Raw genomic sequence first — 138,734 nt, 5'->3', positions numbered from 1 at the left:
GGGTCTCCAGCACCGAGGACCGCAGCGATGGCAGCAGCGTCGACAGGAGCATAAATCACGTACGAGCAAGTTGGGTCGGAGCAGCTCTCTTGAAGTATCATCATGTTGGTGGTCTCTTCTTCAGGGAGCTACCATTCATTGATCAGCATGCATTTTTATCAGCTCGAGGCATTCGAGTAGAAAATGTAGAAAGAGTAAAAAGGGGAAAAAAAGGAACAACAAAAGACTTACTCCGACGGTGTATATGGAGACACAATTGCCTCCTTGTTGGCCATTGGCTATACAAGCTGCTTCATGAATCATGCCTCCTTTCAAGAGAATATCCCACTGTTTCATACAACAATAAAACGCAAGAAAAATTACAAATATCTATCTATGTGATTGATGTACACATCTTCTATCCAACCACCTACTGGATGCCAGCATGTCATGCATGAGAGAGAGAGAGAGAGAGAGAGAGAGAGAGAGAGAGAGAGAGAGATCAATTGATCTTGAATGTAATTATGTATGGGTACACTACAGAATCGAAATCAGAACGACCGGATGAAGGGTTACATCTTCTTCCAAACAAGTTTGTGTTGTCAGAAATAGTTTAAGAAACTAAGTTGGCTTTGCATCAGAAAGAAAGAAATCTCATGGTAATTTGCTAATGTCTAACATATACGTCACTGCTAATGCTGTCGTCCCTTGGAATAGCAAGTCATGTCATCGTGAACTGGCTCAGATTCTAACATGTAAATATAAAAAAGAGTTTGGAATGGCTGGCTATAACCACATGAAAACATAATCCAAGCGATTGATGTGTAGTTCAAAGGAAGAACACAAGTAATTAATTCTTTTGGGGGATGAGAATGAAAGAACGCACTATTTCTGGAACCCTGAATACCTCATTGCGTAAGGACTCACTCCGCAGGAGCTCAAAGACTCTCTTCGGGGTAATTGGCAACCAGATGGACGTACTTGCATTCAGAACTACTCCGGGAGGCCTCCCTGGATCTCCATCGTTGTTTCTGCTTCTGATCCTAACATGATCGGCGACGTTCCCGGATATATTTGTCCAGTGGTGAGCCACAGACCCACTTACACCACTGCAAAAGCTCACCACCATCCTCTCAGCTAACTTGAGTATGTTCCTCGTTCCATCAGGATTTGCTACAAAAAAGAGAGATGTGAAAATAGAAAGCTGAACAAGGCGACGTATGAATTTACAGGGAAAGGAAAGGGTCATCACCGGCTATATCAGCACTGGAGCTGTTCGTGGCTAAGAGGCAAGCTAACCTCTCACATTGCCTCGTCATTGTTGATACCCATCTTTTAGCTCCGAATGCTAGACAGGAGTTCACCATCGACTTGAACATGTCATGAACACCACTGTCATCCACTTCGACATGTTCGATCCATACCACCTACATCGTAGTAGCGAGCATGACACATGAGATCAGATCTGGAAGAGAAACAGTTTAACGGAACTTGCAAGGTGGAGATCGATGTTTTGTCGGCTCATTACCTTGGAGTAATCATTTGGCAGTTGTTGTATTACGCAGCCCGACGGTCTTCTTCGGTACCGAGCCATCGGGTTGAGACGTACTTCCATAGAAACATCAACCACCACCCAGAGTCCGTCATGGCGTTTGCAGTATCTTAGAAACAAGCTCTCTCTGAGAGGAACAAGAGGGGTTGGAACTTGTAGTTCAGCAGCCATCTGAGAATGCACATAGCCAATGAACAAAATGGTGATGAAAATAGTAATGCTAAGAAGCGAACAATAGGGTTCTGCTATGTCAAATTTCTCGATAAAAGATCCTATTAATCAAATTAAATTCACCATTTATCAATGTATGTGAACTGACAACACCTGAACTAAGCTCGGAGCTCCCAGTGCCAATTAACTACGTTAGCAGAGTGGTCTCTGTTGTAACAGGGCTATACCGATAGCAGAGACATATAGATGCACTCTACAGCGAGATCATGTAACGGAGCTATACCAATTGCAGAGTGCCGTCGTAGCCGCCCTCTCCTACTCCAGTCGCAAACATTTCCACGGTGGTCGCTCTTGTGACGATGCTGGAGAAGAACACACTCCATTTACTCTGCAGATCATCAAGAGGAACACAATCCACAATCCGGTCAATGCATGCAACTGCTGTAGAATTCCATGCAACTCGTAAGAGTTTCAGAAGAAGAAGAACAACAACAACATCATCATCATCATCATCATCATGTGTTGCGTACCACATCCATTAGGATGTCAACTAATCTCCCGGTGTGCATGCGAACGACTGCGGTCTCGCGGCTTGCTTCGGTTCTCAAGCCTTCCATCTTTGGCCCGAGCCCTCCGGGAAATGCCCGAGCGTACTCTTCCTGGTTCAAGGTTTCACGGAAACCGTCGTAGCCCCAAGTCCATATAGGCTCGCCCAGCTGAGACATTGCGAGAAGCTCCTCGGCAGCGACTTGTGCTAATGCTAATGCCGTCCGTCTTCCCATCTCGGTTCGCCGATCGTGAGGCCTGAAAACAACCTCTCCGCCTCTGGAGCTGTCATTTAGTGTCATGTCTGGTTCTGGTTGGGCCCTAAAGCCTCCAACCATGGAAGACGAAGGCGTTTGGAAGGTCATCAGCTGCTGACCAGCGTACTTTGTGACTATCGCCGAGATCCTTCCGATCTGTTGCACCAAGAAGAAGGGCACGGAGTTATAGCAGCCTTTCATCCTTGACGAGTAAGCCAAGTGCGTACCTCGTCCTGTAAACGAGCATTCTCGGCCTGCAGCTCTTGCTCGTCGATCGACATCTCACCGAGATGAGGAGGGCCACCGCAGTTGGGACAGCAGGCACCGGTCAGAGCCTCTTTGAGCCTTAAGTTCTCGGATAGCAGCCGGTCGTTCTCATCCTTGAGCCTTTGGTTTTCCTCCCGCTCACTCTGGTTCTGCATGCATGATGTGACAGAGTGTGTATGAATGAACAGAGGAAGCGATGTACGATGATATCTTACGTATGGCTTTCACATCAAAAGTCTTTAGTAGGTGGGCACGCGCGGTAAGAGCAAGGCGAGGCAGACCTTTATTTGAGTTCTCTTGTTCTGGAACCAAAACTTCACTTGGAGAGGCTCCAATCCCAGCTCTCGGCCGAGCTCATTCCTCTGCCTGTCATCAGGGTGCGGGCACTCCTTGAAGAACCTAATGAATAGCAGAGCGTCCGTGTGGCGAACCATGTTAAAGCTCTCCGAAGGAACAGAAATAAAACAAAAAAGGTCGGGGGAGGAAGCAGATCGTTCTCTTACGCCTCCAGCCGTTGAATTTGATCCGGAGTATGCCTGTGGTGCCGCTTCCTCTTACCGCGGCTTCCATGATCTTGCAGCTCGTCCTCGGAAGCTCCCTCCGTGGGCTCACTTCCTGGCGTGTTAGCGAAGTCTTCATCGACGTCGGGAATCAGCTGATCCATCATCTGATCATCCAGGAGATCATCTTGCTCTTGATCCTCTAACATGAACTGCCACAAACAACAAACCTTAATCTTTGCTTAAAATTCTAGTATGCATGCATGCATGCATGCATGTCGATATGTAATTTTTCTTGATTTAGAGAGAAACTAAGAGGCAAATGGATCCCAAGGTTAACAGTGGATAAGAAGGAGAAATTAGTCAGAAGAGCATCACGAACAAATTAAGATCCTGCGACTAACATTAAGTCTTAGGGCAGGTCTCACCAATATCGTTTTCTCAATATAAATGTCAAAGAGACTAAGAACTGCCCTGCCACATGAACATTAGCAATATGGCTCAGAAACCGTAGCACACGGATGAAGAGGAATGAGTTGTTGTCTCTCACATCAGAACATGGACAGAGAATGGTATGGATGGAGAGAGAGACAGGGAATGTCATCTTAATCGAGCATAAGATAAACATCTGCGAAGAAAGAGCGAAAAGAAAATGTAAGAGCTCAACCTTGTTCCATTTCCCTAAACTCCACAGCCTCTAGCTAGCGAAACTCTCTCAAACCCCTCATAACCAACCAGTAGCCACTCGCTACGGCCGCCATTGCTGGCTGCTATATAGGCTGCAAAGATTAACCCTCAAAGATAATAAGCTGCAATGCGATGGAGAGGGCGAATCAGAGGGGCAGGTAACTTTGCGAAGCGGGTGCATGCACCCACGACTTTGTTCTCACTCGATGCCACCTTCTCTCAGAACATGTACCCTCATGGCATCGTTGCACTAAAGTCCAAAGAAAGATAGAGAAAAATATAACGGCTTATCTTTGAGTATCTAGTGTAGCTTACAGACCTGACCAAGTGCCAAAGCTGGGAAGGCACCCTCATACCCTCTCCTAGAAACCGGTGATGATTCCATCTGGTTGCCGGGATCATTATTCTTTCTCAGCATATTGTTCCGATCGAAACCTAGCTTGGATGCTGCAGGGAGAAGTCGCGAGACAAAACTTCCATCCGTTTAAGAATGCATCAGTGGCGGCTTCCAAGTGTTTCTGAGGAGAGGGGAGAGCGCTCCTAAATCTCTCTATCTCTCATTTCTTGACTCGTGCAGTATTGTTTGGAAACGGAAACTGGAATCTTAAGAGGAGGGAGACTGCCGCGAGGAGGAAGGAGGAAGGGGAGGAAAAAGGGAGCGGTGGGCGAAGGAGTTATTGCGGAAGGTATAGCGGGTGCAATTGCATTTATTGATAGCCTACTCGCTGCTGCTGTTGCTGCTGCTGCTGTTCGAGTGGAAGAAGAGAAGCTTGTCGACACTGGTCAAGCCATAAATGAAATGGACCGGCCAAGATCACAAAATCCCATAAAAAATATATATATGTAATATAAAATTAAACTCGGTACCTTAGGAGAATATATCATCAAAGCCTTGTTGCAAGTCCAATGAATACAAAGATATGCTGAAAACATTATTGTTTATTAAATAAGTTATCAAAAGACATATAATTTGCATGATGCAATCAATAGTAAGATGATGAAAGAAGTTGGATGGAGGAGGCAGGCAAAATATTCTAAATATCTAAATTCCATTTATCAAACGTCGGAGACGCGAGAGATGATGATGTTACAAAATTCCTGAGCGATGGACGTTGGTACTACAGGGGAAAGAAAATAATCGAATCCAGTTTCAGTTGAATGAAGATCCAGAAAAGGAATTCTCCCAAAAACAAAAAGAGAGAGAGAGACGGTGTCGGATCCCCCCACAGCATTTACTGCATGAGGCACACATCACATGCAGCACTGGCACAATGCCTGGTCTGTGCATGTTTATGGTACAACCACTCCTACAAAATGTGCAATCTTGAATGATACCATCCTCAGAGAAAATGCCGCAAAAAAAGAAAAAAAAATCATCAGCTGAAGAAGCTCAATCTCATGGTGTGTTGTTGTTCTTCACTTGCCTCGCTCGCCTTCGCTCATCGAGCCACTCTTTCCTCATTAATCACCGATAGCATGCGATTGCCACGTCGTCGTGTCCCTCTTGGCCATTACTGCATTCCCTTCTCTCTTCCTTCTTCTGTTCCCATATTTGAGGGGAATTTAATTCGGACACATCGACCAAAGGATAGGTTTGTCCATAATACAACAACAACAACAAACTTGGTAGGAGGATGCCATGCATTCTTGTATAACTTCAAGCATTCAGCGTATGTTCCCATATAAATTCGCTTACTTGTTTAATTTAATTACCTTGTGAAACTCGATCCTCCTCTGTAATTTGTATTGAAATTTCCTCTTTGACATCCATAATTGGGTATATCCTTTTGCTAATTATTATTTTGTCTCCATATTCCAATGCCATTCCTACAAACTATCGTATATCTACTCGACCTCTATTTGTCAGCGGGCACGACGTGTCATCATCCGAAGCGTCCAATTCTACCACCATTCGATGGAGACCATCGATCGCATCATGCAAAGCTCCAACACGCCCACGTAGGCAGGCATATGAGAGAGAAATAATAATAATAATAATAATAATAATAATAGTAATGCTATAAAGGGTGCAAGACTCGGCAAGCCGGGGACGACACCGGGGACCGAGTCGGGCGGCGTGGGAACTGCTCGGTCCTGGCGACCTCCCTCTCTCTCTCTCTGTCTTAATCCCTTCCAAATCCTTATATTTAGCTTCTTAATCACTTAAATTAGCCCCAGTCTCTTCGCCGAGCCATCTACGAGTCTGACTGCCCCGCCCCGCCCCGCCCCGCCCCCACCCTCCCTCCAAAGGCCAGGGAGGTGTTGCCCTCTCCGTATCAATCTCTTTCTTTCTTCCCACCGCTCGACCTGGGTCCATTCGTCCCTGCGGTGAGTAGAGTTTGATCGGGTGGGGGGATCGAGGGGGTTCAGCTCGAGTGTGGTGGGCGGGGGTCACCGGTTCTTACCCAAGGATTTGTAGGTCTTTTGGGGGATTCGGTGTTTGAATTCGTTGGGCAAAGATGATGATGTGGAAAGATAGCGGCGTTCCGGCGGATTCTTTCTACGAGGCTCGGTCCGAGTCCGCCGAGGGACCCAAGAGCAAGTTCAAGATTAAGGTCAGTTTTGGCCCTTCTTTCCTTTGGGTCTCTTTGATTTTAATTCTTGCTCAGATCCTCTTCGTCTATCTTTTCTGGGGTCGCCTGTCCCCAACGGAATTACGATGTTTTGGCTTCTCCAGAGGGCAATTATATTTAGCAACGCACGTCTGCATGCTTAAGTGCTCCATGTCTTTGTAATTAAAGAAAGACATTTGGACAGTCGGTTCATCCGCGTCCGTAGGCGTTGATGAAATATGTGTGAAACACAGTCTGGAGATTTTACTTTGGCCTAGTAAATACTTATCTTCACTCCATCATGAAAATTTTATATACTAAGCCATGTCGAAGACACAAAAAAAAGTTCTGGTGTTCTCAGAACTTGGTAAGGGAAATCATTTTGGCCTTCTTTCTAATTTTCTCTTCGCAAACCAGGAGGGCAGGGCCCTCGAAGCGTGTCTCCTTTTAATAAGTCATCTTAGTCTGGCGGGAAGGTAATGTGCGAATCATATCGGCAGAATGCAGTTGTCTGAGAAATGATTTCGCATGGGCTTTGTTTTTCAAATTAAATGCAGCTTGTTATCATGAATAGCCATTCGAGTTTCATTAGGATTATCCTAACTCTCCATGTCAAAAAGTGTCCCACATATTTTTCTCCCAGAAAGTTTGTTCTCATCTGTTCATGGAGTCTGCAAACAAATGTTACACATATTTCCCTCAAGAAAAGTTTGTTTTGATTTGTTCATGTAGGCTGGAAAGACTCTGAGTGCACGAAGATGGCATGCTGCATTTAGTCCGGATGGTCACTTGGACATTGCTTCAGTTCTCAGTCGGATACAGCGAGGGGTACTCTAACATTTAACAACTTCTTTTGCCTGTATATAAACATTCATACTATGGTGCTCCAGTGTTAGTGTGAAGCATGAATAAGGAATAAGAAAAATTATCTTCTGCTTTCTTATTTCAAGCATTGATGCCTTCTTCATGACCGTTTTGCCATGCCATCACAGTACATGCTCTTGTAACCCGCTATACTTTAAGGATCATTCATCCCACGTTATGTTGTTAAGTGAAACTTCAGCACATTAGATGCGGGCACTTTTGATTTTATTACTCAGCTGGTAATGGTAGAGTATGCCTTCTGGAGAATGATACTGTTTGGTGTCTAGTATTGATAACCATCTGAGAGCAATATTGGATGTCTTCGGTAACTTAGATATGGTACAGGATGCAATCTCAAAGTTATTCAAGATTTATAAAGAATATGATTTCTGCAATATCAATATATATTTTGTTTTTGCAGTGGTTTACTAGTGTCATAGCCATAGCCTTTCTGATGCTGATAACAAAAGCATATTATTGAAAATTTGCATATTCTGAGGTCTGCAAGTGATTATAGGATCTTACTTTATGAGAGAAATGACTGAGCAACCTGCTCTTTTAATCAAGTAAATGATTCTTCCAAAAAAAAAAAAATATTGTCATCTACGATCACATAGTACCTATCTTTTGAACGATAAGTACAAGTGTTATTCCTTTGAGAGAACACCTTTGATACGTTTGAGATAGCCTTGAAGTTGATGCACAGTAAATTTATGAGGATTGGGAGGGGATGGCACGCAAAGAGATTATCTAGGAGACATGTTACGTTAACAGTACAATTTTTCAGCTGGTTAGGATAGTTGCATCAAGCGCCTGAGCAACAACTGTCATGTATGATTAACATACCACTATTCTGAAAATACAGGTGGCACAAAGCCACAAACAGTGAGGAAAAGAGAGGAGAAAGGTGAGAAGAAGAGGATATTATTGTATCCTTAGAACTACTAAGAGGCCCATCTTATTATTGTGTTCCTTCAACATTTCCTAAATCGAACTAACCCCACATGACAGATATGCTAATGGTTTGAATGGCTTTGAATTTTGAAAAGTTTATTTGTAGTCTACGTTAATGCTTCCAGCTTACAGGGTTATATAGTTTCATTTTTTCTTATTGATCTTTTAATTGGTATAATAAGATAAATCACTTGCCTCTCCTCTGTTACCGAAGACCGTGTTGCTAGCATGCACCAACCAGTCTACTGACTCCCAAAAGCCAAACTGCAATACACAACCAGTTTAAAACCAGCTTGATGTTTGGCTAAGTCACCCGAAATAGAAGCCAGTATGTCTGCCCTAGTCTTCATGATCAACTTGACCTTGCATTGATAATATTTATCTTGCCATTATTTACACTTCAACATGAAGACGTCCTCTAATAAAAAAATGGTGCAATCAAATCATGAAGTTAATTTAGTTGGATAATATGGTTTTGTCTTTGACTTGTACTTATCTGTTTTGTTGATATCTGGGATCAATTTGCATGATCACTCTAACTAAAATTGATGATATTTTGTGATACAAAAACTTTAGTATCATTGGTATTGCTGAATTTTAATACCTCTGTTTAAAAATCTTCCTGAATTAGGGTGTTCATCCTTCAATACGTGGAGAGGTCTGGGAGTTTTTACTTGGGTGCTTTGATCCTAAAAGCACCTTTGAGGAGCGAGAGCAGCAGAGAGAACATCGGAGGTAGTACCAGTACTTAACTGTAACTAATTAGTAACAGAAGATAGGGACAATCTGTTTTATTATACATGTGGCATATTACACATATTTTACAGGTTCTTTAGTTGAGCTAGCATTCTTTTTAATATTTGGACGTCCATTTTTCCCATAAATATCTACTAAGGCTTATTTATTATTTCTTATTGCAATTTGTTTTACAGACAATGGTTTATGCCTCAACTATCTTGTTAAGCATAGAATAACATCAATAGACTATGAACTGCCATTTCTTGGTTTCATTGACTATATAGACTTCACCTCTGCACTGTTTGACCTAATATTACAAAATTGGCATTATTCTGGATAAATTATGTCATCAGATCATTATTCTAGCACCTGACAATCAATTATGTACATTGCAAGCATTTTTAAGTGGTCACTTACTTTACTCATACCTCATTGATTAGTGGAACCATTTATCGTCTTTCTCATTGATTAGTGGAACAATTTATCGTCTTGATGTTTGTAGACATTGAAACATTTCGAATAGCAAGTGGTGCCAAAAAATGATATATGTCCACCATATGTTTGTAATATTGTATGGTTTCCGCTCGTGTTCAGGCTGTTCCTTGCCTTGAGCACTACTAAGGATTAAAATGCTCATCTTAATTATTTCAATTGTTGATCACTCTCATGCTGGCACACCAATGTTACTAAAATGTTGCTTAGTTTTTCTCTTATACCATCCTTATCTTTCATGACACTTTTTCATGCTTGAAATGGCAGCAGCCTAGTCCAATGGGGTAAGGGCATCAACCTTGATTTTGTGATTTGATGGTTTGTCCAAAATTCTTTAACAAGTCTTGTTTCTGTTTTGGACCCTGTGAAAGTTTTTCATGGTGAACTTTCTGGCTTTTCTTTTTGTAAGGACATAACACTTGTAAATTGTAGTACAGAAACTTTTTGTTATGTGGCTAAAGAAATGCTTAAAAATCAGTAACCAGAAGCAAGAACATAATAGCTGCAGCTTGCCTGCAGTCTGATAAATGGCTAGTACATTCCATTGGTTGAATGCCAACTCCATGCTGACATGTTGGTGTTCATTGCACTAAATTCCAATTTAAATTTAGTTTGGCTTAATACATTTCATTCGTCATGCAGGGTGCAATATGCAAGATGGAAGGATTTGTGTCAGGCATTGGATTCTCATGTTGGCAGTGGAAGAATCATTACAGCTCCAGTAATAACCGAGGATGGTCAACCTATTCAAGACCCTTTAGTCCTCCTGGAAGCCAATCCGGATCAATCCAAAGGACAAGCTAATGGTGGTTCTGAAGCAGAGCCTTACCTGGATAAGCAAGTGATCGAATGGAAGCTCACACTACACCAAATTGGTATGCACCTATATTTGGTTTGCCACTGTTTTGTATTTTAGATTTTATGTCATGTTTTATATCATGCTATATAATTCTTTACGCAAAATTGGTGCCATCATATCTTCCTTTCTTGGGCCTGTTACACCTTTTACGATGGTGGTTTACTGTACACCTCACCGCTGGCTATTGCACTGGTATGTTATAATCTCATCTTGAAACAATGTTGATAGAAATCCAGGTGTGCTTCCTTCTCTAGACATTATCTATTGATCAATTGATCTTTCTGCCGGCCCCCACCAAACCCCCCCCCCCAAAAAAAAACAGAACAAACAAAAAGAAGGGCCTATAGAATTTAACCAAACCTCTGAGAAGATGTTCTACATATTATTTAAGAAATTTATTCTAGAACCATTTCATCAATGAAACTATAAAAACTTCTGTTTAATTGACCTTTTAATCATAAACCAACATGATGGCCATAAATTTCTACTTGTTACAGGTCTTGATGTGCTTCGGACAGACAGAACTCTGGTCTTCTATGAGAAGAAAGAAAATCTTTCAAAGCTCTGGGATATCCTAGCTGTTTATGCCTGGATTGACAAAGACGTTGGCTATTGTCAAGGTGATAACACATTTAAGATTTAACAACATAATTTTTTAATACTGTGCACATCCGCCAACGTAGCTTGCAAACTTAATATCAGGAATGAGTGATCTTTGCTCCCCACTGATAATTCTTCTTGAAGATGAAGCAGATGCATTTTGGTGCTTTGAACGTTTGATGCGCAAACTGGTATAATTTTTGTTGCCACCTTGCTTTTAATTTATCAGTTTTTGAATAATGCTTCAGGTTTTTGGAGCGTTGTTGGTGAACGCATGTATCTCCCAAGTATTATTGCACTGGCCTTGAAGGATATATTATAGTATCTAGATCCTGTTGTCTCTCTTTGTAAAATATGCTCAAGTGCAAGATTGGAAGTAAGATGAACAGATATCTAGATTGAAATACATTTACTGGGAATAGGTGCTGTTTCTGAAACACCATTGTTTTTTCTTTGTATATGATACATGTTAAGTATAATGACTCGTCTTAGGTTGTGACTTGTAAACACACAAGTTCTTGTGTCTATCATGATTCTTTTCTAATTCCTCAAGTTTAGAACTCTGTGTCTTTAAGCATTAATGGATTTTTTGCATGTGGTTTTCTGTCTTTACACTCCATCTGTTCCAGGACTTTTCCATGTCCTTCCTCTATCAGATGCTTATATAGAATTCTTCCAGTTGACTTTTTATTATATGGTTCTAAGCATGCTTTCATGCCATAGAAGCCATTTATTCTTCAGGTTTTTTGCAACAAATCTAGATGTCTGAAAGTCCCAATAACTTTTTAACACATTGCAAATGTACTAGTGATATGATGAATCATTTTCTATAGATATATTTACAAATCTGCCTCGTTTTGCTTTCTAGAGTTTAGTGATCTAAGTGGCTTATTTGTAATTCCTAAGCTTCTAATTTTTTGCACATTAGTACCTTTATTGTACTGTAAGGCATACTGATCTTGGCAGACTTCTCTTTCTAAAGTTCACAATGGTTCTTCAGCATGGCTGTAATTATAATTTTACACCCATGTTCTTGTACTGAAGGTTCGTGTTATTTGCAAGTTGACCGACAAGTTAGAACTCCAGCTTCCAAACAAAACAAAGTACTATATATACTGAATGTTAAGAAGGAATCGTATCTCTTAAAGAATTTTTGTTCACTTTTCATCTTCAGTATCTTTATTGTTGATGACAATTAAATAAAAGCATAATTGAACTCTCAGTCTGGCCTCTAGGCCTATTAACTGAATGACTTGTAGGCCTACAACCAGGTGACTAAAGAACGGTTAAGCCAGTAGTAGAGCCATCTAACTCTATAGACCAGCACAAGTGTCTGTTACTTCCAAGTGGATCTATTGAAAATGTCACATGGACTATCTTCCACCATAACTAGCAATTATTTATGAATATCGCAAGGAAAAGGTAAAGCCTCAAGATAATATGATGGTACAATTGCCATAAATTGGTACAAATTGCAATATCCATTCCAAGATATTTAAAAGGATCTAAAGCATTTGTCATGCTAACTTTCTTCAATGTTGTGATGTTGAGTTCAAATAAAATGATTCATTCTGCGATCAACAGGATGTCCACACTATAAATATATGCCAGTTGGTGCACTTGGAAATCATCAGATGATAACATAGTGATCCTTTTTAGATATAATATTTGACTTGGAAAAGGTTTAACATTAGGTGTTTATGTTTGATAACACTGCACTTTAGGCTTTAGAAAGCAAGTAACCACTCCAACAATTGATCACAAATAAATTCATAGATTGTCAGATTTTTTATACAGTAAATCCTTTTCTCGCCACTTTATGGTTTTGAAGGTCCTAGACTATGTTATCTTTTTAGTGGTGTGTAACTCTCTGCCTTCATTTATTTTCTTCTAGATGTATCTAGCTTATGGTCATTACCACATAAAAGGATCTGCTGCATATTTGAGTTGAAATATTCTAGAACTAAACTACTTTTGTACTAAATTAAAATGCTTCTGATAGGAGTTTTCTTTGATAATATTGTTAACTTGTCTTTTAATCACTTTGTCATGTGAAATTTTAAAGCGAGGAAATTTCAGATGCACTGAGAGATCTGTTGGTGTGGAGAATCAACTACAAAGTCTAGCATCAATAACACAAGTTCTGGACCCAAAGCTTCATCAACACCTAGGTATATGACATGAGATAAACTAGTGCACAGTTACATTCAGAATATATCATGTGTCTCAAAGATACAAATATAAAAGTATATATTTGCCATTTCTTTTATAGATTCTCTCATCTAAGTATCTTATCATCAGAAGCAGTAAATGTTTTTTCATATGTTGTATGTTCGACAATATCAATGAGGAAGTGTTTGATAAACAATTGTCCAGAAAATTTGAAATGTTAATGTGAAATATTAAACCAAAGTCGGTGTTTGTTTAATTTATAAACAGTTGACACTAAAATGACATCATTGGAGTGTACATTTCTTCTTCTTTTTCGTCTCTAAGGATGATTTTTGTCAATTGTATGGTTGATCCTATAGATATAGTGTTTAATTGTCTCACTATCACTACTCTTTTCCTCATCAATAGAGGTGCTAATGCTGTTTCCGTGTATTTTCTGAACAGAAACACTTGGTGGAGGTGATTACCTCTTTGCGGTTCGCATGTTTATGGTATTGTTCCGCCGAGAATTATCCTTTGGAGATTCTTTGTATCTTTGGGAGGTACTGAACATTATAAATAAACATCAATGAACAGTATTCTCATGTGGGCCTATATGGTTCATTATTCCAATCATTGTTGCCAAAATGCTTTTTATACTCCTTGTGTTTCATAAATGGTACAAGTCAAGCTCATTCGATTAAAACACATCTGTGTGTACATGGAGCATCTTTGTCTTTTATCTAGAAGCAAAAGTCAATCTCTCTGCTAGATTCTACTTCATTTCAGTTCTTATCCAATTGTATTCCCATGTTAAGCAACTATTGCATAGTTAAGAGGTACCTATATTTGGAGCAGTTACATAGTTATTTATTTATAAAATTTTGTTGACCGATGAACATTGATTTCTCACCATTTTGTAACTTCCATTGAGATGCATTCCTTATGCTATATGATTGTTTTATGTGAACAAACATATTACAAAGAATGAATTATCCTAAACCAATAAATTTTAATGGGATGATCTACTCAACAAGTCTGAAATTTTCAGATCAAAGTTACTAATAGTAGCTTCTCAAGTTTATATATAAAGTTCCTTGTGATAGTCTTCCATCACCCTTGTTGTTCATACCTCAGTAGTTATATTGCCTTCATTAATGCCTTTGACATCAATTAACCATAGAACATTACGTTGCACAGAGAATACTATATAATTACTGTGATACAATGTTGTGACTATCAATAAACTTAAGAAAAAGGTGGCCCAATGCCCAAGGCTCCTGACTTAAAGAAATGGCAGCCTAGTGCATGAGACACCCACCGATTGTGGGGTTTGGTGAAGATTAATGTACAGTCTTACCCCTATGCATATAGAGGGATGGAGTTTGGGGAGAGTTTAGCGTTACTCTTATAAATGAAGAAGTTATTAGATAAGTCAAATTTAATTGATTAAGTCATAGAGGAATAACCTCACTGTTCCACCAAGCCACACATTATTGCTATCTAGATAAACTACTAATCCGGTAACTTGCATGGAACATATTTGCCACATAGTTTAAAGCATATGCTCAAGTTATTAGGAATAGTCATCAAGGAGATATGTTTACTTTCTTGTTATTCTCTTTTTCCCATGTAGGACTGTTGGGGTATCACACATTTGTTACATGTTTTATGGTATCTATGTGTTGTGCAGTCTCATAACTTATATGTAAATTTTTATACAGATGATGTGGGCTCTAGAATATTACCCTGATATGTTCTCCATGTATGAAGAGCCAGAGCTTCTCACTGAAAAGAATGATGTGTCTAAAGGGAAAGTTAAGTCAATACGCCAATTTGGGAAATTTGAAAGGGAGAATCTCAAGAACGGAACTAAAACTTCTGAAGCCCCTTTGCCAATCACAGTTTTTCTTGTTGCCAGTGTTCTCAAAGAAAAAAGTGCAAGGCTAATTCAGGAAGCACGTGGTTTGGATGATGTCGTTAAGGTAAGGAATTACCTATTTCTCTTTTTATCCGTTAGTTGTTTAGAATTAATGATCACATCTAAGCATTATCCAAATTATTTATCTGGATAGCGAAACCATGCAATTCTTCCCTAGTTTCAAAAGTAAATCACAACCTTTTTGTCTAATCTGCAGTCTGCAAAAAGATATGCTTTTAAATATTTCAAATAGGCTATCTTTTCCCAATTATCCAAACAGTTTCAGTATTCACATTCATTAATGAACTTATATTTAACTAAATTTAGTTAGACATTGCAACCACTCATTCTTTGATAACAACAGATATATACATGGGTGAAGCTATTTTAGTATGTGTATACTTAGTACATAGGTTTCTCTTTAGTGGTTGCCATATACTTCCAAAATTACACAAAATTGCAATGCGAATATCTGCAAGTGTAAATCGAGGACACGGAATGTTATGAAACTAAATCCATAACTAAGTAAATTGATCAATAACTAGTGATCTTGAATATGGTGCATAACTTTGAGTTGAATACCAAATTAGATGAAGAGATGGAAATGTGGAAGATAGAAGACAAAATACTGTAAATTGGAAAATCCATAACAACTCCTATGAACATAAAAAATGGGATATGAATGAGGGATCGATATAGTAACTAACAACTAGATCAAATTAAGTACTATGTCTTGTTCATTAAGGTGCTCCATACATATTAGGTGTTGCAAGCCCATTCAATTGTTAGGAGAGAAAAGTTTGTCACATCAATTTACATTTAGCACTCTCTAAATGATGTTTCTTTGATCAGATTTTAAACGAGACAAATGGAGATTTAGATGCAAAAAAAACGTGCAGTCATGCAATTAGGCTTCACAAGAAATATTTGAAAATGGTACGCATCTCTTTCAAAAAGATTATATTGTGTTTATTTGGTCTTCTTAAATTTATTTGTTCATTTTTTTGTTTAATAGTGATAGTAGATTGCGGAATATTCCCAAGAAGCATGTTCCACCTTATATTGATTTCTCATGTAATATACGCTAGACCTGGCAATAACATTCAAATGCTGGTCTAGAACCTAAGAGTGAAAAATTAAGCGGGTTAATACTTCAGATGACTGGTAATTGTAAAAATATAAAGATAACACTATCAGCAATTTTTCTGGGGGAAGATAGAATTAATACTTATGATGATATTCTTTTGATGTTATTCAGTATGGTTGATTCATTTCCACCTTTATAAACTATAGTGCCTTTTGCTTTGCATTCTTTAAGCAAAAAGGATTATTGGAGAAAATGTTCAATAGCTAATATTCGCTACATCCCGCATGATTTCATCTGATAATTTGGCAGCCTCCACTGATTATTTTTATAGGATTGATGCTTTTCAACATCATCGTTCTCTATAATATTTATCCTGTAATGTTCTATACTTGTTAGGTGTTTGTTTTGTTTTATTTCTGGTTAATAATGATGAACAGATTTTTCCATAATAAAATATTTTTTAACCTTTTTAAGAAATTTTTTTTATCTTTGTATTGGATATTTCTTGTTTTATCTGAGTTCTTTGGACAAACTTGTGCATTATGTATCTTTGCAAATTATGCCCAAAGTAGAAAAATAAGTCCAACCAAACTAAAGGCAACATCTTGGTGCTGCCACATTCTGGTTAATGAACACATAAAAGACTCACTAAGATTATCTAAAGTATCAGTTTTTCTACTTCAAATAATAATAATAATAATAATGATAATGATATACCTCCTCTCATTTATGTAAATATGTGTTGATTATATATGTTCCCATCAAAGGCATATTGTCATGTGGACCTACATGAGCTCTTAACGGAACCATACTGGGTCAGGATTTGATTATGTTTGAGGTGCTGATCCCAAAATGACTGATCCTGAAATGATACGATAGGTTTCTTGCAAATGTTAGTCTTCTATGGTCATTTGTTGTTATTCAGGAATCTTTGCTTTCAACCTCACACCTAGCACTCTTTTGAAACCCTTCTTCCTTTTCTATGATTTACCTTTATGAGGCCTAATCTTACAACCACTAGGGTATTTCTGCCATTTACTTGGAATCTAGAATATTCTTATAGGTGATATGCAATAACTTGAAATATTTCTGGATATCAGCTTGTTGGAGAGGCCAATATAAGCAAACTAAACAATGACATTCATTTCAAAATTTTCTAGATTTTTTTGATTCCTCATCTTTTTTGAAGTACAATTACTCCTCTTTGATACATTTAGCTATTATTATGAGTTTTAAACTGAGAATGCTTTAAGAATTAATTTACACATGGGTGTATCAAGCCTGAAGTACCTGCCTATAAAATTCCCCATTGTGATGCCTTGCCAGACTCCTCTCCTGAAAACTCGGGTTTTGATGAGATCCTTCATTTCTTTGGTTGATATTTCCATGGCAATAATACTTTTGCTATCTTTGATTTGTTATCGAGTTAGATTGCAAATAGTTCTGCAATTTTCTTTTTACTTGTTAGCTTGGAAGTACAACTTCAAGTAGTGGCCTCCATGAAGTTCTAGTGTTGCTTTTATGAGTTGATGTGTATAAGATTGAGGTCTAGTGCAAGGTTATCATAATTAAGTAAATTTTCACAAATGCAGGCCAAGAAATAATAGCTTCTGATGTATATAATGTTCCATGGAGTGAGTTGATTCCTGGTGGCGGAATAATACAGCATTTACTTGTTGAAGGATCTGCAAAGGGAGATACTTTCACTACTTGTCAAATTCTCTAAAGCCCTAGCTCATTGTTTTTCTATGAGCAGGTTCTCCTCCAGTATGTTGTAAGACTACTACTACTACATGTAAATCCTATTCATGCCTCATGTGCTCTTCATTGAAGCAAACCATTGCAACTGTATTATTTCTCAGCTGTTATTGCTTCAAAACCAGGAAATGATTGAGGATTGGTTCATTGTTACAAAGTCTAAAAATAATTATAAATAAGTGATTCATGGCTGCATTTCTACATATATATATATATATATCATCTTCGTTGTTAAGAGTAGTTGTTGTTGTTGTATTGGGGAGATTTTCTTTATATTGTGTGGTTGGAAACTTTGTTTTTTTGTCTTTCCACGATCATGTTGCTGATCGTTAATGATCTGTTGTTTGTTGCAAACTTTCTACAAGCAAAAATCGGAAACTTGCTTTCTGAAAGAGATCATAAACCACAAATCCCTGAAGGATGTTAATCAGAACCTGGTAGAGATACAGGATTTTGATTCTTTCTTCCATCAATTGTGGGGTTTGTGGACATGTATCAAGAACCTGGGATTTCTCTTCTTGTCAGCTTCTCATCAGCATATAGAAATCCATGGAGTCGGCTTTGCACAGTTATCAGGCACGTCATTTGCTTTTGAGTCTCCAAATTAAATTGGCAATTTGCAATTAGCAGCATATCCAAAGATACAATTCATCATACTGCCCCCTTTGCTTAATTTGACATTATTAGAAATTGAGTTTCTAAATATCAGTAGTACACTTTTATAACCACAAACGTTCTTTTATAGCATCCAATATATAAAATTTCTTTGTTGAGCCATTCGAGTGCATTATTATTACACAAAGTGATATGTTCAAAGTTCGAATGCACGTGTCATATTTTAGTAATAGAATTTTCTTTCATTTTTTTTAAAAATATTTTTATTGAGATCGATGTGGCTGTGCTCCTCAATTACAATTGCACTATTATAATGGTTCGGTTTAGCGGGGTTGAGCTCAATCGCACCACACTTGGCTCAAAGGATGGATTCCAACCTCACGCTCGACCGTGTGCCTCTGATTCAGTAAAACCCTAAAAAAAGGGGAGTAATAATAATAATAATAATAATAATAATAATAATAATAATAATAATAATAATAATAATAATAATAATAATAATAGATCCGCGCCACGTAAGCGCGAACCCCGTGGGACCAAAGAACGATCGCAGCCGTCCGTATCGCGATAAGACCACGGTCGCACACCACCAGATCTCAAGTATTGCTCACGCGATTCTTGTGCCATGGCGTTGCGTTACACCAGCATCGTCCATTTTGCTTTATGTTTCGTGAAGTCGTTGATGCCGAGGCCACCGTGGCATCGAAAACATACGGTCGTCGACGAGGAGGCGGCGGCTCCCCCACCCCCACCCCCACCCCCACCCCCCTTCTCATCTTTATATTGTACCGTCGACTTCGGCTACTCTTTCGATATATAATAAAGGGGAGTGGTTTCAACACTCTTTTGTTCTGCTTTTGCGTGTGATCTCCGCGAGAGTCGTATTCCAGTCCGCTGCTGCAAGGTAAGAACACGAAAAAGGTCTGTTCTTTCTTCTTTCTTTTCTGGGTCAACACAAAAAATCTCCTCTTTCGTGCGTTTGATCGGTGATATGGGGGCATGAATTTGTGGCTTTCGTTTGGTGGTTTTACTTCTCTTTTGTTGATTTGTTCTGGTATTTCCTTTCTTGAATCTGCTGCCTGATAGTTGGAAATATATTGCTCGGGAATTTAGATTGTTCTGGGAAAACTGGCGGATTGTCCCAAGTAATTCTTTTCCCATGTGGATTATGACGGGCGTAGAAAGATCCAAGGACTAAGAGAAAGAGCTCGCGTTGACGCGAAATAGCCTGCTTTGTTTACTTCTTTAGATCATGTTTGGACTTGAATGGGGACGCCGAATGTTTAGATTTAGGAATGCTTCACGATTTAGAGTATCCGAGGGTTGACTTGAGGACAAAGCTATAGTTGTTACTTGGTTCTAAAACAGTAACAAGAAAGAGGAGAATACTTGCCCTGCCGTCTGTGGCACTTTAGATCTGATATCGTCAATGCGGATGAAATGTGGATTACAGAACTATGAAGAATATTTTTCTTATGCCTCCCTTTTTGTTATTTCTGGGCACTATTTTGCATCACTTCGAGCTTCAAAAAAAATTCTCCCTTTTAACTTGCTTCTGAAGTTCTTGAAAATTCAACCAAGATTGAGTGAGGCAATTGCAAAGTCTCTTCTTAATTGTATGCTGTCGATCGTTTCTTGATTGTGCACACACCAGAACTATATGCAAAGCGTCACTCTGAAGAACTTCCCTTGAGGATTTTGCACTAATTTTATTGCTGCCGTTGATTGACTTGTATATTGACTTGTTGATGTGTTCTATATCAAGATGCACATGGCTTATTGCCATGACCACAAAATCAAAGCAATTAGACTTGCAGTTGATGTCCTCTTTTGGCCGATATATGAAGTGGTGTTGTTTGTAGCGAAGTATCCATAGTGTTTTACAGCTTGTTCTCACTTGTACCAATGTGCCTTTGTACCGATAGCTGACCGAACAGTCTTTTTCTATGGAAATACAGTATTGCATTAGTCTATCAAATTTGGACTGAATGTTGACAGTATCCGTATTTGCGTGGTTTTCAGATCTGGTCGTGGCTCTCGAAGCAAGTTAGCTTTTGTTTCGACGTTCCCTTCGACAGTTGCAGTGTTCATGTCTGATCTAGAAGCACAGATCCCATCTGCTTTTGGTATGTTCAGGAAGTTGTGTTATTGACAATTTGCACAACTATCCTCGGTTATGTGTCTGGAAGTTATTCTACACCATAACTGCACGTGTAAATGAATGGATCCGTCTTGCAATGTGTCATCTTGGTTATTCCCTTTCTTTTTCTGTAGATCCTTTTGCTGATGCAAATGCTGATGACTCTGGTGCCGGCACAAAGGATTATGTGCATATCCGCATACAGCAGCGGAATGGCAGGAAGAGTCTGACCACAGTGCAAGGACTCAAGAAAGAGTTTAGCTATAACAAGATCTTGAAGGATCTGAAAAAGGAATTCTGCTGTAATGGTACTGTGGTTCAGGACCCAGAGCTGGGCCAGGTTATTGTTTTGCCGCCTTTGCTTGATGTGTCATAAGGCGGAAAGCTTATCGTCTAATCAGATATGCACTCAATGCAAGAAACCTCGATGGCCAATGCATTTATCTTTTTGTTGTTTTTATAGGTCATTCAACTTCAAGGTGATCAACGAAAGAATGCTTCAAATTTCTTAGTTCAGGTAATAGCCTTTTCCACGGTTCCTTAGTGTAGTCTTGGCCGTGATCGATAGATATCTAGGGGTGAACCTGAGTTAATTATGTTCCATTATATGTGGTGAATGACGATGCTGTCTTTACGGTGCAGGCTGGAATTGTGAAGAAGGAGCACATTAAAATTCATGGTTTCTAAGCAGTTGCGTATCTCGGGCTCAAGTAATTTAGCAGTAAGACATATATCATCTAGCTTGCCTCTGGTTGCATGGTTCCAGACACTTTGCTGTGGCTGTAGGAGAGCCCATTGCCGGATGGATACTCTCTTTAAACATATATTTATACAAAGGACATAGTGTGTGTTTAAATATCTTTGCCGTAACCTTGTTTAGATATCTTGGGAGTGATATCGTTCAGTGTGGTTAGCACCTTTGCTTTGCATCTTGTTCCAGTCTGGCATAGTCCAAATGGTCTACGGAGCATGTTCTTATTGCTTAATTGTGTTGTGTCTCATCGGAACAATGCTTAATTGTTGACAGACAGCATAGTTATGAGAAGTAGAGAAAATTCTTTTCGTATTATTTATTTAAAGAGGAAATCCATTTCGGATTTAGGATTAAGATGAGGAAGAAAGAAAATGGACCGTTTCTCTCTTTGGTCGGTCGCCCTCTCAACGTAGTTGTTTAAATAATAACTATGATGCTATTGATTCCCTGATACGATTGATTGTAAACAGAGTTAAATATTTTATTTTATATGTTGGGGTTGGGGGGAAGAATAGAAGAAGAAGACACCTTGCCGATAGATAGTATCGGGGTGTGTGCATGGCTACAAGATGAGGAAGGAGTAGCGACGGGAATATGCCGTCGTCGTCGGCCTCCCACTTGACTTGTTGATGATGGAGGGAGGGAGAATGGACCATCCACATTTGCTTGCTGCCTTGTTGTATCATCAGATATTTTCTTCTTCGCTGCGTGCAATTTATATTCCATCACGATAGATAGCAACTCCCCAACTAGTAATTTAATTTATTTAAGATAGATGGACGATTAAGAGGCAATTAATATTATTCCACGTTTCCAAGTAAAGGGAATCCTTAAATCGAATAGAATGTTGGAAGAGCTCTTTCTTCTTCGTCTTTCTTATTTCTGCGGTGTGCATCCACGCCCTCTCAGGACGGACAATAATAATAATAGCAGAGGAGATCACCACCAGAATTATTTTGACTTTATGTGATCACAACCCCATTCAAATGCGTAATTACAATAAATTAAATTAATATTTTACTTTATTCCATTAACTTAGTGGCGGTAGTCTCACCACACCAAAGAAGGCAGGCCACCTGCGCCTTCTTCCCACTCCCCATCAAAATATCTTCGCCTTCCTTCGTAAAGACGAAAATGACACCCAAAAGCTAACTTAGATATTTTCACTCCCGAATATCCGCTATTTATACCCCCCCCCTTCGCTTACACTCCATCCATCCACTCTCCTCCTCCTCCTCCTCCTCCTCCGGCCTCTCCCCCAACTCCAAACGTACACCTTTCGCCACCCTCCTGCAATGGCAGCCTCCGTGGCCACCTCCTCCCTCCTCTCCAACCCCAAGTCCCTCATCTCCGACAACCACCACCGCTCGTCCTTCAGCGGCTTCCGCCTCCCGGCCACCGCCCTGCGCTCCCTCCCCGGCCGCGGCAGACCTTCCTTGTCCGTCACCGCCGCCTCCGCCGCCCCCAGGTACGACCTCGATTCCTTCCGCTTCGAGCCCATCAAGGAGTCGGTCGTTTCCCGCGAGATGACCCGCCGCTACATGACCGACATGATCACCTACGCCGACACTGACGTGGTGGTCATCGGCGCCGGCTCCGCCGGGCTGTCCTGCGCGTATGAGATATCCAAGGATCCGTCGGTGCGCGTGGCCATCGTGGAGCAGTCCGTCTCCCCCGGCGGCGGTGCGTGGCTCGGCGGCCAGCTCTTCTCGGCCATGGTCGTCCGCAAGCCCGCCCACCTCTTCCTGGACGAGCTCGGCGTGGCTTATGACGAAGCCGACAGCTACGTCGTGATCCACCACGCCGCGCTCTTCACCTCCACCATCATGAGCCGCCTCCTCGCCCGCCCCAATGTCAAGCTCTTCAACGCAGTCGCCGCCGAGGACCTCATCGTCAAGGAAGGCCGCGTTGCCGGCGTGGTGACCAACTGGGCGCTGGTGTCAATGAACCACGACACACAGTCCTGCATGGACCCCAACGTGATGGAGGCCAGGGTGGTGGTCAGCTCCTGCGGCCACGACGGGCCGTTCGGCGCCACCGGAGTGAAGCGGCTCAAGGGCATCGGGATGATCGATTCCGTGCCGGGGATGAAAGCCCTCGACATGAACGCGGCGGAGGACGCGATCGTCCGCCTCACCAGGGAGGTCGTGCCCGGGATGATCGTTACCGGCATGGAGGTCGCCGAGATTGACGGTGCTCCAAGAATGGTATCAAAATATCATCTTTCTTCATTCTTTGGCTGCAAATTTTGTTCTTTCGGTAAAGATTTAAGGGGTGCGTCGCAAGGTTCCTTTCATCACATTTGTTTCCCGAGAGAAACAGAGCTCTCAGGGAAGGTCTTCCTAATTTTGATTTGGTTGCAGGGAAACAAACATAAACAGAGCATAGTGTTCTTCTCCTAAAATTTGTTGATTTCGTGGCAAACGATTTGATCTTCTTCGTCATGTGAATTTCTTGAGAGACAAACGAAGAAGGTTTGTTCCTTACGAGGAATTCACGGTGGTGTTTGGTTTGGTTGCAGGGGCCGACCTTCGGGGCGATGATGATCTCAGGGCAGAAGGCGGCACACCTGGCGCTCAAGGCATTGGGGCGGCCCAACGCTATCGACGGCACCATCGGAGCGGAGGCGGTGCAGCCGGAGCTGGTACTGGCCTCGTCGGACGCCGGGGAGATCGTCGACGCCTAAGACTGCAGCCACCACAGCAGCTTTTCCTGGAAATAAAAGATGGTAAGGGGGCAGGGGAGGGGTGGATGGTGATGGGACTTTTGTTCTTGGTGGGTTGGAACGATAAGACGCAGAGGGGGAGGAGTGACCGAGAGAGATTCGAGACATCTTCTTCTTCTTCTTCTTCTTCTTCTTCTTCTTCTTGGGTTCTCTTTAAATGCTATGCTGCTCTCTTGTTGTTAAGAAAGTATCATCCTATTATCTTCTCTCTCCGTGTGGCTGCTGTTCGTTCGTTTCTCTGTGCCATACATATATATGGCCTCGCAGTTTGCTGCCAAATTTAGTGCTGCTAAAGATTATTAGTATCTTAACCCAACAACATTTACATTTATATTTACATTTGAATGTGTAATTATATATATATATATATATATAATCTTTTATAATTAATTAGTTTTAATATTTTAAAAAAATTATATTGAGGTTTTTATATTTATGAAAGTAAAACATTAAGATTTTTATAAGAATTAAAAAATAAATTTATAAGATTAAAAATTAAAAATATTAAAATAATAAGATTAAATATTTTATTTTCATAATAATAACGTTCTCTTTGAGATGGAAATATTAAAGATAATTAATTTTGAAAAATAATCTATAATTAATTCATAAAATATAGAGATCGTAAAGTTAAAAGATAATTAATTTAAAAATAATATGTAATTAGTCCATAACGTCAAGTTTCATGAAACGAGTGAATAGTTTCATTGATGAATAATATCATAATTAGTCTTTGACAAAATCTTATTTTATTTTTTAAAAAATAATTAAAAAATATTATATTGAATGAGTTAAAGTGGATCATGTCAAAGATTGAGCATCGGACTGGAAGAATCAAGCATTATGCCAAGATCGAATGTTGTAGGAGGTCAACATCCCAATAGATCGTGTAATGCGCCAAAGGAAATGATGACGCGTTGGAAGTTCGAACGGTTGAATCTCAGATTTTGATGATGAAGTCAATTATCATTTGTTATCTAATCCATATGTTGAGATAAGTGTGCAGAATTAACTACGATGGAAGAAAGACATGCAGTAGGAGTTACGCCGGAGTCAAGACTATAATCACGTTGGGAGTTCGAGAGTTCGACGGAAGTCCGGACGGTCGTCGGAGGTTCTACGGGAACAAATCCGAGAAGTCCAGAAGCTTGCCAAAGAAGCTCGTCGGAACTCGCCAAGTGGATCATCGCAAGTCCAGGAGTTTGCCGGAAGTCCGCAGGAGCATCACCGAGGGTTCATCGGAAGATTGACAGAAGTTCGCCGGAAGCTCGCCGGAAGAAGCGATTGACGCACCGAAGCAAGTTGCAGTAAATGTCTTAAGAAATGTCGTAGTTAGCATGTAGATTAAGTTAGGAATGAGAGGTGATCCCATTAACTTAATCTGGGGGCAATTGGGCCGTTGATAGACCTAAATTGGGCCGAATGGATCAACCATTCGGACCTGAATTCCTACTAGGCGGTGGCACCGCCTAGGAGATGGTCTCCCAAGAAAGCTGGGCGGTGCAACCGCCTCAGGCAAGCGGTGGCACCGCCTGAGCTCGGTCTCTGAGCGAGGCTGGGCAGTGCAACCGCCCTTGACAGGCGGTGCAACCGCCCCTGTTAGGCGGTGGCACCGCCTAGAGGCTCAATCTCCGAGCTCTGCCAAGTGGTGCAACCGCCCCTGACAAGTGGTAGCATCGCCTAGAGGCTCAGTCTCCGAGCTCTGCCAAGCGGTGCAACCGCCATACCTCGAAATTCCGGAAGATGATAGTTTTGAGCTCGGAATTTAAACTAGTTTGAGGCCTATAAATACCCCACCCTTTCAGCAATGAAAGGGTAACCCAAAAGTATCGAAAACTTAATCTTACTCTGTGATTTTAGAGCTCAAAAGTATTGTAAAGTCTAGAAGTTCTCCTCCCTCTTTTTTTTCAAGTTTTGATCTTTCAAGAGAGGAGAGAAAAGTTTGTAAGGGTTGTCTCTAAGCCCGTCAAAAGGAGTGAAACTGTAAAAGGGTGGTTGGCCTTCGTCTATTGAAGGAAGGCCTTTAGTGGACGTCGGTGACCTCGTTGGTGGAGGAAGCCAAAAGTGAATGTAATTCAAGATTGATCGAACCACTCTAAATCTCGGTTTGCATTTACTTTGAGCATCTTATCTTTACTGCAAATCTCCTCGGTAGCTTACTGCCTTTTGCTCATTTATGAACGTGTTTCATAGTTAAGTATTTTTCCAAATCGGTATTAAGACGGAAATCGGTTTTATCATACGAACGCAGTTTTTAATCGTCGAAAGTTTTCCACTGCACTAATTCACCCCCCTCCCCCCTTTTTAGTGCTCTTGATCCTAACACGGATGAAGTGCTGGATGAACCAATAACATGCTAGACAACATAGGATTTATGTTTGTAATCATTTGTGTCTTGATCGAAATAGTTTAGGTTCTAATTGAGTTGGTTTTGAGTGTAACAATGCTAACTTGATTATGGTCCCATTTGGCCTAAATCAAGAATGAATTGAGCATATTGGAAGCCCAATTTAGTGACTTGAAGTTGGGTTAAGTAGCGACACCGCTAAATTAGACGGTGGAATTGCTTGTGAGCTAGAAAGTATGCCGTGTATGGTTTTGGAAAACCCAACGATGGTACCATGTAAATGTACTATTAGAATACAATCTTATAGGCTGTGTCAAACGATGGTACCACCTAGGTAGGAGGTGGTATAGCTAGTGCTCAGTGTGACAAGCGATGGTACCGTCCAGCACTGATGGTAGTACCGTCAGTACCCCAAAAACTTAGAGATGAATGATCCATTTTTGAAGCTATTTACGCTCTATAAATACCTTATTCATTCTTACTTACGATAGCAAGAAAAGAGCACAAAAACTTGTAATTCTAAGTGTATAAACTCTATTGAAAGTATTGAGTTCTTTCTTTCTAACCCTGAGTGTAAAAGGTGTGAGGATTATTTATAAAATAGAGTTATAAGGATAATTGATCTTTGCTTATTGAAAAAAAAATTATGTATTTCCTTTCATGCTCTTCGTTATTATTGCTTACTGATTTAATTACTTACTATACTTACTCATATTTTAAGATAAACATATTTAATTTTAGTAAATAAAATTTAGAACTAATTCGTGATTTTGCAAAATTACAATCTTCTTCTAAAAGCGACCTTCTGATCTGAACAGGAATTTGCATAATAATAAAAAAATTAAAATTTATCTCCGTATAGCATATGCTGTGGCATCACACAATCAATCAGAAAGGAAGAAAAATAAGATCACCAATCGGATCGTTGTGGCTGACAGAAAATAAAAGAACCTCACTCGAACGTTTTCAGATGATATGGCAAGAGAATTCCGGCAAAACAAATTGCATAATTGATGAATTATCAACTTCGATAAAGATCGTTATATTATTGAAAAATCACTAAATTATATTGTTGGACATCAAATTAAATTATAGAAGCAGAAGAAGAAGGGATCAAATTTGTCGACTTGTCAACTCTATAATTTTGGGGATGGATTTATCATACAATTCGGGAGTTAAAACTAGATATGATGGATTGATGGTCCAGCTAAGCTCGATCATCCCTTTATTATGTATATATATATATATATATATATATATATATATATATATATTCACGGAAAGCACAGCAAAAAATGGTAACCATTTTCCCTGAGATCTCTCGTCCCCTCCGCATAAATTACTTGTCATTTTGACCCATTAAAAGTTGGAATCACGTACATGAATGATGGATGAATCCATCGTTGCTTCCCATATTTCCACTTGTTTCCATTTGCTAAGGGAACGGACCGACGCATGCATGCCCCCTAATCACCACCACGTCTCACTTTCTTCCTTGTAAAGCATCGCCTCGCTGCCCAATCCATTGACATCTTTATCCTGCATCTCCACCTTCCCTTCTGTAATCCTCTGGTCACCATGCCCTACCTTGTTGGAGGCCAAACCTGTCAAGAAATTGGTGCGGCAACCTCGTTAACATCTCATCTCATATGGTCCCAAAACACACTCTGAGAGAGAGAGAGAGAGAGAGAGATGGAGTTGGTTGTGGAGATCCTGACAGGGAGGTTCTTCCATGTTGAGGTGGAGGACGACGCAACCGTGGGGAGTCTGAAGAAAGCCATCGCGAGCAAGGAGATGTTTCAGGAGCAGAGGCTGGTGCTGATGCTGAGCAATGGCCGGCTGCTGCGGGATGATCAGTGCGCCCTTGCCGAGTGTGGCGTCGTTGATGGCTCCATCATCTACCTCTTCTTTACGTCGGTTGGGAACCCTAACTGGCTCACCTTCTTCGAGGACTTCGTGACCTTCTTTGTAAGGGATTGTTGACGGCTTTGGCACTTCATGTGCCCCGATCTTTCTTCTATCTATCTCATATTCTCTGCCTCTTCTGATCTAGAATTTCCACTCCGACTGGGAATCTAAGAAACATGTAGAGAGTAACAGGGAAATCATGATCTTATGACCAAATCCTGCTCCACATTCTTACTGCTTGCACCATGTACGTGGTCAACCCCATATTGGAATTCCTTCCTTCCTTCCTTCTTTCCTTCCCATGAACAACGGGCAAATCGAAGACGGCTTGACTTGCTCATCTTGCAGGTGGATATGCTTCGTTCGACACGACCAGATTAGCATGGAATTCTATTTTGATAGGGTTGCACGCTGGACTTGCAACCTATGTTTCTTATGCATATGTTACGATTTATGGCTGTTAATTAGAATGTTGCTCCGAGATCTGATTTCTAAAATATGCCCCCCCTTGAAGTCAGCTTTAAGATGTTCAGAGGTTTGTGCTTTCGATCGGACAGAGCATCGTAAAAAAATTTCTCCTGCGCGGAGGGAGGCACATGTTTCATGAAAAGATAAAAATGATAATAAAATTAGCATTTCGACTTCAAAAGTCTAAATCTTATCAGAAACCCTTTCAATAACAGTGGTGTTCACCATCAATGATTTAGTTACCTGTCTTTTTTCTTTTTTTTTATGGCTACAATAATTGGAACGTTTCATAAGATTCCAAGTGACAAAAATTCTTTATCTCACGAGACATAGTTTGATCATTCGCAAGTGTGAAGAGTCTACAATACGTATTGGTTCACTGGAGATCTATGTAGGAGTTCTGAATCCCCTCACAGCATCGCTGGAATCAAACTAGCTAGTTGTGACCACAAGGATGGGCTCTCTTGTTCCTCTTGCTGTTGCTCCCTTTGCTTCTCAGGCTCTGCAGAAGCGCAAGGCCCGAGTGTTGGGTTCTACAACAAGACGTGTACCAACGCGGAAGCGATTGTGTTTGGTGTGAGATGACCAAAGTCATCAAAAGCGCCGCCGAGTCTCTCTCTTTGGCGCTCTGTTGAGGATGCATTTCCCTGATTGTTTTGTAAGGGCGAGTTCCTAATTTAAATGTGAACATATCTCTACCTATTCATCTACACCGCTCGAGCGAGGCTTGCTTGCTTGTGGATGCATGCATGCAGGGATGCGCCGCTTCAGTTCTACTATATTCTGCCAACGGAAATGAAACTGAGAAGGATGCAGATCCAAATAAAACTCCCAGAGGGTTTGGCGTGATCGATAGGGTGATGGAGGATAAGGCCTGCCCGTGGACCGTCCTGGCTCTGGTTGCCAGGGACGTCGTAGTTCTGGTAAGAGCAACACCTGAATAAACTCTCTCTCTCTCTCTACGCATCAGAACACATAATGAATCGCCCTAGAGAAAGAGAGATCATACCTTGATATCAGAGCAAAGGCCCTTCATGGGCTGTACCGACTGGCCGAAGAGATGGCACTGTATCAATAAAAAACGAGAGTGCCTCGCAACTTCCACCACCATTTCCGGGAATTTCTACGTTGATCGACATGTTTAAAGCCGAGGGATTAATCCTGCAGGACCTTGTAGTTCTATCAGGTGAACTTGGTTGTAGATTTGACTCTTCTTTCTGGATCTCATTCGAAGCTATTCCAATTAAGTTAATGCTCTTAATTTGCTGACCTGTTCCTCACTTTCCAGCTCTGATCCTGCCAACTACGCAGCGAGGTTCGTCGTTCCTGAAGATGGATCCCGGGAGCTTCACTACGTTCGACACAGGCTACTTAGTACTAGCAGCTGTAGAAGCGAGGGGCGCTGTTCCATCTCTGACGCGGCTCTTCTGCAGGACTCACAGGCGAGAGCCTATGTGCTACCCCATGCGGGTGGATTTGCTTCCGAGTTCTTCGACGACTTCGTGGACGCCACGGTCAAGTTGGGGAACATTCATGTCCTCACGGGTGCGGTGAAACATGTTATGGTGTTAACTAGATCGACTAGTATGTCAGTCGGTGTTCGGAGGCATATATTATATGCTGCTTTCCTTGCTTCCTTGTATTATTTTCCTTGTCTTTTTGTTGTTGGCACCCAAAGAGTCGTGATGCTTTGTTTTATTTTGAGAATAATGGTGGAGCTCCACAAACCACTGTATCGAAGAATAAAGTTCAATCTTTTTATCTTTCTCATTTCTCCACTCCTTTTGAACTGGGCCTCTGCTCTGGTCTGCTCCATCAACATTTGCCTGAAGGATCATAGACTTGTAGCTCTATCAAGCGATTCAAGATTGATCAGATTCCCACTACAACTCAAAAATCAATTTCTCCGTATCCATACATGCATACATACATACATATATACATACGTATATTCTCAAAACAAGTAATTCGTTAGCATCAGTCTAAGAAGAAATGCCAATGCTTTCACTGTAATGAGATGAATTATAATATCATCTTTACAACCACCAGAACATAATATAAAGAGTGCCAAAATCACACTACCAAAGATGAACATACACGATTTGTTCAATTTAGGGCAGAAGCAGAAGAGGACACATCTACCGGCCCAATCAATTGTAGGAGCATCAGGCCAATCCCCACCAAATACCAATTTCTGCCAATATGATCTGCAAAATATTCAAAGTTAAAACACTTGCAGACTTCAGTGAGGAACAAGCCAAAAATTCGACAAGAAGATCAAAGTCAATCGGAAAAAAACCAAGCGTTTTGTTAAGGTACGCAGCATCACTCTAATCTAATATGCTCAGAAAGTGGAGGTGGAGAAGAAATGGGGAAATGCGTCAAGCCATTCAAGGACCACGAAGCCTATGGTCAAGACTGCAATGCATTGAACCAAGCAACAGTCGATCGACATCGAGAGCATTCCAACTCTTGATAAACAATAAAAGTAATTTGCAAAAAAGAGAAACCTTTCAAGACGTGTAATGATGACCGAGAGAAACCACTTCATCCTATGAATCATACGCCTACTTGCAAAAGTTAGTGAACTGACTTTTAGGACATGTTAAATGTGAAGTTAGACAAACTCATGTTCTTTAAATGCACCAATCTAATGACCTCTCATTAGCAGACCACAGGATTAGCCACAAAGTAAAATATAACAAATTGAAATTTTGTGCTAGATTACTCAACATAATTTGCATCGGTAGAAACTACACCATACAGAAAACTATAGATCACCTTGGAAGTTGGATGTCCAATGCCATTGTCCCAATTCCAGTGGCCTTGATGGGATTTGGTCCTCGATACATGGCTGGTTGAAGATGCCTGGTGCTGAGAAATCCTGCATTAAAAGGGAAAGAAGAACTCAATCAAAACGTGTAATATCTTAAACACAAATCATGGATGGAATTATTCAGGTAAATGGAGGGGCAGTTTTCACTTGTTACACAATAAAGTAAAAAAACATTCCAATGCAACATACCAATGATTCAAATTCGTTCTTTACAAATTCGTGCCACATTACACATTATACCAAATCTTTGTATATGGTACTTTTAAAACATAACAACATTGTAGCCCAAGAAACTCAAACTTCTTGCAACTGCAAGTCACAGAACCATATAGGAAATCAAATTTCACCAAAATTTTCTTTAAGTTTCTCTTCAACAGTTACCCTGTCTTCAGATATTGTCCCAACTAGGCCGCAACTATGTACAATAGAATCCATGCATAGTTCAGATTCCCTTTCGAACATTTTGTATGCAGCAGGAGCGTAAGCATTTGCAGCTTGCTACAGCATACACATAGAAGGTGCCTTTTTTGTGCTCGTATCAGCACTAATATCAACCTGAAGCTCCGCTCCGCTCCGCATGTCTTCTCTCAAATAATATTCTCTCATAACTCCCAAACAAGTTTGGTAAATCAACATGATGCTTAAAGAGAATATTTGCTCATTAAACTAGCAGTTATAAAACTATATTTTGTAAAACAATCTCTTCAGTGAACTAATATTGAGCTCCTTGTGAGCTTTTTACCCTCGCAACAACGGAATATACGCACGCCCGACTTAATCTTTTGTAAGAAGAGATTGAAACGGGATATGTATAACCAGAAACAATCATTTTTTTTTATCCATAAAAGAAATTCTCAGTCTTCGAATCATGACTTCTACGTCGCATCGTCTTAATAAAAACTTCTTCCCCTGTCCCAACTTTGTCTCGCAAATCAACTTTGCCACTTCAGATTGACAACCAAAATTGACCTTATCATCTTCCATTAACAACAGCGATAACAACAGTAGAGCGATCAAAAAACCCAAGCTCCTGGTAACGATCAGCACGTCCATACAAGTCCACGACAAGAATAAGAACCCTGCCACTCAGAAAGAGGGCAAATGGAAATGGATCTATTCACAGAGGATATCAAGATACCTCGAGAGAGAAGCAAACGGAGGAGGAAGCGGCGGCGTGTCGCCGGTACCGGTGTTGGCGAGGTGAGAGGGGAGGAGGGGCCTCCACTTGGGGTTTGGTTGGGGACAGAGTTCGGTTAGAGTACGGTGTTGGAAGCGGGCTGGCGGGTTTGGGTATAAATTTGGCTGTTTCCAACACGGGTCGGATTCATCTAGGATCCCATGCCTCATCCGGATCCAAACTAAAAAAGGGCAAAAAAGTAATATTATATAGGCTCAGCCCATCTCTAGCCGTACACTTGGACAGGAAGCCCATCCACGTCCAACTTTATCTATATCTATCTTCCTTTCCACCCATACACCGACCTCAGTGTCCCCATCATCCGTCGTCCATCATATGACCACCAAGAAAGGAAGAGCAGCAAAACAAAAAAGACACACCACCCTCGCTCGCTCGTCTCGTGTGTTTCGCAAGGAATCCAAGGCAGAAGGAGAGGAGGGAGCGAGAGAGGGAGGGAGACAGAAGGGTGGAGATGTCGAAGAAGAAGTCTTCTTTCAGCGGATCGACGACGATGACGCTTAAGGACTTCCATGGCGGCTCCATCCCTTCCCAGCTCCCCCTCCCCTCCGCTCCCAGTGCCAGCGCCAGCGCGTACTCCACTACTTTCTTTACTGTCCTCTTTTCTTCAGTTTGATTTCAACGCTAATCTTTCTTCGTTCATTCATTCTTTCTTCTTCTTCTTCCCTTTTGTTTCTGCAGCTCCGCCAGGCAGTCCGATCGACCCGGCGCCTGGGGTACCATCACCGCCGTTGCCTCCGGCAGGTCCGACTACCACCACCATCTTCTCCGTCCGCGACCCGGATCCGCGGGCGCCGCCTCTTCATCCGCTCGAGGCCTCGACGAGAGGCCCCCCGCCCTCCTCCCCTATTCGACCCCCAACGGCGGGCACTTTGACGAGGACGAGCGCAAGCCCTTCGACGCCTCGTCTGCACCTCGCCGCTCCCCTGCCGCCCCTGACAACACTCTCCGCACCCCTCCGCCCACCAGATCTGACACTAAGCGACCCATCTCTAGCCAAGTGGTCCCGTCTCCTGCCACCGTTCCTGTCCCTGTCTCCGCGTTTTCTCCCCCCTCCGGCAACCCGGGCTCCGCTTCATCTGCTTGGGGCCAGAGGAAGGAGGTAGGAACTGAACCGCCACCTCCGTTGCCAACTCAACCCAAAGCCACGATGTGGTCCGCTTCAAGGCTTGCGCAGGCCAGCGCGGTTGAGAAGGTGTCATCGGGCAGGTGGCAACTGAGGCCTCCCGAGGGCGAGGCCATCAGATCACAGGAATCCGAAGGGTTGGATCGGAGGATTGGAGAGGCGAATCGGGTTATGGATGATGTCTATCGGGATCGTGAGACGGAGAGGCCGAGATCAGTTTCGTCGCTTGTGGCCTACGCAGATGCCAAGGAGACGACTTTACCAGGATATCATACGGATAGGGAAAGCGATCAGGAGAGGGCAAAATCTCCAGTGTATCCTGAGATGGAGAAGAATGTAGTGGGCTTCTCTAGCGAAGGGGTTTCTCGGCCAACTTCCAGTGATGGGAGATTTGGTGGGTCAAACTTAAATCAGCAAGGCGTGATGGAGGTATTGGAGCGTCCGAAACTGACCCTTCTTCCAAGGAGGAAACCGCTGGAATCTCCAGACATTCACGCTAGAGGTTTTGATAGGAAGCAGGTATACTGATCTTCTTCGTCTTGAATTTTTAGCATTTTCTATCCATCGTCCTGTTGCTGGTTATTTTCCAGCTCTTTGGCTTTACCTTGTGGCTTTCATTTGGGCACTTTTGTAGGTGTATCAGACATCTGTTAGCTTGGTGCAAGTTAAGAATGTCCATGAAATGCATGGAAGTATAAATCTGCCGCAACCAGGGCCTGCTTGTGCAGAAGAGGGGAGTCGAGCAGCTGAGCGTCCCAGATTGAACCTAAAGCCTCGTACTCAGCCTATTGAGCAGTCAGATGGGAATGCTGATAGGGGGAGGTCAGAAATCTCATTTAGTGCCAATCTTCTGACGCTTTAATTTCGCTAGTAGGATGATTTACTACTAAATAATGAATAATCTTTTTGTGAATTCAGCATTCTTGTCATCTTGTCGTTCTATATTTGGCTTGTAACCCTGTCCTATCAGTATCTGGTTTATTTACACATCTTCAGGGAGCCTTGGTCGGTTTCTTTTTCAATTGCTATTTATTTGAACAAACCTAGATTACTTTCCTTTTGGATGTTTTTACTCAGCTGGTTACCTTCGTGCAATTCATGTGATGGATCAGTTGATAAATACATTTATATGAATGGGGGAAAGCTGAACAGATTTCGACAGTAGATGTAGGGGCTTTGGATATTAGGTTTTCCAAAAGGTGAAATAATTAATACAACAGTGGTTATTCAAAGAGTTTATGGAGTTGTTCTGTTTTTTGATGTTCCATGACTTGGCATAGCCAAACACATTGTTCCCTTGTATCGAGAGACAAGATCTCAAAACATCAATATTGTATGGAGATGGAGCACCTTTTTTATATTTGCTCATGCATTTCATATCAATTAAGTACATTATTTGAGGATATATATATGTTGATTCCGTACTAGTTTCATAATCATTTTAACATCCATTCAACTCATAATTCCTTTTTTTCTCCGTATCTACCATTTAATTATTGCTGTCTGGTGTTCCTTTTGTTTTTTCATCTACATTATCTACAATTACATTAATATGTGTTGTGAAGCCAAGTTTCTCTACCCAGTTTCATGAGATTTATCCAACTTCTAAGTGAAAATAAATATATTTGATCACAATTATTATCCCACTTTAACTAATTACATGTTTGTCTCTTCTTAAAAAATATGTAATAGCAATTATAGGACAAGAAAATATGGCAAAATGCTAGATAACACCTCCTTTTTTTATCTTTATCATATCTATAATCTTACAGAACCTTTATTTTTTTGGGCCTATGTGATTGCTTGTCACCTATTATAAATTTTACTTCAATTATATTGAATTTTTATTTAAATTTTTTTATCCTAGCTCCTTGTCCCTAAAACTACTTTTGATTCACTTAATGTTGCTGTTTGTCAGTTACAGTTTGTATCTCACTCCTTTATTTTCTGTCTATCTTATTCTAAATTTTATGTTTGCATATTGATCTTTCCATAGTTACAAAAATCACGAGCCGAATTGGGATCAACCCCTGATTATCCAAATTATCCTCTTTCCTTGGGCATCTTGAAAGATTGGTGAAAAATTGATCGGTGCTAATCAATATTGGGGAAAAAATTGATGATTCAAGTTGATTCCGGTTTGCAATTTGACATGAATTCCATTTGGAAGAATAAAAAATACGAAGAAGAAAAGGAAGATAAGAGAGAGAGAGAGAGAGAGAGAGAGAGAGAGAAAGAAGAAGAAGAGATCAGAGGAATTGCATTGGTTTTCTAGTTATCATTCATTGCTGTTATCATTGTTCATCTTTGTTGTCTCAACAATTGCTACCACTAGTAGCTCCAATGAATTACCCTCTGCAGCTCTGCCCTCTCGGTGAGGGCGTTGAAGGGATAGATAAGAATTAGAAAGATTTTTTTATCTTTTCTTCTTGTAATTTATTTATATAATTTTTAATTATAAATTAGAATTAATATATGATATATTAATTTATATTATCATAAATTATTAACTTATAAAGTATCACTTGAGTATAATTTGCACTAAATATATAATATATAAATATTATGTAAAAAACTTTAAAGGCAAACTTAGTGCACGATTAGTGCACGAGGTTGCCATCAATAAAGGAGTAATGCAACCTTTCATTTCGTGACTTAAACCTTGATCTCTCATATCTCAAAAGAGCAATGTGCCGATGCTTGCTATTTTAAATTATAATAAAATTTAATATTTATAACACAAACATATAGAAACTTATAATCTGTATATTAATCTTTAAGTTACAACTACTTATCTGTATATATAATTAAGTATCAAAATGTTAGAGAAATGTTATAATTAAAATTTTAAGAAAATATTTATAAATTAAAACGCATTAGATAAGATATGTTAGCAACTCTGTTAAATTTTCTTTCTTTCTTATTTTAATGTGTTGTCTCCTTTTTTGAATTTTAAATTATTTTCTTTACTAATTCAATTCCTACTGATAAGACATGGCCGGTATAGCCACACGTATCACCATGGCCCAATTCTAATCTTGATTTTGATTTGCAAACTATGGATTTCATATGGGGTAATGTAGACTCTAAATTTTCACATCATTTTAGAAGTTTTTGGTGACTGAATTTAGAAGACTGAGAATTCTAAATGTGGAAGCCAAGTGAATTTTTTAAGAAGTCTTACCAAAGATGAGCTTCATTGTAAAATGTTTGCAATAGTTCTCATTATTATAGAGATTATTTTATATCAGCTTAAAATTTGGTGCATATTGTGCTGACATTTGTGTAATAGTTGACTTCTCATTTTCGTGATCTCTCGATGTTTTTTTCCTAATAGACTGTGGATTATGTTTATTGGGGCTAGGAACTTTTCCCTGAGAAAATTTCACCTCATGAAATATCAGAAAAAAAACCTGATTGTGCTTCACTATTTGAGCAGAGCTGTCACTTCATCTTTGTCTATTCCCATGCATCCATTGTTCTTCGTCCTTTTTAACCATACCTGATTCCTCTACTTCAATAGATTTTTTTTCCACAAGGACTAGTGGGGATATGAGTCTTCTTTTTCCAACTCAAATCCAATTGTATCTCTTCTTGGCTTGGTTTGCTTTGATAAATCACATCATCCTTTTCCAAATAAAGGGTGGTCTGATGCTGGAGGCTTCCACAGATACAGGGTTAGCAGAAGGGCATTTGCTAAACGAAAAAATCATGTTGTTCAAATTACTAAAGTTTTAGCAGCTGGGAGCATTTATTTAGTCCTAGTGCCTTGAAGAACAGCTTTTTTACTGATCTAATTACTCATAGGTACATGTCTGACTCCGGTCTGAACTCTGCTTCATATATCCAGATAAGTTCTATGACTCATGTATTTGGTCTTACCGAACTCTTGTTGTGTTCTCCTTTTTTAGGTTATGCTTGTATATTTGTACATGCATATATTTCTCTTTTATGTCACTACTCTTAAGATTTTTGTTATTCTCAAATTAGTTTCCAAAGACATACTGATGTTCTATATTTCCTAATTGCTCCATGCATCATTGCTCTTTAGGTACTGCATCTTTTGTTTTGTTGATTGGGTTATATGTACTAGTCGTTAGGTAAAACAGATATGCAAAGGCAAAGTTTTGTTGTAGCTTTACAATTATATAATATATGCCTTTTTATTTATTTCTCATTGAATTTTTTAATCCATTGGTACCCCTTGATGCAGAGGAAAAATATTGCTGTAGCTATACACTCAAGAAAATGTGCCCTTTTATTTCCCATTCATTGCACACTTAAACATTTTAACTGTTGTACTTTATGATTTTTCTCTAAACAATATGGTTGGTGGTGATATTTGCTTAAGAACCATGCATTTTTCTGTTGTAGGCAAACTGTGTTTGGCGGAGCTCGGCCACGAGAACTGGTAAGTGATTATCCTCATAAAGCCCTTCTTAAGCCCAGTGCATGGGTAATTCCTCGTTGCTGGCAACATTGGATTTTGCTTTTGGGTGTATAGCTGATATTGATAATCTTGCAGATCTTGAAGGAGCGTGGAATAGATGTCGCATCTAATGATCTTGAGATGACCACACCACCCAACAGGTAGCAGTTGTTTCTGATGAATTTTTCCTTGTTGCTTGTTTCACCAAATTTAATGTAGATGTACTGACTTGTTCAGAGAATAGACTACAATTTTAATCAACTTATGATGACTCTTAGTTTCTGGGACACCATATCGGTGGGATTTTTGTTATAAGCTAAGAAACAAAACATTTTTATGAAGAATCAGGCAGGTTGATAAGCTCAACTTTATTTTTAATCATCTTCTCCAATCTCTTTCCTGATATTGATTTTTCATGTGTCACTGATTAGTCTTGTAAGTTGGAACTTGCTTGTATGGAATCAGGCAAGATCAAGAAATTGTCAATATCAGAGTTTGCTATGTCATAGCACAGAAACTCTTAAGTATAGCTACATGAACGAAAACCATTCTTCTGCTTTGATTGTTTATGGAGAGAATGAAATATCAAAAACAAGCTTCATAATCTTGAAAAATAGCTGCCATTCTGTTGGAATTGATCAACGGTTAATATTTCTAATTTGTCATTTTATGTCTTGGTTACTTCAGATGGTGGCTGCATAGGAACTATAATTTCATCTCAATAAATTTATAATATTCTTTTAAGTGGTTCCATGGTCCTTTATTTTGTATTTTCTATCATTTATATTCTTTAGATAGTATATTTTAAAATGAGATCATAGCCCAAGTTTTTTTGATTGTTTTGCAATATGTATTTTTTTGTTCATTTTATTAATTTAATTTTCCCTTTATTTTGACTGAATATAAGGTGGTGACCTGGAAGTGAGTAGTGCAGCTACTTTACGAGTTTAGAAAGTTAGACACCTTTCTGGAGTTACTTATCTTGTGTTCTACTGTCTTGTGTAAGGGCTAGGGATGACACTCCAAAGAATGATTCAAAGATTGAACCCAATGCAACCACCCAGTCTAGAGAAAGATCTGAGAGGCTTCTGCTCCCTGCTGGACAAAGGACCGGGAAGGATCTTGAGAGGAGAGGCTATCGGCCAGATTCTGAGAAAGTAGATCCACAGAAGGGTTCATGGAGAAATGATAACCGGAAGAATAGTGGAGGGAATGAGAAACCACTTGAACAACCTCGCTCGGACACTCACACCTGGCGCAAACCTGTTGAGCAACCGAAACCTGATATCCAGGCACTTCGATCTGGGAAAGCAGCCTCTGCAATGGAGCTTGCACAAGCATTTTCAAGGTCTGTGTCTGATGCCAAGCTGGAGAACGACTTTACTACCCTGAGGAGCACTCCTGGTCAGACTCAGGCTCCATTTTCACGCCTAACAAATACCAGGGAGCTGTACTCAGGGCCAGTTCAGAGGCAGATCAATGGTTACTGATCAATTCATCAACTTGAATTGGTACTAGAGAAGTTTAACCTTTTGGAATGGTTGCAGTTTGGTTAACTGTGGTCTCTGCGCTCACATTGTCTTCATTGCGTCTTTTTCATTTTGCTGCGGCAATCTGGTGGCGTCATCTGATGAGAAGGTAGATATTATCTGCAACGTCCCAGTGACCAGAAAAGGTTATTTGAAATATAGTGAGTGATGGTTAAGAAGTCATCCTGCGGGGATCTTCTATTTATTTATTTCTGTTTAATGATTAGCATATTTTTAGGAGTAACAATCGGGAAACTGCAGTTGTTCGAAGGTGGAAGTTTATACATTCCTTTGAAGTTGATTTCAGGTTGAAGTAATAATATATTTGCCAGGTGCACTTGTAACCTTAAAACTGTAAAATGATAGATTACTTGCTCTGGTGCTGGATGCCAATTTATGGAAGTCCACCGTTAGTGATCCCAAATTCCTTTGAACACGCATGATGTTGTGTTTCCAGCTAAGCTAATTTTTTGCTTCATCATCCGTGGGATACATGATGACGTGTCTTTTATTCTGGTGAGATGTCTGCCAATTAAAACCAAAGGTATGCTATTTTATTGCTGGAATTGTCAGTTTTAATTTGTTGGCCTTCGATGCTTGATCCATGTATATATAGTTTGGTCGGTAGTTTGGTCGGTCAATTAATCGGGTCATTAATGACCTATGAAATGATACTTTTGAAACATTTTAAATCCGATTAATACCTATGAAATGATACTTTTGAAACATTTTAAATCCGATTAATACCTATGAAATGATACTTTTGAAACATTTTAAATCCGATGATCACTTGAACCACCTTCCAAAGAATAGGAAGGATTTGGAATTTCGGATAAATGAATACCACATGACTCAAGTGATGAGGACAATGATGAACTTGAAATTCGAACACTAAATCTTAATAAGTTTATTAAACAAAAATCTAAAATAAACAATGAACTTGAATGGAGGAAGATGCCAAAGAAGAAGAAGGTAATCAATGATGAATCAAGAACTTTCAAAGGTGAAACGGTGAATTGGGCTTTGACGGGCTTCGACTAAGGTAAGTAACTCAACTCTCTTGAATTATTTTGAAATTACTTGAAGTTTTTCATGAGTGCTTAGATAGTAGGAATAAGAAATAAAAAATTATTTTTAAAAATTATATCATGTTTTTCTTTTTAGCATCTTTGAAAAATTAAAATTTTGATCATGAAAAGCATATTGTTAAGGTTTCATGCATGTTATGTTTTGAAATGTTGAATGATGTATAATGATGTATGCAACATTAGGGATTTAGGTTGAACATTTTAAAGTCTTAAAACGTGTGCAATTAAGAGGTAAGCATTGGAATTATGGTGGAATTGCATTTAGTAAGTGGGTTATACCAAACTAATGGGTTCAAAATGTTTTTGAAGTTATATGCAATGTTAATCGATTGTTTTAACTCACCATATCAAACTCATTTCCTGCAGCCCACTCTGTCCCTCGATTGTTTGAACTCTTGGATCATGTGTGACAATCACACGAGAAGCCGTATGGGCACTTTTCTTTTACATCAAAGTTCATGCGGCACGACTTCCATGGAGCAGAAGCGATGCAATGCAAATGCCAAATAACTCTGTTCGACATGCTGCTTTTTACATCAAGCTCATGCAGCACGAGTTGCGCTGCATCTATCTATAGACTTACCTTTGAATACCACGTCTATTGTATGCATGATAAGTCCAACTCTACGTTTGTTAACTTCTTATTCCTCCCCGATTAGTTCAATCATTAGAAATTGTCCTTGTTTACATCGGTGCTCCCTACTTCACTTTTCATCACAGTGTTAGCATAAACCCATCGCTAATCTTTCCTTGAGTTCTTCTCGGGTTAGTCTTCGAGTGTTAGGGTTTCGGCTAAGAATAGATGGGACGGGTGGCTTGCTAATCATCTGTTTGTTGTCACTTCTATTTCGTCGATTTTCTTTGCTGATTTTTTCCTCATGCAAATGTGCAAATGAGATTACAGCTGTCATAGTGCGAGGTTGGCGTCGATTTTTTTTGCTGATTTTTTCCTCGTGCAAACGTGCAAATGAGATTGCAGCTATCATAGTGCGGGGTTGGCGAGCTTTGACTTCACATTGGATATCTAGATTAAGTCCTTCAATAAATGTTCCCACCAGTTGTTGTTCGGATCAATCTCTGACTTGATTTGACAATCGTTCAAATCTGCTCTGATATTCTAACACTGTAGAAATCTAACGAATTTTAGCGAGCTACCCATCAACATTCTCATATTCAGATGGTCTAAAACGAACGAGAAGCCCTCTCTTAAATTGCTCCCACTAGGGAACTCCATGGCAAGTTTCGTACCAATTATACTATTGTATTACATCTTCATCTAGTTGGATTGAAGCTATTTCCACCTTGGATTCTTCTGGAGTTCTGTGAAAATGAAAAAAATTTTCTACTTTAGAGATCCAACTGGTCGGATCTCTATCTTCCCATCTTGAAAATTCTACCTTTATGCATGGATAACTTATGTCCTGTCCTTGGTTCCTTTTTCCTGTATCTCTAGATTGGTTCAATGTAAGACTTGAACTTTCATCTTGTCGAAACTTGCTAAAGCTCTCAAATTGACTTTTTTTTAAATCGTTAAGGGTTTCTTGTAACCGGTTCTCGATTCTGGTTTCCAAGATTTCTAATTGGGCTTTTATTGAGTTGTCGACAGCTATTGCGTAAGACTACAGATCTGTAATCTCCAACTCATGTTTTTGGTGTCGGGTCAAGGGCATCAGCACTCTACTATTCGGTGCGACTATTGTGAAGTTTGGTCCGAGGTAGCATTGAGGGCGTGAAGGAACACGAAGCTACCGAGGAAGTGGATGCCGAGGGCGACGTAGAGGCTTGTTGTGGTCGCTACGAGGAGAAAAGGTTGCTACCCTATTTTTGTTGCTACTTGGGGTGAGATCGCCGAGGGATCACGAGCGATTGGGGCTTGAGGCTGCAGGGGCTGGCAGGTGGTGTCGTCGGCGTGGGGAGCGACTGAGGGTAGCTGTGCGCGTGGTTGTGGTTGCTGCAACCCAAGGGGAGTGATCGCCAAGCGATCAGGGTTGAGGCTACAAGAGTCAGAAGGCGACAATGCCGGCGTGGGGAGCGATTGAGGGCGATTGCGCATGTGACTACGGTTGCTAGACCCAAGGGGAGCGATCACTGAGTGGTCGGGGTTGAGGCTACGGGGGCTAGAAGGTGGTAGCGTCGGCGTGAGGAGCGATTGAGGGGGTTGCAAATGTCGATCGCGCATGGTCGTTGCGTGCACAGTTGGAGGGCGACCGTGGTGGAAGGTTTACTGTCGATGTCGGTAGCAAAAAGGGGAGGAAATAGTAGTGACCGATGGCTACGATAAAAGATGTAGAGTTCTCCTATTTCGATCACCGCGACGAGGGAAGGTTGCTGCCGAGGTCGAGCGGTAGTAATGGTGGCATGGCTAGGAGCAGCATCACCAAGGGCTAGGAGCAACCAAGGATTGCTAAGGCTAGGAGCGACGAGAGGGGTGGTCCGCTAGCCGAGAATAGTAACGACGACCCTTTCTCGATCGAGCTAGATGGGGCGTGGCTGTCGGCTTCACCCCCTTTTTTCTTTTTTGAGGTGATGATAGTTGTGGCAAGTGTTATGAGAAATTACAACGAGAACTCTGAGGGTCGTTGCTCTGATATCAAATGATAAAACCCCTAGGGTTTTATCATAGAAGAAGAGGGAGAAAACGAATTATCACTTCGAAGGAAAAAAAAAACAGATACATCCTTATTTATAGAGTTTCACCCAGAGTTCACTAAGACTTGGACTTTTAATAAATAAATAAATATCAAATAAACCTATATCTGAACTAGACAAACTCAATAAAATATTATTCAAATCTCAAAAAATAAAAGGATACTAACAGTATATTTATTGTGTCAATCAAGCAAGAACAGAGATTCTGTTTTTATTTATATTTGTCAGCTTTTGAAGATTCCGACTGTGTCAAATTTGTACTCATCTATCTCCAAGGCTGTGTCACAAGCTGGTTTGTTAATAGTCGTTTTCTAGTATTACATGTTTAAGCATCGAACAAACAATAGTAATCGGTTACTTTTACAAATGGTTCCTTGTTTTGGTGTTCGATGACTAAAAGTTTATTTCTGATTTATTCTGAATTGAGAGAGCCAAATCTAACTAAAAAATTAAGCATCACATTTGTAGGTTTGGGGACCAGATGGAAGCAAAAAATCTTGACAAACAAGGAAAAAATAATATGGAATGCAAAAAATATGGTGGTGAAACAAACATTTCCTTTAAAAGAGTGCTTTGGATAAATGTTTGCAATTAATTTACAAAAATAAAATGCTTTAGATCTCATTTCTTTTAATTAAGTAATGCTTATAGATCACAGATATTGTGTTTCCACAGGAAAATAATAATAATTTTTTATTTGTAACTAAGCATTTAAGGGACAAAACCAAAGGAGGCAGGTAGAAATCACAAGACCTAGCTAGGAACCACTGATGATAGAAATCTCCCATCCTAGCAGCGAAAGGGAAATAGTTTTTACCTGCAAGGCAAACTGCTGTGGAAGCAGAAATCCCTAAGATGCAGGAGGAAAATATAATTTGTCTAAATGACATGGGTTAAGATGTTGTCATGTATGTAGGTATTCACACATAGAAGTAGCAATGACCTTTACTTCTTCAGTATTGAATCTGAAGCTCAAAGACGTAAGCAATAACGGTAGAGGCAAAATATGTAGATGCAACATCTTTGGCAAAATATGTAGAGATCATCATTAAAAAAAAAAAGAGGAGTACAATGATAAAGAATCCAACCTTGCATGAAAGAAGGAAAAATAATTGAGAAATGCTATTATTTCATCTGGGGTAAGTGGAGTTACAATTCTATAGTATTGCAGTAGGGATGAGTGTCAAACAGACTCACCAAATTACATGGATATTTATTTCAAATTGTAACCTGGTATATTGTAATTGTGAATCAAGGGGAGGGTTGCAAAGTGATTCACAATTGCTAATCACCTTAATGATGTTAGTGGCCCTAATTTCCCTCCTTATATGGTTAAAATGTGGTCAAGTGTCATGCTCATGTTTCTTTCTTGTTGTTAGTGAAGGCACTATTTGGCTTTGGTGGCCTATTAACTGGGTGTAGTTAGAGTAGTGCTTCAGGATGCTAATTTAGTTGAAGCACTAAAGCGCAGTGCCTAGAATTACTCCTACCACTAATGAAGTAGATGGCAAGTTATTTGAGTTGCAAGACCTGGAAACAGGTACCTTGAATCAAGTATTAAGAGTTTTGTTTTGAAGTTAATTTCCTCTTGTATGAATACTACTAGTCTTGTTTTCTTGCTTTCAATTTCGATTAGTAGTAATCTGTTTTTTGTGCTTCATTGCTCCTCCACCCCCAACAATTCCATTTCATGCTCTCCAAGCAGGGAAAAACCCAAGAGGAAGATGTGCCATTTTTCCATTTCCAAGCTTGCATCAAAAAGCTGGGTTGCCAATGGTATGTATGTATATGGAATATTACAAGTCTTAGGCAATATCATAAACCAAAAATAATTCAAAGAAAGGTTTCACAATTATGCCTTGGTGGCCAATTTGTTGTGGGGGTTTGATCACTTAACACTATAATTAATAACCATTGTCAATCCTCTGAATCATGTTATCTTTTATTTTTATTTTTTTCTTTTCTGTTACTGTGGTGGGTCACAAACGACTAACAAAATAAGCACCATTGGAATGGCCATTTCATTTCTTTTAAAGAATGAATTAACTCAAAAGAAAGAATGCTATTGATTTTTTCTAATCCAAGAAATACCAAATCTAACTAAGCTGTTATATTGAAAAACTACGATACGAGTAAAAAGAATCCTTTCGATTTAAAAAAATTGATGTAGTATTTAAAACAAGATTGACATAGAATACTTACAAGATATTCTAAGTGTATTCTCCCTTCTCTATTGCTTCATGAACTACGGTCTTATTTATTTATTTATAGGAACAGCGATAACTACCCATATGACCCTATGACTAGATAGTTATTGAAACTATCAGATAACATCAAGATCATGGTAACTACGTGGATAACTACTATTATGAATCAATTCTCAACGATAAGAACATCAACATCAATAATTAAAGACATAGGATGGATGATCCGTTGTAGATCAAGAGAAAAGAGCATTAATAGCTGCTAAATCAACAACTAATGCAGAATGAATGCAACGTCCACCACCAAGCAAGCGTTGGGGTGGAAAAAAAAGCCACACTCGTAAAAGGGAAGAGAAAACACGAACATAGATCGGCATGCAGAGAGGGGAAATACCTCTTTCATCTCCTCCAACATCCCATTTTGGCGACGCACCTCGTTCGACAAGTCTCGTCCTTATCAACAACAAGACCTGCCACCTCGATGTGGGATCTCGAAGCTCCTCCGATCCGGGCCGATTTGCTCTTCTTGGCCATCCGAAGCCCCAATCTGTTCGGCAGCAAAGGACGGCTTCGCCTCGCAGGAACCGAAGGGGATAAATCAGGTGACTTCGGGGAGATATTCTGGAGCTCAGCGATCTGAGGATGCCCTCGTCGTAGGCGACGCGGCGGCGGCGGACGGAGACCTGGTGGATGTGACAGCAGGAGCCACAGGAGTTCGTTTCCCGCGTGTTGTTGAGGACGGCCTTTCGTTCGACGATTCCTGCAGCGATCGTTGTGCGTCGGTGGTATGGAACGAATAAGACGCCGTCGTCGCGCATTCGGCGTCTTCAACGAGACACGGCCCGGATATCCAAGCAGGGCATCACCACGGATCCCCTCCTTCCGTAATCGTAGGAATGATATGGTCCAACTGCGGCTCGCGCCTTTGTTCTGCGATGAGAATGCGGTTGGGCCCCACAGGTGGCGGGTGGGTCCCGCATCACTTCGGCCTTGATGTCGGCATTTGGACGGTTTTGGTTGAGAGGAATTCACCGACCAGCCTCGACCTCCTCGTCTCGTCTCGTCTCTTGCCCTCTTTCGCCTCCGATGGAGAGGAGAGAGATGGAAATGGAAATGGAAATGGAAGTGGTAATGGAAAAGAAAGTGGAGCGGCTGCTGAACCGGGTGTCATTGGTCTTCGCCGCCATCGCCACCCTCGCCCTCCTCCACCTCTTCTCCCACTCCTCTCTCTCCTGCGCCCCCGCCCCTCTCCCCACCGCCCACCGCGCCCACGGCCGCAGCCAACCCCAGAACCCAAAACCAGCCCATTCCTCCCCCCGCTCGTCCTGCGACGCCGCCTCCCGTGAGGTCCTCACCCCCGATAAGCGCTTCGCCAAGCTCCGCTCCTCCCGCTCCTGGCGCCGACGCGCCGACGCCTATGCCGCCCTCTTCTCTAGCCTTCGCTCCCCCACCCTCCTCTCCAACGCCTCCCACGTCCTCTGTGTCTCCGCCGGCGCCGGCCACGAGGTCGCCGCCCTCCAGGAGTCCGGCGTATCGGACGTCACCGGCGTCGACCTCGTCGACTTCCCCCCGCTGGTTCGCCGCGCCGACCCGCACAACCTGCCCTTCTTTGATGACGTCTTCGATATCGCCTTCAGCGCTGGCCTAGCCGGAGCGTTGTTCCCCACCCGCTTCGTGGCCGAACTGGAGCGCACCGTCCGCCGGGGCGGGGCCGTCGTCCTTGCCGTGGACCGCCCGTCCTCCGCCCAGGAGGCAGAGGGGATCAAGGCCTTATTCAGAAGATCAAGCCTTTTGGAGGCTAGGAATACAACCATGCTTGGATCTGAAATGACGCTGTTCATAATGAAAAATAATGGTAAAAAACGCTCTTGACTTGACGGTGGTTCGCTTTTATGCAACTGCATACTCTTTCATTGATTTAGATATATTAACGATGAAAGAGATTAGATCTGTAGATGTTTGTTTCTGTTGTATATAATGCATGCAAATCACTAACATGAGTGATTTGTTCATTTGAAAGAGAAAAGAGAAAGCTGCTTTTTATGCAAATTATGCTCAACTAGCTTACAATTTATTTATCATTCATATTCATTCACATTGTGTTTTGAATTAGTTTAACTTATTCCGAAACCTTGAAGTTGTAACAAGGATAAAGGCTTGTTGTCCTGTTGTAGCTGTGCTCTATTCTTTGATGCCTTCAAATGGCTAAGTTCTTGTATCTTTGACCCTTCATGATACTGAATAGCATAACCTAGAGTCTATTAACTAATGCATTCCATGACAACTGATGGGTATTGCTGGCACTGGACTAACAGATTTCTTGTTGAATGCAAGAACTTCCATATTTAGTTATTACCTCAAAACAGGATTTTGACAAAGAATCATTACATAATTGTCCCCTTTTTCTTGGCATGATTTCCAATATTCGACTTAATTAAGGCATTGTACAAATTGAAGATCTCTCCAAGGTTGTATATGGGACTTGCTCATGAGGACAACCACTCAAAATGGTACCAAACTCGCAAAAATTATATGATACTCAAAGTTCTAGATCCTAGCTAGGTTGGTTGTAGGGGGCATCGTTTACAGTTTCTATATATGGATGTATCTGGATGTCTTTTCCCTTGTTATTTTTGCTTTGTTTGTGTGTTCATGCTGGTTTGTTCTGGTTTAATTAGTATGATCTCTGTTGCACTGCTGATTTCTTGCTTAATTTCAAGTAGGATGGGCTGGTTGAGGCTGGCATCATTGTTCCTCCAAATATGGATACTCTGTTTTTTATTATAACTTTAGAATATAACTTTTAATGGCTCACAAAATGAGCATAATTTCTTAGATAATCAACCATATTTCTGAATAAGACTAGTTTCGGTATCCAGTTCTGGGATTTAGTATTGTTTCTGGACCAGACTGGTTGGATCAGATTGCCAAATTGGCATTTCAAGTAAAAAAAGGTTCAGTTCAAAATAATTCTAAAATGAAAATGAAAACATAATAAGAATGTTATACAACAACAACAACAACAAAGACACAAGTCCCAACTATTTGGGATTGGCCATGCGGTTCTCTTATCGCCATTGAAATCTGACAAAGTTATATGTTTAGTTAAGTTAAGAGAATTTAAGTCTTTATCTATAGTTTATAAAAAAAGTTTTTAGGTCTTTGCTCTATCTTTTCTTGTACCACTAATAGTAATTATTTCATTTCTTCAAACTACTACATCCGTAGGTCTCCTAAGAACATTTTCATACCATCTTATCTAATTGTCTTTTATTTTATCCTTTATCAAAGTAATATCTAATTATTCATAAATATATTTTTTTTATTTTTTGGTAACTCCACATGTTCACCTCAACACTCTCACCACAGCAACACGCTTTTTGTATGTGTTGGTTCTTAACTAGTTTAACACAATCAATAAAGCATTATTGGTCTAACAGCAGTTTTATAAATTTTTTTTTTAATCTCAAAGAAATCAGATGATCACAAAAGACCTTGGATGCCTTCGTCATTTTGGTTATTCTGTTTTTTACTTTATGAATAATTTATTCATCAATCTCTTTATCTTGTTGAATAATTGATCCAAGATATCTTAAATTTTTATTTAAGATAATTTTTTGCCCATCTAATTTAACTATATTCTCTTGTCTATTTCTAGTATTATTAAATTTAGTTCTACTTAATATAAAATCTTTAGCTTCTATGGATTGCTTTCACAACTTAAGTTTAGAGTTATTTCATCTAGATTCTCATAAGCTAAAACAATATTATCAGCAAATAATATATACCAGAGAGGTCAATCTTGTAAATGATTAGCCACCTATACTTTTGAGAATATATACAGTTCATGAAATTCAGTTGTAAGGCCGTAACATAGTTGATAGAACAATGATACTTAGTTAATTTCATCCAACATATAATGGAGTTGCAATGGATTTGGACTTCGTTTGCATGAGGAACGTAACAAATATTTCTTAATTCACCTATGCTTTTGAGAAGCTGTTGCAAAAGATGATTCTAGCAACATTCTTCCCTTTCCTCTTTATGCCTCCATGCTTCCCGAAGAATAGAATCTCAATCTCTATTAAGCACTCTCCCCGTTGGGACACTGGCATTAATGACTCTTTTCTTTCTGGGGACTTTCTTCAAAAGTCAAAAGCCAGCTTCTTTGTTGGAGAGATGATCGCCCTGCATTGAGTTTTTAATATTTGACTATCAATGTGAAAGTGTGACATATGAATCAGGTTGGACCAGTTAATATGGACTAAAATTGGCTAGGACTGATTGATCCTTATCAATAAATATAGGAATCTATTAGCTGTCATATGATAGAATAAATTACAAACTACTTGTAAATTTAGGTTATCCTCCGTTGTCTGTGCATCATGAAAATTGAGAAAATAAAAGAGTAAAGCAGGCTTCATTCTTCATAAGTACACCATGCACCAAAATTTTTATTCATATTTAATCATTTACCGAGAAAATTTGTTGGTTCTCCTTGACAAAAGAAGTAAAGACATGCACATTTTTCCGATTTTTTTTCAAGTTGCCTTCCCCCTTTCAAATCATTTGTTTTGAACTCATTGGAGAGTTACATCCACTTATCTAGTTGTTACTTCTACATTTCTTTAATATGCATCCAGGGAACTTTGATTTCTAGACCTTAATTTAAAGGACAAAAAATTTTGGAAAATGAATGTCTTATGTGAACTTTGTTTTCGTAGTGTAAGTTGCAAATCAGTTGATGTGGAAAGGATGTCATCAGAAACATTGTTGTCTTGTTAAGTGACCCTTAAACAGAACTAATAGAACAAAGAGGTTGAACACCATTTACTTTCCAAGTTTGGTGGAAGGTAACAAATCTCAACATTGCCAAAGTGTATAGTCACAGGCGTATTACACTATTTACCTAAATGCTTAGCTTTTGATGTTTCTGATTGGTACAGTCACAGGCATATGACTTTTTTTGCCTAAATACTTAGCTGTTTAATGTGTTATATATGTTTTATGGGCATTTCATTTTCAGAAGATAGAATTTCAGGGCAAGGAAGGCAAATTCTTTTTGAGGGGAAGAAAGATAAATTCTTGTTTGTAGGATCTGTTGAGGTTCTAAACCTTACATGCCAAACGTCACTCAATGAACAAGAGCTAGCAAGTTCTTGACCAATTTTGCATTCCAGCAGTAGTCGTCGAATGATATTTGAGGTGTGCCATAATTAATTATGATGTCTTTCTATTCATGGACTTCACGTTTACTACAGAGATAGCTGACTGTGTTGGTTGATAGCTTACAGATGAAAATCTGGTCTAGTTCTGGAATTTTTAAAAATTGAGTTGGCAGTTCATTAGTTCCTTTTATTTCCAGATATGATCAACATACCTTCAATTCAGATGAGATCAGACATTATTTTGTTTTACTCGGACCATTCAATACATGAACCTGGAAATGGTGAAAAGGATATTTCCCTACCTGATATCTGGAATTGCACATAAAATTCCACTTAGATGCATAATTCAGAAGAATTCAAGATGATTACCTGTGTTGCAATGGCTTTTCTTGGCAAGTTTCTAGTCGACTTAAGATATATGACTACAGAAATATATGCCAAAGGGAAGAAATTTCACTGGCTATATTGTGAATAAGCAAGGTAGTTGTAGCTGGAATAGCTTCTTATAATCCCTATTTGGGTTGTAGATTTTGTTGTCATAATTGTTTCAGTTTAGAGTTTGTTATATCAGGAACTTTAATCAAAACACAGTTTCAAGTTGGAGAACATGATTAAATGGATGTTGTTGTCTTTAAAAAAAAATTGGAGTAGAGAAGATATACTGGCATAGGTAGGACAAAAGATATTTACTTTTGTTGGACACCCTTTTATGTCAAATATATACTCTTATCTTTGATGATCAAATGTTGATCATATAAATAACTTGGCGACATTTTATTTTTTACTTCAAGGATAACTTGATCTAAGTCTGTTGATAGTTCTGTTCAAATCATTATACATAAAAAGGATTTAATTTGGTCAATATTTGTAGTCTGAACAATGGTTAGGATACCAGAGCATAATAACGGGCATTAAATTACAGAAATTACAGAATGGTCTTCAATTTTTATTCGTCATGTTTGCCCAGTAGGATGTTTGGCCTGGAATGTTATCTTTAGAAAGTGTTGTGTTAGCCTATCCTTTGTATTCCATTTTGTTCTTATGTTAATTCCTTTGATGACAGTAATTTTAAGTTGGTTATGGTGAAGAAGCATCTCACATTGAAGCTCTGACTCTAGTTGTAGAAATTTGATTTTCGATAGCAACCTTTGTATTAGACTTCTAACTGTCAATGGTTGTAGCTGATTGTACTCAATCCCAAATGGGTGTTTGATGTCTTGATAAAGATGTGATAATGAGTGCACAGAAGAAGTAGCATACTGTGAATTTGATGGAGATTTACTTTGGAATCAATGAACAATGGTGCATCAGGAGATTCCAAGTGCATGGATGTCCGATAGTGCATAATAGATGATCCAAATTGCAGTTCTAAATATTTGCAAACAGGAAAGGCAACTGTGTTTGAGATGTTGGAAACAAAGGTGGTGGGTCTTAGTTCATCATAGGAGATATTATCAGACGGAAGCTACCAGTCTGGCACTTTGTGCTTAGGGAAGTTTTTCTGGTATTAGACATGTTTACAATGAAGAAAACCCTTGTAGCATAGAGTGTGACCTTATTTCCTTGACCCCTTGTTGAGTTCCTTTTTTTTTTTTTTTTTTTTTCTCTCTCTCTCTCTCTCTTAAAAATGTTGCTAATACGTGAACCTTGAGTTGATTGTAAAGTTGTAAGAGGCCCCATTTGGTAGTAATAATTAGTTATTACCATTATCAGCTAGAACTCCCATAAGCATGCTAGATTAACTGTAAAACAACATTGTGTTGGTAAAATCCTTATACATGATTAAAGGTGCTGCTATTACTGGTAGGATTGGGAGGGGCAGGTAAGAGTGCTTGAGAGTTGTGAGGGGACACTTAAGTTAGCTAGAAATAGTTAGCTGACCTAACCGGCACTTGTGAATACGATTATAGTTAGAAAAGACATGTAGGATCCTGAGACTGGGAAGCATAAACCTAACAAACCGAAGTTACAACATGGACAACAACTGGGTTCTGATGTTGGAAAAGGACATTGTTAGGCAATGCTATGGAACCAGCCTTGCAGCGTTTGAATTATGTTCTGCTGGTCTTATTGATGCGGGAATTTTGGTAAGCAGGAAAGAGTTTTGTGATCTTTTCTTATCATAGAGTTTTTCTTACATGTGTAGGTAGCTTGGTTTTCGCTGAACTGCAACACATGCACATTCCTTTTGATCAATTAGCATAATGTGATTCCTTTCCTGGCCAAATATTGTAGAGTTATTTCTTGCGTGTGAGGGTTTCTCAGAATGGCATTACTGTTTCTAGAGGATAAAATAAATAGATTAGTCTTGCAACAGTTTGATTCATGTACAGTGTGAGATGGATAGATTGTAGAGTTAATTTCTTGCATGTGAGGTTTTCTCAGGATGGCGTTACTGTTTCTAGAGGATAAAAGAAATAGGGTTTGATTCATGTCCGATGAGATAGATAGATAGATAGATTGTAGAGTTTTTGTGTTGCATGTGAGGTTTTCTCAGGATGGATGGGTTTTTTCTAGAGGATAAAAGAAATAGATTAGTCTTGCAACAGTTTGATTCACGTCCAATGAGAGAGAGAGAGAGAGAGAGATAGATAGATAGATAGATAGATAGATAGATAGTTGCCACTGGTGGTGATCAGTGCGGACAACATACAGAGGAGATATCGTTGCTGTAGCTGATCTCCGTTTCGACATTTATCCCCGTATTTGTGAGTCAACAGGTCTGCAGCAAAGTAGTGCCGGACAGCTCAAAACCAACTGATGAGTTGAAAACTATTGCTCCAGTGTGAGACGAGACCATTCCCTTCCCATCCCATCCCATCCCAGAATAGCATCATCTCTGTGCTTTGATGCTTTTGCCATATGTTTGACTTACTATTCATTCGGTAGCGTAGGGTGTTGTGGAAGTTGGGGTTTGAGATAAGGATGAAGTTAAACCCGAGTCAACCAACATCATGCCCAATCAATCCACCGTAAGACTGACCCACGCCCCGCAGATGTATGTCTTGGGATTGACAGGGCATGACTCACGTTGCAATACGTGACTCGTAGGCAATCAATCAAGTGCCTGTTCCCTTGTTTCTTCCTCCACTTTGCTCGGTGAACACACTGTTGGCAGCTACCATGTGTTTCTTCCTTACGTCTTGCTAGGATAAGGTTGGTAGGACGCAATCGACCTCCAGTCCATATGCATTTTTTTCTTCTCTTTTTGTTCCTCGGATGGTCTTCGTCGTGACATGAGAAGAGATGAGCGTGTGCGATAATGTCAGAGGAGATTAGAATCACAAGTGTTTTTGTTTTTGGGAGTATTTCTAACATACGACTCACGATGGATGGTTGGTTACACGATTCGGTGCCATACTCATTCACAACCCCCACCGACCCAAAACCCAAGGCATGGGCACTGCCGACCGGCATGCCTCCGCGCACGTGCGGGTGCCACCGCCACGGCGCTTCCCCCGACCCCCCGGGCGCACGTGCAGCTCCGTAGGCGGGCAGGCGGGCGGCGCCGGGTCCAACACGACAACGCCGTGCGACCGCCACGTGAATGGTCGGCGCCCCGCCGGTGGGGAAGCCCTCCATACCTCGCGCCGTTCTTCTTCTTGTCTTCTCTGTTCATCTGCCTTTAGCGTAGATATGATGGGTCGGTAACAGGAAAAGAAGGAAGCAGGTAATCGATTCAGACTTGTTGTTGTGACTCGTTCGCAAACAAAAAACATAAAAGTGTTAACAAGTGGAGACTTGTTATGCTTGATCCATCTTATTAACAAATAGTGGAAACCAGCTAATAATGATCCGCAGGTAAAAGGAATTAAGATCGAGGCTTTCTTTCTTTGACTTAATTAGTGTGTTCGGTTCACCTGTGTGTTCTTAGAGCTGCTCTAATGTCTTCTCCAGGATAATGAATTGTACTCGCTCACGGATTTACTGCTTCGATTTGGATCACCGCCTGCACTCTGGCTATATTTGTAGTGTCATAACAGGACGCAGATGGGATCCCGCGTTGACAAATGAAACTTGCGAGTCCTCTTGCGTGCGGTCACGTCGGTGCGGGTGAAGAAGCCTCCAAGATGAAGCCAGCCGCCGGCTCGTGGGATTACTCCAACTCAAGCATAGTCAGTCGTTGGCCACATCCACTGTCTCGACTCGCTTCCTCGCCAACATTCTATGAACCATCGTCGGATGTCACGCCGAAGGTTCCGTGCAAACTGACAAGCAAAGACCGCACCCTGTTTTGAACTTATCATCGACAAGGAAAGCAGAGCATGTCGATCGGAGGCGAGTTTAGAATTACATCACCAGGAATTCTTTCTCGAGTTGTCGTCTGCAGGAGCACGGAACCAATGCCATGGAGCTGGAACAAGTGTGCACACATGAAACAAGTGGAGAAAAAGCAGCCATCCAGACCAGAGAAACGAGTGAAGATGATGTGCTTCTTTGTCATGTCAAAGTCGCTTCCCTTTTTTTTTTTTGGTGATTGGGGTCATGAACCAAGACATGACGACTTCTCAGTGTTGCCAACGCTGAGTGGGCATGAAATGGAAGCTCTGAATCTACAAGAACATCATAACATTACTTGAGAGAAAGGCATCCCTTCCTCGATCGAGAGTGGTAGTAGTTTGTACAAAGCTGAGATGACCTCCTAGCGAACCTACTCGTATACTATCTAAAACTCCAAAAGCGAAAAAGACAAAAGGGGAACCAAAAAAGAAAAACTAGCAGAGGAAGTAGGAAAAATGAGGGAGGAGAATAAGGACACCTATTTCTCTACATTTAACCGCTGGCTATTGTGACTAAAAGCTAATATCCACTGCTCCGACTTGTACTCTCCGATTAGATTATGACGATTTGCATTAGATGCCAGTATCGTCCATGTTCCATTGCTTGTGGCCCGGCCGCCATTTGGGACACTTGGGGCTGAAGAACCGGGACTTCACTCGCCCATCCAGCAGGTCGACGACCGGCCCTGCCCGCACGCACCGCGGCGCCTTATACTGGTTGATGGAGGCGCCCTGGCTCAGCGCATAGTCCATTAGCTTGTCGAACGTCCCTTCCGCCACCACGCGGATCTCCAGCGGCCCGATCGACTTGTCACACACTCGCCCCTGCCGGTACACGCTGTTCAGTGACTCCTCCACCGTCAGGCCGCAGTCCTCGAACACCGAGGGTGGCACCGGCGTCCCACCGGCACGCAGTTCCCAAAACAGCACGTAGTGGCCGGGGATGCTCGACGTGTCCGCGTAGCTGGTGTACTCCACCAGCGACGCCCCAAATGGCTCCAGGTTGTTCACCGCGTTACCCACTGCGTCGTGGAGCTCCACCTCGTCGGTCTTGTCGGAATCGATGCTCAACGCCACATTCTTCCGCCGAATGAAGTTGAATTGCGGTGCCTTGTTCTTGAATCCCGCCACCCTCAGCACGTCACCGATTCTATACCGATACAGCCCTGCGAGACATGTAAAACCAAACCTCCACTTTTAGTTGAATTTTGCCGCCGCCACCGTCTTGTTTAACTACACAAGTCGGTCGATGTCACTTGCCAGCGTAGGTAGTGACGACGAGCTCGTACTCCTGGCCGAGCTTCACGTTGACGAGGTCGACCAAGTCGTGGTGATCCAACTCCACACCGCCGTTGTCGCTGCATTTTTGGATGGGGAGGAACTCGAAGTAGGCCATGGTGGGGATCAACGTGTAGGAGACGTCACTGGGCTTGCACGTGGGGTCGAGATTGAGCCCGAAGTAACACTCCGACGACGCGTACATCGTGCACGTCAGCGGCAGGCAGTCGCTGTAGAAATCAAGCGTCGGGATGTACTGTGCCATGGCACCGGTGACAATCACGTCGACGTACTTGGTGTTGGGCCACAACCGGGATATGATGCCCTGCCACGACCCCTTGCGGCACTCGGTCTCGATCTGCAGCGCCAGCTCCGGATCCGGGCGCAGCACGCACGCCACCGCCTCGCGCACGGCCCGGTCGGTGATGTCGGGGTCGAGCTCGCCGGTCCTGATGTCGCGGCAGATGCTGGGCCAGTGCTTCTCCAGGAAGCGTATGGCGCGGATGAAGCCGGATGCAAAGACGGCGCCAACGCGAACCACCTGGGTTCGCTGAATAAGGCCGCAGAGGAGCTGAGAGTACATGCTCTGGTAGGAGTCCGAGCAGAGGATGGCTTCGTTCGGGCTGGTGTAGACGTTGTAGGGGTCAAATGGCCGGCTGAGGAAGTGGCGGCTCTTGTAGTAGCTGGTGAGCACGGGGCGGGCGACGAGGCCACCGGGAGTCCGCGCCTCCGACTTAACGAAAAGTAGGTACATTCCCTTGCCCTTGTCGAGGCCAGGCACGAATTGGCTCATCACCGGCATGAGCAAGCTGTAGAGTAGAGAGCGGCGGTCGAGCTCATCGTCGATCGTCGGCATCAGCTTCCGCTCGCCGCCCGACGTCCCGGAGCTATTGGCAAGACACAGAGGGCATGAACCACGATTAGCCGCGCAACACGTGTTGACCGTGCACGCTCAACCAATGATGCCACGCCGTATGGCAAAATGAGAAGCACACGCACCTGGTGAGGAATTCGGAGATGGGGCGGCCGGAGAGGATGGGGGAGGTGTCACCATGCGCGATGCGGAGGATGTCGGGCTGGAGATCTTCGTAGGTGACGACCGGGACGAGGCGCTTGAAGGCGTCGGGGTCGGGGACAGCTCGGCCGGAGAGGCCGTGACGGTGCAAGTAATCGGCGGCGGCGTTCTGCGAGAGGATCTCCACAAGCACGCGGCGCTGGACGACGTCGGCGTTCGCGGTCACATCTTCGATGAAATGGAGAGCTTGCCGGTGCTCCTCCGGAACCACAGCTGGTGGCAGCACGAGCTTAGGCGCTTCTGGCATGGTGGTGACGGTGAATCAAGCTGAAGCAACAACCTACGAGCTGTGATTCTTGTTGGGAGGGGGTTGGGGGGGGGGGGGGGGGGGGGTTGTGGTTTGTTGAAGTGGCTGACAGCAACGGAGATGGGGTTTGCAGAGAAATAATGAGAGTAGAGAGGCTGTGGGGGAGGGAGAGGATGAGAGAGAAGAAGAAGACTCAAGTTTGTCGATGTGTGCGGGAGGGGGGGAGGATCGTGACGAAGTATTTATAGAGAGAGGAATAGTTGTGGCTCACTCATGTTTCAAATCAAACAGTCGAAGCGAAAGGAAAGCCTTTTTTATGTAGCTATATAATAAGCTCTTCTTTTCATCCTTATCACCGTAAATTGGCAACCTCACGTAAACCCCATGTATTCTTCGTGTATAAGCTTCATGTATTATTCGCGCACTTCATACATTTGGAATGATCACATATTTGGTCAGTCCAAGACCTTTGCTTCGATGATTACTTTTTGGGTCTCATCATCCACCCATCCCTCGCTTACTTTTTTTCGATCCATGCATTTCGAGTGACGAAATTTAAGCGATGCCAGAATTTAAACGATAATTAAATTTCATCGACTAGCTTTACATGTCTTATGTGGTAGATTTTTTATCCATTAGCACGATTAGGTTTTACCAGTAGTAGTAGTAGTAGTAGTAGGGACGAATCATTAATCAAACTTTATCGAAGCAATGTTGTGGCAGATCAACATGACATTGCATACGATTAATTGATGGACTCTTCCGTATTTCCTAGTCACCAAAACGTGTATTTGAAACAAATTGCAGGAACAATAAAATACGAAAACGAATCATTGCATTACAACAAATGTCACATAAATACGTACGCACGCAGTAGGAGGTTTTGCCTACGAATCATGCCCGAGTACATATGTACTCGTATGCAGCAGCTACGTCGTGGAAGTGCGTATTGGCAAGAAAAAGGAGAGCGAATTGCTTGCACGAGCTTTATAACTCCATGGCTGGGATGGTGGTGTCTTGGAAAGGCAAGGTCGATAGGAATCCTCGTGCGTGAACCCTTTTTGTGTTGTGCCGTGCGACAGATGGATGGATGGATGGATGGATGGATGCGTTGGAGTCTCCACCCTTGCTTTATTTATTTATCGTACGCTCGACATGTACTGGATCGCGTGATCTATTCATTTGTCACCATGCACTAATTAGAGGCCAGCTCGAGAGCTAAGCTGATCGTTTCGCCTGGGGAGGAATCCCATGATGCATCGGCTCTATGGATGTAGCTGGTGAATTAACTTTCTTGGATGTGGAGAAAAAGTGTGTTGACGAACTAAGCTGATCATTTCACATTCGGACTTGGAGCTGCAGGCAACATGACAGGCGATGTCACATACCACTCCATGCGGGAAGAAGAAACCCCTTTTCCGCCTTCCTGGTGTACCTAAAACTTGCAAAGACAAAGACTAGAGAATAGTTGGGATTGGAAATCATTATCATCATCACCCGCCGAGAGAAAATTTTTACTCCGATGCACACGGTGCGTGTTTGGATGTAGCGAAGGAGGGTCATTCCTAAGCTTTGAGTTCACATCATTGAAAAGATAGGAGGAGGACTAAAGTTACGTACATTTTATTTTATCCACGGATCTATCTATCTATCTATCTATCTCTCAAAAGTTGTTTGAGTCTTGCTGCCAATGCGACCAATCGAATCGGATGCGAGCGATAGATAGCAACGATGCGACACTGAAACCGTGCAAGATGCATCAAAAAGCAAGCCGGGATGGATGCATCGGTCATGCTAGTGATCGATAGGCCACACGTTTAGCATCTTGTCGTTGATATGATTCCTGAGGTCGATCTCTCTTTCGTATCTGTGTGTCTTGATCACGATCATGGCTGAGATATTCCTTCCTTTCCATGGCTCGTCGAGTTAATGGATGTCGTAAACGCAGCGTCGTCAACCCAAGCTTTGCGCACACTCGTTCGACACGTCGGGCAGAAGCGGCGGGTTTTTCCTCGATACGCGTCGATCGGCAACGTGTGTACGTGGTGTGATGAGATACTTGTAAACCTTGTTTATCATCTATTAGTCGTATTCCTTTAGCTTAGATTTGTCTCCGAGGTGATGTGATCTGCGGTGGACGGACTTGAAGTAATGGAAGCAGCATACACGTAGGCCCTACACGTCATGTCAATGAGAGAGGATCACTTTGGGAGCGATTTTGTCAACCCGAACACTGTGAGCCCATCCATTTATGATACGAAATAGACATAAATTTTCTTTGTTTGTTTGTTTATTTTATTTGCATGGGGTAAAAAGAGGCAGGAAAAGAATCGCTCACCACAACGCTACCACATTAAATATTAGTCGACTTTTGGGAGAGTTGGGTGCACCAACGCAGAGAAAAAGAAGGTGCCGGCTCGTTAATTTCCTTTTTGAACTGACCTCGAAAGCTCGTGGTAGTCAAGTTAATTAAAAGAATGGTGAGGATTGTGGGGATCAGCTGGATCTGCACTCTCGTTACTTGTTCCATGTAAGGAAGTCTGGAACAAGAGTGAGAGAATTGTTTCCACTTGTTATCTTTTTCTTTTTATCATTTTCTCTTTCTAAGAAAATAAAACACTATCATTCACATGAATATATATACATGTAAACGAAACTCTCTCATTTACATGCACACACACGCTCTCCCTCTTCTCTGGATGACACTTTATTACGATGATCATACGTTTGAAAGCAAACTTGTGGTGTATATATATGTATATGTATATATATGTATATGTGTATATATATATATATATACATACATACATACATACATACATATATATTCCAGTCAGGAGCAGATTTGCAAGAGTCCCAAAATACCAGTTGCCATCTCGCACGCAGTACAGGATACTAACTAAGTAAAGACCGGGCGGTAAGTCCAGTGAAAAGGCTCTAGATACGGACGCATGGTTAAGCAAGTTGGTCATCGCAAGATGAAACAAATAGGATTCTCTGATACATGTCTGACCAAGCAAGCCCACAGGAAACTTCTTCAAGTTGGATTGTAATCAATGCAACTCTCAATCATCGTCTAACTAGTATGTTCTAGAGGTAGCCTATTGTTGGTTGCCTGCAGGCTCATGTTAGCCTTTTGTCTTGCTTAACAAAGATTACATCACAACGCCATAATCATTGAGTTCCCCGAAGAAGGGATCTCAGAAGTAGCTAGCTTAGTCCTGTCTAATATTCGTAGTAACTATTCCCTCTTCTTTTCTTCCAGTAGTAATTAAGCATGTGCTGTCGATATGGTGCGTCCATGGCGGTGGCCCTGTTGCTCATGGCCCGGTGCTTCAACATTATATATAAACAATAATGATTAATGCGTGGGGGTTGTCGAGTGTCTGCTGTCACCTATAGGAAACCGGTCCTCATGTCCCATTGATGGCTGTCAAATTCCTAGTTTTTATACCCTGGAAATCAAGCCTACTTTCTACTTTTCTATTGCCATTCCTTGTACGTGTAACGAGTTCGCAGCTGGGAATTAATGCTTGAAAGACACTTTTACTTCGGAACCTCCTGTGAAACATGGTATATATGTATGCTTTATGATGATGATGCTACAACATCTAAGTTTTATATGTCTAATACACTTCTTATGTATACTCACGCGTAGGATCAAGGATGGTTTGCGCTGTGAAGTGGTGCTATCGGGGACGCGACGTGACATAATTCTGCCGTCATATACTACAATGTGGAATGGGAATCAAGGCAATAGTCCAAACGAACAAGCAACCAAAGATGGATAACGTGTCTCTCCAACGAGCACAAATATGAATCTATCTGCATGGCAACAGTTGCAAGTTTGGCGGGATATGTACATCAGCAGCGTGTGCGCTAACGAAATATCCACACCTGCGAACGCGTGAACAACGACATGTCGGGTGGGTTCTTGTGCTGCTGTTATCAGCATGGCCCAGCATGCTTCTACAGCGTAGCCATCACAGTCTACTTCCCATGGCTGCTGCAGTCCCCAGCAATTGGCTTGGCGAGGCTAAAAGGTGAGACACCGATCCGATCTTTCTCAGGCGTGTCAACCCAGGGCCGCCGAGGCGCCCCTCTCGTCCGAGTCAGGGGTCAGCATGTACATATGGATGGATGTGATGGATCCCTGCATTAAGCTTCGGGCTGTTTCCCCTGGATCCTTGTGCAGGTCCCTTTCCATGGCTTTCCTTCATAAACCAAGGTAGGCGGGCAGGCATCTGTGGCTCCGGCCTCTGTTATCTTCTCCGCTAACTTTTGTTATTTCCCATTCTGTCATCGGTGGTGAGTCCAAATGCTCCATAAAGGGTTTCCTCACCTCCCCGCCCCTCCTCTCCTCTCCTCTCTGCGATGGCGATGCGTGGGTGCGGTTGTGGCGTCTCCATCTGTTCACTGTTTGGACACTAGTGTCTGGCAGATCGTGCGACATGGAGGGCCACCGAGTGGCACCGCTTTCGTCGACTCGTCGTTGTACAGAATGTTGCATTATTCTCCTGTCTCGGGTTTTTCCTGGTTCATCCTCCGACAGGGTGGTGTTGCAGAGGCGCAAAGGTTAATGGGGTTACGGAAGGAAGCTAGCGACGACTGTTTGTACATTACCGACAAAACATATGTCTCCAGTTGTAACGAGTGGTATTTCTCGACAAGGAGACGTAATGAATGGTGTTTTTATTCTTTTCAGAAAAGGAGATGTAATGATGGTGTTGACCTGAATGACAACGAAGCCATAACTACAGCATGATAATATCCCAAGCAGGTGCCTTCGCGAAATGCATCACCGTCATACAGTTAATTTATACGTTCGGGTAATATGTATGTCACGGTAGACGACAACGCTAAAGAGAGTGAATTGATCGATGATCTGGATATCTATCAATCTTTTTGTATATATACATGAGGGGGGAGAGGGAGAGAGAGACAGCTCTGTTTACCATCTAAGAAGGCGTGCGCACAGACATTAAGAGAGAGAGAGAGAGAGAGATGTATACCAACTAAGAAGGCGTGCGCACAGATATTAAGAAGAGAGAGAGAGAGAGAGAGAAAGATATGTCTCCCATCTAAGAAGGCGTGCGCACAGATCTTAAGAAGAGAGAGAGAGAGAGAGAGAGATATGTATCCCATCTAAGAAGTTGTGCGCACAGAAATTAAGATGGCAGTCGGTCGTTCCTACATGATTTCATCGTCTTCTGAATAGCGCCAAACAGTCGACGATCTTCGTGAATTGTTCATATCTTGTGCGGAGACACCCTTTCATTTATTAGCCATTATTATTTCTGCCTCTTACGCTACTGCTTGTCACCATAACACAGTCTTTTTAATTTGGTCGTACAGCTCTTTTTACTGCCCTGTGGATATTAAAAATCTTGAACTTCCCATACGGACAATAAATGACATTAAATCAACTGCCTACGCGCGGGCAAACTCTTCCGACGAGAGGAAAGAGAAATAGGCGATGAACAAGTATGAAAGATGTACAGGCAACTCATGGTTAATTAGGTCTATCTGGAACAACATAAAAAGTCCCAACCCTCATGTCGATCGGTTTCTCTTCCAGCTCCGCCGACGATCGACGAACAAGCTGTGACTGACGGCAACGCAGTAGTGTGTACGGTTTTGATGGCTGAAACTTTTGGCGTCTTACCGGAAGAGCTCATAATTAATGTTCCAATGGCGTAGAATAAAGCAGCACGGAGACAAAAGACGTCCTACGCGAATCTCACGGTGGGTGATTCCGTCCGCTAGGGATGACAACAAAACAACGACCGGATGTGGAAGTGGACAGAAACCGTAGGTCCTCCGGAATATATATAGCAGACACAAAGCTAAGAAGACATGACATTGTTGGGAAGCTTATAGCTCGGAAGCTTCTCAATTCTAACTCCAACCTCTACTGGGACTCCCGGTTAATTAAGCTTGCAACCGACGGACGTGACCCACCGTGGCAAGGAAGTCCCATTGTTTACTTTCGCTCTCTCTCTCTCTCTCTCTCTCTCTCTCTCTGGCTTGTTCACTTCCCATGTTTGTTATCCTCGCTCGGAAGCATGGAATTTAATTAGCGACTCGCACTAGCTAGCTAGTTGCCATCTTCGCGCTTGACATCATGCATGGGCATATATATACCACCTGAATCTTCCCGCGGAATGGTTCCACACCTTGTTCTGCCAACCTCTTAGAACTTTCTTGCTCGAGTATCGTGACAATTACACAAGTGCATCTTCATGAAACATGGATCGATGTAACCAAAGAACAAGACAGCCGAGACAGAAGCTTCAACGACACAAGATGCAACATCTTACATCTAAACCCACTTGTTGTTCCCGCTTTCATCAAGTTCAAATTTAGTAGGTATCAAAATCTGACATCTCACCCCGCCAAAGTAGTCTCTTGTTGATGCTACAGGGACTGACATAAATCTTCATGAATCCACACTTGGACCATCGAAATGAGTCTGTCCTTTCTATCACATCTTATTTGCTGTCGCTTTGCAAGTGTATTCTCGCTTGCCAATGCCAGTTCCTTCCGACAATACAGTCTCTTTTTTATCTTAATTACTCAGCTAAAAGAAGTAGCAGCACCTGTTGATTAATCTGAATTTCACGGTTCATCGTAGTCATGAATCGCATTTACCTCTCTCCATCTTCATCATTTTATCTTATTCCTTTGATGTTTTGTGTTTCAGGTTTGCATGATTATTCTTATGATGAATTCACCGCTTGCGTTGTGGGCTCGTTGCAACTTTCTTTATCCATGATAGGGGAGGGGAAACAAGTCTTGGATACCAAAAGAACTACTAATAATACAGAGGATCAACGATAAAAGCACAAACAAGAAAATAATTAATAAAAAATTTATATGGTTCAACACTTGTGTATAAAAAAAAATAACCAAATAAATATAATATGTCTCTCTTGAATCAACTCAAATTTAAGTGTGGAGTCTCTTATACTAAATCTCTCTTAGGATCTCTAATATCAATTAAAGAAAAAAAAAGAGCAACTCGAAATGTTTTTCCTTTCTATCTCTTTTACCAAAATCATGAGGTACACAAGGGTTTCTTTTCATACGTGAAATCATTCTTCAGATAATTTTAATTTTAAAGTAATTTAAATCATATTAAAATTCTGAAAATACTCGTCCGTCCCCTCGTTGAAACGCCCAAAAAAAGAAAAATAGACGCTGTATAGCTCCCTCCATATCAATCGTCAAATCGTGAGTCGCAAAATTCAAAGGTTGGTAGGCAGAAGGAGACAACTAGCAACACTTTGCATGACAGGCATTGGAAGATCATATTTTGAAGGTGTTTGGAACACTTGGAGATGATAAAGGGAGCATTAATCGTGGGTGCATGGAGGAGGACAAGGTGGATCCTTCAATCTTGGAGATGACGAAGACTTGAAAGGAAATACGTTGAACGATCGGTTCCCCATGCCTAGATTCCAGTCCCAAGGCGTCGTGGGTTTCCTCCGATCAAAGCAACGTCTGATGTCATTGTTGAAGGGGTTGCAAATTAAAGGTGGGTTTGGTTGTCTCCAAGCGAAGGGCCTCCTCGCTCGGGAGAACCAGCATCATCAAGTACCCATTAAAGTATCCTTCCTCCAGTCGCAGAATGACATTTGGTGTCTGAGAGTACTCTTGGGGTTGAACATTCATTCATTCATTCATTCATACGCACTGTTGGTCTCGCTTTGCCATATCTGTGTTACTGTCGTGGCATCTAGCAATATAATAGTAGAAGGTAGGAAGGGAGGAACAGGGAGAGGACCAGTGGTTTCTGTTTGGATACTGTTCTAGAACATGCTTTTGGATCACCATTGACTTGGCGTCAGTGAGGAAACGATGAGATGTCTTGCTCATGCAGGGTCTTCTTCTACTCTTTCTAATGAGCCGAGCTGAGCTATGTATCTATCTATCTTGTCCACTTCCTCTGCTTCTTCCGAGCTGTGGCAGCAATTCAAGAGTAGCTGGACAGCTTGTTTCACGTTTTAGTAAAGATTTGATCACTATCTAATCCTCTATCTTTTAACTTAATCGTTGCACATTCAGAACCGCCGCATGTCTTCCGTGGGCATATAAATCACATTCATGGCAAGCCTCTTCGTGCATGTGCATGCATACTGCTACGCATGGGAACTCCGACATGTAGCATGCATGCCCCTCGATCGACGTGGCCTGCTCGGTCGACGGAGGCAATCGATGGTGGTGTCCTGTATCCCCACAACTAGTGCAGTGACCCAAGGGACGACACCCTTCACGATGATATATTCAATGGACGCGTGATAGAATATCCGAGTTGAAGAGGAGACATCTCTCGTGTGGATACTGGACGAAGCTTGGGACTCATGGCACAACAGGATCAACTGTTGTAAGCATTAGGGGAAAACCGGCATCAGTTCTTGATCATCGAGCTTTCACTCTACAGCTTTCGGCATGGCAGGACTAATCCATTGGTCCCCTGGCCCTATCGCGTGGTGGCGGTGGTTTTGCACCTGGAAGCAACTTCCGACAGCGAGCAAAGATCGCCGCATGTCGAGCGGATAGGCTGCAGAACGGAAGAGGGATGGAACCCATAGGGGAAGGGAGGAAGGACCAGAGGAGGTGAACCGATCGATGGGACAGCGGACGCAGCTTTGGTGGGGGCCATCACATTAAATTTCTTCTTCCTTTTGTAGCCATCTTCGACTGTTACATTCACTGTGAACTTTTTGTTTTTTGTTTGTGGCAATGTGGGCGTGGGAGAGTGATGGGAATGGTCAGTAGACACCGAGCTGCATGATGAGGGCTTCCTGTTTCAGAACCTGCAGGTCGCATTTTGCTGCTTTTGGGTTGGACTCTGGAGGAAACCTTGACAACACAAAATCTTATCCATTCAAATTCCTCATGACATGTATAAGATACACTGATGACGGCTGATCGTGTCAAAAGTAGTTTTGGCACGTCCTCAAGATTTCTCACCATCTTAATACGAGTCTTGATGCGTTGGTCCAACATTGGCTTCAGATTCTACATGACGGGTTCATCATTTTTAGCACATGATCATGACAGTGAAATAAAAAAGTCCTCCTTGCTCTTTAACTGAGTCATAATCTCGTGAAATAACGCTCATAAGCTCTACTTACAGAACAAATACTGATGTAGCTAATAGATTGTAGACCGTCAGCAGAAGGAAACAAGAGATAGATGGTTACTTTTAGAAGAAGAACTTCACAGGATATGATCCATCGTTCTAATGGTACAAATAATATCTCGATGGGCACAAGAATCAAACAACCTTGCAGTATTAACAACCAGAGATAAATTGCAGAAAACAAAGACAAAGACTGTACATATATGTTTTATATTTTGAAGTCGACCTTTTGAACATTTATGTTCATCAGATCAAGCAGATGTCTTAAGCTTCTTTGCCATTACTGCAAAATATCTTCCCTGATGAAAAGCTTGCTCCAATTCAAGCTCAGATGGGACTCTGGTACCATCCCCAGCATAAGTGCCTGCACCATAAGGGCTGCCTCCCTTCACCTTCTCCATCTCAAACATACCAGCTCCAAAGGTATAACCAATGGGCACAAAGATCATTCCATGGTGAACCAGCTGAGTTATTGCAGTCAAACTGTAAAAAAGAAAAAGAAGGTGACAGCAAGTAGCATGGTGGTTTAAGTTCTTTATGAAGGCTTTGGAATCTAAAGATAAAGAATGACATGTATATAGATGACAAGCTTATTTCCTCAATCTGACTATGGCAGCAAAGCTTATCATATAAATGTGGGTACAATGATAAAAGCTAACAGAAACCGACTCCACTAGCTTCGGGTAGTGGCTTTTAACTCTAATCACAAAATCTCCTAAATGAACAAAACTGAAGACAAGAATGGCCTTTAGCTACTTAAAGATGCCAAATAACATAAACATGCCACTGAATAACCCAACGAACACGATATTTTTTAAAAAATTGTTAATAACAATTTGTCGTATATCCATGTTATTTGGACTTGGTTCAGGAAATTGTCATGGGATGATGACCAATGAACTTGATTTTGCCTAGAGCGGGCCATATATCTACAGGTATTTATCGATCCAGGCATGAACTGAGACATGGACTGTCTCATTTTGGGTAATGTGATTTGCTTTTCTCTTTTCTAAACAAGTTTTTTTATTTTTTAAAGGCCTGGATGCCTTTAGGCTCACGACTCGGAAGTCGTCTCTTGCTATGCATCGTCCGACTACCGCTGCTTGCTGCCTGCTCTTTATCATCATCCACATGCTGCCCACCTCTTTTTAAACAAGTACACCTCTTCTTTCTCTATCTCCACTGCCTCCTTTTCCTTATCTTCCTTCCTCTTTCCTTCTTTTTCCTTCTTTCTTCTGCTTTGCTCTTCGTATGCTTCCTTCTTTCTTCTTCTTCATTCTTCCTTTCTTCTTCATTTTCCTTCTTCCATGTTATTCCTTCCCCTCTACCCATATCCTCCAGCAGAATGGAACCATGGTACATGCTGACATACCGTGTATCAACACATGTATATATACAGAGAAACATACTGGTTCTGCCATCAACCGGACAGGTGTGTATCCAAAATTGCATTCTATATAAGTAACCTCTAAAGGCAAGAAGCCATGCTGTTCCAAAGATCTTACATTTTAAATGATAGAACTGACAGCATAATGGTGGTTTACTGTGAAATATAACATTTAAGAATTATGAATGCAACCTAGATTTTATTCATAAGAATTATAATTGAAGCCGAAAAACATGAAATCAACATCTTATTCATCTACCTGAAATCTAAAGACTAATAATCCTGATAGCTGACTTGTGCGTAAATAGGGACGTTTCAAGAGAATGCAACATAAGTAATATTAAAATCTTCTTTGCTAGGAAGTATCTTACGGAGTAGTCTCCTGTCCACCGCCTTGAGATCCAGTGCTATAGAAGATTCCTGCAGGCTTGCCTGCAAGCTGTTGAGATCTCCAAAGACCTCCAGTTGCATCAAGAAATGCTTTGAATTGTGCAGCCATCATACCAAATCTAGTTGGAAATCCAAATAGAACACCATCTGCCTCAGCAAGTTGGTTTGCTGTGATAATTGGTACTTCGCTTTTAGGAGGTGCACTCATTTTCACAAGAACTTCATCAGGGAGGATTTCAGGTACCTGCTCAGTTGATGTAAGTCCACATCAATGACATGCAATTAATGGATGATTCGTTTTGCCAAGCATTCCTAATGTGTATGGACTATGGAAAAAGTGTTTTCGTAAAATATTGTTCTTACCTCCAATCACAAATTTTTCACAGATCTTTACTGAGAAAGCATTTAGTTTAATAATGTACCATCACCTAATTCAGAATAATAGATGTGTCGATATTTGACACTAGAAAGATTCTTAGACCAACAAGGAGGGAAGACAAACAGGGTAAACAGTGAACCATGTAGCTTCCTAATTGCTGTGTCAATACAGGTTTAGTGCATCATATAATGTGGTATCATATCCTATGGATAGCAATGGGGGAGTGGAACAGATGAAAGCACCAAAGCAACCAAAATTTTCTCAGAAGGATGTGGCACAGTCAAAGAGCAGACTGAAACAAAGACCGGGAATGGAATTGCTCCTGAGATGCTTTTTTTGGTATTAGCAAATATCTTATCACAGAGATAACATTTCCTTCCATCTAGTAAGCTAAGTCAAACGTGACTAGTTCTGTGGACAACCAGCATTAGAAGCATCTGCCAGAGGGTTCCAAAAATATCATCTGGCTTTGGTTCTAGAAGTGACTTCCAAGAAATAAGATTAATGGTTCTTAATCAAGTTACCATACATAAGAATATCACTTTTAAGCATCACAGTGTGCATTATTCTCAGGTCCACGTAATCCATCACACCAGCAATTAACAACTTAAAAGACAAATTCATGTACTTCTGCTAAACACCTATCTGACATTCTTAGAAGTCCAAATCAGCACTGATCGAAGACTTTGACATCTACAATGATAGTCCGAACGTAATGCAACTAGGCCAAACACAATCAAGGAACCTTATAATTTGTTAAATTGAAATCAATTCTAATGGAATCCAGTCGCACAAACCTGCCACATTTTAGCTTCCACTCCTTCAATAGATGAGGCACCTTTTTTTATCTCTTCAGCTAACCTCTCAACATGGCCATACATAGAGTAGTATCTGTTCAAGCATCATAAAATTGTGATGTTCATTAACAGTAATAACTACTTTCAAGTTCATGGGTTACAGAATGCTAAACAATGCCTTTCTACATATATATTATACCTTATTTAAAGAAATCAAGAGACATAATTGTTTATACCTTAACATGCTTTAGCAACCCTTACATATTTGTAACCACACCAAGTAATTAGTCTTGTACTATTCTATGAATTAGCTAAGGGCTGACACATCATGTTGGTCCCAATTTTGAACTATCATACATGGCTAACCATGTAATGTAGGGGACACAGATAAATCAGCAAAACTACTATCTTGCTAATAAGTCAATGTAATTTGAAAGTAGATGAAAAGAGACCTCCCATTTCACTTGTAAAAGAATGAATTACTTCTACTATTTTTACAGAACTACGTTTCGTGACAGTAAATATGATGATCTTTAATCTTGAAACAAGTAGATATTGCATAATCTAATAATAAGAAATTAAAAACTTATACTCTAGAAGCCTATATTTGATGCTTCAACTATTTATTCCCAAACAGAAAAGAGAAAAAAAGGTTTCTAGATGATAAATGTTTTGATTAGGTTATTAGTATTCCTAAAAACTTAAGTTCATAGGAAGGAGCCTAATATTTTTATAAGCTTTAGGATCCCCTTTCATGTGCAAGTTGATCTAGGCTAGCTTGATACCTGAAGGTAAATCCAAGTATATGACATAAATACTTCTAATTAAATAAAGAATGAAATAAAGAATGACAGATCTAGGAATTAAACTCGTTATGTGCGTTGATACCATGATAAATAATTTGATTAAGTTACCAATAATTCCAATTTTATGGTGCAAAATCAAATGAAAAGCGAATATTACACATATATTTTAAATTAAATATTAGGTGATAGATGTGAGAATCGTACTTATGTCTTGCTTTCACTCTATGATAAATATTTTGATTGGCTTACCTGGTAATATTAAGAGCTTAAACGGATAGAAAAGTGTCCAATATATTTATAACGTAAGATTAGATATTCATGAAAGAATACGAAACTTTGGAGCAGAAACAATCCAATAATTATATCAAGTACCAGTAGCTAAGAGGATGTTCTTATGCATATGATAGCTTTGTCTCTAAAAATGCATAAAGCACGGGAAAATTCTGGTGAGCTGTCCTGGTACAAAGCCAGATAGAAAACCGCATCAGGCCAAGCACAATTATGGAAGGATCCAAAATGAGCAGGCCCTCCATTAAGTCAGGAATAAAATTGGTTCACCATGTTGATGGGGATTCATAGTGTATGGAACCGATCTAAACACTAAAATTGTACCAAGATTAAGATAAAGGTATCATTTTTCGATTCATTTTTTTATGCCTTGTACTTTTTTCAACGTCTCTAATGGTGGGTCGCAGGCACACAATAGCTCTCCTCCTTAGCACAAAAGAGCTCAAACATGCACAGCAACGAAAAGAGAACAGAGCTAAACGACCAGGAAAAGTAATCCAATTACTTTCAGAAACAATTTGCAACAACGAACGCGAAGGAATTCCTAACATTATAACTTAAACTAACTTCAAGAGGAACAAGACATCAAACTGTATATTTTGAATCGCGTTCTCCTGAAAGAAAATTCTCACGGGAACAAGTGATCAACAGACAAATACGATGGATTCCAACGAAGCCAGAACAAGGGCAAGAAGCAAAACTGAAACTATCTGTCAAGTACACCCCAAAAGAATTGCTCTAGGTCGTATATCCTTGTGTGAAAATTCGAAAGATCCCAACCTTATCCATGTCTGAAGAAAAGATCGATAGAAAAAAGGCTACAGAAAAAAAAGGAAAACACAACTTTTAAACGAAAAGAACAAACAACAGTGAAGAATCAGAAACAAAAAATGGTATCCGTAGGGACGCGGAAGAAAGAAGAGAGCAAAGGAGAGACAAAATAGGGTTTTGAAAAGCTTACACAATAAAGACTTTGGTGGCCATCGATGGAGTTGTGGGAGCTCGACCGAGGGACTCCGAATCTGTGAGAAAGGGTAGAAGAAGGTGAGGGAAACACAGCTCCCCTTCTGGGAGGGGAAAGAGGGGCAAATAACGGTCCGTCCGTTATGTCTAGCGAGGGCCGAACAATGGTTCGGTTAGTTTCCGGTCTAGTGAAGTCCTATCAATCATTGATCACGTCATTCTCGTGGTTGGCGCACGGAACACGGTTTCTTTTCCCATGTGACTCTGCATATCTGCGGAGTCGAGTCGATGGTCGCATTTGGTTGGACCCAACCTACGTGTTCTTTAAGCTAAACTTGGTAGATTGTTACCGATTGGTCCTCTAACTATTGCTTATACAGTAATTGTTGTGATTCTTTATGTCATGGTTTCGGAAGAAACATGGTTTGGTTCGATCACGATTTTATAAGTTCGTTTGCGTGGTTACACAGAAGGAAAGCTTCTCGCAGAAGGGACGAAGAGTTATGGTCGTCGTCTCCTAGGGTGTTCTCTGACGAATCCGCGAGGGGCTTTAGGTCCCGAGTCCTTGCACGATAGGTCAACGCTTGAGATGGGAGTTTTGGCTTACCCCGCCAAAACATAAGTTAGTTTTTGTAGATAGTGAATCATGTTTCTTGGCATCTCCTCGGGAGTGATTTTTATATCTTTCGTAGGGAGTCAACTCCCCCTATGTTTATTGGTGTCTGTTGATATTTTCGACGAGCGGTTTGTATGTTCTGGAGCCATCCTTCTGACCCCATGCCTTGCAGGGTTATATCCTTGCTGGCAAGCATCACTTGATTCCGAATGGCATGGATTTGTAGTGCGCAGCTTCGAAACTAAGTGGCGTCGCTTTTGAGTTGGGTTGCATCGCTTCAAAATGTGGTTGTTTCCAGATCGATCTATGTTGTTTTGCATTGCTTTTTGATGTGCGCATTGTTTTGACTAGAGTGGCGCCATGTGTGATCTGAGGTGGCTGTCAATTGGGTGGTGCCAAAATATCCCCTATCATTTTCTCCCCCATCGTAGAAGTGTAATATATATCTCTCATAGGGGATTTGAGGTGCGCCTTTTGTGTATTTCTTTTGGTAGCTTCTTTGCTTATTGTTGAAAAAACATGTTAGCTCACCTAAAGTGCAAACCTTGGTTCTTCACGCTGAGGTGCATGGCTTAAGAGCAAGTAGGCTCGGCCGAAGAGTAAGCTTTGGGTCTTCATATTGAGTGCACAACTAGAGAGTGTATGAGGTCGACCTAGGTGCCAACCTCGACTCTTCATACTGAGGCGCATGGCTCGAGAGTGAATCCTTTTTGTTGGGAAATCTATGAGCGACATCACATGCACAGCGGAAAAATATAAACAAAAATATCATATTTTCACAAAAAGGTTTCATCGTCATGTGAAGATTGGTACACAAAACCCATAAAATAGAAAACCACGTGTGAGATAGTTGTGTTACCTAGGGAGATCGTATATCCTTGAAATTCTGTAAATCTATGGGAGAGGATGAAGGAGGTCAACTGCCCTCCTTTCTAGTAGTGATCCATATGGTAGGGGCTGCAAAGATGCTCCTCGAATCATTACCTAAATCTCCACACACCCTTGTTGGTTGAGGAGGAAAATGGAAGAGAAGAATAGGAGGTGACAGTCAAAAAGGTCTAACATATGGCCATTTGATTCCCTCCTATTTATAGAGGTCTAATGTCAACTTAACCCTAATGGATCCTGCCTTATTGAGTATTGTATCTTCATCTAATTACTCAAGCTTTTGATATCGTGTCCCAACACCTTCTATATATTAAAATATGTTATGGGTGCATGTGAATAAAAAATTTGATATGTGAGCATTCTAATGATACATCGCACCCCATCGACTAATGTGTCCCGACCTACGAAGACAATGACTTGATGTTAATAGGATAATCAATTTGATCGAAATAATAATTGGTGTCCCTCGATATAAATTATTACTTTGTAACCGCAATGTCCGATGTTTTAATGCATAATCCCATGCCTCAATGATAATTAGACAATCAACACAATCATTCCTAACATTAACCTCTACCTTGACTCAATAGTCAATGATGATAAAATCTCTCTCCCCCTCGTTCCGGATCCCAAATTTTGATGAGAAAATCAATTGGTGTACTCCCCCCCCCCCCCTCTCTTAGTACATTTATGATCATAATAATAGTGACAAGTGTAAAAGCGACCCCTGATCAGATTTAAATCCCTACATGTATCTGACAATCAAATTTTGATTTATCAACAACAAACAAAGAACGTACCAAATTCTTATACACGTGTGCCTAGAAACATTATTATAGTAACACAACCTACATTCATTCATTTACCAATATGTTGATATATATTTTCCCTCTCCACGTCAGATAGAATGGGCCACTTGCAAATCACCGAAAAGACAAATAAAAAAAAAGTATGCTTGTGTGCAAACGCACAATGATTCACTAAAAAAAAAGAAATAATCATGCAAAACGAAGTTAGAGTGACCATTTGCAATAATAGAGACATCTACAGTTTCTTGCTTTGCTTTGAATAGTGGAACTCACCCTATGCTATCTATCTGCCCTGCATAAAGATAAAATTTGGAGTGAGTAAAAATCTTAATCAATTCGGGTTAATTCTAATGAAATACGGTTAATTCTCTACCGTATGTCAGTCAACCTGGAAATATGTTACTGTTGTGGGACTTGAACATACGGTAGAGAAGAAGCACAAAGTTAGCTACAAGTTATCCAACCAGTTGTGTCAACTTAGAAATATGTTTCTGTCGTGCGACTCCACCTTACGGTGGTAGAAAAGAAGCACAGATTTTTGCGAGGAGGACCCCAGAAAATTAACAAGCCCATCACCTTGCCTGGAAGAAACTACGTGGTGTTGTTAGATAAGCCTGACCCACTGCTTCACAGATAGATCATGGTATAGTCCACATGCTACACGTCAATATTATATTTGGATCTTGGTGACACTCGAGTGTTTGGCAGCATCAAATTTCTGCCGCACATACGCCCCTAACTTCATGGAGAATAGATGCTAAAACAGAGATGTGGCTGTCGTGGGAAAAGAGAAAAGAGAGAGAGAGAGATACGCATGTCAAACGGAATCCCAGTAGATCACCGGCGACAATTACATAGCCACATGCGAGTTTAAAGCACCACGGTGGATCATTTGTCCAGAGATCACCTCCGGCAGTATGCGTAACACCACTTAATTCCCTTACAGAAACGAAATATCTACACAAAGAATTAATGTTGGTAAATTTGCTTGCACTTTTGGGACTCTTGTACGCCGTTACCTTTCTTCCATAGTAGCTAGGAGACGAAAGTAAAGATGAGTGTCTTTACTTCAGAGATGGGTGGTCAGCCAGTCGTTGACGTCTACGAGCTCCAGATTCCGGTAAACATACTCCGAAATCTGCTGGTAGACAGCTTTTTGATGATCTTCTTAGCATCGGCTGCCTCCGTCTCTGCGAGTTTCTCCAAGTGTTTCGAGTACCCAGAAGCCATCATCTTCCTCCGCACACTCGTGCCATCGGTCAAGGACACGAGAACAGTGAGCAAGAACTTCTTTGTCACCGACTTCTCTTCGGGATCGAGCAGCTGCAGGATCCGGTCCACGTTTTCATCTTCTCGAACGAATCGCCTCCGGTTTCTTTGGATCGATATCATCCCGGATAGCGTCTCAGCAGCCATCTCCCGGACCTGGAAAGATCTGGCCTCCAGTAATTTCACGAGCTCAGGGATGAAGCCAGCGTCTCCCATCGCCTTCTTGATCGCTTCGGATAACCCAGAGAGGCGAGCGACGGCTTTAAGCGCAGACTCCTGAATCGAGATTTCGCCGCTCCTTAATAAGTAAAGAACACAGTCGAGGAAGCCGGAGCTCATCAAGTAGTTCATGGAACTTGGAGATGAAAAGCATAGGTTCTCGATGGCCCTGAGCGCGACCTCTTTGGCCTTGGAGGAATGGGGAACCAGTGACCCAAGCACGCCTTCTACCATCACCTTCTGCTTGATGGCAGCGTCCTCGCAGGCCAGTATAGTCAAGAATTCGATGGCTTGGATTTGTGAAGCTTCTTCCTTTGATCTGGAGAGCTCCACAAAGATGGAGACTGCCCCTTCTTCCACCATGAACCTTCTGATCTCTTCGACGCCGCTGAGGCTCTTCAGCACGCCACAAGCTGACCGAATCAACTCCCCGCTGCTGCTGGCATCACCACAGATTTTGAGAAGCGTAGAGACACCTCCTTGAGCTGAAACCGACCATGCATTGTCTGAATTCTCCGTCAATTTCTTGAGAGCTCCAGCTGCTCTCTCCTTCGCCAATTCACTTCCCATCTCCAGTGTCCGAATTAATGGCGCGACAGCTCCAGCCATCACAAGAGCTCCCTTGTGTGAATCAAAACCAGAGATGACTGAGATCGCCTATGCTGCCTCCTCTTGAACGCCTTCGCTCTGGGATTCGAGAAAGCTCACTAGTAGAGCAACACCTTGGGCTACTTTGGCGACCAAAATCCTCACGTACTTGTCGTCGTCGCAAAGCACCTGCTTAAGGGCGCTCAAGGCCCGAAGCCTCATCTCCGAATCGCCAATCTTTAACCTCGAGATGAGATCCTTCACGTAGAACCGCATGTCCTCCCAGCTCGCACCAACTCCTGGCCTCGAGACGACGATGGCTTGTGAAGACGTCAGAATCCCGGATGCGTAGATCTCTTCCAGGCGCCTCATGAGGAGGTGAAGCTTGGATGCTATCACATCAAGATCACTCCGCAGGTGGAGCTTGCCACCACCGTAGGACTCATCGTTACACCTATTGGCCAGCACCTGTGTCTCACTCGCAGTCGATTTTATAGCTTGTAGTAATCCGACGAGATCAGAATTTGTTGCAGAGTTGTCGCCCTCTGCTGCAGCGGCCAAGGAAGAGTGTATTTGTTCTAGCTTGTCCCGGATCAGCTGCCACTTTGCGGGGAAGGATCTGACGGAGTAGGAGCAGGATATCAAGAGATTGATGAGCTCCGTCGCTCGGTGGAGGCTAATCCCTTCAGGTTGCAGAGCTTTGGGGGCGACTTTCCCTTCTTCCTCTTGGTCCATCTCTGCTTTCATGGACTTGGAGTGGATCCTGGTGCGGCTGGTTTCTGTGCTCCCTCTGGGTGCAAATGCCTGAATTCTGCTGATTGTGGCTGGAGGTGGAGAACGATTGGTTCGTTCCTCGGTGGGAGGGTGGTCTAGAAGAAGAAAAAGAGATGTTGTTTGTTCACCTTGGCTATCCAAGACGACGGTGGTGCGTCGGTCCCAAGCCTCTCTCGACCTTGGATGTCGATACCACGTTGAGTTGGGAAATCTCGATGGGCTCAACGATTGAGCCGATGACCATGCCTAAGCTAGTGGTATCGTCTGTTGAGCTAAATAGGGGAAAAAAAAAAAAAAAAAGGAGCAACTGCTTGTATCTTGTTAGTGTTTACATTTACCGAGTGAGATTTGAGAACATCTTGATGGGGATGAGTAGGTATTGAGCAATCTCAATTCCATTCTGATAATGCTTATGACGTCGGTCGGCTTACGTTGAATTTGAATATTTGGAACTTTTCTACATCATGTTTACGTAGGGCTGGCTGACTGGCTAGTTAACAAGCATGCAGACATGATGCATAGAATGGCTGCTGGCTGAGTTGTTGATTTGAAAACACCTGGCTTCATGCCACGTCGGTCATTACGTTAACAATATTAATGAATGGGTGGGGTAGGTAGACCAGCCGAACTCAGCTGATTCTGTGCGTGACCGCATCTTAGTTATCTTCCACTAGCTCCAAAATTATGGAGGCATACTTTTATTATGTTCCGGAGTCGGCTGTTACGAACACGGTGGATAATTAACTGATCACAAGGAATCTGAGGTTTGAATCCTCAGATTCGATTCAAACACACATGCGGGTTCCTTGCAAGTTGATTCCTTCCCTCCTTTTTCTCTGCATGTTACGGAGTGTTGACCTTTTTATTAGATCCCGAGCGTGATGTCGTTTCGGAGTCGCTGCATGGCGTCGTCCTCCCATTTGCAGGTAAATGTCATTCGTGAAAGGATACAGACATGGGATCCCGCACGAGGCGCGTGTAAGGCGTGAGTGGGGAGGCGTTACTCGTGACCTCACCGTCCAGCGTGACTAATGCAAAAACTATATATATATAATAATAATAATAATAATAATAATAATAATAATAATAATAAACTTACCCCTTCTCTCTCTCTCTCTCTCTCCTTATTATGCTTGTTCATTTGTTTATCCCTGTCTTCCCAGAGCTAAAATTTAGGAAAAATGAAAATAAAATTAGTTGTCTAATTTACCTCATCTCATATCTTCTGGAATCGTCAAGGCTCGTGAGGGGTGTTTTGGTCCCGCGAAAGCACGGAGACGGCGTCCGTGACCGTCGTCGTCACGTAAATATTCTGCGAGCAACTCAAAGAACCGATCCCACTCGGTCTCCGTTTCGCATCGCTCACCGGTGACAACAACGTAATCTATGCTTGCCTGTCTTGAATTATTCTGCCAAAAACCTAATTTTATCTCCTGTCTTCTTCTCCTGTGTGCGAGCGATAAAGGCCGGTATTTGAGCGATTATTATTGTTAAAAACTCAAGTCTATTCCACTGACACTGATGGAAAAAAATAAAATAAAAAAGTGTATGACCGAGTTTTGATGATTTGGGGGGTGCAGTTGTCAAAACCATCTCTTTCTCCGTCGCAAAATTAAGAAATAATAGTTTTTCTTTTTTATCATGGAAAATCGAAAAATAGGAACACAAAATTAAGAAATAATAAATAGTTTTTCTTTTTTATCATGGAAAATCGAAAAATAGGAACACAAAATTAAGAAATAATAAATAGTTTTTCTTTTTTTTATCATGGAAAATCGAAAAATAGGAACACAAAATTAAGAAATAATAAATAGTTTTTCTTTTTTTATCATGGAAAATCGAAAAATGGGAACACGCATCGAGCCAGCCACATACCCACACACGTCTCAGGTCGGCCCGATACGAAGAAATGTCTAGCAACAAGCGTTGTCGTGGCAGTGGTTAGAGTGGAATAACGCTTGAGGCGACGTCGAGACACACGACACGATGACAACCCAACCCCCCCCCCTGCCACATCTCAAACATATACCCACACACTCACTCTCTTTCTCTCTCTCTCTCTCTCTCTATATATATATACGCATTAAAGAGACGCCCACCTTTTATTCTTCCTTCGTCGCCTCCCCTCATCCCTTCTTCTCCTCCTTCGATCCCTTCTCCCAAACCCTCCCTCCCCCTTTCCTCTCCCTCTTTCTGTTTTTATGGTTCCAAATCGAAACTTCTTGCCTCCTGCGAGCTCTCTCTCCCTCTCTCTTTCTCTCTTCTAGGGCTACTTCGATTTGATCTCTGCTTTTCTTGTAGTCGTCATGTCTTCGCCTTCGTCGGCGGCGGCTACCACCGCCAAGATCTGCTTCAACTCCCAGTGCAAGGAGCCGTTTCCTGACACCCCGCCCACCAGGAGGAAGGGGTGGCGCCTACGCTCCGGCGAGATCGCCGAGCTCTGCGACCGATGCTCGTATGCCCCTCTTTACCCCACCCATCGGGTGCTTCACTTTCCTGATGCTTCCCCTCGTCTCTTTACGCGTCGGAGTGTTTCTATAGTTGGATCTGGCGGTTTGTTTTCTGCCGTATGGTTTCGATTTTGGTTTGGTTCCCCATGCTGGTGCGTCGAACGAGCCTACTGAAAGGCGGTGGCTTCTTCATTGTTTTCCTTCTTCTTTGGATGTTAGAACTCAAATTTTGATTGTTTTTAGTGGAAATTGCTCGTTGATTTTACCTTGTAGTTCCAGTGGTGGCCGACGGTGCTTATTTGCCAAAACCTTACGCCAAAACTTGCAATCATTTTAGCTTTCATCTTTCTATTGGACCTTTTGATCCACAATTTGAAGCGAGTTCAGATAGATTTGAGTTTCTCACCAACGGTGATTTTGGGCACGTCGGTATAAAACTTTTGAATTTTCCATTTATATTCTCTAAGTCTATTGGTTTTCATTTAGCTGCATGTTCGAGCAAGGTAATTTCTGCGAAACGTTTCACTCTGATGATGGGGGTTGGAGGAACTGCGAAACATGTGGCAAGGTTAGAATTTAAATTGTTCATTAGTTTCTCTTATTAATTGGTCATGGTTGGATTAACTTTAGAATGATGATTTCAGAAGATCGGTGTTTTTGTTACTCTATTCGGCAAATTTTCTGATTCAGCATTTTTTTTTCAGCGGGTGCATTGTGGGTGTATCGTTTCAGCTCCTACCTACGTGTTTGTTGATGCTGGTGGAGTCGATTGTGTTGCATGTGCTAGGAAATCTCTTGTCACGGTGAGCAGAAAAAAATTCATCCTCTTCTGATTCATGTATTTTTTATAGCTCACCCTATTTAATTTTTGTATTTTTGTATTTTTGTACAAATTACAGTGACTAAAATACCTAAGGTCACAGATAATTGGTTGTACATCTTCATGACAAGTCATAACCATAATAATTTTAATTTTAAGATCTTAGTTATTTTTCTAAAATTTATAATGTTGAATCGTTGACATTTAAAGATTGTTCAATTACCTCTTTGGTTGGAGCATATTTATAATAATATGATCATTCTGTTTTTGGTTTGGTCTGCCTTTTTTTTCTATTAATTGTTAGATTTAAAAAGTTAACTTTGGTCAAGGATTATTCTATTTACTTTTTTTGGATATACAGGTACAAAAGCAAAAAATATGGTCATATTACCTACGGTATCAAGAGCCGCAATTTAGTATCCGATCCTAGGCTGGACCGTTATGTACCTCTGGTATCAGTGTATTGACATTTGGTACATACTAAAGTGGAAGAAGAAGGAGAAGGGGAAGGAAGAAGAGGAGACGACAGAGGAAGAATGAGGAAGAGAAAGGAGGTGGGCGAAGAGGAAGGAAGAAGGGGAAATGGTGGAGGAAGAGGACAGTAAAAGAGGAGATAGTGGAGGAAGGAAGGAGAGGAGACAATAAAGGAAGAGTAGGTGGTGGAGGAAGAGGAAGGAGGAAGACGAAGAAGGAGAGGATCCACTGGAGGAAGAGGAGGGATGAGGTAGTGGAGGAAAAGTAGTAGAAGTGGAGCGTACTTGGTCGGTGACAGCAGTGGACGATGGGGGGGAGGCAGCATGCGTCAAGGTTTGTTCTCGCGATTTGGGCTGGATCGCAAGGAGGAGGCATGCCTTTTTTTATTTTTTATGGCTGCACTGAACGGGCAGAATTGGGTTAGGTCCATGGATCAAATCGGTGAATATTGGCATGATATGAAATATCGTACCGTACCGCTCGGTATGGGTGGTACGTACTGATCCGATAGAGGACTGGTATAGGCAGTGCACTTATATAGTTCGGTACGTGTCGTACCGATAGCTGATCGGTATACTGGTATGGTATGGTATTCAGAACCTTGAATATTGGTCAGTACACATTGGTCTAGGTGAAAAGAAATTTCTTGATTCTTGTTTGGAACCAAATTCTTCATTGGTAATAATTTATTTAGGTCATTTTCTAGGCTCAAGACTGTCCATGTCATCCTCATTGCTGTTGCCTCCTGTTGGGGCCTTTTTGTCATTATTTATATTCCATTATATATTTATGATATTATGTGCTTAATTTTATACTTAAAAGCAGAGCACCTCAGTCTTATTTATGCATTTATCTCTTTCTTGATACCTTAATATGTGCTGACATTTCCTCAGGCACCAAATCAGATGTTATCTTCTCCTATGCTTATGTCCCAACAAGTATCCGAGAGGAAGGAATTTCCTGCTAAAAGCTGGAAACCATTGAATGGTCCATTTTTTGGACAGTGGCGTCAATCACCACATATGTGGAACATGACAAGTGCACAATCAGACTTGCAACAGCGGTTGTCATATGAATTTGACAGACCTAATTGCATTGAGAAACTTACTCCTGGTGGCCGTCTTTCTATTTTAGCGCATGAAAAGAAATTTGAAAACCTCTCTGAGAGACCAATTACTAGCAATGTCGCAAGAGAAAGATATGTCAATGGTAAAATAGGTATTGATGCAGCTTCTACTTTTGGTATGTTCCATGGAGAAGACAATGCTGATGGAGTGCAAGATTCTTGCCGCCTTGTTGGAGAAAATGATTCTGTCTCTACAAGGAAAGCAGTGAATGGAGACCCTTGTTCCACCAGTGCTTCTGGAGCTAACCTTGATGCACATCCAAATTCATGTGTGAAGCCAGCAACATCATCTGCAATAAAGGAAGATACTTCACCTCTTGGATTGGCTGCTCCTTTTCAATCGACAAATGATCTGAAGGAGCCAAGTAGATATTCAAACCAATCACAAGGTCAAGCAGGTTATCCTCTGTCAAAGCAATTCTACCCTCAAAGCATGATGGATGCTGAATTACAAACTCAAATACGCAATGGAAAATCTCGAGTAGATAACCGAGCACGGTCCCAGTTACTTCCTCGATATTGGCCTAGAATAACCGATAAAGAGCTACAACAAATATCGGGAGAGTATCCTTTCATTTTCATCATAATAACTCTGCTCCTGTTTTTGTATGTTCTTTTTAGTTTTTACCATGTTAAAACTTAAAAGAAGATTCTCAATGCATATGAAGATTAGTTATGGTTAATTTATGATGATATCGGTCTCACTTAGGTTTTGCTTGACATATTATAAGTTCAAACTCTGTGATTACTCCATTGTTTGAAAAGATGTTGAGTGCTAGTGATGCTGGTCGGATTGGACGTCTCGTGCTGCCAAAAAAATGTGCTGAGGTAAGTCTTCTAGATTTCCTGTACCGGGAGTTATAATCATTTTGTGACTGTTTTCATGTTTGAGCACTGCAGCAACAAAGTTGAAGTTTCACTAGGATGTTATGGCTATAGTACATTTTCTAATTCCTAGTTAATTGCCCATGTGACACTTGGGTTATGTTGTATTTCTAATTAATGTTGGTTAACATATATACACATTTATTTAATCAATTTTTCTTTGCAATTTTTTGAAAAGGTACACTGGCCAACATTTGGGAGTAACACAAAATGCTGAAGGTTCATTTTATAATGCAGGGAACTAGGAGCACATGGCTACTTTACAGCATTGTTTAAAATAATGCACTGGTTTAAAAATAAACTTGACAATATCTCAGTATGGTAACTTATATAGTTGGAGCAATTGGAAGCCACTCATCTTTTATTACATATGTGGAATATGGATTTTGTAGCATGACAGCAGTCACCTTGTTTGTGCAGTTATGGCTGTTCTGTAATTTCATATTCTCTGGCTGTACTTTCCAGCTAAACTTGCTGATTCTCTGTTTGAACTCTAAGCAGTTATGCATTATTTTTGTTCACTTCTTTGCTAGTCGATCAACATTACAGCAGTCACCTTGATTTGCTTTTGAATATCTGGCTTAATGGTTTTTTATATGCTGGCGCTTTGTCTCAAAGGATAAAACATTGAATATGTTTAATTGTAGATACCAGATTTGAACTCTTCCACAGTTACTTCTTTTCAATTATGTATATGTATCATTATATCATAATGGGTGATTAAATTCTCTGAGTTGCTTTTAGTAATACAAATGGCTGGTTGTAAAAACAGGCCTACTTTCCTACAATTTCTCAACCTGAAGGACTTCCTTTAAAAGTTCAGGATGCAAATGGCAAGGACTGGGTGTTCCAATTTCGTTTTTGGCCTAATAATAACAGCAGGATGTATGTTTTGGAGGGGGTAACACCTTGTATTCAGGCAATGCAATTGCAAGCAGGTGACACAGGTATGTTTTTAGACTTGAATCAAGTGTCATGGCTCTTCGGTGCCCTTCAACTGAAACCACGTGTACACTACCTTACCTTGCTTCTGCAAGTATTCTGTAGTTCTATTTTCTCGAACTAGATTCTTTCTTGGATATCTGTATTCTGTACTCCCAAAAGACTGAGCCTTGCGTGCCCATATAATGTTCTTATCAGCTCTTTATTTATTTATTTTGACTGGGGTCGGTTAACTAGTAGTTTTGGGTTACAGGATATCCTGAGTTTGCATGGAATTATAACATGCATAGTTAACTATCATGTCAATGACAAACTATGGCAGTTCTTGAAAAATCACATGTCATGATCATGATATGAGATATTTAGGGAAAGAGTTCGGGTTAACTAATTTGTACTCTCAAGAGTTTTGATTTATTTTTATTAATAGGTGATACTTTTTTCTTGAATCCGTCAAACTTTCCGTATTAAGTTGCTTAAGGATGGTTATGGTATATGCATGTAAATTAATTTATGCATGTCCATTAATATGTATGTTCATATATGCTTGTGTATGATTATATGTGCATGCATATATTTACTTGTATATGCATTTATACATGTACATGAAATAATTACATGTGTTTATGTATATGTTACTTTCTTTTGCTGCATTACACATTTTTTGTAATTCAATAACATATAACACGATTGCATTGGGCTTTAAACCTGAACATATCTTTCCATTACTTTGATTTTAGTGTAAGACAGGAATGCCTTTTATCTGCAGATCTAAAATTATAATGTGCCTCTGCAGTAACATTTAGCCGGATAGATCCAGAAGGGAAGTTAATTATGGGATTCAGAAAGGCTTCTAGTGTTTCCAACGAACAGGTTTGTTGGTGAAGATTTTGTGTTGTATACTTGTCAAAAGAATATGGAGCTTTAGAAAGATTTTTCCTTCCTTTGAAGCTTGTTTAATCTAGAGATGCCTGAGAGTTTGTCCTGTGTGTTTATGTGTTTATCTAACATTCCAAGTTTAAATGAGTTTGCTCTTGGAGTCTGAAACTCTCTTGCTTGTAATTTCCAGCTGCTAATTTGAGATTTAGATTTAGTATGCCTATTATATAAATTATAAATAATAATTACTGTCTATACTTGGTGGTCTCAATAATTTCCTAACTACTAGAATCATGATAAGTCCATATGTGTAAGTTGCTGAATATGGAAATGAGTAATAAATAATTTTTGGTGATTAGTTTTGGTGAAAGATGAGGTGCAAGAATGTTTCAACTGTGAGCTACTTTAAATTGAATCTTATGTTCCACTTATTCAATGATCATAATTTTTGTTCTCATTTATTGACAGGACTCTCAAACACTTAAATCTGGCAACGGTTTCTCAACACCTCCAGAGGGTGACAACAAAGGCACTGCTAAAGATTTTAAGGGCAATCCAGAACCAAGAAACTTGATCAATACAGCAGAGCAGTGGAACTGCACTAAGTTAGCAAATGAAGGCCTGTTACAAAAGGATGGGCTCAATGCTAGATCCTCACAGGGTAGTAGAAGGAAAGGTGGCAATCTTGGTTCCAAGAGTAAACGTCTACGGATTGAAAATGAGGATTCCATGGAATTGAAAGTAACATGGGAAGAGGCTCAACAGCTGCTTCGTCCACCTCCTAACTGTATTCCTAGTGTTGTTTTGGTTGAAGGTCATGAGTTCGAAGAATATGAGGTATCCTGATTCGGAATTCTCCTACAACTTTGGTATTGTATAAACTTGAATGTTTCAAATCTTGTTCTGGTACTGACATCGGTCCTTGGATGGTATTCCCCCACATTGTTGCGGTTCTGGCCCAAAGAGGGGAGGTGGAAGAAGATGAGGGGTGGCTGGGGTGGGGGTAGGGTGAGGGCCAGAGGCAACGAGTAGGCAGGAAGTGATAGGGGGAAGCTAGAGTGATAGAAAAACAGAGATGGACAAACAGCTGAGGAGGCAGAGGAAAAAGGGAAAGAGTGAAAAAAGAAAAAGGGTATTACTAATGCCCGGTACTAGTCTTCTTGACACATCTAAGTTCAATACTTACTGCATAATACATCTCGTACTGCACCAAACAGGGCAAAATTACCCAATCTTGTCCTGGTTGGCTATTGGACTGCTAAAAACCAGCCCATGTTTATCAGTACAGGCAGTATTTTAAGCCTTGCTTGTGTCTAACTTTTATTTGCTGCAGTTCAGGGGGAGGAAAAAGGGAAAGAGTGAAAAAAAAAGAGTGTTACTAATGCCTGGTACTAGTCTGCATGCCACATCTAAGTTCAATACTGTGAACTTACCACATGATACATCTCATGCTGCACCAAACAGGGCAAAATTGCCCGATCTTGTCCTGGTTGGCTATCGGACTGCTAAAAACTAGCCCATGTTTATCAGTACAGGCAGTATTTTAAACCTTGCTTGTGTCTAACTTGTATTTGCCACAGTTCTTGTTATTAGTTGACAAAAGTTAATTGATCTTTTGAGTGTTAGGAGTTTATTGTAATGGTTATCTTTCCCATCATGCTCGTTTCAATCCCTTTGATGTCTTTCTTTCTTCAGGCGCTAACACAGAAAGCTCGTTTCCTGCTTTATGTCATCATTGGATATTTTTTTTCTAATTAGACCTAATTTTGTTATCCTTTGTTTCCATTTTCTGTTAAAGTACTACAATCAAATGAAGGATTTTTTTTCTGCTTTGTCATTGATGTTGTGGCTTACAAAGCGAATTTTATGCTTAAGACTTTATTTTGCATAACCAAAGAAGAGCTTAATCAATTTTCACGTAAAAACAGTACCTAGAAGCAAGGTTTGCCATATGTACCTATCCGATAGGTAGGGGACCGGTATGGGTGGCACATTCTATTTTGTCGATACACCTTACCATACTAGGTATGTATCGTACCAATGGCCGATTGGTATATCGGTACGGATCGGTAAAACGAATCATGCTTGGAAAAATGTTAGAATACTTACACATGGCCTAAAAAAAAAAAAGTTTATAGATGCTCTTATATTCCAATATATGCTAAAATGTTTTAAAACTAAGGTTATGAAGAGTCCTTTTGGCCACTTATGATGAGTGTAGATAAAGAAATACATCCATGAATTATTAGGGGTAGTTCCAAGCATGAATAAATGAGAGTATCTTTTAAGATTGTTTTGAGATGTCCAAAGGAGCACCAATAAATAGATGATATACATGTGTGTGTGTGTATAAAATAACAAATAAGAAAAAAAATGGAAAAATGAAAATAACATACACCAATAATAAATGAAGAAAACAAAACCATACGAAAATAATAAAGACAAACTAAGAAGATTGTGCAACTCATGACACTATAATTATATGTGATGATGTCCAATATCTTGAACATGTTGCCATCTTGGAGACTGGATTCCACTGAGGATAGTGGCAGCTGTGGTCGGTGCCACCTGGGTTTGGTCCCGCCTGTTGGGTGCTGGCAAAGTGCTGTGTATACCTTAATTTCCTATGTCAGTACCTTCTTTCCTCTCTTTCCTTTTGAATATATTCTGCTGGTGGAATATTATATGGTGGTGTTTCTCTACATGTTTCAACTCATTGACTGAAAAAAATCCATGTAGTCAAACCCAAATTATTGGGACATTATGGTTTCTTGTTGTTTGTAGTTTTCCAGGTTTGTTATCAGGCCTTAGCAAGTCATTTTGAATCCTTATAGGGTAGACAAAGCATTGGCTACATAGCTAATCATCCTTCTTTATTATGGCTTATAACTTTGTAGCTAGCACCATTTATATTGCATCCTTAGAGGGAGACAGACCATCGATGGCTACGTAGCTAATCATCCTTGTGTCCTTGAGTAGGACTTGAACTTCCTAGCTAGCACCATATCTTGTAGGAATAGGCTTGGATGAAACTGTAACCATGGAGCAATTCGGAGCTCTATAGTTGTTATTGATTATACAATATAGTACTATAACAATTAGTTGAACACCATACATGACACTCGATATGCCAATCCACTACTTACCGTACTTCTATTCTTGTAAGACTCTTAATATATAAATATTTATATGAACAAATGTACTTTCTTTCTTTTATGATGATGTGGTTATTTATGACAGGAAGCACCAGTGCTTGGGAAGCCGACATACTTTACCACTAATCAATCTGGGTGACCTCTCTTTTCATTCTTGCTCGTCTTAAAATGGCATGAACATTTATGTTTGCATTTGTTATCATGACCTTTGACACATGTTTAATTAGCTGTATGCTTGTATTAGTTAGGTTAATGTTTGTTTGGAGAGGGTATAGTTTGGCACTTTGTGCATTGATTATGTTACTGATTTTTGGTTGGTATATACTTGTAGCTAGGTTGCTAAAGTATTGCTTGGTATTCTCAAGTTAAATTCTGAAGTGAATGGCTAAATATATCAGGAAGATAAATGAACCAGCAAGATCCTTAATTATATAAAGCAGTGTTTCAGCATCAAACCTTAGAACAGTTGATTGACATATTTAAATGTTTAGAATGGCATCTCCTTGATCCATTAAGAACACTTAGCAGGGTGATTGGGTTGATAGTTTCAAATTTTACTAAATGAGTTTAAATCTATCAAATAAGTAGAGCTAAGTTGATTTCTGGCTTTCTTAACCTAATCTGATTACTTCTACAGTAAACTTATGCCAGGTGTAGTGGACATAGTTGATTCTTTTATCATAGTTTCTCTTTTTGGAATCTATGAGCTTTTCTAAACCAGCTTAGATGGTTTAGAACTAACATGGTTGTTGAATCAGCTCTGGCTGTTTAAACGCAAAAAGGGGTTCAGGGTTGTCCATCAAGTTTGCTGCATATCTTCAGCATTATTGCATCATTTTCTCTACCAATTTTTTCTTGCCACATCATTGCATTTCATAGTACTGTTGTGCCATTATTTTGATGCAATTAATGCTGGCATAGGACTGTAGCCTCCAATTTTGCTGAAAATTGTTTAAATGTTTTAATCTGTTTAAAAGAACTACAAATGCATTGTTTAAGCAAGGTGAACTGATTCATCTCATTTTGAAGTCAGACAAAGGATGAACAACAAGAAGGGATTTAATGGTTTGTATAGCTTGACTAATCATATCAAGGAATGCAATTTCAGTACCAGATCCATTCTGATCCATGCCAAACCAATTCAGGTTTGATCCATGTTGGCGTATTGGCACAGAGTATGTGTGCATGTACCATGGTACCATGTTGGTTGGAGGGTGAGGAGGAAGAGAAAGAAGAAGAAGAAGAGGAACAAGGAAGAAAGGAGGACGAGGAGGAAGAAGAGGAGGCGGAACAGCAGATTGAGTAGGAGGAAGAAGTACTGGTCTGGTGGTGGCAGCGTGCGGTGGGCAGGCTGCTCTCAAGTTGCATGTTTGTGACTCGAGGAAATGAAGACATAAGAGTTTTTTGAACAAAATATAAATCAGACAGGACCACCTGAAAAGGGGCGGTCCAGTTCATGCCCGGACTGGTTTTTGAAAGGTCCACACCCAAGTTCACACCAGAACGGTAAACATCGGCTGGTACAAAATGGTTCAAGTGAAATTGTATTCTTTGAATCATATTGTCATCGACAGAGTTAAATGGTTGGAGAAGATTCATCGAGCCGACACCGTATTGTTGGGAATTATGGCTTCTTGTCGTCATTGGGATGTTATTATTTAGATTATTTATTTCACAATAAATGTGATCCCTTGAAACAAAAACATTTGCATCACTCACTAGAAAAAAAAATCTAGTAACTCACTTTTAGGCATTTTTTAACAAAATCGCTAAGATGAATAAGTAAAATATTGTAAAAATATTCTCCTTTTAGGATTGCCCATCCAGCCATAGATTACTTACAAATGTCAATATGGTACTTGGCATGTAAATTGGTCAGGTTCAGATTGAGTCAGAATTGATCACAGCCTGATCCAAGTATCAGACTTGTAGCAATTGGGAAAATCAATGATTTGGCTAAAAGTTGATCCATATCCAACTCCATTGTTAACTGGATCTTCAAGTCAAATGAGTTCAACAATTTTGGAGCACATTCGTGTGACGAGGAAATTCACTCTGCTGGGAGATCAGAAGACTGTTAGATGGGTGTCTGTCTCAAAATATATCTATTTTGATGCTTCTAAACAAACACATTTGTGAGATCAGCATTGAGGTGGTTGCATTTGACATGGCGAGGTCTGTAATAAATTAGGTGACCAGGGTGAAATAGAGAGGAGTGAGAGAAATGGATCCTGGTTTGTTATTTGTTTTCCTTGTAGTTTTTTTTCATTGGGATATTGACAAAGGAGATGACCACAGCAGATACCTAGAACTCAAATTTATGCTTTTGCTTGGTGACTTCCAGAATATGATGTTCACAATTTTCTATCTTGGAGTTGTAGTACTCAAATTTATGCTTGTGCTTGGTGAATCTGAATGCCACTTGTCAGAGTTATCATATCTATGTGATCAGGGAAAGAGTGAGACGTGAAGAGTGAGAGTTATTCTAGCCAATGGCAGCAAACTATGATTAGAAAGATTTGAGTAAGAGGAAGGATTGGATAAGTGGAATCTGTTTTATTATGGGGATATCTGGGTAGAATAATTTACTTCTTTTAATCTTATAGGTAAATATCAGTCCCAATAAGTGCTGAAACCATATATGCTTGGGTAAAGAAATCAGGTTATCAGATCGGCTCCTTAGATCAGTGTATGAAATGATCCATACCAAGCCTGAATCAGATTCTTGATCAGATTCTGCCATATCTACTACACCTACAAATGTAATGATACATCAATTCATTCTTCATGCATGTGTAGAACAGACAATCATGGATACATCAGATAACTGTCAACTAGGAAGTGAAGCAAAGTGCAAAATCCTGTATATACCTCTTCTTAGTTCGTTGCAGTGAGCCACGATCTCTTTAGAATGGATTCGTATCCTCTGCCGTTAATGTTTGTATATCCAGTCAAGAATAAAGAACACAGAAAAGAGAAGAAAGATGATCAACAACAATAACAACAACAACAAAGCTGTAGAATCCTAGGTCGGCTACTTGGATCTTTTGCCACCATTGAAATAAAAAAGAAAGATGAATATGAAAACTTAATTAGACTGATCTTGTGAGGTGAATATATAGATCTGTTTAGTCTATTTGTGACCTATTCGACTCCACACCGGTGCATGATAAACTGATCACTAATTGCACGAGCTTGCACAGGTCGAAATGTAAGTCCCAGAAAGTTTTAATATGCATCATATGAAGGCGTTCACCTATGCATACATCGATTTTTGGTCTATGATATATACGATAGCTGCATGGCCAGTTGTGCTATGCCGGGAATGTTTCAACACACTCCTATACCTTGAAACAATGATACCAATGCACAAAATTGGTCTAGTTTCTTTCATGTCATGTCTCAGCCAGTGTGGCACCATGACAAATTTGATTTCTTGTTGTGGTTCTACTTTCGTATTCTTCTCCCTTCTTGCTTATATCATTTCTTCTGTCTAGTATCTCTGAGTGTCGTGTGTTTTTGAGATTTACTTCTTGGTTCTCTTTTTTGTTTTTCCTGATTGTCGTGTTCTTTTTATATGTATATACAGATGAAAGAGATTACTGACATGATTGAAGACTTCATCTTAAATTTCAAATTGAAATGATGTGATAGCTTAGTGTATTGGCATCATTTCCATATTCATCTTAGCATCAACCTTAACAGGCAATAGTTACATAATGTTACTTATGTTTTGTGCATTGTGACAGTGAAAACTATCAATGGGCTCAGTGCGAAGATTGCTCAAAATGGCGTCGACTGCCTGTAGATGCACTTCTGCCATCTAGATGGGCCTGTTCCAACAATATGTCGGATCCTGAAAGGTGACTGGGATTAGTCTCATATCCAAACTTGTTAATGAGGAAGTCATTGCTAATGTTACTTAAAAGTTGGAAATCTTATTCCAATAGGTTTCATTTACAATAGAGTATAAGATTACTTTCCACTGGATGATATTTTTACGAAACAAAACATAATGGCAATTTATTCAATTACAGGTTAATATGAACTCTTCTGCTGTGTCCATCTACCCTTTTTGTAATTGATAATTATTGTGCACGCTTGTGCAGATAAATAGAGTGTTGGCCACCAGTAGATTGAGTATGTTTCTGGTATCACTATCAATTTAATTTCTTTCTGTCTTTTAGTGAAATGAACAACTTTGTGGCCTATAAGCTTAATTACCTGGGACAATATCATGTGAATGCACCTATGTTGCCTGTTGCCTGTGACTGATATGCAGGTTCTGGGGTTCATATAATTTAGCTGGTATCTCCTGCACAAAAGAAATCACCTTGTGTGGTCACCTTTCCTAAAAGATGGGTTTTTTTCCCACTATGCCTTAAAATAAACTTTGGAAGTATTTGTCAACCAAGATGATGTGTCTGAGACTAGGATGGCCCCTTGTTGCTTCATTCACGTGTACCACTTGAAAGTACAAGTCCCAAATTTTGCAGCGTAAATCATGGAAAGTACTAGGATTATTATAATTTAAGTCTAACAAGTTACTATTAAATTTAAAATTACCAAGTTTTCTGCCAGTTGAAAATCATGCAGTTATGCTTAGGGGTAAATTTTGTTTCTGAAGCTTTGTTTTGAGATATATTGAATATTTGATTTATCAGGGGTTTTTAACTATTGATCAATACAGATTTTGTAGATTGGACATGTAACTTTGTTCCACTTACTTGCTTGACTGCTATTTTATATTCTTTCAATTTAGGTCTTTGTGCTCAGCTGCTCAGGAATTGAGCATGGAGCAACTGGCAGAATTGATCCCTTGTAAAGCAGGTGTGGATATCTTCGTTTTAAATCTTTCGAGTATGCTTGAATTTCTTGATTAATCAAGTGCAGAAAGTCAAATGTTCCTCAATATGACTAGTAATCATGTATAATTCACGGGTAAAACATTATATACTATTTCAAGCATTGAAGAACTGTTTGGTGGTGGAGACAAAGATATTCTATTCTTGTTAGCATGTCCACTGGAAAACAAAAATATGTCTTGGGACACTTGCAAATGAAACAAACCTAATGTTTCTAGGATCAGTCTCTACTCTTGGTAGAGGCTTTTTATAGAGGATTGTACCACTATCTGAGGTGGATATTATATGGGTGCCTCAATGTCAAATTTCATGTCATATGCTGATGAAATTTTTGGTGGTACTCAGTACCTATGGGAACCTATCTGAGGGGGCTTTGATTTTTGTACTAATGTGTACTTTTCTTTCATATTGCTTAAGGCCACATCATCCTTGTAGGGATATAAAGCAGAATTACAGTAGATAATCATTGCTCCAGGAGTGGATTTTGATCCTCCCAATATTAAATCACATTTATGATGCCTAATTTTGCTCTTCAATCTTATGTATATTTGTTTGCAAATTTACATTTTTATATATTCAAGTTCATGTGAAGTGAATTAACTATTAAGAATTTTCTGGTTACTAAAAAAGCATGTTGTGAAGTTAAAAAGTTGAATGTAATTTTGATTTGTTATTCTGTTCTCTGTATGTGTCATTTGATATAGTGACATTTAGTACTAGTAATGTTTTTGAAGTAATGCAGGTGCATCTAAGAGATCAAAGGTTAAAGTTGAAACTGACAATATTGAAGTTTCAGATGGGCTGGATACGCTTGCTAACCTTGCCATTCTTGGAGAGGGTGAAAACCTTCCTCCTTCTCAACCTACAACAAAGCATCCAAGGCATAGGCCTGGCTGCACATGCATTGTATGTATACAGCCTCCAAGTGGCAAGGGCCCTAAGCACAAGCAGACTTGCACATGCAATGTTTGCCTCACAGTCAAACGTAGGTTCAGGACCCTCATGCTTAGGAGGGAGAAGCGTCAGTCAGAGAAGGAAGCTGAGACTGCAAGGAAGCAGCAGAAACAACAGTCCAACCAATCACCAGAGAAAGCACCAGGAGGAAGTGACCCATTAAAAACTGATCTAGGTGTGAACAAATCCCCTCGGAAAGCAATGACAAATGATGAGGGGATCAGTGATGAGGGACTCGAGCGAAGAAGAGCATCGCAGTCTCCTCTCAAGGCCCCTCAGATTGATTTGAACATTCAACCAGAGCGAGAGGAAGAACCATCACCAAAATCTGACTCTGGCAGCATGATGAGGCTTCTGCAAGATGCTGCGACGTAAACAGCTTTAGATTGTTGAAACAAGTGAGAAAGGTGGTCCGCATCTGTAACTTGCGTTCAACTATCTTCGAGTTGAGGCAAAACACACTCCCAGCATGTCTGTAGACTAGGCTGTAGAAGCAGTATGTTAGAATGCCAATCTTCACCATTGTTATGTCTTGTTTTTTGTCTTTTCAAATAACTGCAGAGTATGTGAAGGTAAATTTGAAAGATTGTCCATTTGAGCATTCAAAGTTGTGGTCAAATTTATAAGCAGACAAGGGAAAGTAGTTGTGAGAAGGCAAGGTGACTTTAAGTGAATAGTATGGTACAGCTAAAGATTTCTTACACCTATGTGAGAAGAATTATTTTAGTTTATACTGATGATGATGTGGCAACTTTTCGAGGAAGCAACTGTTGCAGTATGAACATTTTTTTAGTTGGAAATATATTATGTGAAATATGTATTTTTACCTGGCTGAGTAGTATCAAATCAAGTTGTGTTCGATTTGACCAGCTGCAGGATGGATGGGCTTGTTGTAGTCGGATTAAAATCCTTTTGTGCTGGTTCAAACATCACACACAGATAATGAATTTTTGTTCTACCTTATTTCTCCACTGTTTAGAAAAAAAAAAAAAAAGATGAGGTAGACAAACGTCCATGCAAAGCTGTGTAACGAACGCCTGATGACTCGTGGAAATTTGCAGCAACGTTGTTGAGTTCACGAACCTTCATCTGGTACACATTGATTTCGTTAATTATTGTTGTTTAGAAAACCTCACCTCTTTAAATATCTTACCTTTACTAATCATGTGTATTATAAAAAAGAGTTCTCCTTATCAGTAAATTTTTTCCCTATTTGTTGGATGGATATTATCCCATCCAACAAATAGGCCGAGTTGACTGTCAAGTAATTGATGGATTGATGCATCATCCTCTTTCTTTTTCTTTTTTTTTTCCGCAAATTGCCAAAAACACAAAAGAAGAAACCATTTCTTACTCATCAATCGATCGTCAACTCACCGAACTGCGGCAACTTAAAAAGATCGTATAAATAAAAACTATAAGAGGTTTGAGATTTTAACATCTTTGAAATTTCTCCATCTTTTTGCCCTTTCTTTCTTTCGGGCCGAAGGAATCTGCTTGACGGTTGACTGTGGCTCCGCCGATAGTACGCCGCCTCTTGCTTTCTATCTATCCTCCTCCGTCGCTTCGATCGACGACCAACAGCCCTCTATCGATCGATCTCGTGGAAAAATGCAGGAAACCCTTACATCTGATTCCCTTGAGAAGCGTCTTCGCTTGCAAAACGAGGTCCTTCACCTTTTCTTTCCGTTTACTCTCTCAATTTAATTTTAGTGTTTTTTTTTGGCATTTTAGGTTGAAATAATCTATTTGACGTGGTTTTAGTGTTTTTTTTTTGTATTTTAGGTTGAAATAATCTATTAGGTCCTTAACCTTTTTTTTTGAAATAATCTACCGATTGAGACTTTCTTGTGATCATTGTAGTATGGACGCATCATCTATTCGCTTTTTTCTTTCTTCTTCTTCTTCTTTTCCCCAGTTCCCTTGATGAGATCCATAGTATTGGGTAATTGATCTAATAAGGTTCATGTACTGAGACCAGAAAGTGGTGGATGGAATATCAGAAAGGGGTAAAACATCGACCATCTGAGACCAGTAAAAAGAAAGTGGGATCACCGAGAATCCTTTTTCCTTGTGGTTCTTGGATTGGAGGAGTGTTTTAGGATGTCTCTGCCTTTGCACTAGTGTCCAGTTTGAAGATAACACAATCAACTCAGAAATAATGATCTTGTTCTGCGAACCTCGAGCCATGACTGCGAGGCTGACACGGTTTGGTCAACCCGGCGACGTCCAGGATCGCGAAGATCTCTGTCGGTCGGGTCGAGATTGGACTTGGTGGCGACGCGCTTCTTCCCTGAACTCGTTCGCCTTTGCTGCACCTGGATTCCTGCACATAGGCCTAGGTCGGGATGGGGGATGATCCCGACTTGGGCCCCTGCGAAGCTTGAGTCAATGGTCTACTAATGTTCTCATGCCCCCCCCCCCCCCCCCCCCCCCCCCCCCCGGTCAGATGCTGGCGAGGGGTTTTTATTGTGACTCCCGGGGATCGACTGTACGATCGACCCCGGTGAGCGGCCAATGTACGTTCGGGTGTTCGTTGTCCGGGATACGTGGGATGGCGCCATGCGGTGCCGAACGGCGCGGGGAGATGACCGTTGCATCTCGGATTATTGGTGGCACATCTGTCGTGGCTCTATCTCCCTCCCAAGGTCTTGTGCTCGGGCTGATGTGGCGGGGGTCAGGTCCCTGTAGGATGATCCATAATGTGTGCCCTATCACTTCTCCCCCCCATCAAGTCATGTCTTTGGGTCCTTGTGAGGAGCTGAGGGCACGACTGGGTTGGTAAAGCAGCAGTCGAGTGGCAACTTAGTGAGGCGTCGCTTGTGAGTCCTTTGGTCGAATTGCATGACTTGGGTAAAGGTTGATTCTGTTGGTCGAGCTATCTAACTCGGGCGCTGGAAGGGCTGATTGGACGAGACGTTGCTCGTACGACTATTGGCCGAGTTACGTGACTCGGGCAAAGACTAATCCTGCTGGCCGAGCTACTCGACTCGGGCACTGGATGGACTGATTGGACGAGACGCTGCTCGTACGACTGCTGGGCGAGTTGCATGACTCGGGCACTGGATGGACTGATTGGACGAGACGCTGCTCATACGACTGTTGGCCGAGTTGCGTGACTCGGGCACTGGATGGACTGATTGGATGAGACGTTGCTCGTACGTCTGCTGGGCGAGTTGCGTGACTCGGGCACTGGATGGACTGATTGGACAAGATGCTGCTCGTATGACTATTGGCCGAGTTGCATGACTCGTTCGTGCTCCATTACATGTTTCTGGCATGAATTTTTGGTGGTTTACGAATTTTTGGTGGGAATTCGGCAAATTTGGGGGATCTGGGGAGTTATGCCAAATTGGATGCTGACATTACTTCTTGCCTCGGGGAGTCCAAACTGACACGGACTTAGCTGGTTTTGCCTAAGTCGTGCGGCACCCTCGCGCGTCCGTCCGCAAAGGTCAGCCTCCCCGAAGCCTCCCATTGTCCCTTAGGACCAACAAAAGAGAGAACGGGTTAAAGAGAACGCCTCAATCGGGATCCACAAGCAAACATGTCCGAAAAACACTTCATAGACAATGCAAATTACAAACAGACTTTACAAGCTCTGAACAGTGGCACAACAAAGGGTAAAATGGTCCATTACAGACCGAAAAGCTCTCGCACGTGTCCACATGACACAGCCTTTATTTACAAGCCTAAAGAGGCCACCAACCCAACTAAAATGGGACTATTAAGCCTTCGGCCGCCCCTCTACCTGCTGTACAAGGCATGAACATGCCAAACGACACTGACATACATAAGCATTACATCAAACACCCTGTTTCGAAGTTTGTCCGTGACATTCTCCCCCACTTATCCCTTCGACGTCCTCGTCGAAGCCTTTGTGAACACTGCAACTCTTCGCCTTTGCTGAGTCTTCAATCTTCTGCTCTAGCTGCAATGCGCCTCCTGGCTCCCAGCTGCTCTCCGCTGCTGTTTCTGAGTAGTCGAACCTTTGATCCGCCATGCTGCTTCAACTCGCCAATGACTCTGACTCTGGTGTGGGGTTGGCTGAGTTGTGTTGATCCTCATTGATTCCTGCGGATCTCCCAGATGAAGGAAAAGACCATCCTTACTGCGCCAGTCTCTCATAAATTCCACATGCTGCTCGAACTGGGTGGATGCTTGTTGGAGCTTTAACGAGCATCGTCTCGCAAACTTCTGAAGTTTTGGGTCCTTCCTCCACAAAATCTGCTCATTGAATCTTCTTTCAGTTAGTTGTCACATCCAAGTAGGTTCGCATCACTTCCGCTTTCGATTGGCATTTCGTTGGGAAATGAAGCGGACAATCTACTCTTAGTAGCACTGATCACCGTTGGTGAGGATTTGACAACTATTGTCTTCCGTTATCTTCGAAGGGTCTTTGAACTTGTGCAGAGCTCCTCTGCTGGATAGATAAGAGAATTGGGGTACTCGGTTTCGCCCATCCTCTTAAGAGTTGAGAAGGCAAAGGTTACTTGACTTCGCCCGCCTCCTCGAGGTTGTACTTCATGCATCGAGCTGGTTACTGGTATTCGCCTGCTCTTTGCTCACACTTCTGAAGCACTTGAAGTGTTTGCACTCCTTGCGTTGAGTTAGCTACTGTGATTCACCTTCTCAATGCCATCGAACTTTTAGAATGCAGGAAGTTTTCACCCCAACTTGGAGTAATTCTCTGATAGATGAGGTCGCCACTGGGATTGTACCGTCTTCTCCATCAACCCTGCCGCCTACTCCACTGAGTAGCAAAGGTACAGCACCGCGTACTGCTTGCTTCGTTCCTTGGTCGTGCACTCTTGCATGACCCGAAGTCCTTCACTTACGGCTATCTTGATGAGAAATTTGTTGACACCGGTCTTACGAAGTTTCTTGGCCTCTGCCCTTCAGCCTTGTCTCGGTACTTGGAGATTGCCTCTGCATGCTCCACCTCCTCGGCCCCTTTCACGACCAAGCGCTCTCCCTCCGTGAGAGCAAGGGATCAATGACTTTCACGGAAGTCCCGCCTCTGCGGTACCATGGCGCTGCCATGCCCATGGCCCTACTATCCGTCGCCTCGCATCTGTATCCCTTTTCTTCACGATCAGTAGATATGTCTCCGTGGCACTCCTCTGAGTCCACCTCCATTCTAACTGATGCTTGATTTTGGGTAGCTAAGTCCTTCTGGACTCGTCGTCGCTTCCTCGCCCCTTTCGACCCCCTGCTTCAACACCTCTGTGTTCTCCAAGCAGACTGTTTGGTCGATGGAAAGACAGACTGCAACTCCCATGCATAGCCTCTGCCATCACGTTGTAGGGTTTGCACCGATTCTGTTCTCCTTAGCTTCCTTGGTAGCAACGTTCGCTTACTCGGCCTTGTCCTCTGACTTGCCGGGCTCCCTTAAGCGAATATGAGCTCTGGAGCAGTCCAACTCTCCAGCTGCTTCGATCATACCTCTGCATGATCAAGTTCCTCCCATGGAACTCACTGGTATTTGCATTCGAACTTTTCCCTTGGTGGAACCCAACCCCCATATGCTGATGACCAAGGCTTTCATCCGAAGCAAAATTCGATGCACGCACGGAAGACCCGCCTTTGCGGTACCATGGCCTTCACTCCTTGAATCCATAGCCCTTCTTGCCGTCGTGTTGTTCATCGAAGTGGAGCTCCCAGTAGCTCCCGATCATACCTCCATATGATCTAGTCCCTCCCGGGACTGTGTCGTGTGTATCGCATTGCCACGAACTGTTCCACCACGATCCGCTGCACCATGTCGCCTCCTGGTGACATCTCCATTGCATTCTGATCCTTGTGGAATAAACTCGAATTGTGAACCCTCCATGTGTGGCCTCTGCCAATACATCGCAGGGTCACCTCCACCTTCGATTTTGTTCGCTCCTTTGGCAATCGACCTTCATCCACCCACTCTTGGGTCACACCTAGATGAAGCACTGCTCTAGGACAGTCCGTCGCCTAGTAGCTCCCGAAGTCCACCGACTTCACTGTAATTTGTGCACCATTGTCTGGATCCTGGGCCTTTGCCCCTACCAGCACAATTTCCGCTGCGCACTGCTTCCTTCATGGCAACTTGAATGGCAACACTGTGGCATATTCTTCAAGAGTACCCGCCTCTGCGTCCTCTTGCCCCGTGCTAAGGCCTTCTGAACCCAACTTCGCCTCCGCAAATTGAGTCGCCTTAGTTCCTCCATCAAATGCTCCTCCGAGATAAGGTGCATGTGCCTAAAAGCTCCCTTCGTCTTTGGCACCATGCAAGATGAGACCTCTCCGTCAGAATGGAGGACCCATGGAACAACATGATCCTGCTCTTGCCTCTACAAGAGTTCATGACCTTGACCTCTGTCTAAGGAAAGCACTGTGCCTCTGCTCCATGTTCCAACTTCTATGCTGGCTCCCTTCATGCGGCTTGGGTACTTCCCCAAGTTACACCCAAGTTGCTCCGCTCCTCGTTTTTGCATTGAGTCGATGGTGGCCCTCGTGCCCACCATTCCACGGGTCAGCCCTCCCTTGAGTTCGATCTCCACATCGACTCCAAGTGTGCCTTCATTTAAGTTGCTTTAGGTCGCTCCCCCACTTGATCTCGCAATGCATCCACCAATGCATTCTCTCGAGCGAGATCATACGACAACTCCTCGCTGCTTGCTCGGTCCATTGAGCTTCGTGGAGTTGTTGTTTGTGAGGTACTCCTCCTCAACATGTGAAGTCCATCTCACATGATTCTCCCTCTGGAGAGCCGAGACTTATCCCTCCTGGATAACTGTCCCGTTGGAGCAACATCTCTCTTCGTTTCGGAGATCACCATCCCCTTGGACTACTCCGATCTGCTGAACAAACTATGCATTGTTCTGCCTCTTGCAAACGCACTTGCTAGATTGCGCCTCCACGTCAATACAGCCACCGCTGCACCCCTCAAGACCTAGCAACATGCTGAACTCGTTGCACACTTCAGCCTCCTCCGGACGTATCCTTCGCATGCCGAAGAGAAAGTTTCAATGCTCCATGGCGCCGAGTCTCGACCGCCTTGGGATGGCCACGAACATTCCATCGTCCGCATACAAGCCCATGCATGAGTACCGAATTCTTCGAGTTAGCAATTCCCCTCACCTCTGTGAGCTTTGCACAACTCTTTCGGTCGCTGAGCAACTCATTCCACTTTGCATGGTCTCGACCTTTGCCAAGCGCCTCGCTTGCCTTGAGCACCATCAAGTAAAGTTGTCAACGTTGAGCCGTAGCTCAAACTCAGCCATCCCAACCTTTGTGCGCTCTGCATTCTTCCAAGCTTTGCCTGTTCTCGTGGTGCCTCTTGCGCGAAGGGTTGGCCATTCCTCTGAATGCCAATATTAGATGCCCGCTCCTCTGAGCGACTCTTTTTCCCTATATCTCCATGCCCGTTTTCCCTCGAACGGTCGCGCGTTGCTGACTGCCCTCAACGCAGCCCCGCTAGGTCCCCCACGTTTGCATGTCAAGTGTTTCTATGAGTGCTTGTCCCGCTCTGATACCATATGACACGGACTTAGCTGGTTTTGCCTAAGTCGCGCGGCACCCTCGCGCGTCCGTCCGCAAAGGTCAGCCTCCCCGAAGCCTCCCATTGTCCCTTAGGACCAACAAAAGAGAGAACGGGTTAAAGAGAACGCCTCAATCGGGATCCACAAGCAAACATGTCCGAAAAACACTTCATAGACAATGCAAATTACAAACAGACTTTACAAGCTCTGAACAGTGGCACAACAAAGGGTAAAATGGTCTATTACAGACCGAAAAGCTCTCGCACGTGTCCACATGACACAGCCTTTATTTACAAGCCTAAAGAGGCCACCAACCCAACTAAAATGGGACTATTAAGCCTTCGGCCGCCTCTCTACCTACTGTACAAGGCATGAACATGCCAAACGACACGGACATACATAAGCATTACATCAAACACCCTGTTTCGAAGTTTGTCCGTGACAAAACGTCGGCTTGGGGTGGCGTGTTTCTTCTTTATAGATCCCTGACTATGGAATGCGGTGGCATTGCTCAGTCTGTGGAATGCGGTGCATTGCTCAGTCGCCGTTTTCTCTGCTCGCACCTCGGATCGCTGCTCATTATTTTGAGGTCGGGATGTCTTCGTCTTCCTCGTCTTCCCCCTCTTCGGGTCGGTCGGTTTCCGAGATCAGCAACTCGGGTTCCGATAGTTCTAGGGTAGAGGTGATCAGTTCTTCGTCGGGTGACTCGCCCCCGACGGATTCGAAGGCCTTTGCGGCCCTTCAAGTGATGAGGTCATGGCATGATGTCGACTCGGTGGTGACTAAGAACCTTTTAGGTCCGATTCGGGATCGTTACAGTCTCCCGAAGAATTATAGACTTTATGTTCCACGTCCTGGTCAGCGTCCTTACGACCTGTTTCCCAATGGGCTTGGGTTGACCACGAATGCTCTAGAGGCGGGGCTGCGCTTCCCGTTGCACCCGGTTATCGAAGAATGCCTCCGCTGGTGGGGGATCTCACCATCCCAGATGGCGCCGAACTCCTGACGTTATTTAGTGGTTTTTCTCGGGGAGTGTTAGGGGGTAGGGATCGAACCGACCCGAACCCTTTTCTTAGCCTGCTTTCGCCTGTGCAAGGGGCGGGGCGGTTATTACCTGACCGCCCGAAGTGGGTTTAAGATTAGCGGGGCACCCTCCAACAACAAGGGGTGGAAAACCCGTCATCTCTTCGTGAGTTGTAGTCGGAGGTGGGGGTTTTACGTTGGGTGGACCTCTCAAGCTATTAATAACGTTCCCCCATTTCTTTGACATGAAGAGACTGAGCACGTGGAGCGATTGAGAGAGATCTTGTCCTCCTCTCTGGCCATCAGGGGAATGACCGAGGAGTGGCTGGTTGAAGCGGGGCTAAGCCCAGCCACTAGGGGTACGATCAGATTCGTGCTCGAAGTGCTCTTTTTTTTTTTTTTTGACGTCTTACTAATCGAACCTTTGTTTCGCAGAAATGGTGAACCTCTAGATTATGAAGGGGATGCCTTGCCCTTCGGCCGTGGCGCAGCCGACCCGGGAGTGTGATGGATTCGGCCCCGGGGTTCCTTCGAAAAAGGGCACATCGGCACATGGGTCGAAGTCGCCTAGGGAGCCGGAGGCGGGTCGACCAAAGAAGAAGGCCAAGGTCAACACCCAGAAGGTGTTGGAAGGCATGGCAAACAGCGGAGTGGCGACCCCGGGGATGGGTGAGTTGGGTGGCAGCCTCCAAGGCGAGGGTTTGACATGTGCGCGGGAGAGAGGGCGTGCCGGCTCTCCTGGTGAAGGCCCTTCAGAGAGATCTACAGTTCGCCCGAAGTCGATGCGGGACTTGTGTCGCATCCGGGCTCGCTCCGAAGGGGAGCCTTTTCAGGCCCTTAGTATGGCCGACCTTGCGGCGGAGGAGCCGGGGGCTCCCTACAGCACCAGATGGCCAACTCTCAAAGCTGAGAGTAGGATCTGGTCTGATGGGTCGGAGGCCCAAGAGTTCTCGCGGGGGGTGCTGCATCCGACGCTGGCGAAGCAGTTATACTGTTCACCGTCCGTGGTGCCGATGGATCGGGCGGCCAAGTCCCTCGTTTGGGTGAGTTTGGCGTTTTTCTTGCTACTGTTTGGAAGCTGGTGCTGACGTCAATCCTACGCAGGTTCAACATTACACCATGGCCTTGATCGATCGCGTTTACGACGCCGGTAGGGTGATCGAACGCATGGGCGAGATGAACTCGGGCCTTCACCAAGAGATCGAGGAGCTAAAAGGTGGGCCTGGTCCAGCGACTGAGCAGCGTGCCACGGATTTAGAAGCCGAGGTCGAACGACTAAAGGCCGAGCTGGCCGATTCCTAATGTCAATTGAAGGAGAGTCGGGGGCGGGTTCGGGCTCTAGATGACGAGCTATTGACCCTTTCACGAAATGCCGAAGCTGCGCGGTCAACGTCCTGGGCAACGGAAGAGCCTTTGGCCGAGGAGCACCGACTGGCTCTTGAAAGAGTGAAAGAGGCTATCTCCGAATACAAGAAGTCCTCGGGGTTCGAGCTTGTTTTGGCGAGATCGGGCCAAGTAACTTATGAGTTTGGGTACCGAGTCGCCCTTGCTTGCGTCCGGACGAAGTGTCCCGACCTGGAGGTGGAGTCGGATCCCTTCACCAATCTTCCTGGGGACCAGAACGTCAGGATGCCGGACGAGGTCCCTTTCGATGACAGCCTAGAGGCTCCCCCGAATTGAGGGGTGTTTTGTTTTTCCTACTCTTTTTTGTCTCTTGGTCGGGTTGAGTTTTTGAGTTGTAATACCTGGACCAAGCATAATGTACGTGCCTTTTGAATTATGGAAAACATGCTTATGTTTTTGACGTACCGACGTGTCTAAGGATAAAACTTTTTGAGATTTGTGGCGTTCCACGTCCTTGGTAGAGGTTTTCCCTCTGTGGTTTCGAGGCGGTAAGTTCCTTCTCGGACCACATCAGAGATTCGGTACGGTCCTTCCTAGTTTGGGGTCAATTTCCCTCTAGCTCGGGTCGGGTCGCTTACCTCGGCCTTCCGTAAAACGAGGTCTCCGGCTTTTATTTGTCGGGGTCGGACTTTGCGGTTGTAGAGTCGGGCCACGACCTTCTTGTACACCAAGTTGCAGAGGTGTGCCTCGGCCCTTCTTTCTTCGAGCAAGTCGAGGTTTGCCCGGAGGCTTTCCTCTGAGGCGTTTTCTTCGAAGTTCTCGATGCACAGGGTGGGTAACACCATTTCAGGTGACAGAACTGCCTCGGTTCCATATGCTAAGCTGAATGGGGATTCCCCCATGGCTATTTTGGGTGTGGTCCGGGATGCCCATAGAACGCTTGGGAGCTCATCGACCCATGCCCCGCAAGCCCCAGTCACCCATTTTTCAAGCCCTCCAAGATGGCTTGATTTGCGGCTTCGGCCTGGCCGTTAGTTTGGAGGTGCGCGACCGAGCTGAACTTCAACTGTATCCCGTAGGACTGGCAGTAGGCTTTGACGTTGTTGAACTGGGCACCATTGTCGGTGATGATGGCCCTTGGGATCCCGAACTGGGTAATGATGTTCCTCCAGACGAATCCCTCCACCTGCTTTTCAGTGATGGACGCCAGCAGCTCGGCTTCGATCCACTTTGTGAAGTAATCTGCCTCAGCTATGATGAATCTCCTTTATCCAAATGCGGGGGGAAAGGGCCCGAGGTTGAGCCCTCATTGGGCAAAAGGCCAAGCAGCGTCCATCGGGGTGAGAGGAACCGCGGGCTGGTGTTGTATTTGGGCGTGCTTCTGGCATTGCTGGCATCGTTGCACGTATGACTGCGCGTCCCAATGCAGAGTCGGCCAGTAATACCCTTGCCTAAGGACTTTGAAGGCTAAGGTTCGGCTGCCGGCATGTTCCTCGCAGATGCTTTCATGGACCTGAGCGAGGACCGTTTCGGTCTCGGGTGGCGCCAAGCAGCGTAAGAGGGGTTGAGAGAAGGCTCTTTGATATACTTCCCACCGACTTCACAGTACCTTGCTTGGATGCGCTGGAGTCGGCGGGCAACAGCTTGATCGTCAGGTTGCGCTCCTTCCCTTTTATAACGAAGGGCCTCGTCCATCTAGTTCGGGGCGACTTCAGTTGTAGTGACGATCTCGGTCGAGATGGGCCGAGAGGACTTCAGTTCTCGGCAGGAGTTCCCCCGAGCTACGGGAGGAGGCTAGTCGGGCTAGGGGGTCAGCTTGTACGTTCTGGGCGTGCTGTCACGACCTTAGCTGGAATTGCCTAAGGCGTGAGGCACCCTTGCGGCCAAAGACGCGAACTTAGCTTGCATCGCCTAAGTCGCGAGTCACCCTTGTGGCAAAGACGCGAACTTAGCTTGCGTTGCCTAAGTCGCGCTTCGCCCTTGCGATATTGCTCCGCAAGGATCAGCCCACTTTGTAACCTCTCGCAGGTCCCGAAGGACCTGTAAAAGAGAAAGAGAGTTAGTTCGAAAGAATGAGCAACGGACAAGTCCCGAAGTCTCGCGAAAAGGGAAGCTTTACAAGCAATTCGACGAACACCTTGTGTGCACAAGAGAAAAGAGGGAGAGGGAGAAAAACAAGGCTTTCAAGGATGAACGAACAGCTGCAAGCCCACAAACAGCCGCTCACCTGGTCCCGGGCGCGAAGACAAGTTCCCGTAAAGGTCACGTGCGAACTTGCGAAAGAGATCTCAATGCCCGGTATATAACCGAAGCCCCATCCAGCCCTGTGCCACCCGGGGGGTTCCTGGGGTCTGAGATGGCTGACATTTTGGTGAGCGGAGGCAGTTCTCCGCTCACCTCTCGCGGCACGCGAAAACGGAGCTGTTTTGGGCTGTTTTGGGGCTGTTTTGCTTGGTTCGGTGAGCGGTCGCTTTGTAACGCTGCAGCTTGTTCGAACTTACATATTTACAAGCAAAATGACCCAAAACCAAGAGAAAACATGCTGTCAAGCAGCTGTACATACAGGTGTGAGCGACGAACGATTCGTTGAACGGAGTTGTTGCGGGTGCGCGACGATCGTTCGTGACAGTGCGGTATTCTTTCAATCGAGAGGCGATCGAAATGGCCCGTAAGCCGTTTTGCTTCGGCCAAGTATAATGCCATGGTTGGGTCTCGGGCTTCGTAGCTGCCGTTGATGTGGCCTACTACCAGCTGTGAATCGCTGAAGACCTTCAGGTCTTGGATGTGCATTTCCAAGGCGAGTCGTAGTCTCAAGAGTAGCGCCTCGTATTCGGCTTTGTTGTTGGTGGCCTTAAACTCTAGCTGGAATGCCTGTTCGTATGTTTCGCCCTACGAGCTTTTTAGGATGAGCCCCGCCCCTACTCCTCCCGAGGCCGTGGCCCCGTCTACGTACAGGGACCAGGTGCGCTCGGCGAGTTCCTATCGAACAAGACGCTCGTCGGGGGTTAGCTCGGAAATGAATTCGGCCAATACCTGTGCTTTTATGGCGGCTCTGGGTACGTATTGGATGTCGAATTCTCCAAGCTTGACTGACCACCTGAGCATCCGACCCGGTGCGTCGAATTTGGAGAGGATCTGCCGGAGCGGCTGATCGGATATCACCTTTATTGTGTGAGCTTGGAAGTATGGTCGTAGCTTCCTGACTGTTTTTATTAGCGCCAATGCCAACTTCTCGATCGGGGAATATCGCTCCTTGGGCCCGGCGAGGACGTGGCCGACATAGTAGATGGCTTGCTGTGCCTTTGGACCTTCCCGTACCAGCACCGAGCTAACGGCTTACTCTGAGGCTGCCAAGTACAGGCCAAGGGTCTCGCCCGGTTCGGGCGAGGCAAGGCGCGGTAGCCGTCCAAGGTGCGCCTTCAGATTCTCGAAGGCCAGCACGCACTCGGGGGTCCATGAAAACTCGTTCGCTTGGCGCAGGGCTCAGAAGAAGGGGAGGCATTTGTCTCCTGAGCGTGACATGAATTGGTTGAGTGCTGCTAGCCTTCCGGTGAGTCGCTATACTTCCTTGGCCGATCGCGGGGGCTGCATCTCCTTTATGGCCCAGATTTTTTCTGGGTTGGCATCTATTCCCCTTTGGTGGATGATGAATCCGAGAAACTTGCCAGACCTGACCCCGAAGGTGCACTTTGAAGGGTTAAGGCGCATGTTGAATTCCCTGAGGGTTTGGAAGGTTTCGGCCAGGTCGGTTAGATGCGTGCTTGCCGACCTACTTTTGATAATCATGTCGTCGACATAGACCTCCATATTTCTCCCGAGTTGCTGCTTGAACAGATCTTATTACTGAAAGAAATTTGACCCGAACTAAGTAGTGCTTTAAAAACTTCTTTCGGGTCTATAGTACCTAGAGTATTCATGGGAGGCCATCATTCAAATGCATACTAGAAAAATACTAGAAAAAGAAACTTATTTTTATTGGTGATTTGATTAACAAATTTTGTCAACAATTTTTTCCATGTGGGTTTTACACCAAGAACAATATCAGAATTTCAAAAGTCATAATTAGAAAGTCCTTTTTTCCCTCTTCATCTTTTGCATATCTTGGTAAGCTAGCTTCTGGAGAAGGACGATGGACACTTTAGAGTTTAATTGCATCATCTACTATCACCTACTTTTTCCTGACTTTAGAACTTTGAAGATATATCTGTATAAATACACATTGTTAATCTTATTAAGTTGTCCCTTTAGGTTCTAAAATGGCTGTCAGAGTTTTCAGAAAAGCTGCTTCAGAGAGCAAAAGATACCGAAATGGAAGTGAATGGACTATTCAACCAAGCTGGGGCTGTGGAACTAGATCTGAAGAACACTGTCAACACCCTCTGTAATTTATCACGCGATCTACTTATCAATCATGCAAGTACAGATCACAATGGTTACAAGTGCATATATTAATCTTTAAATTCTTTGCTGTGGGTTTTCAAACTGACATGCCACTGTTTAGTTTTAGTTTAGCCAAGCAACATGTTTACAAAGGTAAAATCTCTAACTTGAATATGAGGGTCTTATCCTTAATTCTGTTCATTCAGTTTGGATTGCCTTCCATTTTGATTCATAGTGCCTTGAAAGGAAAAGGCCCATGAGTTTGTACTTGACAAAATAGATGTTATGTGCTACACTGGTGATAAAATTCACCATTGTTGGTTGTTCTCTTTAGATAAAATTCATAGCACCTTGAAATGCAAAGGCTCATGAATTTGTTCTTGACAAATTAGATATTATGTGCTACAATAGTGATAAAATTCATCATTGTCGGTTGTTCTCTATAGATTACTCTTGACTGGTATGATAATGATTTTTCTAATATATTCTATCTTGTCTCATTTGAAGCTAAATTATATAGTTTATTTCTACTTAGCTATTGTTTTTAAGTGCAAATAACTAACAAAAATTCTGGCTGAACTTCTAAGTATTGACTACTATGTCATGGTCAAGCTATCAATTAAATATATTCTTTACATGTATCTTGTGAAGTGGCTCACATAGTAGTTTTTTACATGTTTTGCATCTTTTCTTAAATAAAATAAATGTTCCATTATACTGCAATTTGTTGTTCTGTTTCTTTTGCACAATTTGAGTTTTAACTTGTAAATTATTTATTCAGTGTAAAGGATTTTTTTTGTTATATCTGGATTACATAATCCCTGTCCTTTATCTTCTGATCGTGAAAGTATTTTCCATTTTGAATTACAGAAGATATCTGATGAAGATGACATTGCTTGTCATCCTTTGAAGGATCATGCTGAATCTTCGGCTCAAGCGGGCATTCCTGCTCAGGATTATCAAAAAGATATACTACCAAGATATAAGAATGCTTTGTCTTTGGGTTTGAATTCCTGCAGAAAACACTTGCATGGTATAGAGAGAAGGCATATGACCAGTTCTGTTTCTAGAGTAAGTTTTGTGTCTTCTAATGACAAAATGTTATTCAGATTTTCTGAACATGAATTTTTTTCTTTATATTTTTCCATGGATGGGCTTTATTTCATCCGTGTATGGTCAGCTCTCAAAATTCCTTCTCACCATTAATCCCCCTCAAGGCTTCTTATTTCTATCAGCATCTTTTTCCATCATTTTCTCAGTACCCACACCAAATTTTCTTGTGTTTTATGTCTAAATGTTTAGAGTTAAAAATCTAGCAAAATACTTTAGATTTTCTATTTTGGTTTTCCTTTGATTAAAAGAGATTCATGCGATGATATTCCGAGTTTACTTTCTTAAGGTATTTTGAGCTAAAAAATTGTGGTAATACTTGCAGTGTTTCCTAATGTAGTTCATGCTATTTCACCTTATGTGCAACACTTTTTAAGTTTTATGTGTTTGACTCCAGATATGGTTAACATTCTACTTGCAACCTTTTGCCTGTGAATGCCATTAATATTTTAGAAAGCATAAACTGCAGGTGCACACTTTCTTTTGTATTACATCTTGGTGCCATTGCATAACCTGAACCAAAATTTTGCAATATTTTTATTGATTTATAAGAGTAGATAACATTATTCTCCGAAGAAAGGATGGAAATGAAAAGAGTAATTTATAAAATATAGTCAATTCCTGAAACACAAACTCCAATACAACATTTGGTTTCCTATGCCTGAAGATTGGAATGTTTACAGAAAACATATGAACATCTGCTAACCATTTCGTCCTTATATTTTAAAATTGTAACTTAGTGCATATCTGTATGTTGACTATGTTCAACTATATTTTGATTAATAACAGTTGCAAAAAAAGTCTTCTTATTTGCTAGTTATCTGATGATAGTAGTAGTGGAATTCTATCTACCTGATATCTAATTTTTATCTGCTTTTTTTCTGATTCAAAAATCAAGACTGGGTTAGTATACCGTCCACTTCCACACATTATTGGATCTGAAGAATTTATTCATGATAATAGCTGTGGCATAACAGGTGCTTTTAGCTGGTGATCTGATTATTGATTAAAAATTTCAGTGATATTTTTTTTAGCTTTTTTAGTGACTCACGATGTGCATCATATTGTTTGATTGCTTCATTATATGAAGAGAACACATCCTTGGGAAACCCACAGCTTGATTTAGGCTTGATATTGGAATCAAAGCAAGCATCGTCAGTTGCAGAAGAGCTTGATTCCCTTGATTTATTTGGTCCTGACATTTTTGGAAATCAACAAGATTCTTCAGAGAAGGTAGATGAACATCTCTTAGCTAATTCCAAGATGGATAAATATCTACTTCTCTCATTGTCTCTTTTCTGTTGTTTATATAGCTTCTGGTTTTTGGATACAAGAATTACCATGCAGGTCAAGGCGGGGTACACTTTCAACCTTGCTATCCCACTAGTAGTTTGTGCAAATCTTGTAGAACATTGCCAACATCAGGAACACCACATTATCTTAGTTTTAGAAACTGTTAAATGTCTACCTTTCAAGTCCTAATTAAATATTCTTGATAATTCCGGAAATGACACATATTTGGAGATGGCTTGAAATGAATCGTAAGTTAACAACCATGTGTCTGATAGTAAGAAGAAAATAGTAGATTTGAGGCTGGTTGAGATTTGAGAATAATGGTCAGTCCAGAACCATATATCTGAAGTAAGAAGAAAACAGAAATGGACCACTTCTCAAGGTAAACGCTATGATGCTATTGTGTTTCTGTTGTTTGCAAAGGCATGCTGTTTGGGAGGTTGTTGTTACTTATGTTGTTAAAAGCTAACCACTCTTAATTTGCTCTGAAATGTCATTTTTTCCACTTTCTGGTGTTTAAAGCTAAAGCATTCTTAATTTGCTCTATAATGTTGTTTTTCCACCTATTGGCAGGATATGACAGATCCTGTAGCATCTGCTGCATCAGATTTTAAAGCAATGCTTGAAGCAGCTCTACTCAATCAATACAAATTCCGTATGTCTCTTTTCTGGTGGTGTAAATTGTAATGCATATATGAAGCTTCTTGATAAGGCAGTTCTCAATTTGCAACTAGGATATCCTTGAATGGTCTTTTTCTTCTTCTTTTTTTGGTTTTATAATTAAAAAGAGTATTGCATGTAAAGTATCAATTTAGTCACTTCAAATGACATGGTGCACAATTTTGCATGATAAGCCCACTGACCTAGTAACTTTGTTATAACTTTAGCCATGTGGCTCAAAATAATAATGTTTAAGCTGCCTAGTACTAGGCTTATCAAAACTTACATACATCATGTAGGACTAGCAAGGGTATCACAATCTTCCCAATCATAGACTTGACATCCTTGTCGAGGATCCAATGCACAACCAATTTCCACCTTTGTGGTCTGAATGTGGATTTAACAAAAGAAAAAACCCTTGTCTTAATGTGATGAAGCAATCTTATCTTTGCACATGTTAGCCCATATGAATGACTTGCAAAGTTGCTATGGTACCAATTGTCACGACCCATCCTATTTGGCCCAATGACCTCGTAAGCTGAATATAATAGACATTATACATGGTGGTTCATAACGTTTGAGCCAAGGATTTTAATTTCGAATGACACCACCCGGTAAGGTCCGCCAGTAGACTAGTATGCGGACCGCCCGCTATCGGGCGGTATCGTCAATTGTGCTATTTCCACTCCATTACCACCCGAAATCGATCGGTAACGATCGATTTCGACCGTTGTCATCCGCTACCAAGCGGTATTAGTCGAGGGAGAAGGAAGAAGAGGGAGAACTTGAAGATCCGGCGCCGCTCTCCTTCGACAATCCCAATCCATCGTTGTCCTCCCTCATTGGACATCGTAGATGAGATGTCGCCTCCTCCTCGTCTGAGGCGACGATGCCTCGGTGTCGTAGGCGGCTTCTCTTCATTCGCGTGGGGAGAAGAATCCTCGGCGACGTCACACCTTTTTTTTTTTTTTAAAACTTGTTTAATAAAATATATATATATATATATATATATATATATATATATATATATATATATATATATACTGATTGGTACGCCAGAGCGTACTACTCGGTACGCTCATACCATACCGAGCTGAGCTCGAAACGTCGATATGGTATGAAATTACGAACGTGGGTTTGAGCTCAAGTTACTAGTAGTAAAACTACTGAATATTATTACCAACATAACCTACCATCCTCTTCGGATGTGTCAAATTGGGGTATCTCACTGAATAATTTTCCCCATAGTTAAATCACTTATTTGCTTCCAGATACACTTAAAAATGATGAAAATATCTCAGATGCTTAATCATTCAGAAAAATTGACTATCTAGTCAAGACATTATCAGTAATATTCCAAAATTAAATTAATTCATTTCATAAGAAACTAATCAGTAAGGGGAAGAATGTATCTGCTGGTCTAGAATAACTTAAGTTTGTATTTTCTCACAAACAAGATTTACTTTTCAGCCATTTGGCCTCTGTCAGAAACAATCAACTGAAGTTTAGACTGCTTGACAAACTCCGACTTAATAAAGAACAGAAGTAAATTGCAACATATTATCTTTCATGGTTTCTATTGACTACCCTTCATTTTTAATACTTTTAATCACTAGATAATGATTGCCAAATAATGCTGGTAGAGGATTACAATCTAAACTCAAGAGACCTCCTAGGTGACTCAAATAACAACTAGCTGATTCTTCTACAGTTGGACTCCTTTTTTTAACTTGGAAGGGACAAGATAAAGCCATATTTGCCTGTTGCAGTGACAGCTTTCTTGCTGAACTTTTTGTGATATCGTATCTTCATCTTGCTTTATTGACATGTCTCCTTTTTTTTTCTTAGTTTAAAGAAAAGAAATAATCTGACATTTGATAGTTTGATTTTCTTTATGCAGATGATGAGGAAAGTTTGTCAGTGAAGGACATTCTCAGGGATAAGATGATCTCTGGACAAATACATACAGATGTGGTTAGTTTGTGTATTATCATGAGCATTAGCATAAATTCATTTATCTCATTTTCTTTTTTACATGGAAAATATGGTAATTGGAGAGGGCCAAAAACTACCAAACATGAGGAAAGTAATTTGTAAAAAGATGGAAAAATGTAGCAGGAGTAACCAAAACAAGTCAGAATGAAGCAAGCATGTTGCTTCTAGTTCAATGGTATAGAACCATATAATAGCTAGAACTGACATTGTTGAATATTTTTGATGAATTTTGATCAAGAAAACGAGAATAAAACACATGAGATCAAGTTGTGGTCAAATGATAGCTGATGCTAAATTTTTTGTGCCAGATTCAGAGAGTACAATTAGCTAATTGGTTGCAATTTATATTGGTTTTGTGTGCCATTTAGTTTTGATAGTATAAGGTGTCTTATTGTGTGAGCAAAATCAAATATCCCTGCTGAATACAAGCTTAAGAAGATTTTGGTATGCATGCCTGTTTCAGTTAGAGTTTTTATCTATATCCTTGTTATAGACCTCAAACCTTAGAACTTGTCCAAGCGTTCAATTATATGTACAATTGAATAGTTGCCTGGATTTCTACCTTTATTCTGCTATCTTTCCTGTTTATTTCTTGACAATAGTGATGATATGATATGGGAATATCATGATGATTCATTAATATCATTATAATACCACAAGCTTGAGTATGATCCATGCATCACTTTGACACGGGAGTGCCTCATTTGCTACAATCAACTCATGTGGATCTTGCTTATCCTATGGTATTTTCTACAGCCCACAATGTTGTCTCATAGCCTTTAACCCATCTCACTCAAATATGAAATCTCATGAGCATATTCCTTAGACAAAGTTAAAGCTGTTTCAAGGTTCTTTTCTTTATGACCAAGGAATGCATTAAATGGGTTAGTTACCAGTTGTAAAACACTTAATTTCGTAATTCCCTATGCATTAAGGGTTGTTTCATGCACTAGTACTTATTTTGGTGTTTTAGGGTTAGAAAGGAGTTTAGAAATTGATGATATTGGCAGAAAATCTCTTGGAGTTCTCTCTTAAATTCTGTATCTCTTGGATGCTTCCTTGAGTGGTGAGTTTTTTGTTATCAGTTTTGTATCCTTGTTTATTATCCTTGAGGTGGTGAACTTTCTGTATCCCTCTGTGATTTTAAACTTGGTGATGAGTTATTTTTCGATTTTATTAAAGTATTATCGTGAGTTCGTTCTTTTTCTATCCGAAAAACTTATTCCAGCAAATACAATTGTACTATCGGCTTTCTTTCAAAATCTATTCCGCATTACCCGGTATCACACTTGCTTGTCGAAGGTCACTCTTTATTCAATTTCCAAAACAGTGTTAAGTTCTATGCTGGTCGGCCATTTGTCACAGACTTAGCTAGAATTGCCTAAGTCGTGAGGCACCCTTGCGGTAAAGACATGAACTTAGCTTGCGTTGCCTAAGTCGCGCTTTGCCCTTGCGATTTGCGTCCGCAAAGATCAGCCCACTTGCAACCTCTCATAGGTCCCGAAAGACCTGTAAAAGAGAAAGTTGATTAGTTCGAAGAACAAGCGACAGACAAGTCCCGACGTCTCGCGAAAAGGGGAAGCTTTACAAGCAATTCAGCGAGCACCTTGCGTGCACAAGAGAAAAGAGGGAGAGGAGGAAAACAAGGACTTTAGAGGGTTGAACGAACAGCTGCAAGTCCACAAACAGTTGCTCATCGGGTGCCGGGCGCGACAACAAGTTCCCGTCAAGGTAACGTGCGAACTTACGAAAGATTGTTCGACGCTCGACGCTATACCGAAGCCCCATCCAGCCCTGTGCCACCTGGGTGGTTCTAGGGTGCTGAGATGGCTGACGTTTCGCGTGCAGCAGCGGGCTGCAGAAATCAGCCCGTGGCACGCGAAAACGGAGCTGTTTTGCTCGGTTCGGTGAGCAGTCGCACTGTAGCGCTGTAACTTGTTCGAACTTCCATTTTTACAAGCAAAAGGACTTAAAACCAAGCCAAAACATGCTGCCAAGCAACTGTACATGTAGATTAGAGCGACGAACGGTTCGTTGAACGGAGTTGTTGCGGGTGCGCGACGACCGTTCGTGACACATTGGCATGATATATACACAAGTCATGCCATGCTTGTTATATTCACATACACATTCACGTGTCACTTCACTGCTGGCATTGAATATGAATGCAGGATGATAGACAGTTCTATATATGTTTCAAACTGTTATAAATCTCAAAACCAAAAAACATATCATTATTAGCTTTTTAAATAGGTTCTTTATTAGTTTTAATGCATCTAACCTATAACAAGGAGTAGCCTGTTTCCCTAACTGGGCTATACTGAACTGGTTCCTTGACATTGAGTTAAAGCCTCATTGCTTTGCTTACTTCATAAAACTTATCCACAGGGCTTGCTTATTTTGCCAAGTGAACTTTTGGTTTAATTTACCTGAGTTCTTGCTTTTGGTTCACTGGAAATTGATTGGCCTTGAAGGTGGAGTTCCAAGAGGCAGAAAATTTAGAGAAAATGGACTTTTGGTCATTAGAACTCTCAAGTCATCAGAACAACCTTTTCCTCCTTTTTTAGGCCACCAGCTCCAATATGTCAGCACAATGGCTTACTTTGTCAAGTTTATAGGTTGTTGGATATGAAACATTTGAATTGAATGAGTAAAAACCCAACTGACTTATCAACAGAGAAACTTTAGTGGATAGTATGAAGAAAAAGGCATTTGTAGAGTTTGCTACACATGTGAATGTACTGATATATTCCATTTTTAGTAGCAGGATTATAATGAATATATGGAAGCATTACCAAATTAAATATATGTGATATTTCAAAGAGTTATGCTTGAGTATTTATGAGTTCACCTGTTTATATGTTGCTTTCTTATTTTGTTCCATTAGCTTATTCAGGTAGGAACTTCGGGAGAACGACAGGTCTCGCAAGGCACTTCTGAACAGCTGAATAGTACAATAGAAGAAGACAAACCTGTGACTGAAGGAAATCTTTGTTCTGTTACTCACCCACAGGAATTATATTCTGCACTATTGGGTGGAAGTTTATTTGACAATGATGAGGATCTTCTCTCTTCTGGTCGAAAGGAATCTACTGATGTTTCTACTTATGTTGGGGAATCAAATTCCTGGTGGACAGGCATAAAAGGTGATGAGTTTGTTGAATGTGCCCATTCCTCGAGCATTCATGGAGCTTTTGGTAATTCTGATCAATGTCTTATGGCCTCTGTAGGAAAAGACAACTCAATGTGCAGTAATGAGGAAGAAAGTGGCCAGCGAGCTCCTTGGCAAGTTGTTAACTCTGACGAGTGACAAAAGCCGACTACAATCAAACCAGAAGACAATGTATCATCTTCATTAGTGGCTATCGGTGATGAGATTCTCTCTGACAAGGAGTCATGCAAATTAGATGCTGATGTCTCCGAGAAGGATAAGATGCATACTTCATCGGCAATGCAATCTAGAGGATAATGATTTAACCTCCTTGGTAGCTAGCTGCAAGGACAATCTCTCTGACAAAAAAACATGGGAATCAAAAGGCTAGGGATGAGAGCCGGAGGTTGTCTTCACGGAAATTAAAAGGATGATGAATTGTCCTTATTGGCGGCTGGCTATGGTGACATTTTTGACTAAATAGGGATCCAAGTGAAAATGATCACAACATTGCTGGAAGTTTGCAAGGTTAAACATTTAATATTAGTTCAGCTTCATTGCAACAAGTATGTTGTATTTCTATAACCATTCATTGTCAAAGTTTGCGAGTAACCTCAGCTAGACATGAGTAGGAGCCATCGGGCATATTATGTGCCTGATGACGACTGGATGAGGATTAGTGATATGTCCTAAAGATTTGACTGTACTTGGTCTCATGCAATAATTCTATGTTGATTGGAAATGATCAGTTTTATTGCTTGGAAAAGTTGGTTTTAAGGATGCCAAATGCTGCAATCTGGCCAGGCTATGTAAATCACCTACTTTCTAATCTTTTATTAGAGTATTGCTTTGCGTAGGGATGTCGTCATCTCTCTCCGTCGCGCAGACAGTCTTCCCCATATGTGAGGTGGTGAAGGTGAGGTCAGCTGTGGTCTGCCCCGCGATTGAAAAGGCTGAATGACGTTAATCGTGATTTAATTCACAGCATATGATAATTTATCCCTACAGCTGACGGCATATATGTATTGGATTTATGTTTCGGTTGTTTTGTAGCAATTTTTTTTTTTAATTTCTCGAAATGCTTTTAGGTAAAGAAGAAAAAAAAAATTAAAGTTTAATTGTTCATTAAATACTTTATGTATCTTTTAAGTCTTGATGGGATGTGAGAACATTTTTGAGTGTCGTCATCATTTTCCTATTCTATCTAGAATGAGAAACAAAAAAAAGAGTGGTCATTTATGAAGAAAATATATAGTTTGATCAGAATATAATCTTCCTTCATTAAGACATTGAACAAGTATTGAATGTAGATTGTAACCCATATCCACAAGCCTATGTATCATTCTGAGCTGAGCTCTAACGTTAACGTTAAGTCATTTGTAGATGGTTTCTTCAGTGCTAACCTCTGCAATGTTACTGTTAGAGTCATGGTGGTTGACGACTCTTTAACTTTTACCTTATTGGCGGGTCGAGCGAGCCGGGCGGGCACGTGAATTGAACCTGACGAAGTCTCGTTGTCAAAAGCATGCACGCCACTTGAGAATATTCTCTTTCAACAGAATTTTCCCCACTCCTTCCACGGAAGGCGGCCAAGTCAAAACACGTCGCCACCCGATGCCAGCAAAGTCAGGTCCGGAATTCACCCTTCGTCTCCATTTCCCATTCTGCACCACCCATCTCTCTCTGTCCCTCTCCGTCTTGTTTGGACACGTGAAACGAAGAAGCAGACACATCGCCCCTTGCCACGATTATTATTGTACCTATCCCCCGCTCGTTGAAACTCCTCGTTATTGTTTTCCACATTGAACATGAACATTTGGTTCCTTGCGAAATGCACAACAGGTGTCGGTAGTAAGTCAATCTTGGCGTCCGGGGCGGACGCACAAGGCGAGGGAGACGAGAGTTTTGCAGTGGTTGATGTGGCTGAGTGCGCGTCTGTCTGGGGTCCACGTTCTCCGTGACAAGTGGCATCCCGGTTTCCAGAACACGACTCTGACTCTCCCGAGGTCTGTGGTTCGATGTCCCACTTCGAAAAGTTCAAGAATCTCCTCGGAGAAAACGTGTGGTTGAAGTCGCTGAGCCGGAAGCACACCCCCCGGTTATAAATCCGGGGGCTCTCTCCGTCTCCCCGTCTCATCTGCTCCTTGCTCGTCGGTCTTCTTCCTACCTACGGACAGCCGGTCTCACCTTGTTGCTCTCGTTTTTTTCTTGATGTTTCCTTGAGGCGACGTTGCCATCGACCTGACGTTTTGAAAGTTTATTATGATAAAAATGAGAGCTTTTCGTGGCATGAATTTTCTCTCTTTTGTTTTCCCAATTTGTTTGCGAGAATGCCTTGTGGGCTTGTTTGGGTTCTACCGGTCGCCTGTGCAACCTTTTTTCTGATGAAAAGTACATTGCAGTATCTTACAATAAATTTAGTTTGACACCTGTGTTTTTCCTCCTCCTCTTGTTTTTCGATAGTGACATTACATAGGGTGAGGTTTCTTGCTTATTTTTTCGGTTCACGTGCAACTTTGTTGCTCGGTGCCCGAACCAGCCGTCTCCTCTTTCCCGTCCGATAGGATCTGTTCTAGCGGACTGTTGTGCGGCTTTGCCTGTAATTAATTGCTTTATCATATTTATCATAAGTAAAAGGTAGGGGAGATGTTGTTTCGACGACCGTCTTGAATTATTAGAATGTTTGATGATGATGATGATGATGATGATTTAATTATGCTTGTGATCTATCTTGTTGTTTGTTGGCTTTGCTCATATTGCTTTCTTTTGCTTCTACAGTCTGTGGCTGCTGTCACCACCAAAATGTTACTATCTAGGATTGCCAAGACTGCATTCAGCCAGTCGTCTCAGGCCGCCAGAATAGCCGCCGGAAACCACTACATGGGGATGCTCCGCAAGGGCTTTCCCGCTGCTCCACCCTACCACACTTGGCTTCGGGACGTTATCTCCAGCGGTAACGGCGACCGCTCGTCTCTGCTCCGCCCAGCTGATGTCTTCAGAGTCAACAGCAGAGGAATCGGCCACACTCCGCATTTCCAATATCCTTCAGCCGAAGCAGTTCGGGATGATTTGTACTCGGGGGCTGATGACGCAAGGGTCCCAGGATTGGAGCCTACGAAAGCCGGCGAGAAACCGAGGGTGGTGGTTCTTGGCACTGGATGGGCTGGCTGCCGCTTCCTTAAAGGACTGGACACGAAGCTCTATGACATCGTGTGCATATCTCCGAGGAACCATATGGTTTTCACTCCCCTGCTTGCTTCCACCTGCGTTGGGACCCTGGAATTCCGCTCCGTAGCTGAGCCTGTCAACCGGATCCAATCTGCTCTCTCCGGAGCCCCTAATTCCTACTTCTACCTGGCGTCTTGTACAGGAATCGATACCCACAAGCACCAAGTAGGAAACATCTAATTAGCAGGGACAGTTTTTATTTGTTGCCTTGCTATCGAGCTCATCCGATCGTTGGGTCTTGCAGGTGTGCTGTGAATCCGTTTCAGGCGCTGGCCTACCTGATGAGCCGTACCACTTCAAGGTTGCTTACGACAAGCTGGTCATTGCGGCTGGTGCGGATCCTCTAACTTTCAATATCAAAGGAGTAAAAGAACACGCGATGTTTCTCCGTGAAGTACAACATGCTCAAGAAATACGAAGAAAGCTTCTTTTGAACCTCATGCTCTCGGAAGCTCCAGGTAAGGAATACGAGGTGCTGTGATTTGTCTTCTTCCCGCAGAATCAATCACAAGGGAGAACCTTCGGCTTATAATAATAATAATAATTATTATTATTATTTGAATGCCAATTACTAAAAAAAGTTGGCTTTCTGTACTGATCGAAGAAACTTAGTACTCGATTGTTATGTGAAACGACAGGCATATCAGAAGAAGAGAAGAAGCGGCTCCTACACTGTGTTGTCATCGGAGGAGGCCCTACTGGAGTAGAGTTCAGCGGGGAGCTGAGTGACTTCATCATGAGAGATGTACGCCAAAGGTTTTCTCACGTGAAGGATTATATTCAAGTTACTCTTATAGAGGTACCTTGCAATCTTCGGCGTCTTGTAAATTTACATGCTAGGCAGGAGCTCGTGATGGTGCCCGCTAGCTGATTTTTTTTTTTTTTTTTTGTTTCCTTTGTGGGGGTTGGTTGAGCAGGCAAGTGAAATACTATCATCGTTCGACGTCGGATTGAGGCAATATGCAACGAATCACTTGACAAAGGTAATATGTTCATGATTTCGATGAATGCTGCTAGGTAGAAATTTGAAGACCGATCGATCGAGCTTTTCCTTGTGCAACAGTCGGGAGTTCGCCTTGTGCGAGGCGTTGTGAAAGAGGTGCTTCCGGAGAAGATTCTTCTGAGCGATGGAACTTGTGTGCCGTACGGTCTGCTCGTCTGGTCCACCGGAGTTGGGCCCTCCGAGTTTGTCAAATCACTTGACCTTCCCAAGTCTCCGGGTGGAAGGTGAGATGAACTCCATACATTAGATTCGCCACGCCCTTCTTTGCTGTCAGCGTGTATAGGCTTCACATTATACATAACGCATGGACAATCTCTGTGCAGGATTGGTGTTGACGAGTGGCTTCGTGTTCCCTCCGTGGAGGATGTTTTTGCACTCGGGGACTGTGCAGGTTTCCTGGAGCAAACGGGAAGGCCAGTTCTTCCTGCTCTGGCTCAGGTCAGCTTCCTCGGCTTACTCTTTGCACCACACACTAGACCTTGTGGTGATGTAGCATCGCTCGATTATAAGTGGTTCAAGATCGTTGAAACTACTCTCAGCCCTCGGACCTCATGCGTCCTGCAAACTGCAGGTTGCTGAGAGGGAAGGCAAATATCTGGCTAATTTGTTCAATCAGATGGGCAAGCAAAATGGTGGCAGGGCGCACTGTGCCAAAGACATTCCTCTGGGGGATCCCTTCGTGTACAGGCACCTAGGAAGCATGGCGTCTGTCGGGCGCTACAAAGCATTAGTGGATCTAAGGCAGAGCAAGGTGCTTTTATTCATGCCGCCGCCATCTTGATACGCCATGAAAGAAGCTGTATGACGCTCAAGTTTCTCTCTTGACATTGTTCCACAGGATGCAAAGGGCATTTCCATGGCTGGGTTCGTCAGCTGGTTTATTTGGCGTTCCGCCTACCTGACTCGTGTGGTAAGCTGGAGGAACAGGTTCTACGTCGCAGTCAACTGGGCTACCACTCTTGTCTTCGGTAGGGATAACTCCAGAATAGGTTGACTTGAGGCTGGTATCGGAGGCGGAAAGGCATGCCCTCGACTAGACTCGACTCGACTCGACTCGACTCTCCTTTTTCCGGTAGAGCATATATCTTCAGTGTCGTCGCCGCTATGTTGCTGCCTTATGATGATGATTCACCACTCCCAGTATCCGCTGTTTTCTCTTTAGTTAGGGTCGTCGTCGTCTAGTGATGCCCCACGACATACATATTTATATATTCGTTTATGAATGGTGCCCATTTGTTGATGATTCCTTACAAACCGTGTGGTCTTAGTGGTGATTCTTTACAACCGTGTGGTCTTAGGTTTCGGAGTCCTTCACTCCTCTATCAAAACTTTCATCCAAAAGATGGTATAATGGATCGTAAAACCCAAACTCTATACATATCATCTAATAACTAGATAGGTTGATTATGCCAATCATGAGGCTTGGACGATCAACCTTTTTTTTTTCAATTCAAATTGTCGGCTGAAAATTCAACAACAAAAAAAAAAAAAATGATAACCAGCAAGTGGAACATTAAACAACTGTAGCTTCCGAATGCTGTCATTTTGTCGACAGCACTCGAGACATTTAGCGCAGTGGCTATCGCTGCCGACAAATGGCACGTTCCCTGTGTCGAGGAGTCACTTAATTCATGGTTGATCCTAAATAAGAACGACCCACAGGACAAAAACTAAATAGGACGGACCGATGGCTTCGGCCACTTTCACTTCCTCCGTATGTCTTCTTCCCTACACACGACGCGACTGACGCGCCTATGGAATCCAATGATGACGATGACGCGAGGCTCGCGAGAAGGGAACCAAAAACAACAAGGACGCGAGGCTCGCGAGAAAGGAACCAAAAACACGTGATGCGAGCGACTGAAGTAGAGCCGGTGGGATATCAATTTTGTTTTTATTTTTTGTTTTTTGTTTTTTGTTTTTTCCCACTCGATTATGTTTCACTATTAATTAATAAAAAAAAACAAAATAAATTTATCCAAACAAATATATATATCCACCCTAATTCTTTTTAATCAGATGGGGTTCCTAACTAGAATTACCAATGTCATTTCTTTTCTTTTTTTTCATAACTTATCCATTCTAGGCTATGGTTTTAATTGTTGTCCTCTAACTAAACTGGTCTGATTTAAGAAATCCTAAATTTATCTCTTTTGTTCTCCCCATTTATCTATCTAGTGATACCCTCCCTCCCTTTGTCTAATGTATCTTATGATCAAGAAGCACAAAATCTAGTAAAGGCAACGTGACGGAGTGTTGGAGACATCAATCTATTCCATAGCGAAGCTTTCCGTCTTTTAACTTTTGACATTTGTTCAAATATAGTCATTGAATTTCTATCCTTGTTCCTTAGTCCTTATCATAAAATCTTTCCTACAAGAGTTTTGGAATCACTACTTATCACTATCTCAAATTCGACATAAAATATCCAAATAATTAATGTATTAGTGCTTATATTTGACTTTTATGATAAAGATTTTGGTGGATTGGAGAAATTTATCATTGCTACACTTGAAAATGAATTGATTTACAGCTATAGATTCAACATGAAAACACCCAAGATTTGAAATAAGAAACCCCTAAAATAATTAAAAAATGATGGAGCATGTATTTGTATTATATTTTACTTCTTTTGATAAACATTTTCGATGATTTGAAGAAACTTCATGTTGTTACACTCCAAAACAATTTAAAATACTCTCGATTATAAATTTAACCTTAAAATGTATTAAATCCAACATTAAATACCCATAAAATCATCCTAAAATGAAAAAAAATAGATAGGATATTGGTATCATATATTACTCAAATGATAAAAGTTTTAAGTACTTTAGAGAACTTTATTTTGTTATAATAAAAAATGAACTAAACTATTCTTGACTGCTGATTCTACCTAAGGGAGTGTAAAATTCGACAAAATATTCATAAAGCTATCCTAAAATGTAAAAGTCACTATAAGGAATATTAGTATCGTATTTGACTCTCATGGTGAAACATTTTGGTAGCTTTAAGAAACTCTATTTTGTTACACTTGAAAATAGACTAAAATACAATGATTCAACTTGAAAATATATTAAAATGGACATAAAATATCCATATAATTATTGTGGGAAACAACTTTGAGCAGTGGCCTCGGGGCCGACGCGGCTCGATTCGGATCCGGACGGCGGGGATCTTCCGGGGGCATTCCTCGAGCCCGCCGAGGTTGTCGGGTGCGATGGTCCGATCGGGATGGGGTCGTCATTTCCTCCGGGTAGGAACTCTTCGTCCGCGCGTCCGGCGGGGACCCTCGGCTTCGCACCTGCACAAAGGTCGGGTCGGGGTGCTCGGCCCGACCCCTCCAACGATCAAGTTAGTTGATAGTAAAGGGAGATTCAGATGAAGAAGTTGTTTTGCGTGTCTCCCCCTCTCTCTCTGATGAACGAGAGGGTATTTATAGGGAAGCTTACTGTTGTTTGATGTGCCCGCCTGCAGGAGGCAGGCTGGTAGCGTCTGACATGGGCATTGGCGTGGCGTGAAGAACCGAGCCTGAGTAGGCGTTAATGCGCCTCGGCCAGTATTCCGGTTCGGTTGACCGAGTGCAGTTGCGTCGATCGAGGCGTGAGGCGTCGATTGACGTCAGCCGAGTCTTATCATAATTACTATCATCATCATATTCCCCCCTGGAAAGAAGCTATGCATCGATCGTTGTAACGGGAGTCCGAGGCATGGCTTTAGCTTTCAGACGGGCTGGCCGCGTTGGTGTGTCTCGGGGAGCATGAAGCCGAGGAACACGACGCAGGCGGGCTGACCGTGCAGGTGTGATCCCGGGGAGTATGGAGCCGAGGAGCATGACACAGGCGGGCTGGCCGCGCAGGTGTGTCTCGGGCATCATGCGGCCGAGGAGCACGACGCAGGCGGGTAGGCCGCGTAGGTGTGGTCTCATGCATCATGCGACCGAGGAGCACGACGCAGGCGGACAGGTCGCGAAGGCGTGGTCTCGAGCAACATGGCCGAGGGGTGTGGCTCGGGTGGCAGATAGCCCTGAGGGGGGCTCGGCAGTCTACGGTCGAGGGATATGACGAAGGCCGAGGGACACGACTCAGGCGGGCAGGCCGCGCTGAGGTGGACTCGGGTAGTCTACGGTCGAGGGACGTGGCTTGGGCCGAGAGGCAGCCCTGAGGGGGGCTCGACAGTCTACGGTCGAGGGATATGGCAAAGGCCGAGGGACATGACTCAGGCGGGTAGGTCGCGCTGAGGTGGATTCGGGCAATCTACGGTCGAGGGACGTGGCTTGGGCCGAGAGGCCGCCCTGAGGGGGGCTCGGCAGTCTACGGCCGAGGGATATGGCAAAGGCCGAGGGACACGACTCAGGCGGGTAGGTCGCGCTGAGATGGACTCGAGCAGTCTACAGCCGAGGGACGTGGCTTGGGCCGAGAGGCCGCCCTGAGGGGGGCTCGGCAGTCTACGGCCGAGGGATATGGCAAAGGCCGAGGGATACGACTCAGGCGGGTAGGCCGCTCTGAGGTGGACTCGGCAGTCTACGACCGAGGGACATGACTCAGGCGGGCAGGCCGTGCTGAGGTGGACTCGAGCAGTCTACGACTGAGGGACGTGGCTTGGGCCGAGAGGCCGCCCTGAGGGGGGGCTCGGGCCGACTATGGCCGGGGGACATGGCTCAAGCGAGCAGGCCGCACTGAGGTCGACTCGGGCCGACTATGGCCGAGGGATGTGGCAAAGGCCGAGGGACACGACTCAAGCGGGCAGGCCGCGTTGAGGTGGACTCGAGCAGACTTCGGCTGAGCCGTGTAGATTCAGAAGGATTTAGGTTGGGGCTAACCGCGAGCCGGGAGGTAGTCAGGTAGATACTGAACCTTTGCTTAGAAGAGACCAAGGCAGGAGGGGAGCTGGAGCCATCGTAAGCGTTCAGAGAGGGGAGCTGGAAGTCCGGGGGGACTGTCAGAACCTGTATCTCAGGCGTGAAGGGAGACCCTTGGTGTGCATCCTCCCCGAGCTCTCCCTTAGACCTGCGAACCTCTTCCTGCACCTCGTCGAGTCGTTGGCTGACGAAGCGCAATTGGGCCAGCAGGGAGTCCAAAGAGAGTACCTCGGGTTCCGGGCAACCGCTCGGGTTTGCCATCATTGGATCCCCGAGTGGGGCTGGTTGGACTCGAGGCGAAGTGGGGGGCTCCAGTAGTGTCATATGGGCCCGAACGAGCGCCTCGCGTTGTCGTTGTGGTTCGATCGCGGGCGGGTGCGCCGGATGAGAAACGAGTGGGATAATGGTTTGCACCATTTCCATCAGAGCTCGGACTTGACGGGCGAGGTCCTGAAAGGCCTCGAGTGACACGGGCGTTGAGTCGATTGGGGCGCCGTCGGGCGACAACAAGCCCGGGTTGTTGAATATTCGCCAATATCATTCGGAGGTCATGGCAGGGTGTTCGTCACGATGGTCTCCGTGCGGGGGATGTTCCCCCGAGGCTTCGGTCGGGTGTGACCTCTCAGTCGTGAGCTCATCTTAGCCGCTCGGGTGATCACCCGGCATCCCAGGCCCCTCCTTCTAGCGCCAATCTATTGTGGGAAACAGCCTTGAGCCATGGCCTCGGGGCTGACGTGGCTTGGCTCGGGTCCGGACGGCAGGGATCTCCCGGGGGAGTTCCTAGAGCCCGCCGAGGTGGTCGGGTGCGATGGTCCAATCGGGACGGGGTCGTCGTTTCCTCCGGGCAGGAACTCCTCGTCCGCACGTCTGGTAGGGACCCTCGGCTTCGCACGTGCATAAAGGTCGGGTCGGGGTGCTCGGCCCGACCCCTCCGACGATCAAGTTAGTTGATAGTGAAGGGGGATTCAGATGAAGAAGTTGTTTTGCGTGTCTCCCCCTCTCTCTCTCTAATGAACGAGAGGGTATTTATAGGGAAGCTTACTGTTGTTTGATGTGCCCGCTTGCAGGAGGCAGGCTGGTAGCGTCTGACATGGGCGTTGGCGTGGCGTGAAGAACCGAGCCTGAGTAGGCGTTAATGCGTCTCGGTCGGTGTTCCGGTTCGGTTGACCGAGCGCAGTCACGTCGATCGAGGCGTGAGGCATCGGTTGACGTCAGCCGAGTCTTATCATTATTACTATCCTCATCAATAATCATCCTAAAATGAAAATAACTTTTAAGTATTATATTTGACTCCAAAGTTTGGTTGGAGTAGCTTCATCTTATTACACTCAGCAACAGACAAAAATACACTCAACTATATATTCTTGCTGAAAACATGTAAAATTCGACATAAGATACCTCTCTCTTAAATCATCACCAAATAATAAAACCACTAAAAATAGTATTAGTATCATATTTGACTCCTATAATGAAAGTTTATAGTGGTTTAGAGAAACTTCATGTCATTACTAAAAATAAAAATTAAACTACACTTGACTATAAATTCTACCTAAAATAACACCAGATTTCAGGTAAAAAAAAAACGTATAAAATCATCCTAAAATAATTATAAAAAAAAGCATATTAGTATCATATTTGACTCATATTGTTTATGGTGAAAGTTTCAGGTGGTTGAGAGATACCATAAAGCTTTAACTATGTAATATCATAAATTTAAAATTATTCACATCACAATCATCTTTCAATATATTAAACAAACATAATATATATATTTATATATAGTGATTTCATTGTTTTTATATTTTTTATGTGATCTTAAAAAAATTTTAAGCCTATTTGTAAGAATAATCGAGTATCACACCGTTCATTTATGATATAAATATTAAATTTTTATGATATAAATATTGATTTTTTAGATGATTATAGAGATTTTTAAATCGAATTTGAACAGATTGACACTTTGTAAAACAATGTAATAGTATATAAAAATCATGTAATAATCTTTAAAGTCAGTCAAAAGGCATATATGTAAGCAGAAAAAGAAAAGGCATGGACATGAAGATTTATATTTTAGGGTAACCGCAATGCATTTTAAACCGTCCCCATACTTTTTGACCCAAAGACAAAAGAATCCTCTCTCCCTCTTCTTGGGACTATAACGAGGATCTCATTCTTCTGTTGCGTCGTCCCTTCACATGTCGAAAAGAGAAACGGGAGAGAGGATGACGCTGTGAGGGAACTTGCATTGTCTTCACGGTAGAAACACCAAAAAAAAATCCAAGGTTCCTCCCTTTCAGATACGCCAAGATCTAAAAGTTCATCCGTAACTGCTGTTCTTGCTGCTGGAGGAGATGCCAGCTTAGCTGTAGGATGGGCTGCTGCTTCAGTAGTAGTATCACCAAAAAGGAAGAGTCTCTCGCTAAGGGGAAGCCGGCTGCGGCTTCTGCCACAGTCCATCGCAACCCGGTGGTGCAGAGGGATTCACGGCCGCCAGAGACCGAAGCAGAGGAGACGGTGAAAGAAGTCCTCTTGGAGACGTCCAGGCCGCGGTCGACCCCGCCATTACCAACCACCAGGACGAGCGCATGTGAAGATGCCAACTCCAAGGAGGTCGAGATAATCGAAAAGGGTTACGCCACTGGTGTTCCTCTCAACGGCATTGCTCCCCTCTCGATCGACAGCAGCAACGGCTGTGACTCCATATCCGAGGACGCATCTGAGGCCTGGAGCGTCAGCGCGAAGAGCGAGACCCTCTCGGCCTCCGCCACCAAGGCGGAGAGGCGACGAGGAGCTGTGGCAGAGGCAGGGATGAGGGCGACGAGGGAGGAGCGCTCGCCGGCGAAGTACCAAAGGAAGCGCTCCGTCTCTGGAGATTTCGCTTGCAGGAGGGACCGGAGCGTTGCCGTCGGCTGCGGCAGCGGGAGATCCTCATTCTCGCCTGCGGGAAGAAGGTCGGAGCACGCCGCCGTCGCCAGGACGAACTCCGCCAGAGAGTTTTCGAGCAGCCGAGCTTCCAGACCCGGGGCCACACGAGACCTGGGGGAGAGATCCGGCAGGCGGTCGGTGTCCCCGGTTATGAAGCGGGCGGCGGAGCTTGGGCAGAGAGGGGGACAATGCAGGGCGCCGGGAGCGTCTGCGGTGAGGGCAAACGGGACGAAGCAGCAGATGCCTGGGGACGAGGGAGAAAAGAAGTTATGCGTAAAAGACGAGGGCATAGTGGGCGGCGAGGCCGCGGGATCTGCAGGGGAAGCGAAGGAGTCGCTGGAGAACCCCCTCGTCTCCCTGGAGTGCTTCATCTTCCTCTAACTTTTATTATTAATTTTGTTTCTTTTTGAAATGGTGATATTCTGGTTTTAGCATAAGAATTCTAATCCTTAATGCTAGTTAGCTTCGTGAGTTTGATGAAAGGAAAAGAATGTCTCGCAGGCAGCCAACGTATAAAGAGGGGATTTATTTATTTTTAATACAGGAGCTAGCAATTCCTTGCATGCCAAATCGAACTGCAACCATGCTGACGAAGAGAGGGAGGGAGACGAAGACGACAACACTTGGAGAAGGGACGTCAGCGAACCTAACGTGAACATGTATGTACATGTGACTTTGTTACGTCGTATGTCGCCGCTCACCACTGTCATTCATTCCCTTGAATACACGACACGGTACATACATACAATTAATTCCCCTCGACGATGGAGGAGCCCCAAAGCTAGCGATGGCCACTGCGGTTGTTGGGTTCTAACACCGCAGGACCACTTGGGTTTATCCGCGAGTCGAGTTTCGATGAGCGAATAAAAGACGAAAGCGACGTGACTTGCTCTCTCGGAATCCAAAGAAAGCAAAGGCGGAAGACGAGGCGGCGGCTTGCGGTTGCCTACTACCTTCGAGGGAGAGCTACTTTTGAGGAGACTGTGTGATATAAGGGGTGGTGGACGTTGGATCGAAAAAGTTTTGAGGGCAGCGTGCTGCTGCCACACGGTACGTACCTCCATGGCTACGGGGGTGGCGTGTCGACGGGCGCCAACGCAACGGCGTGTCTTTCCCGTTCCGATAAAGTCATGTTCGAGTAGACACACCAACTGCCATCCTTCAGACTACCCAATTGGGGTCAGCGGAACTCCGCCCGAAGAGACCCTTGCTGGGTTAACAACTTCATGATGAGAATTGTCTTCAAACATAGCAGCCAGCAATTTTTAATTCACTTGATCTAAAATAGAAATGACGAGATAGAAGCTTAACATTAATCACTGGTAGAAGATAAAAACAAAAAGGGTCACCATCAGATCAATGGTTTTCTGGTTGATCTTACTTTCCATTATTAGGACGAGGCAAACATGTGCAAACATGAGAACCCTACAAGCATTCTCAGCAACCACATTTTAATTTTCCACACTGATAAATTGTGACTGCATTTTAATGTCCATGGTAGTAATAGGCTTATAATACATACATATAAACCATTTTTTATTTCAACACTAACCAAGAGCATGGTCAGATTTAATATTGACCCCATGGATAAACATAACTTGGGTCCTCCTTGCTGATTGCTCTTCCTAATTCCCCATTTAATTCGTGTTAACACAATATCCTTTTCTTGAGACCCTTTCAACTGACACTATATATATATATATATATATATATATATATACAGCTCAATTATGCAATTACCTTTAAACACACATCTGTAGAATTTACATTATCTAAACATGGATAATAAAAAATCTTAAAAAAAAAAAATCAAACCACTTCTTAGAAGCTTAAAGTTCAGTTCCCTAACAAAGGATTGCACTCATTTACGCACGAAACTGGAAGGCCAAACAAAGGAAATTCATCTGGAACCAATTAATTTCTCATGGAAAAGCTTAAACAAATTCATTGGACAGACTGAAACAAGGGCAATGAGCTAACAACTGTTTCAAAGTATCCAAGTAGAACCCATAAAAACTTACCTTAAGAAAGCTACCTCTCTATTACAGTGAGCAACAGGGGCAGCATACTTGATTGAAGCCAAAGAAAAGAACTATACAGACACCGGCAATGCCTATCTAACCACAGCAACGAGTTCTATAACAAGATGAGACACTGCCAGATAGCAGAACGACCCTCAGATGGAACCAAGTTCAACTTGAATTTGATGTTCACTAGCCTAAATTTGAGGGAGATCCACTAATTGAGTATTGTTGATGAGAAGGCCATGGGATCCGCTCAGGTCGGCAGGGAACAGGAGCAGGATGTGCTATGAAGGTGGGCACGCTATGCCCGGGCATCAGCACTGGTACCTCCTTTGAATAGATTGACATCTGATCAAGAAAGAGAACATAAATAACAGCGATAGAAAGCAAGTACCAGTCAGTAACTATCTTAAACAGATAGATGGATTTGGTTACTAAATTCTTTCATCTGAACATCTGTTGCCCACTAGTTATGATATTATTATTACTGAATTAAAACTTTTACATAACTATGTCCTCCTAAATTTAACCAAAATTATAAGCAGGGAACTAATAAATAGCTTTCTATAAAGTGGTTCCTATTTTGTATATCATGGGTGACAATCAGATGCTACGTAGCTTTCTCTTATTTACACATGGTAGACATGATACTTTGATGCAAAAGAAGGTATGTCTTTTATAAGTAGAGCGACCTCCAAGGATTAGACTGCCTAAATTGCAGGTATTGCTTTTATAAAATTACAGCATCTATGCTAAAACCTAATTCTGTATCGGAGGATATAAAGTGAATCATATAGGAAGCACAACATTGTTGAAAAATTAAAAAACTAAAACCAGAGAGACTAAACAGCATCAATATATCATACTCATATGCATATACACTTATATATATGAAACTACCAGTTCTGGTTTGTTATCTATACTTCAATGTGAAGAAATCTGAATCAATGAAGCCTCTCTCACTGAAGTCAAAGAAGTCTCTTTTAAACTCACCTGCTTCCTAATTTAATTGTTACTGTTTGCGTTTCAAATAGATCTTTCACTAGTTCAAAGTCTCCCAGCTAATGTGCTGCAAGAGGGCTCATCATTCATATAATTTTTAGATATACTAGTAAGCTGAAAATGATTTTTCATATTGATAATGATACTTTTATGTAACCATGTTCAACAGAACTGGGAATTCGAAAATAACTCATTGTTCAATTTCATCTTCGCAGATACTGTACTGATTAGGTTAATAATGCAAGACAGAATAGCCACTATTTTGTTATGATAACACAAAAGTTGACAAAAAAAGATCCGCAAACAACCCAGGCGTACTGAAATATAATTAGTCCCTAGAGTTTCTCCAGAGTGTGTTGGGGAAATTGTTGGGTGTACACTTGAGTAGAGGGTTAAATGAATAACCTCACCATTATGATCACGTGAAATAGTAAGTGGGTATATGACATGAGAGTCCACGAGGCTTATGATTTTGGGTTTGGTGATGCCTGAATATATCCTTTACAAGTAGGCTGACTGGGAACCAGTTCTCTCCTCAACATGTGATCTCAGAATCTGTGGTTTAATTATGGCAGACAAGTAATGGAATTGATGATAGATAGTGACAGACTCCTATACATATGGTGATTATTGGTTCTGAGCAGCTGACTAGCTTTAAGAGACAAATAAGCAGTCGATTGTCTAGCTTGATACCGACTCAATGTTTAGATGGTTGAGTTGTGGATTGGCACCATGCACTTTCGAGGAATGCATAATTGGGTTATCATTGCATGTGGGATTGACTCGAACAAGGTCACACAAGGGGTGTTATAATCAAGGTCAAGGTTCTACTCTCTAGAACGGTCCATACTGAGTGGTATTTACCAGCCCAATTGGGAACCGGGTTACAAGCTGACCTTTTTTCAGGTGGTTCAGATCTTGTATAGGGGTTACCGCATGATAACCCTCTAAAACTAGGTCTTTTATTTAGGGTTAAAACCTCTCTCTCTCTCTCTCTCTCTCTCTCTCTCTCTCTCGCACATGTGCGCTCACCTCACCTCTTCACACCATCCACGCTTGCCCTTGGCCATCACTGTAGCCCAACTACAGCTTGTGCCGAATGTCGTTGCTATTGGCTTGCCATGTACTCCTCTCCTCTTCTTCCTCCTTGATCTCCGCCTTTACCTCCATTTCCTACTCTTCTCCTCTTCCTCCTTTTGGTGCTATATGTGTACCAACGGACAATAAATTGGTATATCGGTGCATACAGGACCTATACTGGACCATCAAGGGACCTATATGGGTCTAGCATCCAAGATTTAGAACCATGACCAAGGTATCATAATTGAATGGGGAAGTGTTGATATTCATTAGTGAGCAGATGGTCTAAGTGAATGGACATGTATAGGATAGACATGAGACGGTAAAAAGCATCTGATTTATGAGAGCACGACTTATTCTTTTAAGCTTTCCAGATAGTATACCTCATGTATGTATTTCTTTACCACCAGGCTGATTGGGATCCAGTTCTGCCCCTAACATGATCAACCTACATTCTAGGATTTGTAGATAATTGCAGAAAGGTATGTTCTGGATTTAAAATACTAGGATTAATAGTATTTGCTTACAAAAGACTAAGTGGGTAGAGGAAAAATCTAAAGAGATTGGTAGTACTCGATTTAAAATTTTATATACTAAGAAAGTTAAACACAGAAATGGTATAAGAATTGTTGTTGATAAAGATCTTAAGAATAATATTGTAGACGCAAAAAGATTTGACGATAGAATAATAGTCCTAAAATTTATAAAAAGACATAATGATTTGAATGTCATTAGTGCTTATGCCCCCTAAGTCGGATTAGATGATCAAATCAAAAGAGAATTTTGGGAAAGCTTAGATTATTCCTCTCTATCATTCAAGGAAATATCTATAAACAAAAAACTTATAATTAGAGAAAATTTGAATAGTCATATAGAGAAAATGATGAATATAGAGGGATGCATGGCGACTTTAGTTATGGGAGAGAAATGAAGATGGTGGTGTAGTCAAATAAATTTTTTTCTCACTAGAAAGATAGATAAAGTTATTTGTAAGAATTATAAAGTTATACCTGGCGAAAGTTTAGTAAATCAACATAAGTTGATGGTACTAGATATTTATTATAGAAAATGAAAGAAGAAAAAGATAGTACAAAAATTTGATAGAACTAAATGATGAAATTTTAAAGAAGATAATGTAAAGACCTTTAAACATAGGATTGAAAGAGAGATGCCCTAGAATTTAGATGAGGATAATATTAATATTATTTGGACTACGATGGCTAATAAGATTATGAACTTAACAAAAAGATTCTTAGTGAAACTAAGGGTAGAAGTACAACCTTAAGAGTGAGTTGGTGCCTGGTGGTGGTGTGAGGAAGTCTAAAACTATTTTTATTAATTGGCAAAATTATAAAAATGAGAAGAAATTTAAAAGATATAAAGAATATAATAGAGAGGCTAAAAAAATGGTTAGTACGGTAAGATATAAAGCTTATGATAATTTTTATAATAAACAAGATACTAAAGATGGTAAAAAAGATACATATCAAACTGCTAAAGCTAGGGAAGAAAGTATACAGATTTAGATAATATTAGAAGCATTAAAAACGAAGATAAAAGAATATTTATTAATGATAACAAGATTAAGGAAAGACGAAGAAATTATTTTTATAAATTATTTAATGAATATTTCACACAGGACTAAGATTTAATGATAAATAATAGTGATAGATTTAATAATCATAGATTTGTTCATAAAATTAGAACTAGTAAAATAAAAGACGTAATAAAAAATATGAAAATAACTAAGAGTATGAGACTTAATGGGATCTCTATTGAGGTCTAGAAAAACTTAGGGGACAAGAGAGTAGCTTGGTTAACTAACTTATTTACCAATATCATAATATTTAGAAAGATCATGAATGAAGAAAGAGGTTTTTAGTACCAATTTACAAGAATAAAAGTGACATACAAAATTGTTCAATTTATAGAGAAATTAAAATCATGAGTCAGACCATAAAACTTTGGGAAAAAGTTATCGAAAATAAAATAGGCTTGAAATAAATATCTCTGAAAATCAATTTGATTTTATTCTTGAAAGATCAATCATAGAAGCTATTTATTTATTAAGACAATTAATGAAAAAGTATAGGGAGAAGAAGAAAGATTTGCATATGCTTTTTATTGACTTAGAGAAAAGCTATGATAAAGTTCTTAAAGATTTATTATGGTAGGTTTTAGAAAAAAAAGATATATCTACTAATTATATTGATGTTATTAAAGATATATGATAATGTAACTACTAGTGTTAGAACTATAAGGAGTGTGTCTAGTGAGTTTCCAATTAACATACGATTACATCAAGGATCCGTATTAAGTCCCTATTTTTTCATATTAATAATGGATGAACTTACCAATCACTTACATGATAGACCTCCCTAGTATATATTATTTGTTGATGATATTATCTTAATTAATGAGAGACTAACTGAAATTAATTATAAACTTGAACTATAGAGAAAATTTTAAATACTAAAGGTTTTTAATTATAGACTAAAACTGAATATATGAGATGCATTTTAGTAATTCTAGTAATAGACAGAATAATATAGTTAAGTTTGATAGACAAGAAATTCCTTGAAATAAAGACTCTAGGTATCTTAAACAAAATATTCAACAAGATGGAAAGATCGATGAAGATATAATTCATTATACAAAAACATGATGGTTAAAATAGCGAAAGGCGTCATGAGTCTTGTGTGATTATCAAATATCTTTGAGATTAAAAAAAATTTCATAAGACAATTATGAAACCAACAATACTTTATGAATATGAGTATTGGATAGTTAAGAAGCAACATATATATAAAGTTTGTGTTGTCGAGATGAGAATGTTAAGATGAATATATGGAGTTACTAGGAAAGATAGAAAAAAAATATTTTTATTCGTGAACAACTAGGTATCGCTTCAATAAAGGATAAGATGAGAGAAAATTATTTAAGATGGTATGGGTATGTGTTTAGGAGACCTCCGGATGTGGTAGTCAGAAGAGATGAAATGATTAATGTTAGTGGTACGAGGAGAGATAGAGGAATACCTAGAAAGACTTTAATAAGAATTATAAATAAATATTTAAGTATTCTGAACTTAACTAAACATATGACTTTTTACATATCTCAATAGCGGCAAAAGATTTATGTAATCGATCCCAAATAGTTGGGACTTACGGGTTTGTTGTTGTTATTGGCAAAAAGGTATATTCTAATTTTACACAAGCTCCTTTTTATTTATTCAACCTCTGACACTATTTTCTCTCATCTGAATAAACATTCCCATATAACATTTTAGAGAAATTATGGCATTGAAAATAACATGATGAATAACTGCTTATATTTATCTTCTAGATACACTGTGATATGGATTATGATTCCTTGCTCTAGCGGCTAGTCTAACAGGCTAAATGCATTATCATGGCAATCACACTTCAACAGTATCGAAAAAATGATCAATGATATAAAACCAGCACAACATAAAATCAAACACAAAGTATTAATGAAAATTAAAATATAGGTCTATAGTTTGCATGATTTATCTTGTTACATTGCAGTTCTTTTTTTCTTTTACCTGAAACATCCCAGAATAAGCTGATAAGGATATAATATACATATCCAGGTTAAACAAACTATATAAAATGCACAAATAGGCATTCAAAATTGCTAATAATTATGCATCTCACAATAGTATTTACACCAACATGCACTCATATTGTATCCTTTTGGGCAATGCACAAATCCTGAGTGCATAAATATTCTTGGATAGAATCGAGTCCCAACCAGACATAGTTTAGCTGGGATGTATCTTTGTTTAAGATAAAGGAAAGATTTCAATCTTTAGTGAGCACCAAGGATTCATATTTCGACTGTACTGGTTGGTCTAGAATGATTAATGATAAGTTCCTTATATACCTTGTATGCCAGGCCTAGATAGGATGGTGCATCCCAGTTACAAGAAAACATAGCAGATGCACTAAACCAAGCTTTCAAAACTGTTGAGTTTAAACTTCTATACATCTTCTGGATTTCATCATGGATAAACAATAAAAGGCCTTTGGCGAGAAACAGCGTCTGAGTTTATTTATCATAGATCAGGAACTCAGTCTCCATATCTCAAGTTGTTTGTCATCACACTAAAGAGTTATTCATGCTTTTGACAAGATTACTACTCCAAACAAAGAAGCAATACCTCATATGTTGCTAAATAATAAAGCATAAACTTTTGCCTTCCGAATATATTATTTCCATAAAACCACCATTACCCATTGTGAAACAGCTAACCAATTTCTTTAGTTATATAAGTATCACAATTCCTTCGAAATGAATATACTCATAAGGAGCTCATGTATGTCATCATATCTATCATAAGTATTAGAACCTACAACTTGATTTAGTGGGACAATGATGAGCTGGTCATGATTCTTGCAATTAAATTTATATTGAGGCTAATCATCATGAAGTTGCTGCAATTGAATTGGAAGCCCTGGAAGAGATGAAAGGCCTTAAATAGGAGAACATGAGGAGCTGCACAAGTGTATGATTGGGCTTTCATCCATGCCGCTTTTAGATAGAGACATGATTGCAATGCAATATAAAAAATTCCAGCCAGTGTTTTTTTGTCCTAGGCAATCCAATCCCAATTCCAGTTGCATGTTTTTAGTCTTCGAATGTCTAGGCAAGGTCATTGTTCATGTTAATTTATCTCTGCCATGATACATAACCAACTTGAGTAGATTGACTCAGATTAGCCATAAAATATTTCATTTCATCCATGATGCATTTCTCAAACTCGAATTGTACTCTCACCGACCCATCTTGAACAAAATAAGGCTTGCATCAAGATACTAATGGAGCAAAAGGTTGGCAAGAGCTTGCTTGCTCTAAAACTGTTACCAAGAGGTGTATGGTCAAAGTTCACCGAAATTTCCTAACTTTTCTCTTTTTTTAAAACATTGCCACGGACAAGAAAAAACACAACGATTCGTTGCCTACTACATTCATGTTAAGGCCTCTTCACAGATTACAAAAGCATAGATCCGATTAAAATGAATTTATTAAACAAGTGAAATGTTATATTTGGCATCATAATGAAATGGAAAATTAGCAGTGTTTGAAAATTAAGAGCAATGCTTGTACCTTGTTTCTTTTATTCCTTGGATTTAGGGTCTAAAGTTTGAATGAAGCAAATTGTTTTCAGCCAAGAGCCACCCAAAAACCCAAATAGTTTTGTTGGATTCTGCTTGTTGTGATTGCATTTGACCCAGTTCCAATAAGTTTGACAAATCTAAGGGGTTTTGATGGTTGTGATACAGATCCAAATATAATTAAAAGAAGACTAATTTTGGATGAAATTGAATGGCTTAGGTTTATAATACCAGTATTTAGGCTGCAAACACATAATACTGGGACTTTAAACAGTTAACAATGTCACTTTTCTGTAAAAATCAGATCAAACATAACTTTCAGGTGAAAATCCTTGTGGTGATTGAGACCACACAACCCAATTTGCATAAGATAACATACGAATAATGATCCCAATGAATTATCACATAACTTTTTTGGTACAAATTAGCTTAAAACTAATTTTTATTCGATAGGTCACTTCTTTTATAGGAGGCATTGTGCAAGTGCCTCAGCCATGGAATGACTGGGGGACGATGGGGACTCCAGAGCACCTCTTTTTTAAACTTTGGACGCTATCAGAGGACATTCTTGTCTCCTTACGGATGCCTGTTTCCTTGTCGATAGATGACAAATGGGTCATTTATTACTGCATATTCCTTTTTCTCAATTCCATTTGATATCAGAAACAGGACAATATATACAATCCGACGTGGTCCTGTACAAATATAGTATATCTTGTTGAAAAATGATCAGCCGCTTTACGAGTGGTCCGTTGAAAATTCAGATTGTGGAAACATAAACCCTCTTATCTTTCGAACGTTTTCCGGAGAGAGAAAACAAAGTCCAAACAAGGGTACAAGTTGTTAGAAGCGTTTAGAATTGTCCAGCGCAGTTATGAGTCATGACAAAAGCCCATTTGAGCCAAACCAATCATTAAAGGTTGAAGACGGAGTAAAAAAGAAAAAAGAAGATGAGATCCAGAGAAAGCTAAACGAACTTAGGCCGAGTTGTGTGACCAGTAGTAGATCAAAAGGAAGGGGCATAATTTCATTATCTATCCACAACGAATAAGGATTGGAGGGCGTAACTCATGAGGGTTAAACATAACAGCAGCAGCAAAAGTAGGTTGTTAGCATGATATGGTGCATCGGTGCGCTAATCA

At 41.7% G+C, this 138,734-nt stretch overlaps 15 protein-coding genes and 1 long non-coding RNA gene across 28 annotated transcripts in view; 9 read left to right on the top strand and 7 right to left on the bottom strand.

Annotated features, from left to right (window-relative positions):
• The window catches only part of LOC103991174 (homeobox-leucine zipper protein ROC2-like), a 5,276-nt gene extending 680 nt beyond the window's left edge, over positions 1-4,596 (bottom strand). The window contains exons 1-11 of the mRNA XM_009410532.3: positions 4,279-4,596; positions 3,276-3,484; positions 3,054-3,171; positions 2,733-2,921; positions 2,233-2,661; positions 1,986-2,090; positions 1,508-1,702; positions 1,232-1,406; positions 887-1,152; positions 232-327; positions 1-128 (exon numbers count right to left, since the gene is read on the bottom strand). The exon at positions 1-128 is cut by the window's left edge and continues 272 nt beyond it. Of these exons, the coding sequence (XP_009408807.3) occupies positions 1-128; positions 232-327; positions 887-1,152; positions 1,232-1,406; positions 1,508-1,702; positions 1,986-2,090; positions 2,233-2,661; positions 2,733-2,921; positions 3,054-3,171; positions 3,276-3,484; positions 4,279-4,377 (2,009 nt within the window). The 5' untranslated portion in view covers positions 4,378-4,596. The remainder of the gene's footprint in view (positions 129-231; positions 328-886; positions 1,153-1,231; positions 1,407-1,507; positions 1,703-1,985; positions 2,091-2,232; positions 2,662-2,732; positions 2,922-3,053; positions 3,172-3,275; positions 3,485-4,278) is intronic.
• Positions 4,597-6,012: 1,416 nt separating this feature from the next.
• LOC103991028 (rab GTPase-activating protein 22) lies at positions 6,013-18,130 on the top strand. 2 transcript variants are annotated; one of them, XM_009410385.3, is made up of 11 exons: positions 6,013-6,514; positions 7,244-7,339; positions 8,961-9,064; positions 10,202-10,434; positions 10,916-11,038; positions 11,121-11,209; positions 13,084-13,189; positions 13,635-13,732; positions 14,894-15,154; positions 15,943-16,026; positions 17,770-18,130. In XM_009410385.3, exons 1-11 carry the CDS (start codon positions 6,419-6,421, stop codon positions 17,779-17,781), a joined length of 1,302 nt encoding a protein of 433 aa, XP_009408660.2. In that variant the 5' UTR covers positions 6,013-6,418; the 3' UTR covers positions 17,782-18,130. The 2 variants fall into 2 exon arrangements, with proteins under 2 accessions (XP_009408660.2, XP_009408661.2); XM_009410386.3 differs by lacking the exon at positions 15,943-16,026.
• Positions 18,131-19,296: 1,166 nt separating this feature from the next.
• Positions 19,297-21,548, top strand: LOC135616454 (protein translation factor SUI1 homolog). 2 transcript variants are annotated; one of them, XM_065115659.1, is made up of 5 exons: positions 19,297-19,454; positions 20,573-20,676; positions 20,825-21,030; positions 21,154-21,207; positions 21,333-21,548. In XM_065115659.1, exons 2-5 carry the CDS (start codon positions 20,640-20,642, stop codon positions 21,375-21,377), a joined length of 342 nt encoding a protein of 113 aa, XP_064971731.1. In that variant the 5' UTR covers positions 19,297-19,454; positions 20,573-20,639; the 3' UTR covers positions 21,378-21,548. The 2 variants fall into 2 exon arrangements, with proteins under 2 accessions (XP_064971731.1, XP_064971732.1); XM_065115660.1 differs by having other exon boundaries at positions 19,317-19,471.
• Positions 21,549-22,659: 1,111 nt separating this feature from the next.
• LOC135616453 (thiamine thiazole synthase, chloroplastic-like) lies at positions 22,660-24,375 on the top strand. Its single transcript, XM_065115658.1, has 2 exons — positions 22,660-23,651; positions 23,966-24,375. Exons 1-2 carry the CDS (start codon positions 22,740-22,742, stop codon positions 24,128-24,130), a joined length of 1,077 nt encoding a protein of 358 aa, XP_064971730.1. The 5' UTR covers positions 22,660-22,739; the 3' UTR covers positions 24,131-24,375.
• A 6,565-nt stretch (positions 24,376-30,940) lies between these two features.
• Positions 30,941-32,980, bottom strand: LOC135616325 (uncharacterized). The gene is made up of 3 exons (XR_010488321.1): positions 32,867-32,980; positions 31,674-31,776; positions 30,941-31,099 (listed from the first exon to the last, which is right to left on the bottom strand). It is a non-coding gene; the product is annotated as an uncharacterized LOC135616325 (long non-coding RNA).
• A 266-nt stretch (positions 32,981-33,246) lies between these two features.
• On the top strand, positions 33,247-40,351 carry LOC103991031 (uncharacterized). 2 transcript variants are annotated; one of them, XM_009410391.3, is made up of 6 exons: positions 33,247-33,496; positions 33,605-34,568; positions 34,684-34,871; positions 38,424-38,460; positions 38,575-38,639; positions 39,491-40,351. In XM_009410391.3, exons 1-6 carry the CDS (start codon positions 33,378-33,380, stop codon positions 39,966-39,968), a joined length of 1,851 nt encoding a protein of 616 aa, XP_009408666.2. In that variant the 5' UTR covers positions 33,247-33,377; the 3' UTR covers positions 39,969-40,351. The 2 variants fall into 2 exon arrangements, with proteins under 2 accessions (XP_009408666.2, XP_009408665.2); XM_009410390.3 differs by having other exon boundaries at positions 39,485-40,351.
• Positions 40,352-46,690: 6,339 nt separating this feature from the next.
• Positions 46,691-48,043, top strand: LOC135616452 (uncharacterized). Its single transcript, XM_065115657.1, has one exon. It carries the CDS (start codon positions 46,942-46,944, stop codon positions 47,818-47,820), a length of 879 nt encoding a protein of 292 aa, XP_064971729.1. The 5' UTR covers positions 46,691-46,941; the 3' UTR covers positions 47,821-48,043.
• A 7,601-nt stretch (positions 48,044-55,644) lies between these two features.
• Positions 55,645-58,203, bottom strand: LOC103991034 (probable indole-3-acetic acid-amido synthetase GH3.1). Its single transcript, XM_009410393.3, has 3 exons — positions 57,674-58,203; positions 56,657-57,561; positions 55,645-56,562 (listed from the first exon to the last, which is right to left on the bottom strand). The coding sequence occupies exons 1-3, from the start codon at positions 57,994-57,996 to the stop codon at positions 55,970-55,972; spliced, it is 1,821 nt and encodes a 606-aa protein (XP_009408668.2). The 5' UTR covers positions 57,997-58,203; the 3' UTR covers positions 55,645-55,969.
• An 8,976-nt stretch (positions 58,204-67,179) lies between these two features.
• Positions 67,180-72,304, bottom strand: LOC135583462 (probable NAD(P)H dehydrogenase (quinone) FQR1-like 1). Of its 2 annotated transcripts, XM_065115654.1 has the most exons (4): positions 72,153-72,304; positions 70,098-70,191; positions 68,903-69,165; positions 67,180-67,627 (listed from the first exon to the last, which is right to left on the bottom strand). In XM_065115654.1, exons 1-4 carry the CDS (start codon positions 72,173-72,175, stop codon positions 67,396-67,398), a joined length of 612 nt encoding a protein of 203 aa, XP_064971726.1. In that variant the 5' UTR covers positions 72,176-72,304; the 3' UTR covers positions 67,180-67,395. The 2 variants fall into 2 exon arrangements, with proteins under 2 accessions (XP_064971726.1, XP_064971727.1); XM_065115655.1 differs by lacking the exon at positions 70,098-70,191 and having other exon boundaries at positions 72,153-72,284.
• A 3,147-nt stretch (positions 72,305-75,451) lies between these two features.
• Positions 75,452-77,324, bottom strand: LOC135616332 (vacuolar protein 8-like). Its single transcript, XM_065115523.1, has one exon. The coding sequence runs from the start codon at positions 76,562-76,564 to the stop codon at positions 75,569-75,571; it is 996 nt and encodes a 331-aa protein (XP_064971595.1). The 5' UTR covers positions 76,565-77,324; the 3' UTR covers positions 75,452-75,568.
• LOC135616333 (uncharacterized) lies at positions 76,613-77,290 on the bottom strand. The gene has a single exon (XM_065115524.1). It carries the CDS (start codon positions 77,288-77,290, stop codon positions 76,613-76,615), a length of 678 nt encoding a protein of 225 aa, XP_064971596.1.
• Positions 77,325-79,422: 2,098 nt separating the features above from the next.
• Positions 79,423-94,538, top strand: LOC135582952 (B3 domain-containing protein Os07g0563300-like). 4 transcript variants are annotated; one of them, XM_065115646.1, is made up of 12 exons: positions 79,423-79,772; positions 80,254-80,335; positions 80,472-80,570; positions 81,955-82,751; positions 82,919-83,015; positions 83,896-84,019; positions 84,808-84,884; positions 85,359-85,727; positions 88,131-88,180; positions 91,795-91,908; positions 92,808-92,875; positions 93,653-94,538. In XM_065115646.1, the coding sequence occupies exons 1-12, from the start codon at positions 79,624-79,626 to the stop codon at positions 94,237-94,239; spliced, it is 2,613 nt and encodes an 870-aa protein (XP_064971718.1). In that variant the 5' UTR covers positions 79,423-79,623; the 3' UTR covers positions 94,240-94,538. The 4 variants fall into 4 exon arrangements, with proteins under 4 accessions (XP_064971718.1, XP_064971719.1, XP_064971717.1 ...); XM_065115647.1 differs by having other exon boundaries at positions 79,424-79,772; positions 83,845-84,019; positions 93,707-94,538; XM_065115645.1 differs by having other exon boundaries at positions 79,424-79,772; positions 83,845-84,019.
• A 647-nt stretch (positions 94,539-95,185) lies between these two features.
• Positions 95,186-117,088, top strand: LOC135616450 (uncharacterized). 5 transcript variants are annotated; one of them, XM_065115649.1, is made up of 9 exons: positions 95,195-95,532; positions 107,994-108,158; positions 108,996-109,196; positions 110,134-110,212; positions 110,326-110,468; positions 111,102-111,183; positions 113,089-113,162; positions 116,071-116,329; positions 116,414-117,088. In XM_065115649.1, the coding sequence occupies exons 1-9, from the start codon at positions 95,476-95,478 to the stop codon at positions 116,491-116,493; spliced, it is 1,140 nt and encodes a 379-aa protein (XP_064971721.1). In that variant the 5' UTR covers positions 95,195-95,475; the 3' UTR covers positions 116,494-117,088. The 5 variants fall into 5 exon arrangements, with proteins under 5 accessions (XP_064971725.1, XP_064971723.1, XP_064971721.1 ...); XM_065115650.1 differs by having other exon boundaries at positions 95,198-95,532; positions 116,080-116,329; XM_065115651.1 differs by lacking the exon at positions 107,994-108,158 and having other exon boundaries at positions 95,192-95,532.
• A 1,321-nt stretch (positions 117,089-118,409) lies between these two features.
• LOC135582248 (internal alternative NAD(P)H-ubiquinone oxidoreductase A1, mitochondrial-like) lies at positions 118,410-121,819 on the top strand. 2 transcript variants are annotated; one of them, XM_065115644.1, is made up of 9 exons: positions 118,410-118,514; positions 119,113-119,727; positions 119,807-120,020; positions 120,201-120,361; positions 120,480-120,545; positions 120,626-120,789; positions 120,889-121,003; positions 121,137-121,316; positions 121,404-121,819. In XM_065115644.1, exons 2-9 carry the CDS (start codon positions 119,137-119,139, stop codon positions 121,557-121,559), a joined length of 1,647 nt encoding a protein of 548 aa, XP_064971716.1. In that variant the 5' UTR covers positions 118,410-118,514; positions 119,113-119,136; the 3' UTR covers positions 121,560-121,819. The 2 variants fall into 2 exon arrangements, with proteins under 2 accessions (XP_064971716.1, XP_064971714.1); XM_065115642.1 differs by lacking the exon at positions 118,410-118,514 and having other exon boundaries at positions 118,523-119,727.
• A 5,681-nt stretch (positions 121,820-127,500) lies between these two features.
• LOC135616154 (uncharacterized) lies at positions 127,501-128,810 on the top strand. The gene has a single exon (XM_065115341.1). The coding sequence runs from the start codon at positions 127,794-127,796 to the stop codon at positions 128,727-128,729; it is 936 nt and encodes a 311-aa protein (XP_064971413.1). The 5' UTR covers positions 127,501-127,793; the 3' UTR covers positions 128,730-128,810.
• A 1,437-nt stretch (positions 128,811-130,247) lies between these two features.
• The window catches only part of LOC135616449 (uncharacterized), a 9,182-nt gene continuing 695 nt past the window's right edge, over positions 130,248-138,734 (bottom strand). The window contains exon 2 of the mRNA XM_065115641.1: positions 130,248-130,720. Coding sequence (XP_064971713.1) covers positions 130,562-130,720 — 159 coding nt within the window. The 3' untranslated portion in view covers positions 130,248-130,561. The remainder of the gene's footprint in view (positions 130,721-138,734) is intronic.

The sequence above is a fragment of the Musa acuminata genome, chromosome BXJ2-7 (assembly GCF_036884655.1).
Source record: "Musa acuminata AAA Group cultivar baxijiao chromosome BXJ2-7, Cavendish_Baxijiao_AAA, whole genome shotgun sequence".
NCBI classification, from domain to species: Eukaryota; Viridiplantae; Streptophyta; class Magnoliopsida; order Zingiberales; family Musaceae; genus Musa; species Musa acuminata.
This window is presented reverse-complemented; position numbering and strand designations above follow the sequence as displayed.

What these genes read in the sequence shown, in the direction of transcription:
- LOC135616452 (XM_065115657.1), top strand. Translation starts at nt 46,942, where the DNA reads ATGTCGGCATTTGGACGGTTTTGGTTGAGAGGAATTCACCGACCAGCC.
- LOC135583462 (XM_065115654.1), bottom strand. Translation starts at nt 72,175, where the DNA reads ATGGCCACCAAAGTCTTTATTGT. An exon ending in GCCACCAAAGTCTTTATTGT is followed by an intron (nt 70,192 to 72,152) that starts GTAAGCTTTTCA and finishes ATGCTTGAACAG; the next exon opens with ATACTACTCTATGTATGGCC. An exon ending in TGGAAGCTAAAATGTGGCAG is followed by an intron (nt 69,166 to 70,097) that starts GTTTGTGCGACT and finishes TCAACTGAGCAG; the next exon opens with GTACCTGAAATCCTCCCTGA.
- LOC135616154 (XM_065115341.1), top strand. Translation starts at nt 127,794, where the DNA reads ATGGGCTGCTGCTTCAGTAGTAGTATCACCAAAAAGGAAGAGTCTCTC.
- LOC135582952 (XM_065115645.1), top strand. Translation starts at nt 79,624, where the DNA reads ATGTCTTCGCCTTCGTCGGCGGCGGCTACCACCGCCAAGATCTGCTTC. An exon ending in CTAGGAAATCTCTTGTCACG is followed by an intron (nt 80,571 to 81,954) that starts GTGAGCAGAAAA and finishes ACATTTCCTCAG; the next exon opens with GCACCAAATCAGATGTTATC. An exon ending in AATATGTCGGATCCTGAAAG is followed by an intron (nt 91,909 to 92,807) that starts GTGACTGGGATT and finishes CTTTCAATTTAG; the next exon opens with GTCTTTGTGCTCAGCTGCTC.
- LOC135616453 (XM_065115658.1), top strand. Translation starts at nt 22,740, where the DNA reads ATGGCAGCCTCCGTGGCCACCTCCTCCCTCCTCTCCAACCCCAAGTCC. An exon ending in TTGACGGTGCTCCAAGAATG is followed by an intron (nt 23,652 to 23,965) that starts GTATCAAAATAT and finishes GTTTGGTTGCAG; the next exon opens with GGGCCGACCTTCGGGGCGAT.
- LOC103991031 (XM_009410390.3), top strand. Translation starts at nt 33,378, where the DNA reads ATGTCGAAGAAGAAGTCTTCTTTCAGCGGATCGACGACGATGACGCTT. An exon ending in CCCAGTGCCAGCGCCAGCGC is followed by an intron (nt 33,497 to 33,604) that starts GTACTCCACTAC and finishes TTGTTTCTGCAG; the next exon opens with CTCCGCCAGGCAGTCCGATC. An exon ending in GGGAATGCTGATAGGGGGAG is followed by an intron (nt 34,872 to 38,423) that starts GTCAGAAATCTC and finishes TTTCTGTTGTAG; the next exon opens with GCAAACTGTGTTTGGCGGAG.
- LOC135616333 (XM_065115524.1), bottom strand. Translation starts at nt 77,290, where the DNA reads ATGAAAGCAGAGATGGACCAAGAGGAAGAAGGGAAAGTCGCCCCCAAA.
- LOC135582248 (XM_065115642.1), top strand. Translation starts at nt 119,014, where the DNA reads ATGTTTGATGATGATGATGATGATGATGATTTAATTATGCTTGTGATC. An exon ending in TCGATACCCACAAGCACCAA is followed by an intron (nt 119,728 to 119,806) that starts GTAGGAAACATC and finishes TGGGTCTTGCAG; the next exon opens with GTGTGCTGTGAATCCGTTTC. An exon ending in TGGATCTAAGGCAGAGCAAG is followed by an intron (nt 121,317 to 121,403) that starts GTGCTTTTATTC and finishes ATTGTTCCACAG; the next exon opens with GATGCAAAGGGCATTTCCAT.
- LOC103991034 (XM_009410393.3), bottom strand. Translation starts at nt 57,996, where the DNA reads ATGCCAGAAGCGCCTAAGCTCGTGCTGCCACCAGCTGTGGTTCCGGAG. An exon ending in ATCTCCGAATTCCTCACCAG is followed by an intron (nt 57,562 to 57,673) that starts GTGCGTGTGCTT and finishes TCTTGCCAATAG; the next exon opens with CTCCGGGACGTCGGGCGGCG. An exon ending in CGTCGTCACTACCTACGCTG is followed by an intron (nt 56,563 to 56,656) that starts GCAAGTGACATC and finishes CATGTCTCGCAG; the next exon opens with GGCTGTATCGGTATAGAATC.
- LOC135616450 (XM_065115649.1), top strand. Translation starts at nt 95,476, where the DNA reads ATGCAGGAAACCCTTACATCTGATTCCCTTGAGAAGCGTCTTCGCTTG. An exon ending in TAATAGCTGTGGCATAACAG is followed by an intron (nt 110,213 to 110,325) that starts GTGCTTTTAGCT and finishes CATTATATGAAG; the next exon opens with AGAACACATCCTTGGGAAAC. An exon ending in AACAAGATTCTTCAGAGAAG is followed by an intron (nt 110,469 to 111,101) that starts GTAGATGAACAT and finishes ACCTATTGGCAG; the next exon opens with GATATGACAGATCCTGTAGC.
- LOC135616454 (XM_065115659.1), top strand. Translation starts at nt 20,640, where the DNA reads ATGTCTGATCTAGAAGCACAGATCCCATCTGCTTTTG. An exon ending in ACAGATCCCATCTGCTTTTG is followed by an intron (nt 20,677 to 20,824) that starts GTATGTTCAGGA and finishes CTTTTTCTGTAG; the next exon opens with ATCCTTTTGCTGATGCAAAT. An exon ending in CTTCAAATTTCTTAGTTCAG is followed by an intron (nt 21,208 to 21,332) that starts GTAATAGCCTTT and finishes TTTACGGTGCAG; the next exon opens with GCTGGAATTGTGAAGAAGGA.
- LOC103991028 (XM_009410385.3), top strand. Translation starts at nt 6,419, where the DNA reads ATGATGATGTGGAAAGATAGCGGCGTTCCGGCGGATTCTTTCTACGAG. An exon ending in CAGCAGAGAGAACATCGGAG is followed by an intron (nt 9,065 to 10,201) that starts GTAGTACCAGTA and finishes TTCGTCATGCAG; the next exon opens with GGTGCAATATGCAAGATGGA. An exon ending in GCTCACACTACACCAAATTG is followed by an intron (nt 10,435 to 10,915) that starts GTATGCACCTAT and finishes TACTTGTTACAG; the next exon opens with GTCTTGATGTGCTTCGGACA.
- LOC135616332 (XM_065115523.1), bottom strand. Translation starts at nt 76,564, where the DNA reads ATGGCTGGAGCTGTCGCGCCATTAATTCGGACACTGGAGATGGGAAGT.